This window comes from Rhinolophus ferrumequinum, chromosome 2 (assembly GCF_004115265.2).
Source record: "Rhinolophus ferrumequinum isolate MPI-CBG mRhiFer1 chromosome 2, mRhiFer1_v1.p, whole genome shotgun sequence".
Taxonomy (NCBI): Eukaryota; Metazoa; Chordata; class Mammalia; order Chiroptera; family Rhinolophidae; genus Rhinolophus; species Rhinolophus ferrumequinum.
Genome location: NC_046285.1, coordinates 93,836,626 through 93,980,804, shown reverse-complemented (window position 1 = coordinate 93,980,804; position 144,179 = coordinate 93,836,626). Strand labels below are relative to the sequence as shown.

At 36.7% G+C, this 144,179-nt stretch overlaps 1 protein-coding gene and 1 non-coding gene across 2 annotated transcripts; one reads left to right on the top strand and one right to left on the bottom strand.

The window, feature by feature from the left end:
* The first annotated feature begins 44,937 nt into the window (after positions 1 to 44,937).
* On the top strand, positions 44,938 to 138,981 carry CYYR1 (cysteine and tyrosine rich 1). The gene is made up of 4 exons (XM_033092339.1): positions 44,938 to 45,242; positions 50,697 to 50,799; positions 126,335 to 126,492; positions 136,602 to 138,981. Exons 1-4 carry the CDS (start codon positions 45,170 to 45,172, stop codon positions 136,781 to 136,783), a joined length of 516 nt encoding a protein of 171 aa, XP_032948230.1. The 5' UTR covers positions 44,938 to 45,169; the 3' UTR covers positions 136,784 to 138,981.
* Positions 138,982 to 139,281: 300 nt separating this feature from the next.
* Positions 139,282 to 139,408, bottom strand: LOC117014667 (small nucleolar RNA SNORA27). Its single transcript, XR_004421576.1, has one exon. It is a non-coding gene; the product is annotated as a small nucleolar RNA SNORA27 (small nucleolar RNA).
* Positions 139,409 to 144,179: the final 4,771 nt, after the last annotated feature.

Genomic DNA, 144,179 nt, shown 5'->3' with positions numbered 1-144,179 from the left:
GTGACACTATGCGTAAGGAAACACATACCAGATTATGAGATGGTTCATTGCATCATTGTTTTTAGAAGGCAAACAAAAGTAAATAAACTGCATATTTCACCAGCAGATGAATGAAGAAAGAAGTTGTGATGTTCACACACTACACTGAAGTAATGTAAAACAGCATTTAAAAACACATGAGCTAGCTCTATACATATCAATATGAATAACTATCAAAATGCAATCACTCTCCCATAGTTAATAATCATCATTGCAAGGTTAGATTTTTTTTGTTAGATAAAGCTTTTTGATTGTATCTTAGCACTTCAGAACAGTATGACTGCATGAACAGCCAAGAACCAAATTTATTGGACTGGCAACTTACCTCTAAGACTGAGACAGAAAGGAAATTTTCACAAGACATGCATTCTACTTTATTTCTTTTTTTTAATTAAAGTTTATTGGGGTGACAATTGTTAGTAAAGTTACGTAGATTTCAGGAGTACAATTCTGTAATACAAAATCTATATATCACATTGTGTGTTCACCACCCAGAGTCAGTTCTCTTTTCATCACCGTATATTTGATCCCCTTTACCCTCAAATAATTTTCGACAGAGAAGCCAACAATAATGGAGAAAAGACAGCCTCGTCAATAAATAGTGCTGGGAGAATTGGAAAGCCACGTGCAAAATAACGAAACTAGACTGCTATCTGTCACCATTGTACCAAAATTAACTCAAAATGGATCAAAGACCTAAACATAAGACCTGAAACAATAAACTGCGTAGAAGGAAACATAGGTACAAACTTATGGACCTTGGGTTCAAAGGGTATTTTATGAATTTGACCTCAAAGGCAAGGGAAGTAAAAGCTGAAACAAATGAATGGGACTATATCAAACTATAAAGCTTCTTCACAGCAAAAGAAACCATCGGCAAAACAAAGAGGCTACTTTTCAATTTTATTTTGAAGTCTTAAAAATCATAGTCCCCGAACGTAGAGCATTATCAAAATTTGGTATTCAGCTGAATGTTTACTAATAAAATTTTAACAGATGATCTGAATTACTTCCATGTCATTAGCATTCCACTTGCTTCTATAATGATTTCTGCATCATTTTAAATGCAGTAGCACAACTGCATAAAATATAAATACAAAATTGATAAGAAAAATGCACTATAGAAAAAGTCTATCATTTTCAATAGGCAAGCCCATGATTATTTTTCAATATAAACATACACTTTTTTAAAGTGTAGCTTATAAAATAATGATTACTCTTTTTCTATTATATATTATCCTATAGAGAGACAATAAAAAGTTAAACATTTACGACGGAAGGAGCAGGATAATTGGCACAGTGTCTTCTTTCTAAAATTTTCCAGGTTCCAAAATCATCAGAGATTTTTTAGCCTGGGGCTTTAACAAGCATAGAAGATCGTTAACCGAAGGTCATTACAACAAACTTCCATGGGAGAATAATTAGTTATAGAGAAATTGTTTAAATGACCACAGATGCACATGCCAATTTAGCTTGGGGTTTTGCATAATCCCTACTGACTACATTTCTATATATTCTAGCAATACTTCAGAAAGCTCACTCTGGGAGAAGGGACAACACATTTTAATTTTCAAACTCTGTTAGGTAAAGAAATTAAGAGGGAACTACCACCGTTAACAACACACACACACACACACACACACACACACACACACACACACACACACACACACACACCTCCTGGAAGATGTGTGTCTACTTTAGTTTAAATCAGAAGATTCTCTTACCCAATTTGAGACCATAAGCGTGAGAATTTATCTCTGCATAAATTTAAAAGCCACACACTTATTAGGTATATGCTATTATACTTTCGCCCCCCTCAGCTCTAAAATGGTAGCAAAGATGATGACTTCTCCCAGGTGTGTGATGAAATAGAAATTTAACAAACATTTTATGTGTAGCATCTAGTAGAGCCACAAGAGGTATTATATGTCCTCCAAAATAGAAGCCTTTTTTGTTGTTGTTGTTAGAGATTGCACGTAACACTAACATACAATGATAAATATTAACCAAATGTTTTTTCCATCTTTAAACCGACTTTGGTTTAATAACATTTAATTTCTGCTATGTATTAAGCACTCTGATAGGTGGATAAGAAATAGTTTGTACCCTCAAGTAATTCAATGTTTAGTAGGAAACATAGAAGTAAATATAATTATAATATAATAAATAAAAAATGTATGAAGGACAGGGAAATGTAATCCAACAAAGTGATAGATGGAAAATTTCAGAAGGAAAGGAACACCTTAGTTGAGAATTGAAGGATATAAGAACATTTTAGAGGTTTTTAAAACTAAGAATAATACTCCAGGCAGAGAGAACAGGCTGAGCATATACATTGGAGAAATATAAACTCTTTAGTTGAATAACAAGAGCAAGGAGTGAAATGTCAGGCACAGATGAAGGAGATGAAGCTCTTGATATTGACAAGGGCCCGGCCATAGGGACATTATATGATAGGGCCTGATAATGAGAATCCTTAGATACATTTTTTTTTTTTTCTTTAAGGTCAGATTTATTTTGGATGGCTTTTTCTGGTTGGCTGATGGAATTCCAAAAGGTCAAGCCTGGAAAATGGGAGACCAATTAAGTAGTTATTATAAAAGTTCAAGTAGGAGAGACAAGGAGAGTCTCAAAGAGATGGTGAGTAAGAACAAGATTCTAGAAATATTTAGGAAATGAAAATGAGAGGACTTGATTGAGTGCGTGAAGGGGGAGGCTAACGCTTGGATTTCATGCTTGGGTGGCTGGGTGGATGGAAATTTCTGAAGCACAGATCTGGAGGGCAGAGAAAAGACGAGAGAGAGAGGAATTTCTGCAGAGAAGATGATTAGTGAAGTTTTAGGAGCCTTGGGAGAATCACAATGACAGATTTTGAAGCTATTAGCATATGTGCAGTAAAAAAAAAAAGGAAGAAACAGAAAAATTTGTTTTTTACAGAAAAATTTTTTATCAGAAAAATTTGATGCAGTACTTATAAAAAGAGTTCAGAGTTAGAAGGGAAATTGTTTTGAGCAGAACTCTGGGAAGGTCTAAGATGGGAAGATACAGACCACGAAAATGGATGAAGAAAAACCTAGAAGAGAAGTCCTCTTATAAATCCTGAGGAAGAGGAATTTCAAGATATCAACAGCCATGTATTTAATGAAGCTCCACTCTAAAACAATTCATATTCTCTCCCACTTTTTCATTAAGATGTTCTAAAATCATTTTAGTTTACCTGAAGATAAAGAATACTTAGCTGTCTTTTAATCTGTATCTCCCAGAGCATGTATCCAGAGATAATAAAAGAATAAAGGAAATTTCTTGTACTCTCAACATAGTTTTGTGCTGCTTTTGATATTTTTTTAATTACTTTTAAATTTCTTATTGAAGGAAAACTTAAGTTAGTTGTTCTCCTAATACCTACCCAACCCCTGAAATCTTATAGGAAATTATACGTGGTCTCACTTGGCATATAAATCCATTCTATGAATAAGGAAAGAACCTGAGCACACAAGGAATAGAACATGTTCAACCGAACCAAACATTTTAAAGGGACCTTTCAAAAAAGAGATAGGAAGTACAGCGTAAAGAATATAGTCAATAATATTATAATAACTATGTATGGTGTCAGATGGGTACTAGATTTATCAGGGTGACCACTTTTTAAGTTATATAAATGTCTAATCATTATATTGTACACCTGAAACCAATATAATATCATATATCAACTGTAACTGAGAAATAAAACAATTATTAAAACATTTTAAAAATAAAATGAAAAGAGATGGGGAGAATTCACCAAGAATTTGGCAGGGACTTGATTAGTGTTTGTTCAGTAAAGGGACCTCCCACCACCATTTTGCAAGCACTGTGAAGAGTGCTGGGGACAGAAGGACAACGAGAACATAGCCGCAGCACCTAACATCTCACAGTTTGGAAAAGACATAGAAAAGGAATCAAACTGTTACCATAATGGGCCAGCATTCTAAGAAGTATACAAGATACTATGAGAACTCAGAGGAGGAAACGCTTAAACTGATATTCTTATATTAATCAAATTGCCATCTTTAAAAGGGACAATATACTTAAAAAGTTAATACTGAATAAATTAAATGAAGACACTCTCTTAAACTCCTAATCAAGGAAAATAATTTTGATCTTCCTCTGCTTGATCATTAGTGTCTTCACAGTAAGAAACGGGTTTTCATTTTGGTTTGGTTTGGGTAGGTTCAGTTTTGAGTTTCGGTCTCATCTTCCTAAATAATGCAACCTGGGTTGCAGTAACATTTAGAAAGTTGAGTTGGTGCTTGTTTATGGAAGCAAATAACAGGACATCGGTTATTGTAAAATTTAAAGGGGAAAGTGCTATTGAAAAAATTGAATTCAGTATATGCTTTATTTCTTGCAAATCAACAGAGATCAAGTTTAAATATTATTTATGCAGTATTTTCACATAAAAAGCTGTCAAAAAATCCAGAAAAAGAATTTTTAAAATTTTTATGCTTTTTCTCTTTTTTACCCATATACAGAGCAAGTACAAAAAGCTATTTTTACATATATTCTCCATACAATGTGCAAATGCATCCTTTTCCTTGAAAAATGCCAATGTCTTATCTCCATATTTTCTACTTTGTTATGGGAAAAAAACCAGCTATCCTACAGCTTTACACGCCTTGCTGCTGCCTTAGAGATGCATATTCAACAAAGAATAAAAAGGTTTAGAGAAGAGAGGAGCAGCCTTAACTCGTGGGAAGTCAAAATCCGAGAAGAAAGTTGCTAACATCAATTTCATTGGGATTCATAAAGGCGGTCTCCGTAGCAACATCATTTTCACAGGGCACAGAAATGCTGCATTTTTATTTTTTGATGGAAAAGCCGAGGGTCAGATTATCATTTTTTTCCCATATCCCATTTATTCTTTACCCTCATACAGGTCCAACTGCATTCAAAAGGAGCTTTATAGACATAAAAGTTGGCTCCATATTTAAGTGGAATAGTACTCTTAACCAAGTTTCTTACAAAACTATACAGTGTTAGAGAATTTGAGATAAATTTGAAGGGAACTACCCCTGAAATTAGAAACTTGACCCTCATTCTGAGTACTTGGGAGCTAGTTATTTAAATATGATTGTATAAATTCAACAAAGGCACTCTTTTAAGAGTCAAATAAAATCCAATTTGTATGACCAAGCAGCACATTTTGCCTCTTTCTGTTTTTCCATTTGCTTTAAGGAGTAACTTTACAAACAGGATGGTTATAGTTTTAATGATTTTTCATTAATAAAAATACCAGAAGGTAAAGGGGTTGGGGGGTGGGGGATGAGGGTGAGGGGGATCAAATGTATGGTGATGGAAGGGGAGCTGACTCTGGGTGGTGAACACACAGTGTGATTTATGGATGATGTGATACAGAATTGCACACCTGAAATCTATGTAATTTTACTAACAATTGTCACCCCCAATAAATTAAAAATAAATTTAAAAAAATACATTATCCCTTCAGGTATTGTTGCTTTTAAAATGCATTTTGTGTTTTTTGGTTTGTTTGTTGTTTGTTTATTTTACCTTCATGAAGGATTATGGTGGAAGAAAAAATTTGGAAAGAAGTGGCAATAATTCTTTACTTACTAGTCTATTTAAAGGATTATTCTTAGAAAAAGGTAAAATTCCTTATTAATTTTAAACTGTCTTCTCAGTATTCAAACATTAAATAATCTAACATCTCTTGTTTTAACACTAACCTGCATTTTAAGATTATAATTGTATTACAATTCTGGAAGTGCATTTAATATTTTTGGAGAGGGTGGGTTTCTAAAATAAATTTTCACCCAAGAGACTTGGATAACTCCATCATGAATAAATACCTATTTACTCAATAAAGTAAAATGAGTCTCTTTGGAGCTTGCATGGTCCATTGACTACATTTGCATAATTAGGTGAGGTTTTCTGATGTTTTTAAACCAATCACTTCATGCATCTGACAAAGGAGAGTGACTTTAATGAAAATATTTCATGCTACAATGAAACAAGTAAATTCTTTTGTAATACATCCATCGTATATTAAAGATTTCTAAATTGAATTTGTATCAATTACAAAACACAAAAGAAAGCATCCAATTCAAATATACACCTAGTAAGGCCTTAACAGATCCCCCAATACTATGTGTCTTTCTCTTTTCGCTATTTGCTTGTTAATTATGGAACTAATGCCATTAGAAGAAAATTATGCAATAGATATAGAAATTGATGTTTATATATTTTATTAAAATGTACAATATAAATTACATAGCTTTTAGACAAAATAGAGCCTTTTAGGCTAAGTTTACATTTTCTAAGAAAAGACCATTTTACTTGTCCACAAAGAATATTTGGTAGATGAAAAAAGCTTAAGATCAAGAATAGCCAACTCTAATGAAATAGAGCAAAATTGACAAATGGCTAAAAATTCTAAACAGATAAAAAGCCATTAGAGTACACTGAGTTCCTAAAGATGAATCAGTTTTGAATATTACAAAAATATATTAAACAAACATATCAATATCTAATTTTGGTGTTATCTTCATTTGAATATGGAATATTTACATGGCAATACTTCTGATTATATTAAATGATCAAGAGCCATCAAGTATTATTTATCTTAATATACACACTGAATAAATGTAGTCTGTCTATTGCTTACATCATTGTAGCAGAATTTTACCAATATATTGTTCCAGAATAATCTGTTAGCTTAATAATTCTAATTTTTCTTTTACTTTAATACATGTTTGCTATTTAAACACCTCTAAGCACTTTCTTATCTTTTGTATCATTGAGTCAAACAGAAATTTTTCTAGTATCAAACAGGAACTTTTTATTGCATTTCTTTTTATTGCATTTCGGCTATTTCTTATCTTATCCATCTTTTCCAATATCTGCTATTTTTCTAACTCTAAAACACCTTCAGTACCAGCCAAACTTGGGAGTTCGCTGAGCGTATTTCTCAGTCTTCCCTCCGAGGCCCACATCACTTGAAACAGATTTTTTCATCCTTTCTGACATCTTATATCCTTCTATTCCTTTAAATAGCAATACAAATTGTATGTCTTCTGAAAACCTTTTCCCAAATAATCTCACTCTTTCTTCAACCTACAATAGTATCCATCTATGCAATTTCTATAATTGTTGTACTTCTATATTTCTTTGGACCTCATGCATGCCGCCTCTTTCCATTCATATTGTTAATTCTAGAAGACAGGGAAAATAAATATACCTTGGACAGGATATGATTTCTGACAAATTTAATGTATTTGAGTCACTGTGGAATTTCTAATTTAAAAAGTATTTCCAAATTTCGGCAAAAGAGTTGAGTACTGTGATCTATATAACATGTACTTTTATAAATGAATGTTACCTTTAAGTTATATCCAATGAACAATATGATTATGCAAAAATGATCACTGCTTATGTTTGGCACGTGAATTATGGATTAAAATCTTTTATCGGATGTACACCCTAGAGATCTATAGATCAACTATATCACACATTTTTCCTTTGCAAAAGAGAAAGAGGGAAAAAAAAGAAAAACAACTTCTTTCTTAGACTGAAAATGATGCAAGAAACAGGAAGAAAGGAAGAGAGAAAGAGAGAACTCTACTGATGATGTTCATAATTAAAAACAGAACTTAAGGAACGGAAAAGTTTTAGGAGAAAACAAAATAGTGTTTTTGATGAAAAAGTATAAAAAGTAGATAAGATAACCTACCTGAAAAAAATAAGAATACATCTCTCTTTAATTGCTGATATTAAATTACATAAAAATATGAAAACTTTGGTGTTTGTTATGAGGGTAGTCTTCTAATGAAGAATTGTCTTCAGAGATCCATCAGAATCTTCACAATTTATCTAGGATTCTTTAACCAAAGGATTTGTGTATAAAATTCAGTGGTCTTTGAATTTGGATAGAAAAAAATTAAATTTTGATTTTCATTAACTCCTGACCAAATATATTAGCATTTCTTTCCATTATGAATGTAGGTAACAAATCACAGAAATGACTGATACTTTCATATCACATTACAATTGTCCCTGTTGCAAAATATCATTTATGTTCAAAACTAACTTCAAATTATAGCAATCAGCCCACTACTAGAGCACATTATTTTCTGTATTACTAACAACAACAACAACAACAACAAAATCCCACATGTATTACTATTTCAAAATATTGAATGCGAGTTCCTGGCCTACTAAAGGCTGATACCCTCTGCACTAAACATCACATGCAGAGAACTCTGCCTTATATTCACTTATGTTAGCATGACAGAGCTGAATAGCAGCATACACTCAGAAAACTCACTCATATGCACTTTCATATGATGTCCATGCACTCTATTTAGGTGAAATCTTTTTAGGATGAAGTGATGCTGATATTTCCATGAGAACGGATCAAGGTATGATAAGACTATGCTCTGCACACAATATGGTGCTGTGTGCAGCAAGGAGTGGGTGGCAGGCCAGGCACAGTCTGTCTCAGGCCTTGTTGTTCTGGAGACACCAGTGGTTATGTAGTGGTACAGTGATGTCTGGTCACTGCAACACAACTTGTGGATAATGGAGCAGATAGTGCTGGATGCACAGCTAGAAAGTACCTAGAAACCAGACTCTAGAGCTGCTCAACATGTCTTATTAAATGTACGCTTGTATCCATGTGAAGTTAATTATTTAAATGTAAGTTGGTTGGGGTGGGGGTGAGCAGCTTGGTGAGCCGCAACTCAGCTTCTTGCTAACTGATAGGATCTCACCACAGTCAGACAGAACACCATTATCAGATCTTCTCCAATAAAACCTGGGGAGACTCAAGGGGGCGTGATTACTGAACATTCTCCAGCGTAATAGCCACTACTAATCTTTGCTGCAAACTTGTCCTTCATATTTATCAGCCAAAACTGTAAATTGTGTAAAATGTATGTGTCAGAGATATTGTTTGTTCCAAACCTAATCATCTGTAGGACTCCGGGTTGTTGCAATTTTTCTCCAGTTTTATCATAGTTCTATTTGGATATTGTTTGATGTATATATAGCTTAAATTACATTTTAACCACAAAGGTGTAGGATTGTGCATAAAATATATACAAATACACATTACACAGCAAATAAAGAAATATAGATACGTACTACTGTCCTATTTTCCTTTTATAGGATAAATCACCCAGAAAGACGCTATTATTTCTTTTTTCCCTCGTCTTCCTTTTTGTGTGTGTGTGTGTATGTGGGTGGGTGTGTGTGTGTGGGTGTGTGTGTATGAAGGGATGTTCATCCAGTTGTTGAAAAGCTTGAAATAGCCAGGCTCAATTTGAAGAAACTAAGGTGTCTCATGATGAAGTCATTTATTCCTTGGTCCCTAAAATCTCCAAACTAAAATATCCTAGACTCAGGAGATAGAAGCAACATTTTGTATAGGTGTGTAAATATGAGAATTGCCACTTTCACTTTTACCCCCTGCTATCAGAATCAATATATTCTGGCCCAGTAGAATCAGCAGTATATATTAGCTTCTGGTTCATACTGAAATCTTACAAAAATAGTTTCCCAGATGGGCTATAACTAGGTCACAATAATCTTTTTCTTTATTCTGGAAGACCAGAAGCTTCTAACTTACAGGGGACATGATAAGACTAGTGAATCCCATGAGCTTCAGGCTTCGCCTTCTTTAAAAAAAAAAAAAAAAAAAAAAAAAAAACTATAAAATGAGTTCTTTGGTTAGGAACAATGTACTATGGTGAAGCTTTTAGATATTCAATAAGTTTAGGGATAAAGGTATTTATGGCATATATTAAAGCAACATATAACCTAAATCCAGAATGAGAGCACAAGTCAGGAAGAATAAGTTATTTCCTTCCAAGAAGGGGCCCAAGATAATCAACCGGGAGCCTGGAAAATTACTGGTATCCCCCATGTGTGGTTCTAGATTACAGGGAGAATTCATTAGAAGGTTTCAGATGCAAGTGAGAAAATATCCAGTATGGGAGGCTGCATAATGGCCTCCCACAATACCCAGGTCCTAATCCTCAGAACCTGTGAATGTTACTTATTGTGGCAAAAAGGGACTTGGCAGATGTGACGTTTAGGATCTTAACAGGGGAGATTATTCTTGTCCTTAAGAGTGTGAGGCAGAAGGAAGATGTGGCCTCAGAGACAGAAGGCAATGTGAGGAAGCAGGAAGAGATTTGAAGATGCTCTGCTGCTGGCTATAGAGATGGTGGAAGGGGCCACAAGCCAAATAATGAAAGGAACGCCCCTCTAGAAGCTGGAAATGGAAAGGACATTGAGTCTTCCCTAGAGCATCTAGCAAAAGTATAACCCTGCCTACACCTTGGTTTCAGTCCAGTAAAACTGATTTTGGAATTCTGACCTCCAGGACTGTAAGAGAATAAATCCTTTTTTTTAAACCACCACGTTTGTGGTCATTTATTACAGAAGCCATATGAAACTAATATACCCAACAAAAAGTGGCTTAAACAATAACAATTTCTTTTATCATGCAAAAATCCAGGGTTAATTTAGCAGCTCAGGGATGTCCAGTTCTCTGGGTCAAATTTTCTGTGAATCTCTTGGCTCTCCTCTCCATGTAGTAAAATGACTACCACATTCTGAGTTTTATGTTATCCTGTGACAATATCCAAAGGCAGAAAGAATTGGATAAATATTTATGTCTTATGTATAGCTCTCTTCTCTCTGTGGAATAGGAAACCAGTAGCATCTGCCACATGGGCGGAGGCTTGAACTCTGCTGACGGCAAATTGAACTTCCAAAGGTCAGGTAAGCGTTAGTAAAGTGAAGTCCATAGTATAAAGCCATGTGTTTCTGCTGCCTTGGCCCCTTCAACACCCTTGAGCAAAATTGGGGCTGGAGAATGAAGCTGAGAGATATTGACAGAGCAGGTAATCTTGTCCATCTGATTATTAAGAGCTGTCTCTTCGGAAAGAGACCATTGGAGAGTGTCTTAGTCAATTTGGGCTGTAATAGCAAATGAGCACAAACTGGAAGGCTTAAACAACAAACATTTCTCACAGTTCTGAAAGCTGGGAAATCCAAGATCAAGGCAGATCCCCTATCTAGTAAGGTCACTCATCCTAATTTGCGGACAGCTGTCTTCTTGCTGTGTCCTCACCTGGTGGGGAGGAGAGAGAAAAAAGCTAGCTTTTTTCTTCTTCTTATAAGACACTAATTCTATCACTCATGACCTAATTATGTGCCAAAGGCTGGCCTCCAAATACCATCACATTAGGACTTCAACTTATGAATTCTGCGGGGACATAAACATTAGCTGCAGAGCAATGAGAATTCACATGGAACACAAACAACCTCAAACTCTAGGCTCATCCACGTACTTCTCCCCCAACCTTCTTTGTACCCAATCTTTCTATCTCAGACCACCCAGCAAAACCAAGAAAATGTTAACCTTTACTTCTTATTCCAGGCAAAATGGACAATCCATTGTAAGGCTCTGCCTACTTTTCTTGATCTGGAAAGAATTCCATTCTCCACTGTCCTTCAGAGTCATTCCTGGTGGGTTTATAATGTTGCACATCTACTTACAGCCAATTTTAGAATTTTGGAAGAACCATCTGTAAACTAAGATCTATTTTCTCTCTCTCTCTCTCTCTCTCTCTCTCTCTCTCTCTCTCTCTCTCTCTCTCTCTCTCTCTCTCTCTCTCTCCTCAATTAACAGGGCAAATGGAACTCCCAAGGAGACCTTAGCTGTGGGGAGTGGGGCAGGTGGCAGTTGTGCAGCAGTTATGCTGGGACTGAGGACAACCTATTTCCATTACTTAGCTGTGTGTCCTGGATCAGTCAGTGCCTGATGCCAATATGCCACCTCCATTTGATGACAAAGTGGTGCTGGGTAGGCCCTACTTTATGGACTGGTGGATCAGATAACACCAGTTCATGAAGAGCACTATGGTCCTCTACTGTTACCATCAAGGACCCAGTCTACCTTCTAGTTCCCAGTATCAAGCTAAGAGCTGGTTCTTGAAAGAAAACAAGTTACTTGACCAAGAAGGTTTGACTTTGCTCAAATAAACTAAAAAAGTGGCTTTTAAAAATTGGGGCCTCAGAATTCTGTAAGAAATGCATTTTAATTTGTAATGCAGTACAACACACTAGGAAGATCTTGAATAAAAAAACCAAATTTCAATAAAGGTCACCTTACTATAAGCTATGTACACTGTTTTCCTTTCTAGTCTATTCTCATTCATATTCTTTTAATGTTGCTCAAGACCCTTTAAATGGATTTCACAACTTACTAATGGGTCACAGCACACAGTTTGAGACATGCTGCTCTAGAGGCCTCACAATAATTCACCTCCTGGGATTTGCTAGAAGAACCACAGAACAATCCAATCAGCTATAAAACGTTCAAGCAAAATTGATTCTCCCGGTTCAAAAGGTCCAAAAGTCAGAGAGCTGCTTGCCCTGCAGGACCTGCTAAAGAAGCTTCTCAGGACCACATTTTAGCCCAGTAGCCCACAGGGTCATCAGTAAGTGGGTCAGAGCAAAACCTCCAGTGTGATATATACTGCCATCACAATGTAAGGGGAGGCGGGCTGTGAAGCATTTTTCCTTCTCCGTAATACAAGACGCAGCAACTTGTCTTTCAAGGTTGTGGGGTTTTTTTTTAATTTTTATTAAATTTATTGGGGTGACATTGGTTACTAAAATTATATAGGTTTCAAGTGTACATTTCTATAATGCATCATCTATATAGCGCATTGTGTATTCTCCAGGCAGAGTCAGTTCTCCTTCCATCACCATATATTTGTTTCAGTTTTGAGGGGACTTAACTATATGCTTTAGTAGTGAGAATAATATGTGTAAAATACCATCCAAAATATCTTCCTTATCAATAGCCACCATTCCTTAAAGAAAGGTGAAAAAGGATTCACACTGTGGGAAGTTGGAAGACAGAATCAACACAGAAGTCCCTGCCAGGCAAAAAAGGAAATGGGAGAGACTTTCTAGGTCCGAGGTAGAGCCGGAGAGAAAAGAATATACTGAAGATCAGACTTTCATGTTCAGGTTTACGCAAATGATGAATTTGCTACAAACAGCCAGATACATAGAGGAACCCAAGAGCTGTGGGGTATGGTCCCCAAAAGGTCCTGGGTACTTTTATGGCCCCTTAGCTGAGGGTCATATATGACAATGTGCCTTCCAGGCTGGAAATAGAGGATCAGCATCATGAGTTGGAAGAAGACGAAGATTGTCACACTGACTTCTCTGAGATTTGAGATCAGTGTGATAGGAATTCCTAGTTCTACATGGGCCTAAAGTAGGAAGCTGATGATTGCTCACATGTAGGGCAATTCTCCAGACTCCAGAAAATCACCCAGGGAGACAGAAGAACCCACCAGAGGGGAGATGTTTGGACCATTTGCAAATGATTGGAAGGTACAGGTAACAATCAAGACTCCACTGGATTCCCAGCTCCAGCACGCTGTGGAGAAGATGCCCAGAGAGTACCTGAAGATCATCAATTATGCCTCACAAGGAACCAGCAGCCAGAAGTCAGAGCTCCAGAAACCAGAGAGGTCGCACAATCTCCAGACATCAGCAGGGGAGCAAACACAGATGACAACCTGGCCAGAGCAGCCAGCTGTATTGCAGCAGACAGCAGAGCGGGTGCCCAGCTGGACGCGAGACCCACGAGAGTCCTGAGGACACAGCGATTCATACAGAAATCTGGGTCCCTCCTCGTGTCCTCATGGGAACATGGGAACCACCTTCTCACTGAACATCGGATGGAGAACAGAGAAACGGGCCTGAAAGGGAGCTTCTTCTCGGCCTCAGTGGCAACGGAAGGTTGTTAGGAATTTTTGATGAATGACAGAAAATAATAAAAATATGGTATTTTACAACATATGACTTCATAGGTGTACATAACTGATCCTACTACAGCTCTGAACTGGATTTAAGATTATAAAATCAAATGAAAGTGCAATATTTGAAATTTAGTTGTGCACCGCTAAATGACCTGTGTAGGTTGATCGTCAGTGAGTAAGATTCATTTCCTTTGGGGGAAAAAAGTGAATATTGTGAATTGTTAGAAAACTTCAATCTGCTATCTATTGATTCAACAGACAACAAAACGAGGGCTGGGCAACGTCATTATAAACCAGGCAACACAAAACTGCACTTTACAAATAATAAACGAGACCAAGAGAGACAAATCTTCCTGGTCAACGTCCCACACAAAATTCTGAAATCCAATCTAGGACACTATTTATTCCAAAAATTACCTTAAACACTCTTTTGTGTATATACAACCTAGATTTGCAATTGGGGCATAAAAGTGGAAGAAAACCTCCGTGCATTAAGTTTCTACTCACTATACATCAGCTGACAAGGTGATGCAGGAGGTAAGTGAAACACTTCAGCAACCTACTTCTGTAGCAGTCATGTATTATGTATGAGCAAGAAAGATATATAATTGCCACTATAACCTCGAAAAGGAGATTAGAGGATAAAGAAAAATTTTCATTAAGAGTTTGTGATACACACGACAATGCAAATATTTCTCCACAGGTCTAAAGGCAGAAAGTGACACTAAAGTAATCGAGGTTACATAAAATACCAATTGTTTCATAAATAATAATGTTTCTATAAAGAAATATACGTTTGCTATATACATTGACCATATCCAGCTAGACCAGAGTTCCTAGACTAACACCACGACTTTAAATATGGACATGTATATAAACGTCCATTTGGGAAAACTTTTTGACTCAGAAACATAGTCCTAGATTCCAACTCACGTTTTTTGGTCTTCAAAGGGGCAACACCACTCCCTACCTCAGGTTCATTCATTTCCCTCTTTCCTATTTCACTTTCTGTGTCCTTTTAACCTCTAAATAGCCTGTCTCCACACCTCTCAAAGCCCTCTGTTGGACACTCTGGTTTGGCTCCTGGACAGATGTTCTCCTTCCCCAATCCTGAGCTTGCCCTCCCGCTCCTTTTCATGTAGTTACTCTCCACAGAAGATCAAAGTTATGTCCCCTTCCAAGGGGCTCCCAGCATCCAATGACTGATGGATATAAGGGCATAGGGGCCTGGACCTCTTGGTCCGATTTAGATTGACTCTGAAAGGCCACCCAGCTCCAAGCTACCTGCCAAGTTGGCAGAGGCCTGGTTGTGGTTTCAGTAAACTCAGCTTCTCTCTCTGCCCAATTCTCCTGCCTTCACTCTCTCACAGAGCTGATCCCGACAGCGCTCCCCACAGCAGCTTCCTGAACTCTAGAGCCGGCTTCAGAATCAGCTTCCTGAGGAACTCATCTATGACACACTCCCTGCCCTGAAATCCCAAACGCTCCATGAAGCAACTCCTACTAAGAAGCTGTTTTGTTCCCTCACAGAGACTAAAACTCATAGAGACAATTACCTATGAATAATGAACATAAAATCATATTTGTTACATATATTTAGCAATTTTTATTATGGTAAAAAACACATGGCATGAAATTTACCATATTAGCAAACTTTTCTCCCTGTCCCCAGCCCCTGGCAACCACTGTTCTACTTTCTACCTCTATGAGTATAACTACTTTAGCTCTCTCGTGTAAGTGGAATCATACAGTATTTGCCTTTCTGTGACTGGCTTATTTCACTTAGCATAATATCTTGTGGAGTCATCCATGTTGCCACGTAGGACAAGGGTTTCCTTCTTTTCCAAGGCTGAATAATATTCCATTGCATGCATACACCACATTTTCTTTATCCATCATCCGTTGATAGATATTTAGGTTGTTTCTACCTCTTGGCTGTTTTGAACAGAACTGCAATGAACATGAAGTGCAAATATCTCTTCCAGATCCTGTTTTCAAATTTTTTTTTTTTTTGGATAAATACTCAGAATTGTATTTTATCATTCATTGTCTTATTCACAGATTAACTTTATATACAGGCCTGACTTTACTTCTTGATCAATTCGAAAATATATAAACATACTAATTTGGATTATGTGTGCCTGTCATGGTCTTTGCAGATTATGGTCTTATAAATCTTAGGACACTGGGCTAGGGGGCTATGTTATTTACAGGGCTGATTTGATCTTGCCCAAGACTGAGAGTATCAGCTACATCAACTTTGCAGAACTTGTGATTTGTGAATGACAAGCAGTGTGTCAAAGCATTCCGGAACGTCCATGACAGCTCTTTTCACGTCTGTATTGTTAATCAATTCATGAAACAAAATTTAAAGTCTCTCTTTACAGTGGAATGTGGAGTGAGCTGGCAGAGGTCAGGTGAGTGGTGTGTTTTGCCCCTGGACATCACTCGTGGATTCAAGACTCATTTGTACCTGACTGGACAGCATGGTAGTTTTGAGGAGTGTGAAGGTTTAATTTTTTTTTTTTTACTACTTTTAATTTTGGTCATATCCTATGTAATGTGTATTCATTTTTATACCATTCATTAAAAGTAGGAAGCATAAGGAACAATGATTATAGAATTGAAGATAATGAGAGGTATATGAAAGATGAAAATCCAAAATTTTGTACTAGGGTCATCTTTACTAGATCACAATTCTTCACTATCATTTAAAAACGAATCTTCAAATTTAAAAAACAATGTTAAAAAAGATACAACATGGGGATGGAATACCACTAATAAGACTTTTGCCTTTGGAAACTAATGATTACTTAAACTCACAGGGAATTTATAGAGCGTGACTGAAATAATTTTAAATGCTCTCTCCTATTTGCTCATCTAAAAACAAAATATAAAATTACAGGGGGGAATACAAATAGCAATATTTCTCAACAGCTGATAATGAAACCTGCTTTTATGTATTTTCAATACCATAGTACTTAAAATTCCACATACATTGGACTTCCAGAATAAAATACGTCATTTTTATTATTTATTTTAAAATAATACTTTCCCTATATAATTAATTTAAAATAAGTTAACCAGGGGATGTCACTTATCACTTGAGAAAATGCTAAAACTTGTCTTAGGTGTCTTAAGAATAGTAATAAAAATGTACTAAAATTTAACATATTATACGAGTGTGTCCCAGAAGACACTGTTTCCTGGTCTATCTCAGCAGAGAGAATACATTTAGATAAAGCACCAGTGTGACATCCAAGAGAGATTGGAAGGCAATTTAAATTTTTATGGCTGCTTTTGGAAACATTAAAGAGGGAGTATATTTTTAACTCAGTAAAATGTGTTAAAAATCTCCTTATCTGAGACTCTCAACATCTTATGCAATATGGCAAGATACCTGCTCCCAATCTCCCTTCTCACCCCACCCAGATCCCCCTAATTCTTTCTCCCTAAATCCTTGCAGTTGCTTCCATTGTCCTAATCAATGTATATTTTTAAAATAATAATAAAATAAAAAGGTATTTATTTTTATTTTAATAAATAAAATATTGCTGTGAGCTGCTCAAGCAATTAAGGACTCTCATTGTGGAGGTTAGGGAAAGGCTATGAATGTTTATATTCAATATTTGTCTTTGATATCTGCACTTCCATTTTCTTCCAATACTCTTTTTTAGAAGTTGACGTATAATTTATATTCTATAATATGTACTGATCTTAATGCGTTTTGATGCATTTTGACAAATATATACACCTGTGTAACCAACCGCCAAAGTTCAAATGATATAGATCATTTTTATACCATTCATTAAAAGTAGGAAGCATAAGGAGCAATGATTTTAGAATTGAAGATAATGAGAGGTATACAAAAGATGAAAATCCAAAATTTTGTTTCAGGGTAATCTTTCCTAGATCAGAATTCTTCACTATCATTTAAAGCCCAGAAAGTTCTTTTGCACCCTTGTCATGCTGTTCTCTGCAATTAATAGAGCCAAACAGTGTGACGATTTCTATCACCGTTTTGTGATTCATTCATATTATTTAGGTAGCAGTACTTCATTCCTTTTTATTGCTAAGTGGTATTCTTCTCTATGAGTATATAATTGCTGGTTTGTCCATTCTCTTGTTGAAGTGCATTTGGGTTTTTCCAGTTTGGGTCTCTCCTGCTACACTGTATTTAATAATATATTGATATAATGTTTTTACTTAAAACAACTTTTTCGTTTCACATCTATCCTACCAGCCAAAATTTAAATCTAACGGTAGCACACTGGGGAGATTATATAGCAACCAGGTCTTATATTCTGCTGGATAGAGTGTAAATTGTTATGATCAGTTTGGAGACAAATTTGGCAACATATAAGAAAGTTATAGAGACACATTCTCCACTCTCCAGTAATTACATCCCCAGTTATATATTTTAAAGAAACTCTCAGATATGTATATAAGGACATATCTACAAAATGTCCACAGCAGCAGTTTTTATAAAAAAAAATAATCAAATCACCATAAATGTGCTGGCAACAGAAGAATGAATAAATTGTGACATATATCCTTAAATTGAACGCTATATAGCAATAAAAATGACTAAATATGAGCGACTTTTATCTACTGGAATAATTCTCACAAGTATAATATTGAGCAAAAAAAAACAAGTTTAAAAGAATGTCATGGTACTTTTTATGAAAATATTTAAAGCAATAATAGAATAGCACATATTATGTAGAAAATGTATTAAGAAACATAGAGAAATGATAAACATCATATGGAGGATAATAATTATTTCTGCAGAAACAAAAGAGAGATAAATAAGAGACAGGAAGCTTTAATTAATTTTCTTTAAGCTGGACTGTGGATATATAAGTGGTCATTATAATATCTTTTGTGTCTTGTATTATGTCCAAAATATTGAAGGAGAAGAAGAACAAATTTTCTCTCGTGGTCCTAAACCACTCAAGAGTGAACACATTATTCAACAAATTCGTTAAGGAGATCTTTCAGAAAATATATTAGAGTACAAAGAGTTTAAGCTAGAATGTTTGGGAGACAATGAAGCAACCTAATTTCCAGATTCTTGATTCTGAGACTCAGCATTGCAAACAGTTAAACATAATAAGTGAGAGACTGGGTCACTATTGAACAGTATCTGATCTTTCCGCAGGAATAAAGGAGTTGCTTTGAAAAGAGATTTTCAGATTGATTCTTTTTACTATTTCTGCTAAAACATAACATATAAATAGATATGAATGTATATGAACATAAAGATAATTCAGGGACAGTGGTACGTCGGTAAAGGTTTAACAACCTGCTTAGGGAGAGGAGAGCAATGAAAGCCCTGATTTATGGAGATGACCAATTCCAATGGTGTAAACACTCCCACCTGGTTTATTTATGCTACTGACGCGCCTCTGAAGAACGTGAAGCTGGGAATTGATTCACACAATCTGCTGGTTTGATGAGATCTAGCACTTCACTCACTGTGGGAGACAGGAGTCACAGAAGATGTCCCCTAGAGACCAGAGAGGTATAACACAGTGAAAGTCACCATGGTCCAAGATGAGGCTGGGATTTTCCCAAAGATCAAACTAATGCAAAGTGATTCAAAAAAATACAAAGAAGAAAGGGTAGAAGAACAGAATCTTGACAGAAAAAGTTAGCAGTATTTCCCACGTTGAACTACAGGTACAAGTCAAAAGCTTTCCTGCATTTCAGAGGCTAAGTGTTATCCCTCTGGGAAGCAGACCTATTTCCAATAAGATGGTCCAATGTCTTGAAGACTCTGAATCATTGTTAATGCATTATTATCACAATGAAATGGCAATGTCCTTCATAGAAAGAAGTCAACAAGTACAGCAAAAGAAACGGAAATGTATGGACATGGTTACATATGGAGAAGATTACACAGAAGTTCAATGTCTCAATTTCCAGAACTGTCACGGAAAGACTAGGGATGCACAGCAGTGCTTGATTTCATCTGTGATGAGAAAGAGTACAACCAGACGAGAGAAGTTTCTCGTAGATTCACTTAGAGGTTTTAAGCCCTCTTGTTCCTCCTCATCATCAGTAAATTATTGGAAAGACAGAGATTATGGTTCTCCCTGCTCAACAGGGGCATGAATCCAGGGCAAAACAACCGCCAGCATGTTTATAAACATTTCCTGAGAGGCACAGGTCAAATTTCCAGGCTCTTCCCTAAGCCCATCCAGACTTCTGAAGGCAGGTTAAGAAAATCTTCTGGTAAGATTAATATCTCAAATAATGTGGGAAATTCTGCGATTAAATCAGAGTTATTGCTTTGTGTCTCAACCTTCAGCTCCGCAAACGAAACACCTACAGTCCTTAAGTGATGGTATTTAATATGCAAATACCAGATAAAACTAGAAAGATGATCTAACCTAAGAAGTTTCTTTTTTAAAAGGTAAAACAGGATGAAAGCCTGAACAGTGCAATTTTCTTAGGGGTACTTAAGAATATTACTATGTCAGCTTCTCTGTTAAAGATTTAATACCAGATAAAATTTCTAAACTTTTCATTTTGGAATGTTCTGTACACAGAGCTGGTTTATAGTAAATATTGCTACATATATAGCTTTAAAAAATATTTCCAGAGAGCCATAAAAATAAACTTTGCTGTTCTCACTGTTTAATAATAGATTTTTAATTACTGCTTATTTTTCCTTGGGATTTGGGAGATTTGTTTCACTTTTCTGTCTACTTAATGAAGAAATAATATACTAAAGAATTTATTTTTTCAAGGATTAATAAACACATTCAAGAACTTGTTTCTTATGTTGTTTTGGCTTCTCTGCAGTTATCCAGGCTTTAAGGCATATGGACATATAGTAATTCAAAAGAGAGCTGCTTTAGTAATTTTTTCTCAGAGCTCTCACACAATTGACTATTAGATTATTTTCTTAACCTGTCTTTATGCCAGCAACTGAAATGCTTTTTAAAAAATGTGTTTTTTTCCATAAATTTGGTCTGATACTTAGAAATTTTGGGGGGAAAAAAGATTTTTTTCTCCCAATCTTTTGGAGCATAAATACTACTTAGGAATGTCACCTAGGCTAACCAATTAAAAAGCGCCTCAGAGTAAAAATTAGGGACTTTTTGGAAAAGACATGTACCCCTTTTCTTTGATTCAGTTAGTTGTTTATCTACAATAAGAAACTTTTGGTTAATATCATACCAGCTGCTTGAATCTCAGAGAATAGTAGTTTGTCTGAATTGATCAAGGTTTTTAGATTGGAAATCATCTTGTCTCCCTAATTGGCTCATCCTGAACTTTTAGTCCAGATATATTTATTCCTTGGTAGTCTTAAAATCTTTTAGACTCCCATTTAAAAGAAGTTCTGTTATTTCTTTGAATCCTTCTGTTTTGTTTTTCTTGCTGCAAACAGACTGTACTTTTGGAGTATAAAAATATATATACAAAATGTGCCTACATTGGCTAATTCTTTAAGCTGATATCAAGTAATGCCTTGATGGAGATGAACTGACAGCTAGTTGAGAACTTTATAGGGATCTTTCAAGGCACAAGTGAGGTGGAAAAAAAAGGAGAAAGACTGCAGAGAGCAAGGCGAAGAGCAAAGACTTATTTCCCCCTCGTTCAAAATACTGTCTCAGGGACATCTGTTTAAAAAGCCAAATTGCACAGATGTATTTCCCCATGCTGTCTTCAGGAATCTAACCAAGATGACGGTGAAGAGATTTAAAAAGGGTAAAAGTCATAGTCTCACAAGGATAAAGAGAGCAGCAGAAGAGACAGGAGCAGACAGGTCAAAAAAATTTTTTAGAATAATGAAAACAGGTGAGTGATAAAGGATTTAGCTGAACAGAGGAACCTGAAAGCTACATGCCTTTCCAAAAAGCACATGTGCTGCCCCACTGAACTACAAAAGGGCTGGGGGACTGAATATGATGGGCATATGGGGCTCCAAAGAGGAGAGATGACTGAAATGCCCTACAAGAAACTGTTCAATGATAGATCCTTCCACTTCCCAATGCCCGAATTGAGAACACACTTGAGACAAGGAATGATATGCTCGATTAAGAATAGTAGGGGCCATATTCTTACCATACTCTACCTCAAGGCCTGGATAAAAAGGAAGGAGGGAAAGGAGGGAGTAGCAATTTTACTTCTGTTTACACCACCTCATGCTGTAATAATGAAGTACTGAGGCCAGTACTTGGAATTAAACAGATATCTCTCTTGGCAAATTGTGACACATAACTCAAATGAGCATGTAATTAATTTTTTTTTTGTTTAGCTTTGAATTGCATTATGAAAATTGCAGCTTTTTAAGTTTTTACATATTTTCTTAATTATGTTTTGCTTTGTGTAATAGTAAAATTCATTTTAATTCCCTATTCATTTGCTGACCTATAATGGGGAGATACAGTCTGAAAATGGAATGAATGCTTCAAAATGTAGTACCCACAAAACGGTCACCTGGTAAACACATTCCCTCATAAAATGTCAGTTAACTTCAATGTATACTAGATCTCTAAGACTAGCTAATAAAATTCTAGCCATCTTAAGAATCAATAACAATTGGTAATGATTCTACGCATGAAGATGATCATTCAGGGTATATTTATTCTAAATAAATAAAAGGTACATGACTTGAATCTACAACAAAGTAGTCACAGAAAAACTTAAATGCAAGGAGTGATGTCATCTAAACCAGCTTCATCTCCCAGAATAATGGCAAAACTCAAGAAGTCAACAATGTATATAAAATTCTTTATCCCCAATCTTGTTCCTTGATAGATTAAAGATACACATCTCCACACATTTATATTGCACCATAAAAATTAGAAGAATGACAGAAGAATAATATGATCAACTCTATGCCCATAAATATGATAACCTAGATGAAATAAACCAATTCTTTGAAAGATTCGATCTGCCAAAATGCACACAAGAAGAAATAGACAATCTGAACAGACTTTTATCTATTAAAGAAATGGAATCAATAATTAATAACCTTCTGAAACAGGAAGTACCAGGCTCAGATGCATTCACTGGTGAATTCTACAAACTACAAGATAAATTGTTAATTCTCTTCAATCTCTTTCAGAGGATAGAGCAAAGGGATACTCCTTAACTCATTCTATAAGGCCAGAATTACCCTAATACCAAGAACCATAGTTGGGGACTTCAAAACTCCTCTCTCAGAAATGGACAAATCCAGCAGGCAGAAAATCAGTATAGCTGAATTCAACAACACCGCCAATCAACTGGATATAATTGACAACTATAAACTACTTCACCCAACAACAGCAAAATACACATTCCTCTCAAGCTCACATGGAACATTCTCCAAGACAGACCACATTTCTGGCCATAATATACACCTTAACAAATTTAAAAAACAGAAACCATATATCTGCTTTCAGTCCACAGTGGAAATCAGTAATAGAAAGATAACTGGAAAATCTCAAAATACACAGAAATTAATACATTCCAAGAAAACTATAGACCGATATCTCTCATGAACAAAGATACAAAAATCCTCAACAAAATATTAGCAAATAATATCCAACAATGTAAAAAGAGAATTATACACCACAACCAAGTGGGATTTATTGCAGGTATGTAAGACTGGTTCAACATTGGCAAATCAATTAATGTAATCCATCACATCAATAGCCTAAAAAAAAAAATCACATAATCATATGAATAGATACAGAATTTTTTTTTTTTAACAAAATCCACACCCATTCCTGATAAACACTCCCAGTAAATTACGAAATCTTTGGTTCTATAGTGATGAACCCTCTTTTATTTTTAATACCGGTAATTTGTTCTCTCTCTTTCTCTCTCTCTCTCTCCTTCTCTCTCTCACTCTGTCTGTCTCTCTCAGCCTGGCTAGAGCCTTAATGATTTTATTAATCTTTTCAAAGAATCAACTTTTGGTTTCATTAATTTTCTATATTGATTTCTTGTTTTAAATTTTATTGACTTCTGATGTAATTCTTATTATTACTGATGAGACACGTGAAGAGTTATATGGAATGGGCTTGTGTGCTGGCAGGATGGGACAGACAAAGAGTTAACATGAGCGAGACTGTGTGCTGACAGGAATGAGCTTAAACATTAACCGCTTGGCTCTAACTCCCCTGCTACTAGCACTGCACCTGCAAGCTGACAAGCACCTTACATCCATCATAGGTGAGAACAGAACAGTTTCCAATTGCAACAGCAGCCACCTGCAAGCTGATGTCCATCATAGATGGGAACAGGACAGTTCCCAGGAGAAGATAATTGGAACAGCAGGCCCCAGTGAGCTGATAAGCACCCTACATCCTGCACGGAAAAACATAAAACCCCAGCCCTCCTTCTCATCGGTGCAGCTGTCGCCCATTGGACTCTACCCTGGCACAACTCCATTTGCCAGTATCTCTCTCTTACCCCTCTGTCTCTGCAGCTGTCTCCATCAGACTGTTCTGGAAAACTTCTGCCAGTATCTATCTCTTACCCCTCTGTCTCCACAGCTCTCCCTCTCAAACGGCCCTGGCAAAATTTCTGCCAGTTCCAAACAGAACTCTCTCTCTCGCTTTTTAACTTTCAATAAATCTTTTCTCTGGATACTCTTGTAGAGTCTTATAAATCCTTTTACTTCTGTGAATGACCAGGGATTAATTCTACACCAAGACAATTATTTTTCTTGTGCTTACTTTGGACTTAATTTGCTCTTTTTCTAGTTTCCTAAGGGGGAAACTTAGATGATTTTTCTTCTTTTCTACTATATACATTGAATTCCACAAGTTTCTCTGTAAGCACTGTTTACTCTGTACCCCACTAGTTTTAATAAATTGTATTTTTATTTTTATTTAGCAAAAAAATATGCTTACATTTCTCTAGCAACTTCTTCTTTGACCCATGTGTTATTTATAATTGCTAAAACTTGGAAGCAACCAAGATGTCCTTTAGTAGTTGGATGAATAAACTGTGGTACATCCAGACAATGGAATATTATTCAGTGACAAAAACAAATGAGCTATCAAGCGAAGGAAAACCATGGAGGAAACATAAATTCATATTACCAAGTGAAAGAAGCTAATTTGAAAAAGCTACACACTGCAATTCTGTATGATATTCTGTAAAATGCAAAACTATGGCAATAGTATAAAGATCAGTGATTTGAGGTGAGGGGATGAATAGATATCACACAGAGGATTTTTAGGGCAGTGGAACTACTCTGTATGATATGATAGTGATGGATACATGTCATTATACATTTGTCCAAACTCATAGAATGTACAATACCAAGAGTCAACCCTAATGTAAACTATGGACTTTGAGTGATTATGATGTATCAATGTAGGTTCATCAATTGTAATAAATGTACCTGTCACTCTAGTGAGTGATGTTGATAACGGGGGTATCTATGCATATGTGGGGCCAAGGAGTATGTAGGAAATCTCTGTACCTTCCTCTCAATTTTGCTATCAACCTAAAACTGCTCTAAAAAAATAAAGTCCTTTAAAAATGCAAAACACAATAAAAAAAGAGAAAGATGTAGGTATCTTAGGCTCATAAATAGGGATCTAATTACCTTAATAGTAGAAATAAAAGAGGGATTCGATTGCTATCAAACAGCTTTCATCTCAGAAATGTAGAAACACATGAATCTCGCCAATTATGTCAAATATATCCCATTTGTCCCTTTTTTAAAGTTCTCCAAGGGAATTATAAGGAAGGAAAAATAAAGTGAGACTCACCAACAACTAGACTTGTGTCAGAAACTCCAGTGAAGAGAACATTAGGATGCCAGGCAAGACCACCTATAAGGTTTATAACCCTGAACCTGAATACTTATTAACCACTGGACACGGAACAGAGAAAGAGATTGGGAGGACACCAGTGCCAGACTTCCACAGAGAGGGCCAGTTCCATCTCTCAGTGGAAAAGGCCCCAACTAACTTTCCCCGTATAAGTCAAGGAGAGAAGAAAAAGAATAGAGCAGAATGCAGATTGTGCCTTCTGTGAGCAATCTGGTTCAGCACAACTTTTTCTGCCATTGGAGGGAAGGAACAGGAGAGAGAGCCATACACATTTGTGTAGCCTCTAAACACAAGATCACCTGTCTATTTGCAAGAGTCCCAACTAAGGTTAGATAATCTGACCCCTTAGATTAATAGTTCATGTTCCCTGGTGGGGAAGGAGGAAGAGAGTTTCTTTAAAAACTTTCTGTCCATCACACCCCCACCCCCTCAACCCACCTGAACCTCTTACCTTCTCACCCAGCTGAACTCCTACTTTCTCACCCTAATCCAGCACCCAGCAGAGAGCCGTTTATGCTTTTGAGATGGAAAGGAATTTGGTCTTCATTAAAGCAACTCCATTTTGCCACTGTTGATACTGAGAGTCAAAGAGATTAAGCAACCTCCCCAAGGGTGTTTGGCTATTTCCTGCATGTCACCTTAACTTACTAACACTCCCTAGTCACCTTTATTGTGCTTTCTATCACAATTAGAAAATTCCCAAACTGTCCTCTGTTGTATGAATCGACATAAAATTTTGAACCTTGATTATAATAAATGAAACAATGTTTTTAATATCCCATGTTTTAATACCATGATTATATTTTTATACTAGGGAATCAATCACTGTCAACATTTCCATACATGGAACTGAAACATAAAGTATGTTGTTATAATCGATCATTTTCTTTAATTGAGCCACATCCAGGAGTAAAATAAATGATTAAAGAAAATAATAATTAGCTGTAATTATTCTTTTAATTACCATTAGCCAGCATTGGGTTTCTAATTTGTCACTGTACATTGATAATATACTTTAGGTTTTGCTGAGTTCTTCAGTTTTAAGGACATGTCTTATGACAGTGTTAGGACCTGAATCGTGTACCACCAAAATTCATATGTTGAATCCATAACCTCTAATGTGATTGTATTTGAATATAGCACCGTTAGATAGGTAATTAAGGTTAAATAGGTAATTAAGGTTATAGGAGTGGGACCCTAATTCCAAGTGACTTGTGTCCTTTAGAAGAAAAGCGACACCAAGGATGCATGCATGCACATAAAGGAAACGCTGTGTGAGAACACAGTGAGAAAGCAGCTAAGTCTACAAGCTAAGGAGAGAGTCCTTTGGATAAAACAAATCTGCCAACACTTTGATCTTGGACTTCCAGCATCCAGAACTGTGAGAAAATATATTCTGTAGTTTAAGCTGCCTTGTCCATGTTATTTTGTTATAGCATACCTAGAAGACTGATACAGACAGCTATTTTTATGATTTTGTAACCACTTCCCAAACCAAAATTCTTTGCTTTGAAAGTTTTACATTTGGGGATACAGATGATACCATGTATGCTTTATTATAACGTACTTAAGAAAATCATATAAAAAATATGGGTTTGCAGCAACTGAAAAACAGAATGTTTCTTTTCATGGGTGGTCATGCTTGTTATTATTTTTGTTTATAGTCCCCAAGATAATAATATCAATTGCATGAAGTTTTCACTTTAAATTTTTTAAATCAAATGTATACTTGAAAATACTTTTATTCTAATCTTTCCATAAACTATGGATAACAGCATACCATTTACTATTAGCATTTTTAAATATTTCTATATGTCTAACTTTCACAGAATCAAGGAACTGGGATTTCAAGGGATAGAAGAGATTATGGAAAGGTAGAAATAATAACTGAGGTGTATATATTATATGCCTTGCATATGCTATTTCATTTCATTCTTACTGTGATATAAGCAGAGAGAGTATGAGTGTTGCTATTGCAGTGTCCAGGAAATCGAAGCTCAGAATTGCAAAGGGATAGTTAGAAGGACTCACTGAAAGTGAGTACTATTCAGAATTAAAATCCTGATCTTTTGATGTCTCCTCTGCTGTTTTTCCCTTTTACCTCACATTGACTTATAGTTTACTTTGATTTATTTCTAACCAAAAAATTACCTAAAAATTATTTTCCAAATGTGGTAAAATATAGACATCCAATGTGGATTTATTTATTAATTAGACATTGCATTTTTCTCATCATTCTTCTGACAAATCCATCATTCTCCATGAGTCAGAAAGAGTAAAATCATTATTTTTTCATTGCATATTCTCAGGGTTAGAGGCGAAAGAGACATGTGGTTTTATGATACAGGAGGGGAAATGAAGGATTATCAAAGACAGTGTTGTATTCACGAGGCTTGAAGACCACATGTCTATGAATGGCCCAAAATGCCATGACTCTGAACCCATATCTATTCTCTTACAGACTTAATAACATTCTAACTATCTCTATGAGTTTCCCATGACCCATTCTGAAAATGTTAGCCTTTTCATAGAGCTGGCCACTGCTGCTTTGGCATAAGATTGCCACTCTGCCAAGATCAGCCATACAAGGTTGGTGCCTACAACTACTGTAATCATTCTAAATGTCTCTGACCACATACTAAGCTATAGAGCCAAGACCAGGGTGGATCTTTTAATGCCTGACTGAAGATTCAGGGATAATAGGGAAAATTACAAGACAGAGTAACTGTCAACCTCTCCGGTATATACATGATCTCAGAGCCCCCAGGTTCATACCCATTCTCAGGGTTATACAGTATTCCTAGCTGCTGGCCAAACTCAATATAGCGGTGCCAACTCATACAGTGTCCTGATTCAGAGTATAATCTCCCTTGTCTCAAAACTTTAACTGAAAAAGAAAATCTCCCTTTTATCCTACCATGAGGTTTGCCTTCTTGACACAGATCTCCATTTTTCCTAGTGATTAACTGAGGGAATATCTTCTCCCTTAAGGAGGGATCTCGACCCTCATGGAGGTGTCGCCTTTCCACCGGCCTCACCCAACAGAACAATCATATCTGAACACAATAGCCCCATACAAAGTCTTTCCTTAGCACGCAGGTCATTCAGTCTTAGACAACACCACTGCTAAGAAATCAAAGGGCCACCAAAATGTTCACACACAAAAGCAAATGTCCCTCCTTTTCTGGTTTATTTCCAGTGTACATTTAAAATTATGTCTGTATCCCTTTCCTGAAGTCCTCTTTATCTGAGCTCCTTATTCCAGAAAACAGCTGCTCAAGCTAGAATACATACAATATCAAAGAGTAAATTACAGTATACAAGCAGACTACATTATAAATATATTCATAAAGCAGAAACACGTCTCTCAGAGAAGCAACAAAAATCTGTAGAGATGTTGCTTTGCCAAAAACTTATGCACAACACTTAAAATTACCAAAGAGACTACATAGTTTCTCAGTTTATAACATCTGCAGGCATGTTTACATACTGAGGAAAAGAGCCCCAGAAGAAAAAAAGAGATGCTAAAATGCAGAATAAGAGATACACGCAGAAAAAATTCTCTTAGGATTTTGGGTCCAAGATGGCAGATTAGGTAAACGCTATGCCTACTGCATCCCAGGATCACACCAAAATTACAAATAAATTATATAACAATCAACCTCAAGAGTCATCTGAGGACTAGCTGAACAGAAACCCTATAACTAAGGATATAAACAAGAGGCCACATTGAGACTGATAGGAGAGATGGAGACACAAAATGGGCTGACCTCAGATCCACAGACAGTGGTTGAACACCGGAAGGGACACCTCGGTGCCAGAGGTCCCCACAGAAGATTGAGTGGTCCCAGCCCCACACCGAGCTCCCCAGCCCAGGGGTCCTGTGCCAGGAAGAGGAGTTCCCTTAACATCTGACAGAGAAGATCAGTAAGGACACTGTCTGTCTGTCCCAGTGACATGGAAGGCAGCTAGAAACCCCGACACCATTTAAAAGGCCTGCATACAGACTCATATGCTTGCAAACACTCACCTGGTCTCTGGGGGCAGCAACTCAAGAGGTGCCAAAGACATATGGGGAAAGACTGAGTTGTGTGGCTTTGAGGCAAAGGCCGGAGGGACAGCAGCCATTATCTGTGTGGAGCCTGCCTCACATACAGCCTACAGAAGGGCACCATCTTTTCTATGTTGAACCCTCCCCCAAAGGGCCAAATTGGAGACGTCACTGGTCTGGTAAAACTCGCACGTGTGCACCACCTTGGTAACGCCCAGGTCCCTGCCCTGCACAGATAGTACTGCATCACCCCAGACTCTCTCAGCTACTGAGTGGCCAGCCCCACCCCACAATCTGCAGAAGCCTTTTATAGCAATGGATGGCCTGCAGTGGCCCAGAGAACTTTTGGTGGTGGCCAGTGAACCACAATCTGTGCTGCAGCCTCTCTTGGTCTTCACTCGGGAATCATAGCCAGCCAAGGCAAGCTATGGCTGGCTGAGGAGTTCTCAGGGCATTTTTTGAAGTGGTCACATGCCAGACACTGGGGCAAGAACTCAATCTGCCTTAACTTTGTAAAAACTATCAGCCACACCTCTTGGCTCCCTGGGACCAGGCCCCGCACAGCTACTGCTGCATCGCCGAAGGCCCTCTCTACACCAGGTCAACCAGGCCAGCCTCTGCACCTAAGGAGGCTCTTTCAACAGCTGAGCCTTATGGGGAGCCAGCAGTTGGCAACAGGCCTAGGGGGCCATGGGCCTTTTGCTAAGCTGCCTCAGGCCCAATACTGGTGGCAGCTGCCTCAGTTCACAGTGAGGCTACCCCCACATGACTCCAGGTCCAGCACAGACAGCAGCCAACCACATATAGCTTTGTATGTGGTTGTAGCTCCTTTGTATGTAGCTCCTACCAGGTAGCCATGGGCTGGTCACATGCAAGGTTGAAATTAGCCTGCATGGGAGCCCATCCAAAAGAGACACCAGAAACAACACACTCAGAGGCCAACTTCAGACCACACCAGAGCACTACCTGGTTAGCCCCACAAGTGGGCACACCTAAGAGGTTGTCTCAATAGGCACAACAGCCGGAGGGGGCAAATCCCCCTCTGAGGGGTCAGCCCCACACACAGCAGCTCATACACACAGTCAGTCCTCACAGTCAGTCAGCCTGGAAGTCAGTCCCACCCACTGATACACCAAAAACAATCAAGGCTCAACTACAACAGGAGAACACACACATTGCACTCAAGGGACACTCCTGGAGCACACACAGGAGATCAAGGAGACTGTGCCACTGGACCACACAAGACACATACTACATAAGGCCTCCCAGAAAAGACTGAGAGACATACGAGATCTACCTAATACACAGAAGCAAACACAGAGAGGCAGGCAGAATGAGGAAACAAAGAAACATGTCCCAAATAAAAGAAGAGGAGATATACCCAGAAATAGAACTAAATGCCTAACCATCGTGCTGCACACCTGAAAGTAATATAAAATAATATTAAATGTCCACTATAATTTAAAAATAGGTTTACAATCAAGGGATGTAAAAGACAGCATAGGGAATATAGTTAATGATATCATAATAGCTATGTATGGTGTAAGATGGGTAGTAGACTTGTTGGGGTTATCACTTTGTGAAGTGTGTAAATGTGTAATCATTACGTAGTTTTGTACACGTGAAACTAATAAAAATAAATAAACAAATTAGTTAATTAGTTAAGTAATTTTTAAAAACCTAATGCAGAAAAATCAATGAGGAACATAACATCAAAATTTTAAATAAAGACAAGTAACAGTGCCATGTCAACCCACATTGCAGCCTAAGGCAAAAGGAAAATCAGTAACACTTATCCTGTCTTTAAGTTTTGGACCTTTTGTTCACCACTGATTTTCTGTCTAAATTAATTGAATTTTTAAAATACTAAAATAAATTCTCTTAGGAGGACTATAATTAGGAGATAGAAGTCAGAGCACAAGTGGATGGAATAAACTTGGATTAAAGGAAAAGCTGGTTGAAGTTTGAAAATAAAGGTCTGGAAAAAGATTCTAAACTAAAACTGAAAGCACTAATATGATCTGGGAAATAGGGAAAAAACATTAGATGTATTTCAATTCCACAATGAACTCCTGGGTGGTTAGTAAATAAGCCTCTGTACCTTCCTACGTTTGAACCAACTTTATAAAAGAGAAGTATTATTGAACCTCGGCTTACTTCTCACATTAAGAAGTGGAAATAGAAGATATTTCATATCTTCTGGTCATAGAGAAGTAGAAGATGGTGAATCTGCATTAAAGTGTATGACATCTTTTTTGTAATCAAGAGGGAACATATATGAGAAGCCTTGTATGCTTGCTGGACAATTAGAGAGCAGAGGCATTAATTCCAGTAGACAGAAGGCAAGATTTCCTCCTTGTTAAGTGTCCCATATTGAAGGTAGGTTAATCATTACGTCTATATATGGGACATGGATTGCATTACATATTGTGAAGGAGAGTCCAGGAGTCCACTAGAGCAAAATATCGCTATGTTTGTAATGCTGTAAAGGCTGCCCCCTCTCGTTATTGGCATAATAGGTTATAGTGAGAATATAACCAAGGAGAATGCGTTTTGAAATCCTCTGACCTTAATGTTCTGATTGCATTGTTTATTAGCTGTGCGCTAGACACATCTGTAAACTCCTTTAACGTACAGTAATAAGAGAGGTGCTTCACAGGGTTGCCAGCCTTTCTCTCTCTAGTATTAGGGAGGCAGCATTGGTGCGAGTCACTGTAAAAGACAGAGGCACAAGGACAACTCCAGGGGAAATCATGACAAAAGTGTGGAGAGTCTAGTTAAGATATCATGAGCTTATGTATCTGAGAGGAACCCTGGGTACTGTGGGAGAGACCACTGGGGTACCCTTAGAGTCAAAAACCAGTCAGAAACTGGGGCAGTGCTTTAGATCCTCTCGGTTGGAGGGCTTCATGGCTTAATTCTTGACCCTATTTTCTGCATATATTCTCTTCTAGAATATTTTCATCCAGGTCCTTGCCCTTAAATACACAGTCATATTAGACTTAGGGCCCACTCTACCCCACGATGACCTCATCTTAACTTGACTAATTACACCTGAAATGACCATATTTCCAAAAAAGTTTTACATTCGAAGGTACTGAGGGTTAGAACTTCAACATACCTTTTTGAGGGGCACAACTCAACTCATGCCACCATTAATATATTGATGAGTCCCAAATTTGTATCTTTAGTTTTGATCCTGTGTGATCTCTCAATTGCTTAGTTGGCATTTCCACTTGGATATCAAAGTAGGCACCTTAACATGTGCAAAACTTATTACTGTCCCAACCCCCAACTCCAAACCTTTATGTTTGCAGCCTTCTTCATCTCAGTAAATGGGGTTAACATCTGCCTCATTGTCCAATTTAAAATTTAACACTCATCTGCTATTCCCCCCTTCCCTCATCTTCTACATATATTCCATCAACAGCATGTTTTTGTTCTTCTCTTTCTATGATGGGAGGTGAATCACCCATTTCTCTCATCTATTCTACCATCACATAGATCCAGATCACCATGGAGTATAAAAACAGCTTCCAAAATTCTCTCCTTGCTTATATCATTGTCTCTCAATAATCCATTTTCTATATAGCAATCAGAGTAAAATTTTAAAGATATGTGGCATTTCCTCTTCTTGAAACTCTGAAAGTCACTCCGCCATATTTAGAATGAATTTTGAACTTCTCATTATGGCCTACCAGAACTAAAAGGCTTGAGTCCAACACCACTGTCTCATATTACTACTCCCTCACTTATATTAGCCTAGGCATGCTTGGGACCACTGATTACAGAAACTGTCTTGTGTTCAAATTGTTCAGATTCCACATTTGAAGTGCTCATGTGAGTAGGAGGGGAGATGGAGTGGAAAAGGATGGAGAGAAGAAGGAAAGTATAGCAACTGGCATTTCATGATTGCAGAGATCTGGAGCCCACCCACTTTTTTTAAGTCTTTTTTTTTTTTATAATCTTCTTTTCTTTTTTATTATTATTAGTTTCAGGTGTACAAAACAACATAATGATTAGACATTTACACCCCTCATGAAGTGATAACCCCCGCCCGAGTCTGCTACACCTCTGACATTGTACATTGCTATTAGAATACCATTGACTATATTCCCTATGCTGTACTTTACATCCCATGAATATATATATATATATATATATATATATATATATATGTATTTATTATATATATATATACACATGTATATATGAAATTGTAGTTGACATTCAACATTACTTTATATTAACTCCATGTGTACACAAAACAGTCACAGGGATGTGAAATACTGCATGGGGAATATAATCAATAATGTTGTAAAGACTATGTAGGGTGTCAGATGGGTACTGGACTTATGGGAAGAATCACTTCGTGGAATCCACCCACTTATATGTACCCACTTTAAACCAATCCTTCTCATTTCACTTCTGCTTCCTACCACTGCCTTCCATGTTACCTATACCTGCAAGTTTTGAGCATTACAATTGGATTACCTTTTGCATATACTTAAGCTAAGGTGTCTTTGCCCTATGCCAGGTCAGGTACTTCTCAACTCACATTCTTCCAACTTCCAAAATTCATAACTATCTCATGTCCACAGGTATCTTCTCTCTTACTTTCGTTTACCTTATGAATTGATAAAATTTTAATTCTTGATTATTGTTTAGTGAAGTTTAGGAAAGAGAGTAGACATACAGATGTAATCAATCTGCCTGGTTAATGAGAAGCATGTCTGGTATTAACTCGATTTCTCTGTTCCAACTCTTCCATTGTTAACAAGTGGCAGAAAACCCATAGATTTGGGTCAAAGTAAAAACTACATCATCTGTATAAAAACAATGGATGGAGTGATAGTTGAGAGCATTATATCTCAATTTCAGCAATACTGACATTTGGTACTGGATAACTCTTTGTTGTGGGAGGCTCTCCTGAGCATTGTAGGATGTTTAGCATCACCACCTGGTCACCCTCCCAGTCACAGAATGTCTCCAGATAGCCTCAGATGTTCTGGGAGCAAAATTTTCCCTACAGAGATCCACTGATTTAGAGAGAAATTGGAGTACTATTAACAGAGTAAAGAAGAAAAAATGACAAACCCACGAAAGATCCTCTACACCATAATTTAATCAACAAAAACTATGACTTGGAAAGCCTTGTGGCAAGACACGCCAATACTTTTGACCCTGAATTACTATATGATCTCAGGACAGGCAGGAAATGGGAGGAGCCAAGGTGTCTCTGAGGAACTGGCAGTAGGATACTTTGATCTTTACACAAAGGTTTCACTATTTGTGGAGTTCAGCGTCTCTGCAGTTTCCAGTATTTCCTTCCTGTCTGCCAACCTGACATTATATATGTCATATATAGATGTGTACTTCACACATATCTTTGAACAAATGTTTATTTCCCACCCACAATATGTCAGGGACCATGGAGACACTGCGTATACAACAGTTATGTGATATTTAGGGCCCTGCCCTTCATGGTGTTTATATTCAGGGGGACAAGTAATAGTAAATAGTAAACCCATCAATAAGTATGTTAGCTCAGGTGGTTATAAGTACTATATAGAAGATAAAAAAGTGCAATGTGTTAGAAATGAAAGGTGAGCAGGGCAGGGGAAAGAAACAAAGAAGACAAAATTAGCCTGGGAAGTTAGGGAAGACCCACTAAATAGGTAACGTCTGACTCAAAACCCAAAAGACAATTAGAAGATAAGATTAAATGTTTCCCATATGAAGACTTAGTAAGAGAACTTTAAAAGAAGGAAAACAGCCAGTTTCGTGTGTGTGTGTGTGTGTGTGTGTGTGTGTGTGTGTGTGTGTGTGTGTGTACGTATGTGCTGTGGTCTAAATGACTGTGCCTTCCCAAAATTCATATGTTGAAATCCGGCCCCCAAAATGATGATATTAAAAGGTAGGGTCTTTGGGAGGTGATGAGGTTATGTGGGGGGAGCCCTTAGAAATGGGACCCTTATAAAAGAGACGCCACAGAGCTTTCTAGCCTCTTCCACCATGTGAGGATGCAGTGAAAAGTCAGCAGACTAGGAAGCGGGCTTGTACCAGAGACTGACTCGGCCAGCACCTTGATCTTGGACTTCCCAGCCTCAAAAACAGTGAGAAATAAATTTCTGTTGTTAATAAGTCACCCAGTCTATGCTATTTTTTGTTATATTAGCCCAAATAGACTACAACAATATGTATACATTTACACATTTATATTAACTTTATATACATTTCAATTAACTTTGGCCCTACTTCTTACTTCTGTTTATTAGGCCAGCAAACGGCCCATTAGAGTTACTTGTTTTCTCCTACTGTCACCCTCCTGTGTTCTCAGCTGATGGGCTGAACTTACCTTTTTGTTTTAAGTAACTCCATAAAACGCTTCCAGTCTAAGGATTGATTACTCTTGGATCAGCTGCCCTTTCTTATAATCTAATCAACAAGTTCGTGAAGGAAAAGGGTGAGTTAGTACCACAAAACCAGTTTACCGTTTCCCTTCAGCAGAATCCACAGTCAACTCAGTTTCTCTTCAAAGGGACTGGATAAGCAGGATTCCTAACGGACATATCTCTTGAAGTCACCAGCGGGATCACTCTTGCCTGTGTACCCAAGGTTATTTTACCCTTCAGCTCTGCTATCATTCATGTTCCATTTTTAATTTGTCATCCAGAGAAATCCTTGGAAGATATCAGAAAAGTCATCCTAGCAGTAGCAGAGGTTAAAAGCAAACAGATAAATATATGTCTTCTTCACAACAGTGTCAGATTGAAACTGATTTTCCCTAGACACTGAAACGAATGTGTTTTATATTTCTTAGCTCACATTCTCTGATTTGAATCATAAACTCACTTATTAAACCAAAATTTTTTGCATCACCATTTGAGCCAAATCATGTTTAAAGCTCTGGATAAGATATCATGAACAGAATAGATGCAATCCTGACTTCAGGAGCTTACACTATAGTGGGGACAAACAATGGCTATTTACCATACATCTGGGACTGCCCAGCACTCTTTGAGGACCCTTCCAGTGTCTTGAAAATTTTCCACCTATGCAGAACTGCCTCTCCAAGGAAGACACCAAAAACTCAACACCTCAGAATCTCTTGCAGCTAGATCACAACGTACAACTATGGCCCTTCCACTTTCCAATGACATGCATTGTTAAGAGATAAATATGAAAGAAGTTGCCACAAAACTCAAGACACACACAGAATGTATTTTTCGTGAGAGTGCTGTGGTGTTGCAAAAAGTTATCTAGGCCACAGAGGGACAGTAATAGGGATTTTGTAATAGTATTAGCTATATAAGGTGTGGAGTCCTCAGTTACACAGCTTTATAGTACAATCTGGATTTGTTCTAGATTTGTGCCATCTAATATGGTAGCTAATATAGCCATACGCATCTCGTGGGCCCTCAGAATACACTTAGTACTACTGATGAACTAAATTTTTAATTTAATTTAAATTAAAATCTTAAAACAGCTGCTTTATCCAGTTATTAGAGAACACTTAAGTATATTTGGAAAAACGTTGGTATGTTTATCTACTTGTTCAACTGTACATTTTATTAAATTAAGATCTAAAATAAGTTTTTCTGATAGAAATTTAATATCCAAATTGAGATCGTCAGTTAAGTGCAAAATACAGGATTTTGAAGACAATGTAAAAAGTAATGTAAAAATATCTCAATAATTGTTTAAATCGATTATATGCTATAATAATATTTTGGATTGATCAGGTAAATAAAATATATCTTTAAATAAATACGACTTTTTCCTTTTGATTTTTTAACATGGCTGTGGAAAACTTTAAATTACGTATGTGGCTCATGTGATATTTTTATTGGATAGCAATTTCCTAGATGAACGGGTCTCAAAATTTAATATGCATCAGAATTATCTGGAAGGCATATTAAACCAATTCAGTGTTTTAATGGAAAATAACAGGGTGACCAAGGAAGGAATCTGAAGACATGACCTCTCAGGGGTCTCAAGATTAAGATTTGGGAAGAGGCCTGCTACAGAGAGATAGAAAGGTATGAGCTAAGGTTCTGAGGGAAGAAAATGACTGGTACTTCTGAGAAGTTCTAAGAGGCTCTTGTGGCCAGATCATAGTGAGGAAGGACAAAACCCTGGTAAGAAATCAGAAAGGCAGTTGGGAACCAAATTGTGCATGGCATTGTAGAACATGGTAAGAAATCTAAATTTTATTCAAAATGCAAAGGAAATACATGAAAGAATTTCAATCAGTGGAATATGGGGACCTCATATCATCTCATTACTCAAGCTAATGCCTGGAAAACTGAATATGAGCAAAGTGGAAACCAGCTGAACAGTAAGACTATTGCAGCAATAAAGGAAGGGTTAAGAAAAATATGCTGAAACAATATAACGGGATTCTAAGCAGCTACTGACAATAATAACTGTAAAGATGGTACAAATACTGAAAATGTTTAGGATACCATGGTAACTGCGGGAAAAAGTATATAAAATCCAACAGACATTATGCTTCAACTATGTAAAGTTATATATGTATACAAGAAAGACTAAATGAGAATACATCCTTTCTATTTCAAAGAATAGTGAAAATATGGACATATTTCCTTTTCCAGAATTTAAATTAATATAATATTGCTTTAGAACAACATAAATTGGGAATTTTCTTTAGTTAATTAAAAGATTTATCTTGCCTATCCTCTTGTGAAATATTTTTATCAGTTCAGAAGATAAAATTGTTAATATATAAGCCACATATGTATTTGTTTACCACTGCAGAGTGAATTTCAGTTTATTTTTTTAAATCAGAAGCATTCCATTCGTTTTTCTAAATCAGTCTCTGTACTACAGCCACAAAGGAGATATTATCCACTTGAAGAATTCCTAATTCTATTAAAAATAAATGCATCAGGTTTCCAACCAGAACACAATGGTGGCCATCTGATTTCAAATCTCCCTATATAATCTTTCACCAACAAAACAAATACAGTATCTCCTAACTAGTTGTGATTTGTGTACTTACATGCTTACTGATTGCTACATGCTAATTGAATATCGTGCTACTCTACTGAATCAGGCACCTAACAACAAAGAGACCTAACGGCATAACATGAAACTATCCAAATGTTATTATTGACCATGAATGCCTCTATCACCTGAGAGTGAGAAAAGGCTTTCTAAACATAACTTCAAAGCCCACTGCATCGAGGCCAGGTCCAGAGAGCTGTGTCCTACCAGTGCCTGCAGCTGCTTCTAATGGCCACTAAACATTCAGAACCATACCTCTAAACTACAACATAGCTATAGTTATAAAAAATAGTAACAGTAAAACAATCCATCTTAGGATGGTTAAGATGATTAAATGGGATATTATACATGTAGAGATGATTTTGTAAACTGTAATAAAACCATTCATCATGCATGGCAGATTATTATTGTGTGACAAAGAATTATGGGATAAAAAATTCTAAAACCAGTGGGACTTTGTGTTTTTATTAAACTGCTCTTCCAAATAGCTTTACAGAAGGTTATTGCCTCAAACCTTCCCACTCTTGCTTCTAGGTCTCACACTGGAGAGGTTCATGAAGCTTTATTGAAGCTACCTGAAATGATTGCCACTGAGAAGGCTCATCAACAAGTGTTTTATCTCCTGTTTTTGATATGGCCAAAGGGGAAATCTTCAACTTCACCAAAACCAAACAAGCGAGTAGTTTTGAACGACAATTTAGATTCTAGGGGTAAGGGTAGAAGCTCTGCTCTGCAGTTACACTACCAGGGCACCACCCACTGCTGGGTGATTTGGGGCAGATATTCATCCACGCTGGGCCTCAGTGACTTTGCTCAGACATGGGTGATGATGATGGTATCCATTAGGATGCTCAGAGTGTTGATTAAAATTTTAAAATACTTGGAGATGTTCTTGGCACACAATGAGCATTCAGTATTTGTTTTCTGCCCTGAATACCACATTTAAGCAATCTCCCTTTATCTTCTTATTTTTTTTGTCTTTGCTTTCTTCTGTCTCCATTCATCTTACCTGTGACCACATGAGCACTTTCTTTTCTTGGCATCCACACATCTTTTAATGAACATGAAGACCAGACACAAGTGGAAGACTAAATGGGTATAAAATGTTTTTGTTTTATTTATTAATGAGTGACTAATTACAAGAAGTTATGCTGATCTGTCTGACTATATACATGGTGGAATAAATTATTTGAAGAAAGAAAGTATGGGACGGGAGAACTCAAATGGAATTATCATCAAGCTCACACACACTCTGTCACATCACAGTAAAATCTGATATGTGTTCTCTAGGCCTAAGAACTTGCCCTACCTCTTACTGACTTGGTAATTTGGCCTTAGTATTCTCATCTGCAAAACAGGGAGACTGACCTAGACAATCTGTGAAGTCCTGTCCTATTCCAGCCCTGTGGTTCTACATAAGACCATAGGTTCAAATTCCTCAGCTGTCATACATCACCTATATCTTTTCCATCATCTTTAAGCATGTAAAATGTCAGAACTATAATACAAGTGCATGCCAAATTACACATGCTACAGTAATAAATGTCCATTGATGAACTTATATCTTAAGATTTTAGAACTATGGCTGGAATGAAAATATCTCCAGAGGGGAAACCATTTCATTTTCAAAATGCAATAGTATTTAAAAGTTTTCATATTTGTTGTTAGGAAAGAGCCATTCTAACTGGCATGGTCAGACTAAAAGATTTTACTTAAAAACTCATTTTTCTCATTATAAAGAAGTGCAAGTTTATTGTAAAATATTTGAAAACTATAAACAAGAATAAGTACATATCTATGTATTTACTAAATTAAGATCTTAAGTAAATAGTTTTGCTTCCTCCTTAGAGAGACCATGAGTATTTTTCTGTATTTTTAAAATATTCTCCCCAGACACGAGTTGAATGATAAAATAATATTGCAAAAGAAGGGACCTGCCATATCTTTAAAACTAGCATTTATTATATTTTAAGAGCTATATAGGAAAATTATGAAACAATTAGAATTCAAGCAGTCATAAAACTAGCTATTTTTAATGTTTGTATGTACTCTGACCCGCATCTATGCATTAGCTACAGCTTTAAAAAAATACCAACTGCCTTGAGGTATAATTTACATACACTAATCAGACACATTTTAAGTGTACAGCTAACTATACAGTTCCATGACTCTGACACATGTGTACACCTGAGTAACAGCCATCATTATCAAGATACAGACCATTTCCATCATCCCCAAAAGCTCCCTCATAACCTTCTGTAATCAATTTCCTTTTCCTACCCCTTCCCCCAGGCAATCATTAATCTGTTTTCTGTCATTATAGATTAATTTCACCTTTTCTAGAATTTCATATAAACAAAATTACACGGTAATTTTTGGCTGGCTTCTTTGTTCAGCATATTGTTATAGAGATTCATCTATGTTGTTGCATGTACCACAAATTTTATTTTATTGCCAAGCAGTGTTTCATTGTATGAACATAGCACAGTTTATTTACCCATGGGTTATTTCCGGTTTCCCTTTTCCATTTTTCCTTTTAACTATACATCACAAGGACTTTTCCCATCACTTTAAAGTACTGAATGTTAATAAGAAGGCATGCATACGTATACTATGTATGCATCTTAATTCACTTAACTGTTTTACTTCTGTTGGACATGTAAGCTCTTTATCATGATTTAAAATTATAATACAGACTGTTATAAGCATCTTAATAGACTCAATTATTAACGGAATCTGAATGAGGAATAGGATTCTTGGACTACAGTCTTTATCTTTCAAAAGTTTAGAAACATTTTCACTTTCTTTTAAATTCCAAGATTCCAAATGAGAAGTCTGATGCCTATCTGATTATTTCTTAAGTAAACTTTTTTTTATCATATATGAAAATTTATTATTTGAAATTTATACTTGTTCAAATGGGTCTCTGGGATATGTACACATGCATGCCTCTTTTTTAAAAAGAAAGTTATTCTTAGAACTCACCATTTTAAATCTAAAAATACAAATTTTATTATAGCTCAGAATTTTAAAATTAAACTTTGACATTTGTTTCTTCACTTTTCTTTCTTCTAAAACAGCTTTTAGCCTTCACATTATTTCACATCAGTTCTCCTCTATGTGTCTTAGATTTTTTGTATCTTTAGTCATGATTTCTATTTCTTTGTATTTTTCCTTATGTTGTCAAATATGCTCTCTAGTTGATTTAACAGTCTAAGTTTTTTTTTAAATCTGTGCCCATTTTATAATTTTCTGTGATTTAAAAAAATCTCAAATCAAGTTTTATTTTAATTTCCAGAAACTCTTTTATGCCCTTTCTTGCTGTGTTCTTAAGATTTCTCATTTCATATATATTTGTGTGTACATGTATATACATATATACATACTTTTTTTTCTTTCAAATGTACCACATTTCATTAAAAGGCTTGATATCTTTCTTTGCTTTTGGAAGTCAATTGAGTTAGCTTTCCTATGCACCTGAGTAGTTTAAGTTGGAATTTTTTTTGCAGTGGTGAACCAGTAGGCAAGCTTGCTCAGTCCTTCAGTTGAACAATATGAGGGGAAGTTTCTTTGGTCTCAAAAGTAAGCTGGGAGAGGTTACTCTGACCAACAGAGCAGCTTTCTATCGGCATCCATGACCACAGCCACTCTCTTCCAGAGCTATGTGCAATAATTGTACAGGAGTACTCTCTCCTCCATTACCAGATACCTGCCCCCACCCCACCCCTTCCCACCCAGGCTTCTGCATACAGTTTCATTTGTAGAGACAAACATCTTTCCATTCCAAGAATCCTCAATACCACTTTCTAGCTCTGCAAATATTGACTTGCACCTGTACCTCCTTTTAGAACTCAAAATCCTGTATGTTTGAGACTTCCTCCAATTTCCAACCATTCTCCCAGTTATTTAGAAATTGTCCCCCACCCCCACCAGCAGAATGTTGAGATCAGGTTGAGAGTGACAGAACCTAGTGATAAAGTTTCTCAAAAAAACATGGATTAATGTTTGGATTTTTAACCTACGGGCAACAAGAAGACATTGAGTTGTAAGTAGGTAAATGAATGCAATTAAATCTATATTTTAAGAAGAAATGTTTTAACTTCAGTCTAGAGAATATCCCTGGAGGCAGAGAGACTGGTTATAAGGGAGACTCTAAGACCCTAGATTAGGGCAGAAATAGAGGATAAAATGCTAACATGTTTGAGTGGTGTTTAGGAGTTCAATCAGTGGAACTTGGTGATCAACTGTTGGAGTTGGGAGAGAAGGAGAAATTGACCAGAATTCTTGTTGGACTAGGTGGGCCTACACTGAGGCATAAATCACACTAGGGATCTCAGGTTACATTTATTTTGGAGGTGATATATTCCCATCCTTTTATGCCCATGCAGCAGCATATTTATAGGGATAAATTCCTAGAGGAGATCTAACTAAACTTCATGTGCATGTGAATTTTTATACCTATTGACATAGTGCTCTCCTTAAAAGTTGATTTTTTTCTCCTCCTTTGGCTGATCTGATACACAGAAAATGTTTCACTATCAATTTGATTTTTATTTTTTTATTTTTTTTGGGAATAACGATGAGCATCTTCTAAATGTTCAGAAGACTAGAAGATATATATGTATCTGTTAATATCCCTGCTCAGTTTTCTATTGGTTGTCTTCTTTTCCTTCCTGATTTCTTAAGGTCCTTATATATTAAGAAGACCAGGCCTCTGTCTATCCTATGCATTGCAAATATCTTTGCCAGTTAAATGCTTGGCTTATCATATACAGAAAGTATTCATTCTTATGGGCTTATATTGTTCGATTTTTTTCTTTTATGGTTTCTGAGATATTTTTATAATGCTTAGAAAACATTCTCTATTCCATCATTCTTTAAATGTCATCCTTTCATTCTTTTATCCAATACTTTCATAATTGCATCTTTAAACAAATATTTAATTCATATAGAATTTATTTTGATGAAAGGGAATAACACTTCACAGATGCCTACTCATGGCCCCAGCACAATTCATTGAGTAACCCATTATTCCCTCCTTTGCTTTAAAATGACACATTTTTTTTAACCATAAATTAAATATCTCTACATAGCTCTCTGTTTCTTGGGTGTTTTCTTTTTTTGGTGGGGAGCGGCATTCTCTATTCTGTTACATTGAGCCTATATAGTCTAGTGTTAATCAAAACTTTCTAAATTATTGTGATATTATAATTTATTTAATATCTGTTGAGTCTTATCCCATTCACTGTCGTTTTTTAATAGATATTCTTACATGTTTATTCTCTATGTAAACTTTAGAAACAGATTGGTTTGAAACAAAATCATGTTGGTATTTTTATTGAGTTCAGTTTAATTCCCAGATTTATAGATTTTGGGAAACTTATCTTTATATTGTTTATTTATTATTTTTAGTCAACAGAAGTCTATTTATTTATTTATGTCTTTTATTCCTTCATGCATATAACTTATAACTTTCTAACTGATTTTTAATTGCGTGAAAGAAAACTATTGTTTTTTAGTTACTCAACTCTAGTTAAGAGCTCTATAGTTGATTCTCTTTGATTTTCCATGTATACATGAATATCATTTACAAATAATTTTTCCTCCAATTTTTATAATTTTTTTTCTTACTCTTGTCTAACTGTATTGGCCAGTAACTCCATGACAGTGTTAAATAATAGTGATGATAGCTGTTCATTCTTGTTTTGTTTTTTCTGACTTTACTGAAATTTTTTGGGGTGTTTAACAAAGAACAAACTTTTTATCAGCTTTCAGTAAGATGCCCTGTACTGTATCTGCAATTTCCATTTCCCTGGGTTTCGTCACTGGCTTTCTCTGTCCAGTACCTTCCACCCTGAAAATTTCGTCTATTTGTTTACAGATAAAAAAAAAAAGTAAGGTTCTTCTTCATCTATTGCTTCAAAACGGGGGGAGAAAAGAGTGAAGGGCAAGGTGAAAAAGCAGCTTGCTAAACTCCACAGCAAAAGGTTAGGAAAAGTTCCTTCAGGAGAGGGACATGCTCCCAGAGATAGATGGAAAAACTGCAGCGTGGGGAGGAGTCGGGGCCACCCCACCCCCAGCCCACGTCGGTGCCACCGGCAGAGATGAAATGTGAGCCCCGCGGTGGCCCAGGACTCAGGAACTGCCGCTTCATCCGCTGCACGAGCGCCACCGAGAGAGACAAAGAGACGTGGGCACCAGCACTGCCCTGCTCGGCCGCCGGGGCTCCCGTCGCAGCTTCCGGGGCAATGGCCTGGTCCCCGCGCGACCCCCCTCTCGGGAGCGCAGCTCTCTCCATCTGACCGCCTCCATCCCCTTCCCGTTCCGGGCTCTCCCTTCCCTCGCAGCCCTGGCTCCAGTCTCTCTGTCCATCTGTCCTGGTGCGCAACCTCGGGCCACCGGCTTGGATGGATGCGCGGAAGCTGCCCGTGCGTCCAGGGGTCTTGCTTTCGAAGTTGGTCCTGTTCTTCGCCTACGCAGGTCAGTGACATTGGACGGCGGGAGAAGGAAAAAGGCTTGGGGCTGCATTTGGGTCACATCCCGGACGCTGCGGTTTGGGCGGGACTCACGGGCACCTTTGTGGCAGCGCACAGATCGTGTGGTCCCGGCGGGGCAAGGAACCCTCGGCTCGATCTCCACGCGGTTTTGTTCTGTTCCTCTCCTTTCACGTTTCCTTTTTTCCTCTTTTCTTTTCCTTTCTCTCTCTCCGCAAAGCAACGTGGAAACCTCAATCGCACATTTAGGGAATTAGCGTAAAATTTATCCAACCGTATCCACGACTCAGGAATCGGGGCGAGAGGGCGAAAGCTAAGGAGTGTGAGGAAAGCGTTTTCACAAAACACCTGAAGTTCAGAGGTATCGATGAAGTTTTCAAATAAACTAATGGGGGTAACTTTTCCATTTCAGTGTAGGCTACTTACTGCCCTCCATCCCCACATTCTGAATATTCCGGTTGTTCCCGTTGGGAAATCAAAAGCCTTAGACCTTTGTTTTTATTTTCTAGAAGATGATTCTCAAGTGTGGTAGACTGGGCAATGGGATGCTTTGAGGTCAAACGTAAGGTTTTTGAGGGGCACAAATTCACCCAGAGGCTATCCGTTCTTTGATTTAGTTAAGCACATGTTTATAGGTGCATGGCATCTCATTTCCTTTCTCCTAATCACTCTTAGTGAGAATTGCTAATAACTGATGGAGCAAAGCGGTTTTCTAGTCTTGTACTTAATGTGGAGCCAAATGACGTGGCCTCCCATTGATTACTCACTTATAAAGTTAACTATACGTGTGGTTTTGCATCTGTTTCTTATTCACAAAACAAGCTAAAAAGCAAAGTACTTTGCAAAATGTTTTCATGTCTCTAATTTCATGTAACAAAAACTATTGGTTGGTACCCGTGACCTTTCAATGCTAAATTTATGTATAGTACTGTGATTTACCTTGTCATATTTGTAAAGATACTACAACTGAAGTGAAGACCTTCCTCAACATTGTTATCTGAACAGCGAAAGAACTGTTTCTCTTTCATCCTTGCCAGAAATGAGTCCCAATAACTTCTATAGAAATTTTCAATCTGTTTATTAAAATGCAAACTAGTTGTTTCTATAAGTTATTTTAAAGATATTGTATCATAGGGAAAATGCTGACGTTCAAATGCAGAAATTCATAAAAGTGGGAAAAGTACTTCCTATTTAATGAGGAGAATCCACATTCTGATCTGTTTATACTTATTCCTTTTACTTAAATCATACAAGGTTTTCAGCAGTTGAGGGACAAACAGTATCGACTGCATTACTATTAGTTTTATATTAAAATATCTATAATAGTCTGTTTGAAGCAATGGTAATTCTTTCCACCTCCTCTGTTTATCAAAAGAATACAAAAATAAGAAAATAGAACACAGCAAATAAAACTTTAAGGCCCTTACTTGCCCTTACTCAACCACACCATCGCACAACTTTTTCTTATTCTTTCGTCTGTTTTATCCCTGATGGTAAACAGAAAGTTTCTAATTTGCACACTTTTCCTAACCTTCCTCTTCATCCTCTAGTGCTAGGTACACAACCTCCCAGGGTTCAGGAAACCCACAAGGTTGGCCAGTGGCAAAGTTGGTTAGTTTATAAGTGTCCTCTCAATTCATTTCTTCTCTTTTTCCGCATCCCTCCTTGGTAAACTACAAAGTATGTCATCTCAAGCCAAAAATACTAGGCTGACCAATTGTCTTTGATAAGAAACTTACTGCCTCTGATAAGAAATGTTTATCCAATGTGCTCTTTGGCATTAATTCCTGAACTCTATTTCAGAGGCCTTTTCATGCTCGCCATACTTATTCAACTAATATTTGCCAAGAGCGATATGGCGAGTGACATATAGAACAAAGGCCATCCTCTACGTCTTATCTAGGAGATAAAGTAGGCCCATTACTCACTCTATGTATAAAAGACTGTGTGGTAGGAGAGGTACAATCATGTGCCATAGGACCTTATTGCTAGCTTAGGAATGTAAGATGATGGCTGTTTGCTCAGAGACTTACCAAACACCTGGCCCGTAAATGGTGCTCAGTAAATATTTGCTCAGAAAAATTGAATTTGAGAAAGGCTTTTAAACTCGACCTTTGCAGGACATAGGAGATGGAATAGGACATAGTGTGAATAAAGGCAAAACCCAGGAGATGTCATGTATGAAAATAGATCATTCAGTTTGGTCGGAACTAAGAGATACAGTTGGAAAGGAGGATTGGGGTGAGATGCAGAAATCCTCTGCAGAAATAAGAATAGTTTAGACACCCTGGGACAAAAACCTAAGTAGATGCACTGTCCATAACCTGAATTATTTTTCCCAAAGCAAGTGCATTGGATTCTTATTCCCTTTGTTAAGGAAATAAGAGCAAGGTTTCTATACCTGAAGCATCATATTGAGGAGTCACTTTGGGAAAGAGACTCAAGGAAGTGTTTATATTATTATCCACTCCCACTGTAGGCCACAAAGACAGGATTTGGCCAAGGTTCTGCCTTCCTGGCCTCACCACTGACTTCTGTCCCCTCCCTTTCCTTCCCCTCTTATCCTTAGCTTACAAGAAGCATTTGTGAGCCAAGTGCTCGGAGCCAGCTGCTCTTTTCCTGTACTACATACTCCTTGTGGTGGGGTCGGGGGCGGCAGGCTTCCTCCAGATCATGCCTTTAATTCAAGTCATCGAAGAAAATCTGAACAGGCTAATTGTCAAGGATATTAACTTGAATATTACAAGTAATATTATTGAAGTAATATTACTGAAAATAGTTGGAACGTTCCACTCTTTTACAAGGGGAAAAACGCTCCTGTATCATCCAACCTTTGATCTTCATAGAATTATACTCAAAGAAACTGGAGAAAGCAACTACAACATCAAAATAAGCTTTGAGGTGTGGTTGAAACCTCAGTTTGTAAATGTGATTGTGGATCTATTTGCCGTGCTATTAAATCTGCCTTTTTCAGTCTTTTAATTCTGGGAAGTAGACAAGAGCACTGGAAAATGCCATAAAAATAATGAACAATGTGTGACACAATCTCTAGATGTTTGCTGCAGGTAAAATCCAGCTTCTTGGCTACAAGATATTGGGCTTGGTTTCCTGTAACATTGGCTCAAAATATTTTGATAACACCATGTCCTTATAATAATAGTAATGAGAGTACAATAGTAGTAATTGAATCTTTGATATTCATGGAGCCCTTAATAAGATATCACTGTTGAAACATCCAAATTAACTTATTTTCTAAGAAAATATACTCTCATACTTAGGCAAGTTCTTTTGATGATTATGGAATCATCTGTGATCTAAAACCATAGTATCTACAGTTACATTAAGATTCCATTTGAGGAATCTTTTATTTTATTTTAAATTAAAACATTCATCACACTTTTCTAGTCATGAAAAACAGAGTGGTTAAAGTATTCAAAAATTGAAATACAATGGCCATTGCATTGTGACCACTTTTAAAAGAAGCTTATTACCAAATAATTAGGAAAAATGGTAACTACACTATTGCTTATTTGTAAGTTAGCCCAGTTCATTACTTCTTTTAATAAATATTTTTGAGCTTCTATTTTGTGCCAGGTACCGTTGAACCATCAAAAAACTTTCTCCATGTACTCTTCCCACCAACTTTTATGCACTTTAATCTTTGGATGTTTTGGCCTCCCACTCAAGATATATTTACTTTAAAATAAACTTTGTACATATTTCTAACAACAACAACAAAAAAAGATATTATTATCCTGGGCATCATTTTAAAGGTATCTCATTGCCTACATACACACTGGTTGTCTTTCCTGCTTCCACAGAATAAGTGGGGACATCAGCTCCCCCACTATCTGAATGGCTTTTAATGGCATTTAAGAGCATGAGGCTAACATCCCCGCTAAGTGCTTGAGATAACTGACGACTTTAAATATTTGAATTAATTAAATAGTACAAAAACTGAAAGCTATAGACATTCACTGGGAAAATGATAAAATAAATAGCCTGAGAAAGTGTTATGTACTCTGCAAAAAGCGTACACTGTCAATAAATCATTAGATTGTATTTCTGTCATCAAAATTTACAAGTAAATTTAAGTCAAGTTACTGCAGCTTACAAAGGTAATTATTTCCCCCTCTCATTTCTTCTTACCACATCCCAGAAGAAAACATTAAGGTTTGTTAATTAATGAGGTAGAAATAAAATTGAGGGAAAGAAAATATGGACTTGTACAAAGGCCGTGCATTATTGATAAAGGTGAATGAATTTTGCTACCTTTTGATCACATCCTTTATAAAAAGTAGTCTTGGCAGGGAGGTGATTTAAAAGCAAAATCTAAATTTTCCTTTCTAGATAAATCAGTTGCATGCACATGTAGATAAATATAACATCTTGTACTTTTGTTATTACTTTAGGGAGAAAACCAAAATCTTATATAATTTAGGTAATAGTTGACATTACCTTCAGAAATTGAGTTGGAAAGACTTATTTTGTGATTCTTCAACATGTAACTTAAATTATTAGACTATACTTAATATTTTCGTAATCGTGTACCTGAAACTCACATATCTATTATAATTTATACCACGGATTGGAACTAAACGGTAACCTTAACTTGTTAAACATTAGTTATTTGGGTGGAATAAAGAATTTTTAAAAGCCAGGGTAATTTTTATTCAGCATTTTTGGTATAATTTTCCTTGCCAAAGACATATGAAAAAAAAGATAATAATTTGGTTTCGTTAGCTCCAATGTATCCTTTTTTAATCAGAAAATAACTTCCCCCCTTTACATAGTGCTATTTCATAGCTTATTGATTCTTAAATCTGACAGTAAATAAATTCTTAATTATTCATAAGTTAATTATCTAGGGGAACTTCTTATCGTCCAATCCAAATGGATTGACAAAATATGCAGATTCATTTGTGTTACCATATGAAGGCAAACTGATTATCAAGGTAAAAAATGGTAGAGGAAGAAAAGCCTATAATGCATTGTCCTGAAAAATACACATTTTTAAAAATTATCTCCAGTTGACATTATTCATGTCAATAACACTTTCCATTAAGTAAAGTTAATTGAGAGTAAAATCCAAAGACTTTATCATTTACAAATTATTATAAGAACTCAGTTGACAAACTGAATGACTGATTTATTGGATCATTCATTCCTGCCTTCATTGTCCGTTCAACTCTAACTATTAAGTATGGTGCTTGATGCAGGTGATTCAAAGAATGATCTTTGCCTTTTCTAGCTTTATGTCTAATAGGGAAGGAAGACTAATTTAGATGCTTACAAATGATTTAGATTCTGAGTACGTAAAATGAAAATCTAAATGCACTAACGAGTGGTTGTTGACCAGATAAGGTATGGAATGGAATAATTTTTCATGAAGTTGTGATTTCAGGACTGTAATTGGATTTGTGTGTTTTTTATTTTATAGATGATTGCCTTGCTCAGTGTGGCAATGACTGCAGATCTTACTGCTGTGACGGGACCACGCCTTACTGTTGCTCCTACTACGCCTATATTGGGAATATCCTCTCGTGAGTATCAGTCAAATTTGACAACATCAATTCTCTTTCTTTTGCCCAGTTATGTTTTCAAAAAGTACTAAGTTATAGTTCTAGGTAAGAAATTTTAAGAGTGGCTATTGACATAAAATCTATACTTGAGATACTAAATACTCATCACTATCTAGTACGTTATTTGACAAAATGTGCAGATTAATATACAAAATAACTTACCTTTATTAGAAAGAAGTTAAAAGAGATACCCTTTTATTGCTTATATAATAATAACAATGTTTTATTGTTTTATAATAACAATGTTTTCATTAGATCATATTGATAGTATTGATCTTTCTTAACATTGTAAATTATGTTTTTTGTCTGCTTTGTTGAAGGATTTGTAAGTTAGAATTTGTCATTTAATTATGACCAATTTATTTTATCATCCATGTATTTGTCTAACTCATCCAGTAGATATCAGGGAAAAACTACATAAAAAAACACTTGAGATATGAAATGTCAATTTTCTACATGATGCAAATAAAGCAACTTCAGGAAACAAGTGTAGAACCCAAGATAGGCTAGGCATCAGCAATATAAAGTAATACCCAACTACAAAAAGCAATGAGACATACACACTTAGAATGCGTTAAGCATTTCTCCATAGCAAATTAAATATTTATTTTAGAGATGCTTCTGGGCAAAGGGAAATGGAGAAGCAGAAACTGCCTTCAGGGTTGCATGTCTACAAAACGTACAACTCTCTGTTCCTCTCCTCAGACCTCCAAGTGGAAAAATTAAAGGTAGGGAATTAGGAACATAAGACTGTTCTGAGTCAAAAATCACCTGTGGCTTTCAGATAGTGGAAAGAGTCTAGCCTCTGTTCTCCTTAGTTTTTATTTTTCAAGTGAACCTGAGGATGATTTGGGAACTGTCCTGTTGTGGCTTAGCTCATGCCTTAAAGGCTTAAGTGGAACCAGGGATAATTAGGTACGAAAACATGTCCATAGAGACACCTTATAAATCATTCCCCATTTCCTGAGAATAGAAAACCTTGTATGATACAAACGGTCTAGAATCAAAGCTGAGGCTGATGTTAGAGACCATGTCTCTCTGAATAATACCAAAAAGAATCATACTTCAGGATCCTCTTGCAGTCTATTATGACTATGTAAGAAATATCATGCTCTCACAAAGATTGATGAGTGGATCTTAAGCATTCTTTGAAATGCAAATAAACTCTAAATAAAATGTTTGAATTGTTTTGTATGGACGATTTGGTGGAAAAGAAATGAAGTCTTTTCCTTATATTACAGCACAAGGGTCAGAGTGATAGAGGAATTAATCTGCTCAGAATACCTGAACTATAAATACAAAATGATGTTTCACGTTGTATGTCACTTCACACTTTTAATTTAAAATACTTTATGACTAAATTACAATTTTATTTCTAGTGGTTTCCCCATGCCAGATACTGCCAGTCCAGGTAGATGTGTGAGTGGGCCCAGCAGGTGTTATAGAGTGATTCTGTAGTTCTTTGATCCTCTGGCTCCCGACCCAGTTCCCTGGTCACTAATACATCATGGTGTGAGTGGTGCCATTATTTCTCACCTTATAGCTCCCTCCATCCTGGTAAATATATGTACAAGACGTAAAATTACTTATTAATCATAAAACTTTAAAAAATTTAAATTTATAGGTGTGCTTTATATGATTTATATTTCCAATCAGATTCACATTTTTATGGTACGTATTCTAGGTCTTTAACATCACCACTTGGTTAAAGTAAAGAATTAGTTGAGTTGATACATTTATCTGGATTATTAGGGCTGTATACTTGTAATGTTTGAAAAACAAATTATTGTGTTGATTGGGGGAAATAAACACAGATGGTATTATATTTCAGGCAGTTAAAACTGAATTTTCTGTTTAAAATAGAAATCACTAAGTAAATCCATTGGTAAACAATTCTTTGGGGGGAGAAAGGAGGTGGGGTTAACGTGTTTTCCCTACTGGATAAAAAAGAATACATTTTCAGGATTTCCAGTTATTGTTTAAGATTTGAAAAGAGTTCTTAACTCCACCCAAAGCTTTTTTTTTTTGCAAGTTGTGTTGGGGGTTGAGAGAAAAAGAAAATCATTGCAAGAATGCTTATGAAAGTTCTTTCATGCACATATTTTCAAATATTGCTATTTTGGATCTCATAAACTATGCTTCCTCTCTTCCAAGCATCCGGACACATTTTTAGTATAAAGCAATTTTAATCATCTTAACAGAAAATTAAAAGTTTGTGGTTATCAGGCAAGTAATAAGAAAGAAAGCAATAAACACAATAGAATGTTATGTATCCTAAATGAGAAGTTTTATAAATTGGTCATAATTTGGTTTCTATTTTTGTCTGTTTAAAAATAGAAAATATCTTGGCTCAGTTTAAAATGAGCTAAAAAGAGTACAAAATACAATTTGGTTATTCTAGGCTGTTCATAAATGGTAAGGAAGCTACACTTGATCCTGGTGGCTGAGGCCTCTCCTGTCACCTTAAAAATACTCAGAGCAGACATGTTTATCCCTTTATTCTGTTTACTTCAACTCTCCTTTTTGTTTTGCCAAGTGACCATTAAGACTCATTTTTGAAGAGATCACAAGAGCTAACTTTCAATTTACCTTTCAGTTGGAAAGTCTTTTACTTTTTTGATATTTTACCTGAATATGAATTAACTTTGACAAATTCAGATTCTCCTTCTCCCTTCTTTCCTTTACTGCTTAGGAATTTTAAAATGTTCTTGTGTCTCATGAAAAAACTGAAAAAAAAAAAAACCATACTTTTAAAATAGCATATCTACCTTTTTTAATTGAGATATAATTGACATATAACATTATATTAGTTTCAGGTGTATAAGATAATGATTCAATATTTGCATATATTGCAAAATGACCACCATAATAAGTCTATTTAACATATCTATTTAAAATAGCGTATCTATTTTTGATCGTTATGGTCAAAGACGATGACTTCAATGTAGAAAAATAATAGTATCATTTTCCAGAATTTAAGGATCATTTCACTGAAGTCAACATATGCTATGCAATCAATTACTTGTCAATAATTGAGTGCCCATAATCAGGACAGCACTGACCTAGATCCTGGGACCCAAAGAAGAACAAGTGATATACCCTGACCTCTAATATCTTGCAATATAATAAGGAAGAGAATGTAGACAAATAATTCTAATTCAATGATCTATTTTATGAAGTGTTATTGGAGAAAACAGCTAAGTCTGTGTGTGTGTGTGTGTGTGTGTGTGTGTGTGTGCGTGTGTATTTAGAAAGAAATGTTTAGAGAAAGCCTCATTAACATGAAAATTGAACAGAGGTTTGAAGGAAGAGTAGATATTTACATAAATGGACGCTGAGAAAGGGAGGTGCATTGCAGACAGAGAGACTCTTGCTTATAAAGACAAAGATATAAGAAAGGAAATAATCAATTGGAGAAAATCCATGTTGTTCAGTGTTGCTAATGAGGTAGGGATAAATTCTGAATATAACATACAAATAAGTAGGCAAGACAAAAGAAAAGTTTTTACTTTTTCATACTTTCATTGTAGATTACATACATTTATTGGTCGTGCCTAACACAACTGAAACAAAATAATTCAATATTTTCCTGGAAATAAGATAGCTGGTTGGAATAAACATTGAAAACCATTTATGAACCACTTATGACAGTATATGTGACCTTGAAATGTTTTCTACATTTTTGTTCACAAAAATAACTACCCGAAGAGTAGAAGCCTCAATATGTTTGAAAATGAGAATTGGGCCAATTCAAGAAGTAAACAATTTCCCATCAAATTGTTTCAAAAACATTTCATTCAGCCACTGTTCTCCATGGAAGATAAACATATGTGATGAATATGGAAAGGGATATTTCAGTTTTTGCTGTTGATGAAATTGAATTGCCATTCCCTAGAGAAAGGGTCCAGGGTAAAAATATGGTTTGTAGAGAAGTCTTTAGAATCGGTATAATTCAAGGGAAGAGAGGGTGCAGTTGAGTCTAATTATTGTTAGACTTTACTGAAAATGAAGGTAAGCTGCTTTGTGAGAAAGAGAATACCTGTAATAGAACAATATTGAATATGAACCAATAATGACTGGGTTGGACTTAGTGAGCCAGATGACAAGATGTAAGGTTTAATCCTTACTCCAAAATAGATTTTTGCTTTTCCAGTTTGCCTTTGTAAAATGCAGGTCTGTCTAGGGATTCTTCAGAGCTCCATCTGGCCAACACAAAATCCCCACAGGGAAAAACCAAGAGGAAGAACTAATAATGGAAATCCTGGTGGGATTAAGTTTCCTTTCTTCTAAATGAATTGTGAAAGATGTATTGCCCACAGTTTTGCAAAGACAGCTAATAAATATCACAGATGTGATTTTAGAGCCGTGTTACACAGGAAAGCAGAACTGAGTTAAAAGATAAAGCTTTCATATTTTCAAATGGCATTTGAGGTCTGCTTATTAAGTAGCTGAGCATTCTGAATAAAACACATGAGTCTATTCACGTGACAGAAATATAATGCATTTTGAAAGGACTTTGGCATTGGTAAAAAACATCATTTAAATTAATTAAATTTAAATATTCTTAGCACTTAGATACAGAAAAAACACTTCTGAATAGTACATACTAAGCAAATCAAAGTTTGTGGGAGTCTTATTTTTGTTTTAGTAATACACAAAGATAAATAACTAATATGGTGTTAAAATAAATTGAGGTTGATTTAAAATGTAACAAATTATGTTTCATATACAAAGAAAGTCAGTGTTTCTCAGGAGACGTATATTGACATTTTATGGGTTACTTTATTAAGAACAAATATAAATGTGTAGATGTCTAAAACTTTTCTCAGTCAAATCTATATTCTATTCAATCATAATTACCTTTGTAAATTAAGCTTAATTGTCAGAAACATAATTTGTATTTAGGAAGCAATAAATGAAGTTTTTAGAGCAGAGTCTCAGCAATTCATTTGTATAAATATGTACAGAGATATTCTATGTTCTACACCAGGTACTGGGGGATACAGTTATGAATCAAGCATGGTTACTGCCCTTGCATTGCTTATAAGTTGCTAGGGAACACAAAACTATAAATAAATAGTTTAATCTACTGGGGAAAGCACAAAATGCAGTGGAATCAGAGAAGGGAGCTTTTAGACCAACTTTAGGGTTCTGGGAAGACTTCTTGAAAGAGTAATTCTAAGATCAACCTCAAATGTAAAAAGCAGTTGACAAAATTCATCACTCAAAGTTAAAAGAAAACACTTAGCAAACTAGGAATAGAGAAGAAAAGTTTTAACCTAATATCGAAAACAAAAACAAAACCACCCTACTTCAAGCACCATACTTAATGGTCCAATGTTATAACCCTTCTCTTTAAAGACAACTATAAGACAAGTTAGCATCTAGCTCCACTTCTGCTCAGCATCCTACTGTCTCAGTCAGTATAACCAATGAGACACATTAAAAAGAGGTAATAAGAATTGGAAAGGAAGAAACTAAATTATTATTTGCAAATGATATGATTCGGCAATTGTATACTACTCAAACTATAAAAACAAATAAGAGAATTCACCAAGATTGCAGGATATAAGATCAGTGTACAAAAATTAGTGCATTCCTATATATCTGCAACACTTAGAAAATGTAATATGTATGTGTGTACACAAATCTCATTTACAACATCAAAAACTATAAGATACCCAGTGAGAAATCCAATAATAATATATGCATGTCATTTATGGAGCAATATAATTACCTAAAAATTTCAAGGAATGAAAGAGAAAACTAAAGAAATTAAAAGATACACCGTATTGTAGGAATACTGTAAGGATGTCAACATTGGGATATGCGGATTCTTTTCTGAACTATATTCAAATTCAATGAAATTCTAATCAAAACCTACAGGACCATTTTTTTGTTGAGTTTGCCATACTGAGATTAAAATTTGAGTGGGACAGTAAATGATATAGAAAAAAGAAGACAGTTATGAAAAAGAACAAAGTGCTAAGAGTTTGTTCTAATAATCTTAGAGACACTAAGATTATTGCAAAGTTGTAGAACATAAATTGTGTGATATTAACAGATAAACTGATAGAATATAGAGCTTAGAAATTAACTCTTGTATATATGGGAACTTAGGTAACAGAGATGGCGTTTCAAACTAGTGAAGATGGATGGATTACTTAATAAATGACGCTGAGACAATTAGTTAAACTCATAGATAAACATTAAACTATGTCATTCCATCACATTATACCCCAAAATCTACTCCAGTTGGACTAATTACATAAGTGCAAGAAGCAAACACAACTTTTTAAAGGGGAGAGAATGGCATTATGGTATCAGGAAAGGAAACATTTCTAAAATAAAAGATAAAAAGCTGAAACAATAAAACCACTAAAACAACTGTAAAACCAATAAAACTAAAACCACTGAACTGTTTATTTTAAAATGGCGAAATGTATGATAGGAGAATTATATCTCAATGAAATTTTTTAAATATATAAAGCAACCGAATTCTACAGATAAAGTGTAAGGCAGATATCCCACTTGAAAAAGACATTTGTAATTATAAATACCTATATAGTTGTAATTTATATAATTCATAGAAGATCAGTATCTAGAATGCCTTAACAGGAAAATGCACATTGTATGGGCAGAAAAAAAAAAGTGATAGAGCAGAAACCTGGAAGGACAGTGAAGGTTTGGAAGTCACTCCACCTGGCTCGCTAAAGCAGGGAAATGCAATACCATCTCACAGCCATCAGACTGGCAATGCTCTGTAAATCTCATAGCACCAAGCAGTGTGCCAAGGTGAAGGGGAGCTCACACTGCTGGTGGGAGAACATACAGTTAGAAACACTTGGAGAGCAATTTGACTACGTGCAATAAAGACGAAGACGGGCGTACTTGAGGACTTAGCAGTACCTCTTCTGTATACATTCCCTAGAAAATTCTCAAGTAGGCAGGAAACATTTGTAATGTTGGCTGACATATTATTTAAAATAGCAAAACATTGGAGGCAACTTAAATTTCCATCAGAGGAAAATGGATAAAGTACATTCATACAATGGAATGAGATACCACAATTAAAATAAATCAGTGCATAGTCATGTCTCATTCTAGTAAATCTCAAAATTGGTAATGCTGTGTGGAAAAGCACTAACAAAGAATGTGCCAAACATGGTAGTATTGGTGCAAAGTTGAAAACATACAGTAAATAATTCTGTGTATTACTTGGGGAAACAAGCACACGTGGGAAATGTGTAAATGTTTGAGGGAGAGAAGGGTACACATGAATTTCAGGATTGCCTGGGATTGAGGGGTTTCCTAGGATTCGTGTGGGTTTTCCAACACCACCAAGCAATTACCTCAGTTTTGACACTATCTGTGTGGAGACAACATCAGATCCCACAGCTTAAGGACTCAGTTCTACAAGACTGCTCCCTGCCTCCCACTTCAGCCACCAATTCCAAGTCCAGGTTGTCACCTGTGCTTCTGACTGACAGGCTATCGATTGGAGGTTCAAATGACTCCCTCCTTGGGGTCAATTAATTTGCTAGAGCAGCTCACAGAACCCAGAGATATATTTTATTTACTAGATACTGGTTTATTATTATAATATAAAAGGATATAACTCAGGAACAACCAAATGGAAGAGATGTGTAGGGCAAAGTATGGGAAAAGGGTGCGTAGCTTCCGTGCCCTCTCCAGCTGCCTTACTCCCCACTCATCTCCACATGTTCACCAATCTGAGAGCTCTCCGAACCCTATAGTCCTTTTGGGTTTTTATGGAGGCTCTATCACATAGGCATGATTGATTAAATTATTGCCCATTGATGATTGAACTCAATTTCCAGCCCTTCTCACTTCCCCTGAGGTCTAGAGTGGAACTGAAAGTTCCAACTCTCTAATCATAGGGTTGGTTTCCCTAGCAACCAGCCTCTATCCTTAGGTACTTTCCAAAGTCACCTCATTAACATAAACTGAGGAGTTTGTTATGAATATCAAGGCGTTTTTATTGCTCTTGTCACTGAGGAAATTCCAGAGGTCTTAGGAGCTCTGTGTCAGACACAGGGACAAAGATCAAATATATATTTCTTGTTATAACTATCACAATACCTTGTTAACATGCAGATTCTGATTCGGTAGGTAGGTCTGGGGTAGGACTTGAGATTCTGCATTTTTAACAAACTCCCAAGTGATACTGCTATTGCCCATCCTCCAAGCACAGTGGGGTAGAGAGGGCTGGCATTATTTAACAATGTCCTGTACAACAGGATGACACGATAGAAGAGATTAGGATGTGAGGACTGATGGGATGTAGGGCAAGAGATTAGGGCTAAAAAGAGGAACCAGTCCAAAAATAACTGAACTTTCTTCTTTGGATGATTGGGTGGATTGTGTTCTGGGAACGCAAAGGGGATATTCAAGAAAGTTCAGAGAAGGGAATGGATTTCATTTTCAATGTGTTGAGTGGCATGAACAGGGGTGAGAGGTGGTAATAGGCTTATAGGCCAAATTTCCTGCGCCTTCGGTGGGTGGAATGCCTAGAGGTGCTGGTTGAAAATGTGTGGGAATGAATGAGACTGTGAAGAGAGGTGTGAGAAGGAGAACAGCACACTATTGATGGAGCCTCAAGGAGATCAGGCATACACTGTGATTTTTTCCCCCCTCTACACTCGATCAGTTTCCTGAACAGTGTTTTACACCAATTTTAGCCTCCCTTGAAGTGTCCTCCCATCCGTTCAAAATGTTTTCACCCTTCTGAAAATGGATCCGCCCTGCCCTAATCATCCTGAAAACACCTCCCGTGGCTGTAAGGACAGCAAATGCCTTTCTTTTCTTCTATGTGCATCTTGGGTTTTTATATTACGTAAAAGACAGGATTCATGGCATTTCGGCTTGTTCTGAATTGCATATGGTGTGAGAACCCAGCCATTGATGTGGGGATCCATCTTCATTTATTCTGATTGTGACCAAATCAAATAAACTCATATCTAGTTATATATTCCATGTTTTAAGGGCTACCTTAATTACATAGAAATCAGAGTTGAGTATTATAAGAAAAAGTGTGTTTCTTGATGGCAGGGATTATTAGAGTGAAGGGAACTACGGCTTACTTGATGTCTTTTTTAGTCCCAGATGCTTAAAATATATTAGTTTATTAATCTTCGGAATAGACCTCATCACCTAGGTAACGTTGTTCCAGTCTGTACAGATCAACACGATGAGGCTCAGTTGAGTAACATGTCGAAATTCACACAGCTGCTACATAACAAGCTGGCATGTAAAACTACATGTGCTGGACCTCTTCCTGCTACTCTCCACTGGCTCTTGAAATCCTGAAGTTTTGGGGATGGGGTGATGGAAACTATTCATGGCTAGAAGACCTTATGAAGTCGTTAACACCGTATTTTGGGGGGAGCCTTTTCTTACCCTCAATATCTGGATTAAATTCTCTTCTATTGCTGCCATAACATTATCTACCCTGTTATTATTTATCACTTCATTCAAGTTCCTGAATTATCTGTCTGCCCTTCCACACTCTAGACCCCGAGGGAGAAAGAAGGCAATTTGACCGCTAATCATTGAAGGTAGAGGGCCTAACCAACTCCTCTGTTTAAACATGAAAAACCTGACATTTTGTATGTTCTAAATAAATACGTATCATCTGGATACATACTTGCTCAGAAAAGTCAAATCATAATTTGAGTATGTTATTGATTTCAGAGAATTAATTTTCTTGGAATATGAATCAGGCATCACTACAAAGTAAAATAAGTGATTTCTATGGATTCAGTCATCTCCTTCTAGACACACTGTGTATGATGACAAATTATAATCAGATAACATTAGAATGCAAGTGGCAATTTGATTATAATGATTTAACCTCTTGTCATATTTCATTGACAGAGCACATATTTGAATGTGCTCTACCCATGAGGACATATGACCTGCCAGCCTATGACTATTAAGGCAACAGGCTGCTATACAACTCTATTTAGTTGCATAATTTGGGGAGATAAAATATTTTACTGATACTATTGAAAAGGGAAGAATTATGCACACACAGTAATTTTTATTCTATTACATCGGAAGAATTCGGGTGGGTAACTGCAGGCCACAACACAGTTATCTTCCAGCTGTCTCCCAACTGCAAAATGTTAGGGTGAACACACCCATAATGAATGACAATTTCAGTGGGTGATGATAACCTCATAAAGTGTAATAAGATTCCATCTGAAAGTGCCATGAGTGAAAGCCTTGCCTATTTCACCCCAGTAACTCAGAGACAAACAAGAGTTTGTAATGTCGATATTCATTGTTACAGAAAGAGAAAGAAGAAAGATCTTACAGGTAACAAGAAGAATGCTTTTTTTATGCCTTTGCACAAATCTGACAAAAAGAGAAAAACATGACAAATCGCTTCAAACATACCCTGTAGGAAGTCACACTGTCAAAAAGGGGGGCAGAACTATATCTCTCCATGCTGCATTTTACAAACAATAAGTGCTACCTGTGGTTGCAAATAACCAACTGTACAATGTTGATACAACATTTTTCCTCTACACACACCAGGCATCATACAAAACCAGTCTCCAAAATATTACACAGAGGGAAATGGTTGAATTTAAATTTATCAAACAAATGGTAAAAACTCGACTTTGCAGTTGCAATCTCAAGTAATACCCATACTTTACATTAAGTAAATAAGCCTTTTTTGCACTTTGCCAAGTAGAATTAAACAGGAAACAATTATTTGTGAGTCTATTCTTAGTAGTAGTTTCCGTAATAGTAGGTTATAGAAGAAAGACCATGTGTGTTTGGATTCACAAAAATTATAAGTTCCTCTTCTTTTATGCTGTGATAAACTTTATTCTCCTGATATCATGGAGCCTCTGTTTATTAATTTATAAAAAGGGAACAGCAGTAACAATTTCTCTCTCTCAGAATTAGGATGAAGGAAATATTTGTGCATAAAAGCACTTAGAAAGGCTTTGGAAATTCTTCCTGTCATTAATGAAAACACTGGGTCATGAAAATATCTGCAGTTTGGGAAAAGAGGAAAGAGATGGGGAGCAACATGAATTCTCAAGGTCATTTGGAAAGCCCATAACTGACCAGCAGAGTGTCACTTTGTGTGTGAGGCTCTCTCCCTGGTCTTCCAGGCCCAAACATGGGCATGTCTCCTCATGAGAGCACTTTCAGCCTTGAGTGAAATAAACGGCCTACTTAATCAAATGTGATTGCAGCCTGATAACTGCAAAGGCAGCTAATTAAGTACTGTGTCCTGCTGCCCAGCAGTTGCTAAAAGCATAATACGGCCCCGAAAGTCATGTGCATTAAGTAGACAAATCTGCCATATTGCCCTAGGCTGACCTGTGAGTTAGAGAAGCTGACTTAAAAATGGGGTAAACAAGTCTCAACAAAAATGTTTAAATGTGATTTATGAAACAATCACACATGTAATACCAAAAATCAGGTGACAGTGATTTGCTGTACAAAAAGATTCATTATAGAGTTCCAATTAATTCACTATTCAAAATTTATTTTATTCACAACTTTTCAGAAGTGTACACTGTGCATATGGCTGGTTCATCTCTATTGATGACATGTTAATAATCAACACACAAAGCAGTGGCCTAATGGTTAGCCATTTCAGCAGAGTGATCACAGTACTCTATAGATTTGAGCATGCTTTTGCATGTAAAAGTTTAGAATTGCCCTGATTAGGCTTTAAAAAAAAAAAAATGTGTGACTCAGCAGTTCCCTCAATATGTCAAGTGCTTATAAGACTTATAAGAATACAAAGGACAATGACTTGCCTCTGATAATATTGTATACAACCTATATTTCCAATAATTGCCAGATTGAAAGTATTTTCAGTGATAGCAAATAAACGCCAGATGGCATGCTGAATGAAACGTCATTGACCATGGCAAGGATCAGCTGAGGTCTATCAATTCTAAAATGAGTTTCTTTTGACTCAGCTTGTTGGCTTTAAACATCCAGCTTATTGTACACGCCCTATATTTTGCATAGTGTTTGCAGTAAACTCATTTTTCTCTCATGACCTTTTGTTGGAACGATTGGCTCCAGTTTGGGGTAAGATTGAGAAAGCTCACTCCACTGTCTGCCTCCCACTGAATGCAGCTGTAGAATGTGGATAGAACACATGAAGCTATTTCAGGTATATAGGAAGCACATAGTAGCAAGCAGGTTGGGGAATAAGACTGAAATTTTAAGTACTGCCTACCTAGCCATGAGTTTATCAGTTTCATGTTTCCTCTATTTACTCCCTCTGGACTAAACATAGCCCCAAACACATAAATAGGCTCAGGACATGGACAGAGAGAGATACAGGAGAAGCTCTCTACTTCTGGCCAAATAAGCAAGGGCTCTTCAAGCTCAAAGACAGTGGGGGAACTACCCTCACATATTTGTTCTCTTGGGCAGCTCCCAAGTAATCTTTTGGTTGCAGCAGCAGTGGCAGTGACAATGACAGCCACAGCACCTGACAGGAACCTAAAACTCTGAGAACAGGGAGTTCTCAGATCAGAATGATGTAATACCAGGAAGATGAGGTGAACTTTTTTCTGCCCTTGTCTTCCCATTGTTCAACACTGAATATGAACACAAAGAGAAGAGTAAATAAAGCCCATCTTTCTGACCAGAGAACCAAAAAGTGTTGCCCCCAGGGATCCAGAAAGTACTAGGGAGATCACCAAGGTAGAGGAACTCAAGAAAGTGACCCCAAAAGTTGCTTGTGAACTCCTGGACTCATCTGAAGTTGCACAGGCATGGACCTGACCCTAAATAGTATACCATAGACCTGGACAACTGAATATAGGTCCCAAATTGGCACTTGTGTATTGTACACACAGGACAGATCTAAACCTGACTGCAAAGGCTTTGAAATGAAACTTACATTGAAACCATAACCCACAGAAGTCTGATTGGAACTTATGGTCTAAATTGAACCTGATTGAATGCCTGCTAGAAAATACATATCAAGATTCATCATAACCTTAAACAAAACCCAAAGTCTTACAACATAATATTCAAAAAGTCCAGGACACCATCCAAAATTACCCAGCATACAAACAACAAGGAAATCTCAACTCACAAAGGAAAATATCATTAAGCAACAGAGATGTTGGAATTATTGAACAGAGACTCTAAAGCAGCTATAATGAAAATGACCCAAGGAGTAAGCACAAACACTATTTGAAATTAGTGAAAAGACAGAAATAGATAATATGAGGAACCCAATGGAAATTTCAGAACAATACAATAACAAAGGTTTAAAAAATTCACTGGATGAGCTCCATAGAAGAATAGAGATAACAGAGGAAAGAATATGTGAATTTGGAGACAAAACAGTAGAAATTGTCCAACCTGAAAACAGAAGGAAAAAATATTGAGAAAGAAAGAAGAACAGAGTCTCAGGGACCTTTGGGACAATAACGAAAGGTCTAGCATTCATGTCGTCAGAGTTCCAGAAGAGAGGAGGAAGAGTGTGGTGCAGAAAACTTTCCAAGTTTGGAGAAAGAGAGAAACTACAGATTCAAAGAGCTTAAATCCAAAAAAGGAAAAACTTTAAGAAATCCACCCACAGACACATTATAATCAAACTACTGAAAAGTAAAGAAAAAAGTCTTGAAAACAGCCAAAAAATAAACAACATATTACCTGTTGGAGAGCTATGATTTGAATGATTCCATATTTCTCATCAGAAAACAGGGAGGCCAGAGAAGTGGTACATTGTTTAACTGCTGGAAAAATAAATAAATAAATAAATAAATAAATAAATAAATAGTCAATTCATACTTCTATAACCAGCAAAATTATCTTTCATGAATAAAGGTGAAATATAGACACCCTCAGATTAAGTAAAACTAAGAATATATTTAGCAAGCTGACTTGATCTAAAAGGATTACTAAAAATTCTTCAGAAAGAAGGCAAATGATATCAGAAGGAAATTTGGAATATACGAAAGGAACAGTAATGAAATTGGCATATGTCTTGGTAAATATAATAGACTATTTCCTCCTTCTGAGTTATTTAAAATATGTTAAACTATTTAATGTAAAAACATATAGTATTGTATATTACTATTTTCAATGGATGTAGATATAACATATAACCACAGCATAAAGAGGAAAGGGACCTAGAAGATGGTGTGGTTCTATATTCCAACTAAACTGCTATAAAAGTGATTGTAGATGATGATAAAAAGTTAAGTATGTACTCTGCAATCCTTAGAACATTCACTAAAAAGAAAAACAAAAACAAATAAACCAACAACAAAAAATCCCTACAGTGCAATTTAGTCAAAAGAAGGCAGGAAAGGGGAATTAAAGGAATGCAACAGAGAAAAGAAACACGAAACAAATAATGTGATAGACCTAGATCCAAACATCAATAAATTACATTAATGATCAAAACACACCAACTACAAGAAAGAGAATGGATATTTTTAACTGACAGAAATTCATCCTATTTACGTGAAACTCATTTCACCTACAATGATATAGGTAGGTTAAAAGTATGGGAGGAGGAGGGGAAATCGGGAGATGTTGGTCAAGGGGTACAAAGTTTCAATTACTTAAGATTAATAAGTTCTGGAGATCTAATATACAACAGTGTGACTATAGTTGACACTGAATTACACTATATTGTGTAATTGAAATTTGCTAAGAGTTCAGATCTTAAGTTTTCTCAACACACACACACATACACACACACACACACACACACACGAAAAAGGTAACTAAGTGAGGTGATGGATATAATTACCGTGACTGTGATGATTATTTTACAGTGTATATGTATATCAAATCATCAAATTGTATACCTTATTTTGCCATGTATAATGCACACTTTTTTGCCCACATTTGTGAGGGAAAAATTAGGATGTGCATTATACATCATACATGGGTGGTACTAATTCCGTACCTACATAAATAGTTTTAATTCTTTTATTTACGCTTATGAGTTAAAAGTGTAACTCTAGAAATCAATAACTATGTCCATATGCAAAATAATACCCTGTATGTAATATGATAATCGGTTTTGTTGCACTTATGACAAACTGGCAAACGAAGAGTTCTTGGCCTTCTATGATGCGTAAATATCGTAAATTTGTTACCAGTACATAAAATTTCTTGTACCTTGTATTTGTTATTGTGTTTTGTAATTATCTGTTACATAAAATTTCTTATACCATAATATTTAAAAAAATAAAAGCTAAAATTCCTTTATAATACAAAAACAAGTACCTAAATGTAAACAAATAAAAATTTGAATTAAAAAATTAAAATGAAAGATTATTTTCCCTGAAAGTTTGGGCTTAAAATGTGGGTGTGCATTATACACGGCAAAATACGGTATATAATTTTAATTGTCAATTATGCCTTAATAAAGCTGGGAAAAATAAATAAGCTATCAAGCCATGAAAAGAAGAAAAAAAAAGTAAAAGGAGGGAAAAAGATATGCCATGCAAACCTTAACCAAAAGAAAACTAGAGTTGGATACATTAATCTAAGACAAAGTCCAGAGCAGAGACTATCACCAGAGATAAAAAGTGATATCACATAATGAAAAAAGGGTCAACCAAGAAGATATAACAATTAAAAGAAGAAATTTAAAATTTTGACATTTGGTTTTTATAAACAGCAAATAAGAAACTAATTTTGTTTGTTGAAACTCACCTTACAAAGGAAAAAGAACAATAACACGTTGACTTATGTACAAGGCTAAATGAAATTATTTGCATTTTCACTTTCTTCATTTTAAATTATGAGTTATATCACTTAATACAGATAATACAGTGGAAGCTTAGATTTACTCTATTCCAATATGAAACCAATCTAAAACTTGACTATGCCTGGCATTTTTATGTGTAAACATCTCCTCTAGGAAAAGAGATTTTGAAGAGATGGCCCACACATGTACTTTTTTGTAGTGCACCAAAAACCCATTGCAGTAACGGTAGAAACATTAATTTCACAGAGTGGATGGAGAGTGTGTTCTGTAGGTGGTATAGAATAAAGACAAAAACACAAGCACCAGAAATTGAGTGTCGATAATTAAATGCTGTGATAAAAATGACTAAAATAATTAATTTCAACTTAGGTTTAAAAGATACATTGCTTCATAAAAGGTGGAAGAGAATTTTTGGGGGGGAATGAGTGTAATATTAAAAGTAAGACTCTTTAATCACTAGCAGGCTTTCCCAACTATATTCATACATTTTTAAAAATTCATTAAACTTTTTAAAAGAATGATCCTGGATTTTTTCTTTTAATCTAAATATTGATGAGAAGAGAAAGCTCACACAGAACTGCAAGACCGAAAAATGCATTCTTTTCAAGAATGAAATTAGTTCATAAGAAAGTAGTTCATGAGGGAGAAGAGCTTATCCTAAAATGATTTATCCAAAGCCAGTAAAATCTATCCTACTTTTCAGATTATGCTATTAGGATGACTAACCCTCAGGTGTTTCAATTAATCGATGATCTGATTTAAAGATCTACAAAATCTTATAGGGTGTTTTCCCCCCCTGTATCACATCATTTGTTTCAAATAACACTTTTAAGCTTATATTGGCATAGAAAAAGCAAAACATATTTATTCATTTTTAAAATAACATTGAAGCTTTTAAAGATCTTGTGATTGTAAATACTAGACATTAATTATGTCTATTCAGTAGAAAATAAGTAGAGATTTCACAGCATTCACATTAGTTTAAATTAGAGGTTCCTAAACTTGAGTATCCATGAGAACCCCTGGGAGTACATGCTAAAAATGTATTTTCTCACTACCTAATCTGGAAATTCAGGTTCAGTAGGTCCACAATGGGGGCATGAAACCTATATTTTTGTTAACCACTTCCCACTAGAAGATTCTGGAACAAATGGCCCTTGGACCACACTAATCTACATAAGCCATACCAAAAATCATTTCATTTTGAAGTCCGATTATCCTGCTTAGTTATCAAATTAAGAAACATAAACTGTCATTTCATGAACTATAACTTCTTTACGCTTACATAGACTTATATAAAGGTTTATTTTAAATTACTATGGTAAATATATTCTGGAGTATTGAAAATAAAATGCCATGAAGGTTTATTTACATTTGGTCAAAGTAATTGGATAGAGTTCTTAGTATTACTTGAGAACCGATGAGTTCTCTGTCAGTTCATGAGCAGTCAAACTTACAAAGCTTTTACGTCTCCCAAAAATTGGTTTGTAAAATGGTGATGACATAAAATCTGTCCCATAGGTGGCTACAAGGAATAAACTAGTTAATACTTATGAACAAATTAGAACAGCAGGTGGTTCTCAGTAATTATTAGCTAACATTTATTCTTCAATGTATGCTTCCGTTATATTAATTATCTCATACACGATGGCTAACTCAGGAAATGGTATTCATATAATAAGAAAGTTGTGTTGGTTTACACATGACTTTTCCTTGGCAAAGGGAGTCAAAAAAAAAAGTGGGAATAGAAATACAGTCTTCAGCCAGACAGAACAAAACCCTTCGCTTAAATGCTGCACAGGCTGGACCCCTACTTGCTCTATTTTAAGAAAAATAAAAGTGTGCTCACGCCCAGGGCTCCCTAACCACAAAAATGCACCTCAGCCTTATTCAGGTCTTGACCCCTGGCAGATTGCACTTTCATCTGCATTGTCTCAGTGCTGGGAAGCTGGCATTTCCAGTAGATTGTTTTTGTGCCTTTTTAATATTCTCTGAAGCAGGCTCCGGCCACAGGGAGCTTCCGTTTCGAACTGGGCCTGTTTTTTCCTGAGTAGCCATTATTGCTGCTCCAGTACTCCAAACCCAGTAGAATCTATTGCAGCGTCAGTGAAGCTTTCTCGTGAGGGTCTTATTTTGCATGTACCTCTTCATTGCATCTAAGAGAGTGCATTCACATGGTCATGCATTTTTGTAACACAAAGTAAGATATTTGGACTGTCTCTTTTAGGACCACAGTTTCTTTACACTTCAATTTCTTCTCCCTCCGGGGCTTTGGAATGGCTGCAGTATTTTAGGGATCCAGCTGGGGGAACTCAAATGTTGGATACACTTAGTCTAACTTTCGTATATATTTATGTGGTTCATAGTCACTTCCATGTATAATTAAGTTATTGCTAGCCATTCAATTATAGGAATGGCTTCCAAAAATGATCTAACAGCCAAAGCAAATTTCCATCCATCATGCTAGAGGAAAGACTACATTATCTTTCTTTTCTCTGTTTGGAAAAAGATATTGCAAAGTCATTGTCACGTGAAGAGGAGCTCAAAGAATCTGCAGCCAAAAAAATTGTGGTAAAACATACAGGAACTTATACTGCTGAATTGTGAAACTAATATTACAGTTAAAGTAATATATTTTCCTTAAAAAGTGTCCTCATGCTTCAGACTCCACTGGTTTTGATTAGCAATTTGCGTAGATCTCAACTGGTCTGTCACTAATCTGTTTTCCCACGAATCATATTATTTTTAATTCACAATATTGTAAAACTTCAGCATGTTGAGGAATACATACATCATCTTATAGCAGAAACATCTATTGTTATTTTTTTTTAATTTATTGGGGTGACAATTGTTAGTAAAATTACATAGATTTCAGGTGTACAATTCTGTATCACATCACCTATAAATTACATTGTGTGTTCACCACCCAGAGTCAGTTCTCCTTCCATCACCATATATTTGATCCCCCTTACCCTCATCTCCCAATCCCCAACCCCCTTACCCTCTGGTAACCACTAAATTACGTTCCCCAGATTAATTTTCAAAACCCCGTGGTCATTTTGTGGTTACTGATTGTTTTCTAATCCCCTCACCTTCCCCCTTACCCCCACCCCCCCCCGCCCATCTAGCAACCCTCAGTTTTTCCTCTTTGTCTCCAAAACTGTTTCTGATTAGTTCATTCACTTATTCTTTTCTTTAGATTCCGCATATAAGTGAGATCATATGGTACTTATCTTTCTCTGTCTGACTTATTTCACTTAACATAATATTCTCTAGATCCATCCATGTTGTTGCAAATGGTAAGATTTCTTTCTTCTTTATGGCTGCGTAGTACTCCATTGTATAAATGTACCACAGTTTCTTAATCCAGTCATCTACCGATGGGCATTTCGGTTGTTTCCATGTCTTAGCTATTGTGTATAGTGCTGCAATAAACATAGGAGTGCATAAAGATTTTTGTGGAGTTTTGGATTTCTCCGGATAGATACCTAGGAGTGGAATTACTGGATCATAGGGTAGTTCCATTTTCAGATTTTTGAGATACCTCCATACTGTTTTCCATAGTGGCTGCACCAATCTGCAATCCCACCAACAGTGCACAAGCATTCCCTTTATCATTGCTACAATTATGGGACCTTGACATGAGGAGGGAGGCAGACGTTGAACCAAACCTGCTCAATAATAGAAAGATTTTTAAAAAATATGATTTGGTATTTTATATTTTATTTTGTATTTTAAAAACTTTACCTTTTGTATGTGAAAAACTGCATTTTAAGAAACTGTCAAGTAATTAAATCCCATAGAAACATTACCCCTTTTTCTGAAATTAAAAGCTAAGCAGATCATAGTTGTCTTGGTACATGTACTGGACTTGCATTTTGTTATAAAAGCTACAAACCATTTGTTCCTGCTTTATTTTGTTTTAAAAATCTCTGATATCTAAAAGTAGCAAGGTCCATGTCCCACTTATGAAAACAATTTTTGCACTTATTTAAATTACTTTAAATTATCTATTTAACCTTTCTTATTGAGATGTAAATCAGGTAAACCATCTTTAATTTTATTAGGAGTATTATTTCATCAGAAGGTAGAAACTTCACAGTACACCTGTCTGCCTGGGTGTACTGTTGCCATCTGGGAATTAAACTTGTATCTTTCTATGAGAAATAAATCAATAAAGCAGCCTAGAGGACACAGTGATGTGTGTGGTACTTTAAACTGGATGGTCAGGGATGAGCCCCTCAGGGGCCCTGAGGAGGTGAGCAGAGATCTAAACCAAATGAGAAAGCAGCCATGCGAACTTTTCGGAGAAAACCACCTCACCCGGTGAGATGCAAATCCAGAGACTCTAGCATGATGTGATTAATGAGAAAATAGAATTTTAAAAATAAAATCTTTCAAAATAGCACCAAGATCTTATATTTGTAACAACTATATTATAATTTTAACATAAATTTGCCAAATAAGGAATGAAACACAGAACAGGATTTATAGTAGAGAAATTGTGTTATTGACTATGTTCTGAAACATTTAACCTGTTCTGAAGCAGTTTTGGCATCCCGTTAAGTTATTATTTTCATGTCATTTTACACTCAAATTATAAGTTATCTTATTCTCCATCTAAACCTGTATCTTCATAACATAAAAAGTATGTAGTTAGTGTTTCAATTATAAAGTTATCCTTTAAAATGTATTTAAATTATGTTAAGCAATTTTCATAAAATCATCTTTCTTCTGACATTTTCATTAATACGTGCATCCTAAGTATCACCAGGGTACATTGCAATGTACACCCATCAAAAGTGTCTTTGGAGATGAACCCTGATTACAAAGGGTTTATAAAATGTAGTTTTGTAAGTCAGAAAAGAGATTTATAAACATTGCATTCTTATGATAAACATTTGGCTAATAAATCCTAAGTAAGTTTTGATTTATAAAACCTTTTATGGCCCTTGGGATTCAAGTAGCTGATTAATGAGTCAGTATGCTAAAATCTATAATTTGGTCAGGCATAAATCTCATTCTGTGATTTTTGCTTTAACATGTAATTCATAAATCTTGGTCAGTGTAAGTTATTATGTTCTAAGTGCTCTGCATTTAGCAGTGGGTCCCCTACATGCCTATTTTAGGATGCTGATGATTAAACGTGGTAACTTTCACATAATTCAGTTAAATAAAAACAGCTGCTGAACAGAACTTTCTCTGTATTCTAGTGGGCAAGTTAATAAAAGTGAGCTCTAAACACATCGGTGATTTCAAAGTATTTTAGCTTTAAAACAGTAAAATATTATAATTATAGTTATTGTTGATATAAACCACATATCCAGTCTCTCTTTTTCTATAGAAATAAACTTTTCATAGAGTACAATATCAGCCCAGGATAAACACCACATTTCCCAGCTTTCCTTGTATCTAGGTGTGACTATGTGACTAACTTATAGCCAATGATACGTGAGAAGAGGTGAGAAGTGTAACTTCAGTACATACACTGGCTAGAGTATAAAAGTAGCTCAGGTCTAAGTGGAGAAGAGAAGGAGTTCAGTCTCCTGACATGACACTGCCATTCTTTGAGCCCTGGTGCCCTACACCATGATAGATGGATGACTGGGAAAACAACTTCTAATATTTTTAGAAGTTAATTTAAATCTTTCAATATGACAGAGAGAATCAGTGAAAACAAAATTTACAGAGATCACACTTAATGGAACGTTTCTCCCTAAGTTTTGAAACAAGGCAAAGGTGTCTATCAACTTCTATTCAATATTTCCAGGGCAACTAGGTAAGAAAAAGAAATAAAAGGCACTCCGATCAGAAAGAAGTATAACTCTATTTGAAGATGACAATTTTTTACATAGAAAAGCTTAATGTACAAAATAATTACTAGAAGACAAACTTTTTTTTCTGTTTTCAGTAAATTTTATTAAATATTATTTGTCAGGAACTCTGCTAATCATTGTAGACATGAGGTAAATGTGATTCAATCCTTGCCTTTGTTAAATTTATTCCTAAGTAGTAATTTGTTTCTTAATGCTCCAATACATAGAACTGTTTTTAATTTTGTTTTCTGTTTGCTGCTAGAATATACAAATATAATTGGTAATAGTTTGTAAATCCTGTATACAACCTTGCTAAATTCACTTAGTTCTTCTAGTAATTATTTTGTAAGTTAGGATTTTCTGTGCAAAAAAAATTGTCATCTTCAAATAGTTATACTTCTTTCTGACCTTTGTGCCTTTTATTTCTTTTTCTTACTTTATTGCCCTGGAAATATTGAATAGAAGTTCATAGATATCTTTGCTTTATTTCAGAACTTAGGGGGAAATATTCCAGTAAGTGTGATCCCTGTAATTTTTTTCACTGATTCTCTTTGTCCTATTGAGTAAATTCTCTTCTGTTCTTAAAGGTTAGGGTTGAATTTCATCGAATACTTTTTTTTTGTATCTATTGAAATTATCGTATGTTTAGTTCTCTTGTTACATGATTATATTGACTGACTTTCAAATTTTAAACCATCCTTGCATTCCTGAGAGACTCCCTACTTAGTTTTGATTTTTTAATCCTTTTTATATATTTCTGAATTTAATCTAGGAAGGTTTTGTTGTGGATTTTTGCACCTATGTTCATGAGAGATATTAGTCTATAATTTAATTTTCTTGTAAATGTCTTTACAAGTTTTGCTTTTGGGGTTATGTTAGCATCATAAAACCCAGGAAATGTACTTTCTTCCTCTATTTTCGGAAAGAGACTGTATGACATTGATTTATTTCTACTTTAAAGGGTGGATGGAATTAATCAGTGAAGCCATCTGGGTCTGGAGTTCTATTCAGATATTTTTTATAATAATTTTAATTTTAATTCTTAATGGATATGGGACAATTTAGATTTTCTATTTGATTTATATATCTTTCAAAATTGGTTTTTTACTTCTAAGTTTCCAAATTTAATTTTAATAAGTTTATAATATTTTTACTATCCTTTAATATCTACAGAATCTGTAGTGATAAACCCTCTTTTATTCCAATTATTATTAATTCATATTCTTGCTTGTTTTTTAATCAGTCTACCTTATCTAGGGATTTCTCAATATTTTTGGTATTTTCAAGAAGCAACTTTAGGTTTTATTGATGTTTTCTACTGTTTGTTTTCTAACTCATTGATTTCTACCCTTTATTATTTCCTCCAACTTATTTTATGTTTGCACTTCTCTTTTTTCCCTAGCTTCTTAAGATGGAAGCTTAGATCATTGATGGTACACCTTACTTTCTTTCTAATATAATTATTTAAAGATAAATTTTCCTCTATGCACTGTATAATTACATCCCACAAATGTTGCTAGGGTGTACTTTTGTAATCATTGACATGAAAATCTATTCTAATTTCCTTTATGATTCATTTTTTTACCGAAGCATACTTCTTTAATTCCAAATATTTGGAGTTTTCTCAGTATCTTATTATGGATTTCTAATTTAGTCGTGTTTGGCTATGAGACCATACTCTGGAAAATTTCAAATTTTAAACTTTATTAAGATTTGTGTTTGGCCCAGCATATGACCTATCTTGGTGACTGTACCATGTGCATTTGAAAAGAGTGTGCATTCTGCATTGACTAGGTGTAGTATTCTATAAATGTCAATCACTCAAGGTGGTTATAGTGTTCTTCAAATAGTCTGTATCCTCACTGACTTTTTATTTGTTCTTTTAATTGCTGAGGTAGACTGTTAAAATTCCAACCATAATTGTGAATTTGTCTATTCCTCCCTTTAATGCTACCAATTTTGCCTCATGGATTTCAAAACTTTTTTTGCTCCTAAGTGCAAATGCATTTTGAATGTTGTCTTTTTGAGGAATTGACTTTTTATCATTATGAAAATATTTGTTATATTGCCAGCCTTTGTCTTGGAATTCAGAGGGCATTTAACTGAATTTTTTATATTTAAAGTACCTCTCATGTAGACAGCATACAAGTATACTTCATGCCTTTTACACTATTCTGACAATCTTTGGCTTTTAATTGGAGTACCCAGTTTTCCATTAGTGTAATTACTGATGTGGTTGGAGTTAGGGCTACCAGCTTACTATTTGTTTCCTGTTTATCTTATTTGTTTTGTGTTCCTTTGTTCCCCTTACCCTGTAACTTTTGAGTTAATTGATTGCTTTTAAAATTCCATTTTAATTTATCTATTGGTGTTTTGCTTACCTCTATGTATTATTATTTCAGTGGTGCTCTACAGATTACAATGTACATCCTTAGTTTTTCAGTCTGTTGAAGGTTAATGTTATAAAATGTAATAACTTATTTTTTTAGCACAATTTTATTGGTCTTGTTGTACTCCCTGTAACTTGTGCTATGGTTTTCATGTTTATTACATAATATGTTATACTTGCTATCATTTTTACTTTATACAGTCATAAATATATTTTTAAAATTAAGATCTGAGTTTTTTATCTGGCGTCATTTCCCTTAGGCTTAAAGAACGTCCTTTAGCTTTTCTCATAGAGAGTCTGATGGAGAATTATCTTTGTTGTTTTCCACCTGAAAATACCTTTATTTCACCTTTATTCCTGAAAGTTATTTGTGCTCCATATAGAATTCTAAGTTAACTGTTGTTTTCATTTGACACTTTAAAGGTAACATTCCACTGTGTTCTGCCTTCCAATGTTTCTGCTGAGAAGTCATTGGGAACTTGTAATTTTGTTGTTGTGTATGTAATGTGTCCTTTTTCTCTGCACACTTTCAAGACTCTCATTATCTCCTGTTTTCATCAGTTCCACTGTCATATTTCCCAGGGTTTTGTTTTTGTTGTTTTCTATTTATACTGCATAGTATAAATAGGTTTTAGAATGTGTAAAAATTTCAGAAATTTTCACCCATTCTTTCTTCAGATGTTGGATTTACCCAATTCTGTTTTTTGTCTCCTTCTAAAACTCCATACTGACCTTTTGCTATAGCCCCACATCACAGAGACTGTTATTTTTTCTGTGTTTTTTCATTTCTGTTCTCCACATTGTATAATTTTGATTGAACTATCTTCAAGTTACTGACTCTTCTTTTATGTCCAATATCCTGTGAAGCCCATCCAATAAATTTTTAGATTCAGATGTTGTATTTTTCATTTCTAGAATTTCCATTGGCTACTACCTCTCTGCTGAGATTTCCTGTTCATCCTTTCATCACAAACATATTTTCCTTTGCTATACTTGAGCATAGTTATAATAGATACATTAAAATCTGTGTTTGCTAATTCTACCATCTGTGTCATTTCAGGATAAGTTTCTTTGATTAGCAGACACTTGGTCTTATACAAAACATCCACGGAGACATCTGATCCATGCTGACCCATTTATCTAACACCATGTGCCATGAACAGCTAAGCTACTGAGGCAAGAAGGGTTATTATTGGCAATATAGCCACAACACAAGCAAAAAATAATGATAGTATTTTTTTTTTATGTATTAATCCTGTAAACTAAAAGTATATATAACTGTTATGGACTGTTTGAACCCAGGGATGTTTCCTAAATATGGACATTTTGGATAGGACCAGATGTCAGAAACCATTTAGCATGGACAAAATGTCTCCGTGAATGTTTTGGACAGGACCAAATGTCCCGCAGGCTTTTAATTGCCTTTCCTCTTGACTATACGTCTAGTACTTTGAGATGTATCCTGGATATTGAGAAAAATACATGAGAGAGACTAGATTCTGCTATTTCCTTGAGTGTGGAATTCTTTTCGTTTGTTTGTTTTATCAGGTAATTAACATGGCAGGACTCAAGTTCCAGTCTTTGTCACTCCGACATTGGAGTGACTAAAATCCGTTCAGTTCTTTTAGCCTTAGCAAGGCTGCTGGCAATTTGCCTCATGCACCCATAATTCAAAGATCATTCTGATATTTCCCCCCCAGATTTTACATGCAAAATGTAATGTTCCCTCCCCCTATAGTTTCTCCTTTCCCTAATTTACTCTCTCACTTGCCATCTACTTTGATACTCCTAAACTCTGACCTCTGGTTCTAAAACCCAGTGCACTGCAGAGGGTCCTAGCCAAGATTTAACTCATTTGCTTAATCTGACTGAGGCATGCCCTTGAGCAAAGAGGCTTATCAATAGAAAATTTCACCAAATTCCATTTCTTTCTTCCAGACTTTGACTCTCCAATTTATGTCTGCTTTCAGTTTGTCTCCAGTGACTTCAGAGTGGTATTTTTTAGTATTTTGTCAAGAATTTATAGTTGTTTTCTGTGGTAGGGTTATACCAATAGGAGCTACTCCACTTTTACCATTCTACCAGAATGAGAAACTCCCACTTCCCTGGTCGCTGCCTTAGAACTCACAGTCTGGTATCCTAAGCAAAGACACTAAAAGCATCTAGGGAGAGTCTAAGAAAAGTTCCTTTAAGAAATGATTTCCTTAAAACACAAAATAGACAACTTCCTTCAAGTGGCATTGCATATCAACCTTCTTTTCTCGCTTACTTTTATAGTAAATCAGAGAGAAGGAAATACGCTATTAGGAGAGGGGGAAGAGATGTGAATCCAGACATAATAAAATGCTGCTTATAAATTTATGAATGCATCAAAGCTTCTGTTAAACAGCATAGATTGAATGCAAATGTCTATCTGTACTTCCTCCTGAAACCTCACAAAGCAATGGCAATAAAGGAATTAAGGGGGGAAAAAACTCACAAGGACAAAAAGAAGACAACGGACAACAAAAATAACTTTTTGAAATCTGGAATATTTTAACCACTGGGAATTGCTTTAGACCAGGGGTGTCCAAACTTTTTTCAACGTTTTTCACCCAGGGCCACATGTGGTAAAATACAGAAACAGCCGGGCCACTCACTCGAGGTGAAGTACGTATTGCCTCACCTGGTTTATTTAAGTAAACTAAATATATTTTTGGAATTTGCTGTGGGCCAATTAACAATGGATCGCGGGCCACAGTTGGCCTGCGGGCTGCAGTTTGGACCCCCTGCTTTAAACTAAAGAATGCAATGATCCTAGTCTGCTGAGGCAGAAAGCCAAAAAGCCAGTCATTTTGACACAAACTACAGAAATCCTCAGGGATTGGTGACAACTGGTGCTTGAGGCAAGTGGGCAAAAAAAGCGGGGGGGTGGGGGGACTGAAAACAGGAGTACAGATTAAGCATCATTAAAATAAAAATTAGGCTTCCCATATTCCCTCTCGATTCCTGCTCCACCAAGAGAAAACCTGGGGCTTATTTTTGGAGAGGTTTTTATCTGACAGCCTCTGGATTTGAAGACAAGCAAGAACAGCTGAGGACAGACAGTGATTTACTGTGATGAAATCTGAGGGATTATGGGAAAATTTTCCCACTGAAGAGTGATTTGCTCCCTGCAGGGTTCCGGAAAGACCTGTAGCCAGGCATACTCCCTTGAGGTAGGAGAGTGGTATGCCTCCTGGAAAAAAGCCAATGCACCCAAAAGTGTAGACCTCCAGTAGGGATTTTTAACCAGAGAGTCAATTAACTTGAAGAGAACAATAATTCATTTTTCTAACCTCTGAAAGTTAGCATTTCTGTCATGTTTGAATGTAGACAACAAACCATCATAGCAATCGCAGTACCTGTGACTTTGTCACTAATAGGAATCATAGTTATTTTATCACTTTATTCATTGTGTACATCTTGAAATAGTATTTATACTCATCATTCCAAAACTTATTAGACACAACTCTAAAGCTTATGATGTCATGCATTAATAAACAAGCACATACTACAGTGTCGCAAATTTAACTTTTAATGTTTTGATGCAATCGACTTCTTGCATTTAAAAACACTATCTGAAAGAGGGTCCACAGACTTCACCAGACTGCCATGGCACAAAAAAACGTTAAGAACCTCTAAACTCTGGATGCGGCATTTGGAGATTCTCCCAACCAAACAAATGATCCCATAGTTGCAACTGTGCTGTGAGACTCACAAATTGATAAGCCACACTCATACTTCCAATAAAGTGCTTTGGGGCCTCATTGTTAAATATGATTTGACACCTAAAGGATACCAGACATTTGAGGACAGCCTCTACCAAGAAAGGTAGATAGAGAACAAAACAAAGTAGAATCCAATAAGAAACAAAGAAGGCAGAGAAACAAAGGGGTGAGAAAATAAACATGTGAAAGAAACATCCTAATTATTCCAATATTCTAAGAGAAATATTCTAAGAGAATTAAGAGATTACATTGCATCCCTAAAACAAGATCAGCATACTACCTGCAAAGGAACAGAGAAAATGAAGGAGATCTTGGGAATTCAATTAAGATAGCGTCAATAAGAAGTTCAACAGACATGCAGAAAGAATATTAAGGACAGTATGACTCATTTCCTTCTTCCAGGAAGTAGATGAAAAGTCAAAGAGATGGCCATGGTATTTTGTCTGCTCTACCTAGTCTCCGTTAACAAAATAAGGCATTGCTTAGCCAATGCCCTCTGATCCTTGCCTCTGGCACGATCACTTCACCACAGTGCCCCTACCCACGCCCATTCAGCTACGCAGCAGTAAATGGTGGGACATGAGAGGTTAGAAAATGGGTCGGCAGGCAGGGTACCAATAATTTACTCTTTGCATAGACTGTCGTATCTGGCAAATGAAGGTTCATCTCTGTGGTGACCACTACTGCTCCTCACCAACTCTGTCTGGCTTTCTTCCTACCAGCCTCATGGTAGTCGGTAGGCTGCTCCCTCTCTGTAGCAGTTTGAGGTTAAGCATTGCCTGTGACTTGCTCTGGCCAGTGAAATGTGCAGCCCTTCTGGAGAGAAGCTTTCAGAGCTGGTTCACTATTTGACACTTTATGCTTTTCTGTCTGTCTCAATGAAGCCTCTGCCAGGCTGGGCCTCTGAGTGCCAATGCAAGACAAAAACCCCTTCCGGCCAACCCAAGTTGGGTACAAAGCTTGAGCACTAGATAAACCTGAGAGCTGGAGGTTGCTTGTGTTACAATGTCAAGTAGAATCTCTCCCGTCTACCTCCCTGCATCTGCTCTGTATGTGTTCAGAGTTGTGAACAAAGTGGAATGCCACACAGAAAAATAGGATAGACGAAGCCGCCTTGGACCTTCTAACATCTGAGCCTTGATCTTATGTATAAGTTTCCTGGAGTCCAGTGGTTTTTAGTCAAATACTGCATCGCCCATACCTTATTTCAATACCACACAGTCTCTGAGTCCCTGCATATGCCATTCTATCGGATAAACTCATCTTAGACCTTCTCCTGTACTCTTCCATTAATTAACTTGTGGAGTCATCCATCCCAGTCCCCTCCAACACCATTTCCCTATAACAATGTCTCTAAACCCAGATGCCAGGTTAAGGTCCCCTGGCTCGATGCTCCTACACTTGTGCTTTTCCTTCAGTGTTCACAATGATCAATGTCTACACAGTGTCTACAATTGCAAATATTTGCCTCTTTTGCTTGACTCCATGAGTGCAGCATCTCTGTCTGGGCCTGGCACACAGTAGGTGCTCAATAAATATTTATTGAAAAAAGGAACAAGTGAATGTAAGGAAAGGTGAGAATAAGCCTGGAGAACACAGACATGATGTGGTATTGGGGAAATGCAGAAATAAAGATCAAGGCATGAATGAAACCAGAGCTGGTTAAAGGACTCGATATAGTGTTGCCCAGGTAACATCAAGAAGAAGAAACATTTCCATTCTGGTGTCTCAGGGCAGCTAATGTTATAAAAATAGTGCCTAAAAATCAAAGGGAAAAAGTTATCATTTTCTTTCTACCTAACTATTGAATTTTAAAAGCAAAATGTCCTTTTTAATCATATGAGAGTGACTCCTGCCGTGCTTTCCTAAAAGGAAAACCTCTGAAGTATGGGGACAGTTGTTTAAAATGGCCTCTGGTGACTTACACCTTCCCAAAAGTCTTAAGTTCCTGCTCTACCTGATTTTGAAATGTTATAATTTGACATTGCCTTCCTTTGTTAATGTACAGTGTTTCTTAATTCACACAGACTATACATATATCCCTTGGTCCCTTGGTGAAAAGCATAATAAAGCATCTCATGGAAAAGCAGGGCTTAATACCGGTGCGGCTTTCGACACTGTTCCATCTCCCTTCTTTTTCATGCTTCTCTGGCATGGTAAGGCTTACGTGGCAAAGGAGACATACAAACTCCCTGGTGGTCTGTTGGATAGGCAAGTCACAAATAGCCTCTGGTGGAGGTGCCTCAGGGTTCCCTGGACTCCTGAGCCTGATGGAGAAACTGAGGTAGTGCTTGGAGGGTGGGAGCTGAGAGTGGCCACTGACTCACTGTGGCAGCACATGCAAGCAAAAGAAGCTTCAGAATGCAAACGCTGTATGGAAAACAAATAAAACGATAGTCCCTTAGATTTTAGAGGGTGTGGTAACGAAACTTAGGTTAGAACTCATCAACCTAACTCCATAACCACTGGGCTCATACTAGTGTAGGTCTCACAGCAGGCCTCCTCCACCCAATGAATGAGCAAAACTTCAGTGGGACAGCACTTTACAATAGCGTATGTGTTCTGAGCCGAGCCTCCTCCATTCCTCCTTTTCCCTCTCCCCCCCTTTTTTTTTGCCCTCACCCAGCAAAAAGGCCTCTTAAACAGGTTTATTCTTTTATCGAACAGAGGCACTCGGTTTGGGCTAGGCTGTCTCTGTGGCACTCTGCTATATCAGGAATTACACCTAGTAGTGGCAAGGTCAACAGACAAATTTCTGATGACTTAAGGGAACGATTAAAGAAGGGGGGGGGGAACAAAGGAAAGAAGGAAGGCAGGAAGGGAGGGAGGGAGAGAGAGAGAGAGAAAAAGAGAGAGAGAGAGAGAGAAAGAAAATAATAAAAGTTCCAGGTAAGATGTATTTTTAGCATAGCTAAATTGTAAAATGGGCATAGTCCTATTTTCCTTGCAAGTGCAAGGACTAAAATTAACTCCGTAAGATCTATGTAAGCAGCTATTATGGTACCTGTCAGAGTCCCAGCAGGAAACAGCTCACTCAAACCAGAAATTGAAGGGAGTTTAAGATAAGGATCTCATATAAAGGTGCAGACAGGGACTGGAGAAACCAACAAAGTATGGTGCAGTGTTCTGGGCTATCAACAGCAGCGAGCGTTTACCATCCCTAAGCGTGAGAGCGACAAGGGGAAGGAGCAGCTGCCAACATCAGAGAGAGTAGCTGATGAAAAGGACCTCCTCCCCAGAGCTTTGGCTTCTATGGAAGGCAGCCAACTGGCGGCAACTGACCAGATGGGGAGCCAGAGCATCACAGGTCTCATTCTCACGTTCAACCTCCAGTCTCCTGTGTCAGGTTTCCCCTGACGAAACCCAAAGAGAAGTCAGGAGGCAAGTTGGTCTATTGATGCAGTTATCATAGGTCAGCCTTCCTGATTACTGAGCAAGACCGAGAAGGGTTGAGAGTGGGTCCAGATGGTCAAAAAGAAAATCTCCAGCACATTAACACATAGAGATGCAATGTGGGGCCACTGACTGCAGCTGAGTGTGATGAAGTGAGAAATCAGCAACTTGCATTCCCTGACTCACTCATTTACCATTAACCCTGCATTAAGCCCTTATGATGTAAAGGAACTCTGCCAGGTCCTGAGGATACAAAGAAATACGACACCACTTCTGCCCTCAAAGAGTTGTAGTGGAGAAATCAGACAGATACACAGGCAAATGACAATACATCACAATGATACTGGTGAAATTTTGAGAAAGTATTTTTATAAGGTCATTATTTTGAGATTCTAGTTGAAAAATACCTTAAACTGATGTGAAATAAATGCTGACATAGTGCCAAAAATACTGGTGAATGGCCTGCTATGTGTGCTTGAAGCTTTTGTATTTAGAATTTGATGCTGAATTTTATATCATTGGAATCAATCCTACAGCAAATACATCTGAGTCCTAAATTCTTAGCAAAAGCTTGTAGGCTTTTTGCCATGAAAGAATGAGTAGCTTTAGCCAGCTATGTTATATAAACTAGTGTTTATTAACATTCACTTTTACAGTCTTTTTATTCTCAGAACCAATACCAAGCATTGAACACAGAACACAGGCAGACACCACTACCACCACCAAAAACAAGAACAGTGGCAAGAGCGAAAGCCGAGTTGATATTTTGTCATGAACAGTTTTTGACTGTTCTGCCTGCAGTGTGGCCAAAATAACAGGATACTCCTAGATACCAGTAAAATTTCTCCATTAAAAACCATGAATTTATTGTGGTAAAAACAATCACGTAGGCTGCTTGTGAACAGCTGGAAATCCATAAATAGTTTCTCAACTTCAATAACCTTCATAACACACAAATACAACAAACTGGCCAACAAATCTAAGCGTCCCAGTGCACCCCAAATGATATAGCTTTTTAAGGTTTTCCCTAGTCTCCAGTGGAAGAACTGTTCATTTATTTACCATAGTTGCAGAGTGGTTTACTAACATGTCAATATTCCCACTGATATATACTAGTGTTGCTACAGTTTATCATTGTCAGTAGAAAAGATGGGTTGGGTGCAATAAGAAAATTGTCAAGAAAGGAGCTTTCGAAGACCTTTTGGTTCCTTCATTGTGAAGTCCATTGTTACCAAAGGTCTAAGGACTAACTCCTTAACCTCTCCAAATACACCTCTACCCCTCCATCATTCTAGCAAACAACCGAAGTGCTTAATAAGATAACATCCAGTAGCGTTGAACCAAGGTGATTTCTGTCAAAAACATCACCTGCAGCTGATAATTTTAAGTTAAGTGAAATAGAGATTGATGAGAACCCTGACTTGTGCAAACCATGTGTTCCTGTGCCGTCAGGATCTGTGCGTGTATGTGCCATGCTATCGGCCTAGCCAGCCTCCAAGTCTGCAGTCCTGTGTATTTGTTCCCAAACCATGCTAAGCAGCTGCTGCAGGTTTTGTACAGATTTAATCCACTTTAGGCAAAGCCAAGAGTGATCATTTAAAGTCTAAATACAAATTGTGGTTACCTGTTTTCGTCTCGAATTGAATACTTTACAAATGTAATGCATGGCACTCACTGAGTTAATGAGTGCCTCTTATACATATGAGCATGTCACTTAATCTATTAAAGGTAATTCATATCCAGTTTATCAGAAACTCATTTATTTTATAAAACGCTATACCTTTCTAAAAATATGCAAAAGTCACATAGGTAAGAAAATCAGATGTGAGAGACTTAGATGGGCTGTGAGCAAAGCATACTTCCATTCAAATTGCCACCTTTGCCACTTTACTAACTTAAAAGTTACTAAACTCCTCTGAGCCTTTCTTTATATATTAAGTAGCAATGACAATACACATCTATTGGATTGTCGTGAGAAATAAGTAATATATGCAAAGTATCTTTGTAAAGCGTAGAGAGAAAGGACTCAATAATTATTTTAATTTCATGTTTGCTGTTAATAATGGAGTGTGTGTGAAATAGATAATAAAGCAGTAAAACTCTATGGTGTTAGCCTTCCTGCCCTAGAAAAACATTTATTGAAAAGGCTTAACACAGATTTATTTCAATGTTCTTCTTTCTCTTGTATATTTTCTTCTCTGATGAGCACATGTCATCAGTAACCAAGCTTCTCAACAAAATGTCAAATTGATTTCTGATCAGGAAATTGCTTCTCTCTGCGTATATAAATAATGGTACCATTCCTATAGATTGAACTGAACCTTACGTTAAACTTTCACTGTTTCCCCTATTTCAAGGTCTTTCAAAAGTTGTATCAACACATTTCCGGAAAATTTTATTTAACAGGGATTTCTAAAAAGAAACCAAAAGCTTTTAAATGAAATCTTTTTGAACTATCAGCAGAAATTTAGTTATTAACCGAAATGATACTATGAAGGCATAAAATAAATATTTTTATTTCTATTCTCTAATGATATTTGCCTCTTTCCGATTGACAGTTGACCAGATTTCTACCAGAACATTTCTAGATTTTTACTCATTTTAAGAGTAGCTGAATTTTTCCTTTACCTTTTTTAAAAATAGAATTGCTAGATTTCATTTCTTGACGTTTCCGTATAATGTTTTTATAAAATAGTTCATTCCTTTGCCAGAGCATTTTTTCTAAAAAAAAAAAAAAAAAGGAATAATAATGCCTTCACCTTCACTACCTCTGACATTGTAGAATATCATATTTCTAGAGACCCAACAGGTGAACAGAACCTCTGATCTCTGCGCTGTTATATTATTTGAACAAATATTCTCCTGGGACCTATAAAAGATCCTGATACCTCAAACCTGAATTTAACTTTGAATTTGGCAGCAGAAGTCTTTGTAAAACAGTGTTTTGAGGAGCTGAGCTTTCTTTATATATGATTCATCTGGCCATATTCTTGCAAAAAAAAAAAAAAAAAAAAAACAGAAGCAGCAGTGGAATGGGATATATTCATCCATCATGGACCATTTTTACTTGATGATGAGAGCAGTTCAACAGTCAAGAACTGTCCATAATGAAAGATTCCTCAATTCAGGGAGAATGTAAAAAGCTACCTATTACATATTCTTTCTTAGTTGGCTTTCTAACCTTTGAGGTTTATACAACATTGATTGAGAAAAATAAAAGTGATTTGACTTTACTGCTTATGTAAATTGGATTATTTCACATAGTTAAAGTATACTGAGCTTACACAACGTCATGCCTGCAAAAACAAAACAAAAGAAAACACTATTTTAGAAAGTATGCTAGGTTACCTCCAAATTCCAAGCCTCAGTTGATGGACAGGACTACTTATTTTGGTAATGTTGTGGCCTGTGGAGAAAGAAAAGAGGGAAACTGGCAGTCCTTCCGGGCTGTGCTCTGGCTGGCTCTAATTAGCTCCAAATGTCCTTTTATGTGTTTCCAGGGCAGAACAGAGTGACATGAGGGTATCCGTTCCCTGACTTCTGATCATTCATGTTATGAACACACCAATGTATTTGCAAGAAAAAAATAGAAGAGTCCAGAGGCTCTTTACCTTGGAGGTCAACTTACTTTATTGGCTAATTCATTATGAGTGACTCGCCTGAACTCTTGGCTTCTTTTATGCAGGGAGAAGAATGCCTTCTCTCAGGCAGATACTGAGAATTAACAGGGCCATCGTGCTGGGAGGATGTGTGATGTGTACCTAAGTGGGTTTTCTGAATTTTAAAATGTGTTCACCTTTCTTATTTTCTTTGATATGTAGAACCCTGAAGTAAGGACAAGAATTATTATACCACTTTAAAGATAAATACAAACAAACAAAGGAGTCAAAAAGATGCAGAGCCTTACACAAGGTTCGCATAGTTACTTAGCTAATAAAAAGTCATAGTAGGGCCCAAAATAAGGCAAATATCTTCACTGACAAAAAAAAAAGAAATAGAAATACACAAGTGTTAGTTAAGGCCAAAGCTTCTGGAGAGGGAAGCAGGCGGAGATGTCTAGATTGTTGACCTGAGATTGAAACTTGGCTTTTTGAACCTTATGCAAGGATACCAAAGTGGAAATATGTGTTACTGAAATCCTGTAGTTGGAATTGGATTCATTTTTTTCATTTGAAACACTAATAAATTATTTTAAGTACAACCGGAATGATCACATCCATCAACTAAATTATAGTTCCCAATGGCTGCTATTGTCTGAACATGGAAGTAGTTTCTATATTACAATAAGAGATTTAAAATGTAACCTCTGTAAAACAGTTTAGTAATAAATCAGAGACGGTCTCTAGTTAATGTTCATCAAGATAAAGTAAAACTCTTCAACCAATGGGAACCACCCACAAAGTCAGCCAGGTAAAATGGTTGTCTAAATCATTGTCTAAATGTAGACAATGATTATTTGTTCGTAAGAGACAGACAGCCTAGAATAGATTTAATTAAAAAGTGAGTCCATCAGAAAAATTATCAGCTTCCCTCTAAATATCCCATATACATATAAGAGTGACAATTTTTACTTAAAAACCTGTAGTAGTGTTCAAAATAGGATAAATATCACCATGGAAGCCTCCGGGAAGGGACATAGGCAGAGATGGCTAGGAGTTAGATTCCAAAGTACTGCACTCATTGCGGGGGGGCCCTACAGGGTTGGGGGCTGGTACCAGACTCACTGCTTGAACCTGCAGGCTATTAGGAGGATGAGGTCAGCTCTCCCACTTATCAGAGAAGCTAAAATAGCTGCAATGAAACAATATGATTAGACATTGAAAATTGGATCAGAGTAAATATTTTTACGATTCTGCAAAACATACGGGAACAACTCCATTAAAATTTTTGAAAACACATCAAAAAAACAGGCAGAAATGAAAAAAAAAAAGAGTCAGTGAAGAAGGAAGAGGAGAAGGAGAAGAAATAATTAAGAATCCTAAAAGTGAAAAATAAAAAAAGGTGGCATTGGGATAAAAGAAAAACTGCATAGAATAAGACCTGCATATGGTTGAAGAAAGATTTAGTGAACTGGAAAATGGTACTGAGGAATTCATAATAGGCATCAGAAAGGAGATGACAGAGAGAATGTTCTAAAATCTCATGCCAGTTACCAATTTATTGCCTCTTAGCTCCTTCAATACATTCTCTGTGAGAACAGATGGAATTCCTTTGAGCATGATGTTAAGCTTTCCCAGTAGAGGGAGTGGAGGTCCATGGGGTGGTAGAAGGTCAGCAGTATGGATGTCAGGACAGCAGGTGGAGCTGTGCTCCAGCCACCCACCCAGGATGCAAGATCTCTCAAAGACCTTGAAGCTTTGTCCTGATAGTAACCTTTCCCAGGCCCGTTACCCATGGAAATCAGAGCCCTAAAGATTTCCTGTCTACACCAAATGCCTGCTGCCCACTCAGGCACCCTGGATGTCGTCTGTAGGCCCCTTACCTGGCAAAGTGTCCCTACCAAACCTCCACATCCTCTGCAGATGCCCAGGCAACCCGCCAGCACCCCACACAATGTCCAATGAGCTCTGCAAGCTCAAACTGCTGGTTTCTGATCACTTGTTCCCAGGCTGTTCTCTGGAGGGTGGCATTCTGTTTCCCAGTAGCTAGACCACCTCTGGCCAAACTGCAAACTGCTCTGCTATTTAGTGACTGAACTAAACCTCCAGCAAGTGAAACCCTCCCAGTCTGTCCTTCCTTGGACACTCTCTCTCAGTGCTAGCATACCATATAGTTTCCATATATCTTACAATTATTATCTTATCAAATTTAATAATTCCATATGTATAAACTTCCCCTGTTTAAACTAGTTTCTGGTTTCTATCTCCTGATACAATCTCTGCATTATTTGGAAGGTGAATGGGGATACGAATTACCTTTAAACGTATTCATGCCAACTCTACATGTTAAATACCCTGAAAGAATAAAAATAGAACGTATTATTTCTGAATTAGCACAAAGAAAAAGGGAATAAATTGAGTCACTTTAACCAACCCAGTAGAATACAAAAAGAAGAGGGGAAAAGCAAAGGGAAACCATGGTTTAAAACACACACACACACACACACACACACACACACACTTACACAATAACACAGTAGAAAGGTCCAAAATTATTATAATCACAATAAAGGTAAACCAAGTAACTCATATATTAAAGAACAAAGATGTTCACATTGCATAGTTTTCATTTAATACAACTATTGGATTTTTACAAGAGACAAAAATAACACGAATAAAAGTTTTAAAATAAAAGGAAGGGAAAAGACACACCATGCAAATATTAATCAAAAGAAAGCTTGGCATTGTAAATTTAATCAGACTAAAAAAATTCTTGAAAGCAAACAACAGTATTAAGCAAACCTGAAAGCAAAGGCAGTATTAATAAAGGTGATTATTACTTATAGAAAAAAGGGAACGGTTCACCAGTTCAGTTATCATGAGGAAGACACTCAGTCCTAATGCTATGCCTTTATCATCAACATAGCTTTAAATTATATAAAGCAAAATTAACAGAACCGCAAAGAAAAATTGATAATGCCCTACAATGACAATGGGAGATTTTAACACACTTCTCAGAAAGTAGGAGACCTTTCAGACATATAATTTGTGAGGATCTAGATAATTAGAACACAGGTAAATATGTTGGTCAAAAACCCTTCACCACAAAGCAGAGAATTTACTTCCCTTTCAAGAATATATGTGACATTTACAAATTACGACTACCAAGAAAATTTAAAAAGATATCAAGAAATAATGACAGACTGACCACCCAAGGTACAATTAAAGTTAAATATCAAGCATCTAAAAATAGTTAAAATACAACAACCTAAGTTTAGAAACTGGAAAAAAAAAATATCATTCTTAAATAAATTGTTTAATGCAAGCTAAACTACTTAGAGAAAAACGCATAATCTCAAAAAGATTGAAAATAATTGAGTTAAGCATTCAGCTCAGGAAGTCTGAAACAGCAACAGAGCTTTAAGGAGAGTAGAAAAAAGGAAATGATAAAAACATCTTTTGCACCACTAATTGGAATGTAAATCAGTAGAACCTTTGACACCTGGTGAAAGGGGCACATTCAAAGATGTTCACTGGGGTTTTTTTAGTCATGAGAGAGAAAAAAATCTAATCCCCCAAATGTTTATCAAGGAGAAAAAAAAATTTTGTGGGATATTCAGGCAAAGGAACACCAGCATAGCATGTCCACACTTTCATGACTATGGTTCTTTGTGCCCAGAACACTCTAGCTCTCTGCCTATGCCTGGGAAAATGGGTTCATCTTCCCAAAACCAGCAACCCTTGAATTCACTTATCCTGGGGTTAAAACTGCCGTGGAATTCATTTCCTTAATAATGTTTTTCATGTATGATCATTGGCTGTGTCTATATCTCTCCAGATACAATGTGAGATTCTCAAAGGCAGGGACCTGGACTTTTTATTTTCATCATTGTACAGTATATAGTGGGTGCTTATAAATATTGGTTGAAATTTCTATCCCATTATAAAAAATTATAACAGGTAAAATGAAATATTTTCTTTTGAGTTCTTTGTGTTTTTTGAGGATGTGTGCCATCACAGGTGCCTTGGAAATTGTGATTAAAAACTATTAGATCGTTTAACAGATTGATATCAATACACGACTTTGCAAATAATTTTAGAGGCTCCCAGGCCCACTGAAACCCACTCATGAAATAAATGAAAACTAGGTTAAAGTATCTTTGTTGAGCTTTTTAAAAATAATATACAGTAAATCTTCTCTGTGGTTGGAATCTTGCTCACATTGTCAATTGTTGCTATTCTCATAGGTGTAGGTGTCTGAGACTGTGGTTCGTCTATATGTGCCAATAAATAAAGGTGAAATCTTCATTCTAGGCAGCGTAGCTAGTTTCGACAGAATGCCACATAGAACAACACAACATCAGTGTAGAGCTGTTAGTGAATTTTTACTTCAGATAGTATTGATTTGTACAATTATGACGGTGTAATCTTTTCAATCGTACCACCACAGATCCTTTCCTGGGCAAAAGAGCTAACCAGGAGCTCCAAAAAAAAAAATTAGTCTGCTAATGAAATGGAATGGATTTCTTCCTGAACGTGAGCAAATAATTGATTCTGTCTCTGCATGTTTCTCTTCTTTGAAAGATGATGGTCCTTTGATTCTGACGCTATGTCACAGATGAGCTATGAGTAGGTATATTTGAATGTATAGCATGTATCCAGGACCCAATGAAACAACATTTGTTGATCATTCATTTTGGAAAAAGATACACTCAAGAGTTCAATAGAGGTAGCTGTTCATCAGGAATTATGTTTGTAAACAGATGGAAATACTATTACTTGGGCAAAACTAGAACACATTGAAGGAGACTATTATTTGCTATTATGGATTGATGTGAATTTTAATATTCTCTTCAGATAAGTTAGTCCTGATGGTTTTTATTGGAATTTGTTGTTGAATTCAGTGTCTATTCAGTGTACCACCTATTTACAAATTTTAAGAATTAAGACAACCCCTGAGAACATCTCCAGGTGAAAACTTATTGCCAATGCTGCATCTACTTAACTAAATTTCTTTAGTAGACAGATAAAGCAATTTCAGTCTGGGAGAGAGCGTGATAGGTTAATTTATGGAGGGACCAAGGTTGCTGATTTAATCTCTTAAAACTCCCTCTCACCTGGATTACTGCAACTCCTTCTACTTTACCCCTACTCCCACAGTCTCTTCTGAGCCCAGAAACCAGAGTGATATCTTTCAGAAACCCAAGGTTAGATTATGTCACTTTTCTGCTCAAAAACGCTTCAGCCACTCCCACTTTCATGCAGAGTAAGAGCCAAAGTCCTTAAATGGCCTACGAATCCCTCCGACCTCTTCGCCTTGGACTTCACCTCCTACCATTTCCCCCCTTGTACACTCTGCCTCAGCCACAATGATTTCTTTGCTTGAATAGAGGAGAGATGCCCTAGGCTACTGCTCTGTCTGTGCCATCTGCCCAGAATGTCCTCGTCCAGGTGTCCACTTAGCCAACTTCTTTGCCACCTTCAAGTCTTTCTTTGTCTCTCAACTCACCGGCATCCCTTCTCTTGATCATACTTACCCTGCTGACTTATCTTTTTATTCCTTGTAGAATGTAATAGCTTTGGATAATATTTATACTTTATTTATTGTAAAAATATTTGTTATGTTTATTGCCTATTCCTCTACTTGTTCCAGAATGTAGCCTCTTCAAGGACAGATATCTTAGTACTATATTCCAAACATCTAAAGAGTTCTTGACACACACTAGGCTCTCAATAAATATTTGTCGAATCAAACAAATGAATGGATTGGCTGTACAACTTAAGATTTACCTGTTAATTCATTCTGATGATACAAAAATGAGTAAGAAGATGTGATCCTGTCCAAAACTGATTTTACCTCTAATCTTAGGAACTATATTAAACTGTTTGCCAGTGATCACTAGGCCTGAGTGAAGAAGTAGGGATGGTTCTACCAAATCTATCCAACTTCTGGAGAAAAGATATTTGTTGCAAGGATTTCAGGGATACTCCCAAAAATATAAATTACTGCCTGATGTTTGAAATCAGAGTGACATCCTGATCCTAGGCCCTTTCCTTTCCTTAAGTAGTCAGTTCGTGAGGGATTAAGTTGAAACATTAGTTGGTGTATCAGAAGGCTGAGCTTCAGCAAGATAACAGTCTGGGAGCATCATAAACTATTGAGCTACAAGGAATAAAGTAGCATAAGTTCTGCTTTTCTCAATGAGGAGGTTAAAGCAGTAGGTTGAAGAAGTTAATGTCCAGGAAAACCATAGCGGGGGTCTATGTTTGGATCTCAGGTGGTTGCAGGTACGTAGGAGCTCATCTCTGCTTCTGTAACCCAGAGCCTGTCTCAACCCTGCCTTCCTACATGCTCAAGGACTGCCTCACTCACATGTGAAACGAACCCTTTCCTTTTAAAATCTGATGTCCTTATCATAGCTGTGTGCAGGCAGCATAGGTGCTGAGATACAAAGATTATTTGTATTGTGGACCATGACCTTAGGGACACGTGAGAGGAACACTGATACACCTCAGGTCGCAGTCCGTTCAAACTGCTATAGCAGAATCACACCTGGGTGATTCAAACAACCAACACTTGCTTCTCACAGTTCCGGAGATTGAGAAGTCTGAGATTAGTCAGCGTGGTTGGGTATTTGGTCAGGGCCCTCTCTTACGGACAGACAGCTGCCATCTTGCTGGAGATATGGGGGGTGTAGGGGGGGGCGGGGAAGTGGGGGTGCAGGGCAGTAAGAGAGCAAGTTCTCTGGTCTGTTTTTTGCCCCACCTCCAAATATTATCACATTGGGGTTAGGGCTTGAACATATGAATGTTGACGGGATACAAATATTCAGTCCATAGCAGGCCCCAAGAAATAATCTGTATGTCCCCTTGTGGAAATCGTCTGAGGTTTAATGAAAAAATGTCTGGGTATTTCAAGTTTGGGGATTTCCCTCTTCGTCCCCCACTGACTCCACCATTCCCACCTGTGCCAATATGTCTGATTTCCCATCCATCTGAGTCTTCTTCTAAACAAAAGCATAAAGAGGGAAATATTTTTATATAAACTAAAAGTGTCTAAATGAATGAATAAGTTTTGAGCTCCATTTTTCTTTTAGTTGCAAGTAACTTCTGGAAAATAATTAGGTTTATCTGACAGCAGTACCTGAAAGATTAGAAGTAATACCATATTAAAACTGCGTATAATAACATAAAAAGTAAAAAATGGATTCTAGAAGGCATAGACTCAGATAATCCTAGTATAGGGTGTTCTATTTCTTCATTGTAATTCACTTTATTGATAGGTACATTATTTTCAGACTTCATGGTAGTCAAAATTATAATTGGATAGATTATCCTAGTGAATTCTTAAATCAAGGCTAAACATTTCTTTTACTGTTCCCTAGAATCCCTTCGTTACTTGCTAGCTTGTAGAATAATTTTAACATTAAGTTATTAATTTAAGCAAAGAATTTTGAAGCCACTAGCCCTTAAAATACATAACACATTCTAGGGACCAGTATAATTCGCTTTAATTTTAACCATTATCATATATAATATACACACCTACTAGTGTCTATTTACATAGATAATTAAAATTGATTATATTTTGGGAAGCCTCTGTAAACCTGTCAAAACTAGGGAACTTATCATCCAGCCGAACCCATCAGTTTGATATTCTGCTGTCAGTATTTTTAAGGTGCAATTTTGAAAAGAATGTATTTCATAGTTTTAGCCTCTCATAATGGTGACTTTTTTTGCAGTCGTCACTGCAAAGTCAAAATTATATTTTCATAATTTAGTGCCCTTTGGTCATCCATTTAGAAATGCATTAGTATTTATAAAATGAAAAGTAGTTTTTAATGACATTTTTTAATGTCCTAAATATGTTTTGCTCTCCAATCCAAATTGGTTTTCAAAGGGCCCCTGTGAACTATCAGGCTGTCACAACGATGTAAATTATGCAGTTATTTAAATAGAACTTCTTGGAAGGCTACATGATCATAGGATGCAAATCAGTATATTTCATTAGAGACTGGAAAAGCAGCTTGTATGCCAATGAGCCTGTACGTACTATTGGTAATGGAAGGTATTTTTAGACTCCGATCCACACATTGGCTTTGCAAGTGGTGTAAAACAAAGAGCCATAGATTGCCTTCAATAAGCCAACCACTTCTTCCATTTCATACAACTGCTGCTTTCTAAAGAAATCTGGTGATCAGAAAGAATTGTATTAACTGGAAAGACCCAAGTCAGAAAAAAAGGGGGTGAGTGTGGGAACACACTTCTGAAGAAATGGCTCTTATAGAGGAGTCTAAGAAAGTGAAATTTCATTTATACATTATTCTTTAGTACCTTATTTTTTGAAACACCTCTTTTGTGTGAATGATACCATAAGGCACTAGGAGGGGAGGTTAAAAAGATGTGTACAAACTCCAGCACTTTTGGAGTTTATAATATGTGCACAAGTATTATTTCAGATCAAGTACAGAACCATATAAATGGAACAGAAAGGAATGCTGTCAGAGTGGAGTAAAGAAAGAGACATCCTTTCTGAATGAAGAGATCAAGAGGGTCTCATTAAGGAGATAAAATTTAATTAACATAGAGTAGATAAGGTGTTTGTGGGTTGGTTGGAAGGCAGTAAGTAACCCAAGAGAACTAAATAAAACAAAATGAAACTGGAAAGAAAATAAGAAAATTTGGACTTAGCCTGTGAATGGTTTGGAAGGCCAGAAATCCAAAGCAGTTGCCTAGAGCGACCAATATGTTCTTAGGTTATTTCACTTGCCTGTCGGCTCCTGGGACACAGAGTATCCATGAGTTGTGAGCAATAGAAGAGACAAAAGCTATCTAATTTATGGGGGGGGGGGGGGAACCTAGAGAAAACATAAGGAAAAAAGATGAGTACTATCACACTTGACATATTAAATTGCAAAAAGGGTGTGCATTTGTAATTTTTCTATCTTCATTATTCATTTACTATTTATTGAAGAAGTATGACAATGTGGAGGGGAGCTGGAGGAACTGGTTTGGGTTCACTTAGGCCTGTCTTCAAATCTCAGCTCCACTACTTACTTATAATCTCTCTAGGCCACAGTTTCCTCATCTGTAAAATGGGGGTGATGCCGCTTCCTTGCAGACCTCCTGTACATGTTAGATGAGATACTGTAAGTAAAAGACTTATCATAGGGCCTCATGTGTGGTGAGTGCTCAAGAGAAGTTAGTCCTCTCTCACCTTGGCCCTTTCCAGGCCTAACTCTGTCCCTTCCTTTGTGTCCCTTGTCTTCCACCACAACTGAGGCCACTTAATTCTTCTTTATAAGCTTCTCTGCTCTATAGATCCTTGAATTAAATAGTAACCCGAGCCAGAGTTATTTAAGGAGCCCCTCCGTAATATTTGGGACTTGGCTCAGGTCAACCTCTTGGTAGCAATTTAGCTCTGATCTTGAGCATTGTTTCTGTCTTTGGACTTCTGTCCAATCACCTCCTTAGAGCTTATTCTTTCTATAACCGAGCCTCTTAAGTTCTTGCCAAACTCCACAGACCCTCTTTAACCCCTTTACTGATGGCTCTGTTGCCCTGGACTCTGGTCTGGTTAATGGAATCTTCCTACTTATAAAGAACACCACTGATGTTTAGAATCTGACTGGTCAGCGTATTGTCTGTGCCTGGATTGGGTCCTGGGCTTGTGCCCTTAAAAGCTCGCTTGTCTTTTGTTTGTTTTTGGAACTGAATGACACCTCCCCGTTTCTTTTTATTTTTTTATGGAACTGAGTCGCCCCTCCCACAACAGTTGTAGTAGAGCACTAACTTGGGTCCTTTGCATGCCCCTGGAATTTCCCCTGAATCCTGCAACTAAGGAATTATATGACTGCGTGTGTACTGAGGCTTGACATAGTTCCTGGCACTAGTCCCTCAGTCCACAGGGATATGTACCAGGCCTGGACATTCTTAAAGGTACAATGATGACTAAGACAAGTCCTTATACTTAAGGATAATAGAGTAGGAGAAACGAGACAAGTACATGACTAGATATAGTGCCAGCCAGGATATGGTAAAGTGTGTCAGAGGTTAAAACACTGCAAATTCATAGAAGCAAGAATTCACATTAGGTTGATACATTTTTCATGTTGAAAGTGACACTAAAGCTGAGCTTTCAGTGTTAGATATCAACAGACAATAGATAAAAAAAGAACACAGCTAGAAGAGAGCAGCAACATTAACCATGACACAGGTGGTTGAGAGGACACCAAGGAAAGAGTAAACAGTAGAGGAGTAGGGTCCAGAGAACCTGGTCTGGATCTAGGTTACGGAACATCTTAAATGTGCAGCTAAGGAAAAAAAGTATTGAATATGACGAGTGTTAGTGATTAGGGCTGTTACATACGGCCCTACTCCAGGAGGCCCCATTTTTATAACCTGGGGGTTGGCCAACTTTTTCTGTTTTATCTGATCACATAGTAAATATTTTACGCTTTGCAGGCTGTGGGATCTACGTTGCAACTACTCAGCTGTGCCTTCGTAACTCAAAAGAAGGCAAAGACAATACTTAGCATGGACAATACTTAAACAAATTAGCATGGATATGTTCCAATAAAACTTTTTGGACACTGAAATTTGAAATTCACAAAACCTTTTTCTTTTGATTTTTTTCAACCATGTGTAAAAAATGTTCGTAGTGAATAGGCTATACAAAGCTAGGCAGCAGGCCAGATTTGGCCCTCAGGGTATAGTTTGCTGACTCCTATATAGACACAGTATGCATGACACTCCTGGAGCTATAAGACTTAGGGGCCTTGGTGGGAAGCCATTGATGATATCTATTAAGAAAAGCATACTACTGTCAAATCTGAATAAGAAATAGATTAGTGGAAAGAAAGATAGGACACCAACCCCAAGGCTACCTCTCCAGTTCCAGCTGTGTGTGTGTGTGTGTGTGTGTGTGTGTGTGTGTGTTTTCACTAGTTTTGACATATAGTTGAACCGCCATGTAGAAAGTGACATTTGACCTGGCTTTTCTATTTTTCTACAGTGATTATTGTATACTCTCTATTTCAAAATGTGTATACAATGTATAACCATTAACTTGGCACTGTGACCAGCTCTCTGCATGTCTTTTAGAAAAGAGAACAGCAAGAGTATCTTAAAAAGAATAAAAGGAGAAAAGCAATCATTTTCAAAACTGTAATGTTTGGGGGTGGAAGTAGGGGAATTAACGAAAAGCCTGGAGTCAAGGCAGTAGTATAAGTTGCCAGCACAAGGAAACAAAGGAGCATTCACTTGACAGTAACCTGGTCCTATTTTCTCACAATATCACCTAAAACATCTTACAAAAGTCACTGTGCTTTCTGTTACTCTATTTTAATAGCCAGCTCTTGGGCATGTGTCAGAAATCTTGGTTCAGTGACCTTCTGCTTCAGAGAGCTTTATCTCATTGTTCGTATGCTGTCTGCATTCCAGCACCTGGCTGTGGGTATCTATTTGTGGCTGGCCTTATTGAATCCATCTTCTTTTGTTCATCTCAGTAGAGTTATGTGGGCCAATGACTAGGCAGGAAAATTCCATGACAAGGTTCAATTAGAATATTCTCATATGGATTTTTGTGTGTTGATTACCCTAAGACTGACTGGTTTGTGGTCTCTAATATTTTAGATTATCAAACTATGATCTTTAAATGACTGTAAAGATGCTCCTAATGTTTAGTATGTGTGTACAGTACTATTACTAGAAGCAAGAAACATCTTCTGAACTAGAAGAATGGGTGGGGGTTCTCCAGAGGCAAATATCTGCATAATACAGGAAATACTGTTCTATCAGATACAGATATACAAATGGAATGAGCTTTTCCATAGATAATAAATGGTATCCCAGCAGGATTTTTCTTTTCTTTTTTCTTTCTTTTTTTTTTTTGGTAGACATAGACAATATTATTCTAAAATTCATATGGAATTTAGAGCCAAAACAATTTTGTGAAAGAAGAATAAAGTTGAAGAAAGCACACTGTCCAATTTTAAGACTACTTACAAAGCTACAGTAATCAAAATAATGTGGCATTGGTAAAGAGATAGGCACATAGATTAATTGATCAAAATAAAGAACTTAGAAACATACCTGCAAAAAAAAAAAAAAGCTAATTAATTTTTGAAAAAGGTGCAAAAGCAATTCAGTGGAGTTTAGTATATGTCAAATATACCTCACAAAAGCTATTTTAAAAAATGGCATACTAAGATAATAAGAAATTCTCCAGAGGAACAATTTGTTAATTTGGTAGGGAATTGGAACAGGTGACTTGGACTCCTTCTACCCTAATGTTGTAGGATTCCTCTGCGATTTTCCAGAGAACCCAGAGCATATTTAAATACTAGAATCCACATCTTTAAGTATTTTGCATTAAATGTATTTGAAATATCAAATTTTCTATGTACAAAACTTCTTTGAATATAGAAAACTGACAAATAGGATATTATTAGCATCATTAATATTAACTTTTTATCATCATCAACAATCTTGAGGTGACTGACAAAATAATTATGTATTAACTCAGTGGCTTTTTGAAGTCTGACAAATGTACACATTAATTACCCACATCTATAAAAATTAATGTTATTACAAGACTAGAAATATCCTTAAATACATTCTAATGAGATTTTTTTTCAAAGAGTTGATATTTGGTCAGTGTTACAACTTGTCTCAAATATTCATCAATCCTTGGAACATATGATTGACTTTGTCACCTAATAGCTGATCCAAGATGACTCCCTCCAGCAACAGAACATAAGATACCACACAAGCTGCCAATATTGGATCCAGTCTCTCTTGAAGGCAGTGATAACATAAAAGTGTCTTTATAGTCTGCAAACTCATGCTGTTTGGTAATCTCTTATGTGTGCCCTATATCTCAATTTCTTTGGCATTTTCTTCAGGCTCCATACATAGAAAATACACCAATACTGATACATAAACAGCTCCTTACTTTACTGCTTTGGCATCATAGCTATTAAGCCAGCAGGTCTGCAAATGGTACCATTCCCTATGACTCTTTATCAATGTTGATGTTAAATGGGAGTATAATTCATTTTGTCTCATCCAGGCAGGTTTTCTATGTTTCATACTGCATTATTTATGCATTTGATTTTGAATAGTAGCCTAAATTTGGTAACTCTATTTACAAAATTTTATATTTGAGACTCATAAACCCCTCTGATATAAGCAGGATATATATTATTTCCCCCATTTTGTGGATTTGAAGACAGAGTCCCAGAGATGATAACTGACTTAAGGCCACATGGATAGTGATTGGTTCAACCAGCTCTTATGCCTAACCCTGCTCAGTCCAACTCCCATGATCTCTCCATTGCATCACCCTGTATCTTAAAAAGATTATTCCAGAACTGGCTACTGTGGTAGACCTGAGGAGTGCTCACAAATACCCAGGTCTTCTCTCCTTCCAGGGCACTTAGAAGACAATACTTCCTAGTCAGCCCTCTTGTAAGTGGGACCATGAACTAGCTCTGACTATTGGACAATGAGCATGACTTCTGGACTGGGTTAGGTAAAAGCCTCTGTGGGACCTTTCAACACTCTTTCCTTTTGGTGGCAAGAATAAAGGCTATTTGTGGAGACAGTGGAGCCATAAGATGCAGAGAGCCTGGATCACTGAGTCACTGCATGGAGGAGAGATCTGTCCTGGTGAGTCATCTGACTTAAGCAGACTTTGGCTGAGGAAGAAACCAACTTTCTCAGTTAAGCTACTGAGATTGGGAGCTTGTTTGTCACAGCAGGATAAGTAAGCCTATTCTGATGCAACTCATATGGATCCTTTCTGCAGCTGCTATCAGCACTTTACTATTATCTCTCAATACACCATTATCTCCCATTAAGATGTTTAAAAGTAGTACAAAATCTGTTCTTTGGTGCTATGAGAAAATAAGGCAGGAGAAGGTGATAAGGATTGGTTAACTTATAGATGCCACAATTTTAAACCAAGTGGCCAAGGAAGGACTCACTCAAAAAATGACATTGAACCAATAGTGCAAAACTATGCAGATATCTGCAAAAAATGTACTCTCGGAGAAAGAGACTTGTCAGCCATCTGATGTTTGTGGCGCAGCAAAGAGGCCAGTGTATAGCTAGAATACAGTGACTGGGGGAGAAGGGAAATCATGAGACATGAAATCAGAAAAATAAGGAGAAAGAGGCACATCATGCAGGAACTTGTGGGCTATTCTAAGGACTCAGGCTCTTACTCCAAGTGAAATCAGAAGCCATTGGGAAGTATGGTTCGCTGTAGTGACATGGTTTGATTTATATTTTTAAGGGATTGTTTTCTAAAAGCATATTTATGACAATAAACAGTTATTAACAACCGCTGATGTTGCCATGTAATCCTGGCTTCACGCTTGTGCCGTTTTGATCCATAGTAATTCTCACCAAAGTAATGTTTGTGGTGTCAACTCACAGTACAAATTATACTGATGACAATCAGACTCCTGTCTAAGGTTCCCAATGATACCAGAGGCTACAATGCCCTGATTTGAAACCTTGCCATAAAGCTATCAAAGAAATTCTTGCAATAGTCTTTATTGTCCCAAACCTTCACTGTAAATCAACAAACACCATTGCATTATAATTTCACAGCATATGAAACAGCACTTGGCGTGTCCCAGGAAATGACAGAGTGAATGCACTGATCTCACAAATGGTTTACCTTGGTATTTCTACCTGGATACCCAAAAGACATCTTTGGCTCAGTATCTCCAATAATAAAATTATTACTCACTCCCATCTACTTATTCCAGAACTTATGCCCATTATACATATTTTTTTTCTCGGTTCAGACAACTGCCATTACCACAGAAGTTCAACTCAGAAACCCCAGAAACTGGTAACCATTTCTAAGAGTTCTCTGCCCTACACACTTCTCAAATCCACCTTTTCCTCTTCTTCCAACACCACTTCAAATCTAGCCCTCATTCTTCTCAGGTGAATTGCTGGGATAGCCTCTCATTGCACACTGCTACATCTTTCTAAAAAAGGAAGCATCTTTCTAAAAAAAACAAATCTGGTTGTCACTCACCTCTGTGCAAGGAATGAGCTACCCTCTTTGGAATTAAAGATCCCTCACCGTCAAGTTTGTGCCTGCATTTTCAGCCACATCTCTTGCCTCCTTCTATATGGCAACTTTGGCTGCAGCCATGCAAAGTTGCTTGTTGTTTTACAAACATCATAAGCTATTTCACACATCTGTGATGACTTTGCATATGCCCCCTGGTAGAATATTTTTTCACCTTGTTTAACTGGCAAATCCCTAGTGCTTTCAGATTTTGCTTATATGTCATGCCATTTGTAAAGTCTTCCCCAATCTCCCCTCCAGGGCCCTTCATATGCAGCTTTATTTCAGTGGTGACTTAGAGCTTCCATCTGTCATCCCCACAAAACAACTCTTTATCTGCTCAGCCTCTCAGACAGAGGCACTGTAGATATTATACATAGTAGGTGCTTAGTTCACACTGAATGAATGAATAACTAAACATCATTCTAGCCCTGTTGCCTTGTTTCAGCATAAATAATAGATGTCGTGTCTGTATCTCGACACCCATCCTGTGATGCTTACTGGGTAAAAAGTGGCACTGTGTTGTCATATCCTTCACGAGGGAAAATGTAGTAATTTCTTTCAGCATGTTTGCTGGGAAACTTGAAAATAAACAGTACTTCAGTATTGAACTTGTTCTTACTCAGATTTTAGGGGTAGGGGGGCATTTTATTGCTCCAGATTGATTTATCTTTGTAATTCTTTTTTGTCTTGCAGCAGTTGTTATTAAATGATTCCCATTCTTCTTAGGGCTGACCTTATTTTCTTGTGCACTGCATACTTTAGCCATGAAGGAGAAACCCATTGAAAAAAAATCAGCCTCTGGTTTCTTGGTTCATATGGGGATCAGAATTCCCAAATATGTGTGAAAATAGATTACATTTAAGAGAGCATCTATTCTAAAATTAGTTGTTAATTAATGGTCAAAGTGAAAATTATTGATTTTTTAAGGGATTATAATTCAGGGATATAACATTGTGTAGTGTTTATATTTAGCTCTGTTTTTCTTATTATAGGAGAGCATTTGTTCAGAGTTGGGACATAGCTGTTTTTGCCTCATCAAATTGAGACTCCTCTCTAGTCAGCATAAGGCATCTTTGGCTGAATCCGACAATAATATGCTATTATAATTGGTGGCTGAGTCATCTGATTTTACAGGATCAGTACTGTAAAGAACTGAGTCACGTCTCGTGTCAAAATTGAGTGAGAATTTTACAGTTAAACATAATATGAATCTTTTAATATGCTCAAGTGAAAAATCACAGCTACCTGTAGGCTGAGGGTTTTCATAGCTACTATTGGATTTTTTTCCCCAAGTTACATTATTAGACTCTTCATATTTTCATGCAGCAAGTGGTAAAAATCCAAGCTTGGAGCTCACTAGTACTGTTGTGGAAAGGATGATAATAGAGATGATTCTAGCTTCTCTGTGATCAGCTAGAAACCTTGATCCTCTGTTGATTATGGGCTTTATTTGCTCATATGAGTTTCCAGTAGTCAAGTGCTCAAATGAGGGGTGACAGTCATATTAGCAAGTGGACACACACCTAGGTTGGGTAGGGAGCCTACAGAGGTCTTTTCACCTTTTGAGCCTGTTTCTTTACCTTCAAATGAAAGGATTCACAGCATGAGCACCTGGCGCATGTGTCCAAGGTGTAAAATTCAGGGCACAGGAGACAGTGATAAAAGAAACACCTAGAGAAAACTGCTTGAGACCAAGAAGACCAAGCTCATTCTTCTGTTGCATCACGATTTAACTCTGGAACCAGAAAATCTTCTTTAGGGAAGCTGAGTCTGAGAATGCAGCTGCCCCTACGATTCACCTTCAGGTTTTTGTCAAGCTAATTTTCTCTGTCTCCTTACTTAGCCTTGGCCCAGGATGTTTTGGAAAACACAGTACGATGATGGCTGAGAAAATAATATTTCAAGTTTGTGAATCAAAAAAACGAAGTGAAACATCATCAACACAATAATGGAGGGAAAGCCCCCGAAATGTTAGGAGGTCATAGTTCGTAAGCCATTTATGTCTGGAGAATACTCGGCATAATGCAGATAAATTAGATTGGGGGTATGCTGAGGATAGGACAACTGTGGGTTACAGGCAGATGACACAGACTGTGAGTGAAGTAAAATCAATGGATTAGCAGGCAGGTCTAGTTAGGGAAAGGAACAAGGGCTTCAAATGTCTTATGGGTCCTTTTAGGAAGGGAATCTGAAGTTTCACGTCATCAACAGAAAAGTGATTGTCTTCAAGGGGTAGCTGGGGATTGGGCACAAGGAGTATTGAGATGACGATAAGTTCTATGTGTTAGTGGGGTGGTGGTTACGTGGCACACGCATAAAATCATAAAATTCAGCAAGCAGCACATTTAATATTAATGTACTTTACTTACTTAAATTATACTTCATTCAGAATAAACAAGACAGATAGGTTAGACCTGGGCAGAACCTTGATTTTCTACTTCTCCCAAGAATAAATGGTCTCTTAATGTAAGCCTACCTTCATTTCTTCTCTGACACCTATGAAAAGCATTAAAAGCATATTTTCTTTTTCCGTATTAATCTAGTTTCTTCAGAATGTGCTGTTTGTATGGTGCTACGTAGAAAAATAATTGCCGTTCATTTTCTTAAACAACAGTTCACGATTTAGCCATGGGGGCTCTGTAATTGCCCTCAAATTCAGCTTCAGAACTTTATTGGGCTAACTGAATAAGAATGATAATGATAATAGCTCATGTTTATTAAGCACTTATACTGTTCTAGGCACTCTAGTTCCATACACACTCATTTTTTTTATCATAACAACCTCACAAGTTCAGTACAATAAATACGTGCATTTTTCTTACCAAAAAAACAAAGTCTAGGGAGGATGAGCATCCAACGCATGGTCACATTGTGAAATGTGGTGGACATTTAGATCTGTCTGTTATCACATCACAATCCTAAGCTCTCTGAACTATAGCACATCCCAGCAGTCTCCAAATTCTCTTATAGAAGCACATCTGTATTTGCAAGTCAGGGTTTTTTATTGTTTTTTTTGCATGTTTCGCGATAAAAATAATTGGAAAAAATATTAATTCTAAATAATTAACCATACCTTGGTGACCATGAGGTACCACATAAAAAACAAGATGCTGTTAATAGTAGCAAAGCCATAAAAGTTTAGCAGAGAGGGGCCATTTTTTTTCTAATTTCATCTCTGAGGTGAGTTTTAATTCACATAAATTTTTCAGTTTATAGAATTTTTTTAAGCATAAACATTTAAAAATATTTTATCTTTCAGAAATGATAAATATAGCCTGAATACATCCATAACTTCTTAAACAGGGGTACACCTTCCACCATGTACTGATCTTTGGATACCATTAAGATGTGCTAGACTCTTGGACCTACTCAGAATGTCCCAGGTTAATATAGAGGTTTTTTTTCCTACTGTTTATCTGTATTATTTTATCATATTCCAAAATTATTATAGTGACATTCTTTAAGAGGCATCCTGAATCGATTTTCTTTTTTAAGTTTAAGGTATATAGCATAATGACTCAACATCCATATATTATAAAGTGATTACCACAATAAGTTTAGTTAACATCCATCACCTCATATAATTATAATTTTTTTTCCTTCCAAATATACCATACAGAATTGTTAATTCTAGTCATCATGTTGTACATTACCTGCCCAGTATTTCTTCATCTTATAACTGGAAGTTTGAACCTTGAGACCACATTTGCCCAATCCCCCCACCCCATGCCCACCCCCTGCCTCTGGCAACCACCAATCTGGTTTCTTTTCCTACGACTTTTTTTTTTTTATTCCACATATAAGTGAAATTATCCAGTATTTCACTTTCTCTGTCTGACTTATTTCACTCAGCATAACATCCTCAAGGTCCATCATTGTTGTTACAAATGGCAGGATTTCCTTTTTTTTTTATGGCTGAATAGTATTTCTGTGTGTGTGTGTGTGTGTGTGTGTGTGTGTATACACACTACATCTTTATCCATTCATCTGTCGATAGATACTTAGGTTGCTTCCATGTCTTGGCTATTATAAATAATGCTTCAATGAACATGGGGGTACAGATATCTTTTTGACATAGTGAATTCATTTCCATCAGATAAATACCCAAAGTGGAATTACTGGTCATAGGGTGGTTATATTTTTATTTCATTTTTTTGAAGAAACTTCATACTGTTTTTCATAATAACTGCACCAAATTATAATCCTACCAACAGTGCACAAGGGTTCCCTTTTCTTCACATCCTCGCCAGCATTTCTTCTCTTGTTATTTTGATGATAACCATTCTAACGTGTGTGAGGTGATATCTCATTGTTGTGTTTATTTGTATTTCCTTGATGATTACTGATGTTGAGCACATTTCATGTACCTGTTAACCATTTGAATATCTTCTTTGAAAAAATATTTTTTCAGGTTTTTTTGACCATTTTTAATTGGGTTATTTGGGTTTTTTTGCTATTGAATTGTATGAGTACTTTATATTTTTGGGATATTAAGCCCTTATCAGATATATGATTTGCAAATACTTTCTCTGATTTTATAGGTTGCTTTTTCATTTTGTTGATTGTTTCTTTTGTGATATGGAGTTCTTATACCATGTTTCCCCCAAAATAAACCCTATCCAGAAAATAAGCCCTAGCATGATTTTTCAGGATGACATCCCCTGAACGTAAGGCCTAATGCATCTTTTGGAGCAAAAATTAATATAAGACCAGTCTTATTTTTGGGGAAACACAGTCGCTGCATTTTCTCTCCTGAATTGTTAACGTTTTTCAAAATTGTCTTTATGTCATTTCATTGAATTTACTGCCTCAAAACTCCTTTGGGCTAAAGAGAATGTTAATAGATACATGATAGAGCTAAAATTACAGGTAATAGAGCCTTCATCATAGTTTTTAAAATTAGAATAAATAAACAATGTGTGGGGGGGAGCCTGAAAGTTTCTCTTATTTTTTATATGAAGTACAGATTTTTTTTTTTTGTCCCACCTCCCTTTTGCATGGATTTGTAAAATCCACATTTTTCCAAAGGTATTTTTTTCTCCTTTACATCCTATACTTCAGTTGTTATGATAACCTGCATACCTAATATGCAGACAAGTGCTTTATTGTGACTTTTTAAAAAATGCTACTTACTTGAGACAAGCTGGTGATTTCTGTTGGCTCCTCATTAGACATCTTAAATCTCCAAGAGGCCATGACAGTCGATGTTCTTCAAGAGTGGTCTCTAGGCAACAGGATTCCAGGCAGAAAGACACTGAGGAGGACACAAAGGGAACAGAACTATGACAAGACGCTGAGTTTGGGAAAAGGAAGAATTTAGAGGAAATGTAGACATATTTGATATATCCTAGGATCTTGGAGAGAAGAGTTAAAAGGAAAATTTTTAATATATCACTTATTTATTAAATTAGACTATGGGATTTTAAATTTTTTATTCAGGACTTGTTTAACTTTTTAATCAATACAATGTAATGCTCAATAACGTACTCTTAAACTATAATTTTGATTCAGTTTTGATCATATACCTCAAATTATCTTTTCCTTTTCTAAGAATGAAATAAGTGGTTAAAGAAAGAAGGACTTAAATATTTGAAAGTATGTCCCACTACTCAAGAACAGATTCAAAATTATCTCACCAGTATCCTAAATAAATGAGGTCTCCACGTATTCTCTCCGTTATAATAGTATCTCCAACTGTTTTTAATGGTGATAAAATTACCCTACTAAAATTAGACTTACTATCATAGAGACTGATTTTTTGTGGATTCCAGTAAATCTCTAAAATTGAATCTTGTGAAAAAAAAGAATATTAAACATATTATGAGTTCCACCCACTTTTATTTTCCTTATCGCACCTCCATCCGGAATCAAGTATAAAAAAGACACTTTTTAACAAAAGCAAATATATTCTGACCATATCTGTAGAACAGAATATAGGCATTTGGGCAAAAATAAACTGACACATGTGAATAAGGAATAAAAAGAAAAAATTTCATCATCAAAAATATGCATCTACAGAAGCAGAGCTCTACCTGTTCCACATATGGTATTAAAGATAAGAGAATTTAAATAAAATGTCTTATCTTAGGTTTAACATTAGCTACAGCTCACTAGTGTATTACAACATAGAGACAAATGATATGAAAAAGAAAATATATTTGGAGTTTAATGTATTATAAATTGACTTATGACACCTTTTTCAGGAATACAAGGAATGGGACCGCTCGAAAAGAAAAGATACGCACTATAATGTCTCATTCTTATAGGTGCAAAGACCAAAATAAATTGTAAGGGCCAAAATAATTTAACTATTTTCTATATGCTGGAGGCTTACAGCATGAAATAATCAGTGTGCAGGAAGCACATAGTGACTTTAACTTTCTTTTAAAGTGTTTAAATTCATAAATAACTTGTTCTTCTCTTATTGCTCTACACATGTAACTTAACTCTTCTTGTCAAATTTTCTGTATATTTTCATCTGCTTCCTGACTACTTCTAAAGCAAACAACATTCATATCTCCATTTGATCTCTTTTGGAAAGACTAGGAAAAAAACACAAACAAACAAAAAAACCAGTTATCAAATTTACACATGACCACTGAATTCTGTCCCTGCTGCATTTTGAACTGGGGAGGAAATTATCCTTGCTGTCTTTGCTTTCTGAACACGAGTCTTTAGTTTTTTGCCTTCTTATATATACTGTTCTAAATTTCTAAGGCATATCATTGGATTTCATTATGTCTTGCATGCATAAATCAATACTTTATTTTTTAATTTAACTGGATTTTTAGGATGCAGAGAATATTTCACTATTAATGTGTGTGTGGTCTTGGATTACCTGGTTTTGTTATTACTTTTATTTTTCTACTCAGATATCATGCATATTCCTTTCTACCCTAAGCCACTGAGGTACTAGCACAAGCCAGCCAAGATCCTTGGCTATGTGTTTTTTCCACATTCATTAAAATATACTTTTTTGTTGGCAGTTTTAATAATTCTCATCATCTCTCTCTCATGGTGCGCGCTTCATCTTCAGTACATTTTGCAGACCATCATTAATTCTTACAATGCTTCTGAGAGGTAGATAAGTGGGTGTTACTAGTCAGATTTCCATTTAGTCTAACTGTGGGAATCCTTCCATCAAGATAACAAATGAAATTGGGACCCATTATCTCCACTGTACAGATGAAGAAAATAAAACTTAAGTGGTGAAAAAAAGATTAAGTGGTGAACCAAGAGGAAAGAGAGCCTTGTGTGAACAGAGTGAAAAAGCTTTTTCAATTCCAGCTCTCAATCCTGGGTCTTTAGTATTTATCTGGTTTACAGACTCTCTTGGCTAAGAAAAACAAATGCAACCTGTATGTGATGCTTTAGAGAGTTCTGTATAAAACTTTTCCCTAAGAATTACAAGACATAATTCAAATACAAGAAAAACATTGTTTAATAATCATGTGATTTGTTCACCCTATATTTAACATTAGGAAATGGGAGAAGCATCTATTCAGAACAGCCCTTTGCCACCTTATTGTGTTCTGTGGAAATACGTCAATTACTAGGATTTCTTAGAGAAAATGACCTTCCTTTTCTTTCAATCAACATTACATAGAACAAGCATGATGCTACATAGATAAGCAAAACACAACTCTATCCCACTACCTTTTTACAAGAAGCTTTTCCCCTCTGATGGCTGAAAATCTGGTACATCTGTGATTTTTCAGCTCACTCTTAGCCCACAAGTTTTCTAAAACATTCTCATTTGGAAATTTTAAATGCCTAATCTGAGATGTCAGTAAACATTTTAGACTTCAAGCCAGGCTTCTCCCCATCTTCTAGCTGAGGTGGGTCTTCATGGAGAGAGGTGTGTCCAATTGCTCTCTTTTCCCACCCAGAAGTCCCCTCCCACCAGAGTGAGAGCTATGGGAGGGCAGAGAGAAAACGAGGGCATAGAAAAGTTCTGGTTCAGTTCCTACTTAGCTGGCTTCCTGCGCTCTGCTGGGCCCCTCTGACAGCAGCCCCCTGGATGTAGAGCTTCTTCCCTGCTGGCTTGGTAGCCTTGCTGGTATCTAATTCATGTGGACACTGTTTCTTCTTCCCTGCACCACCTCCTGGCCTCCCATCATCCTCTGCACACACACTCAGTGGTCCCCCCATCGCAGCCCCATTGTTCCTGTTGTCTCTCAGGACCTAGAACAGCTCCCGAGCTGGCTCTTTATCCCACTAGGCCCACATCTGGTCCACAGATAGACAGTCAAATTCCTGGCCTGCTATGGACCGCATATTTGCATCCCTCACAAAATGCATATATAGAAGCCCTAACCTCCGATATAATGGCGTTCGGAGGTGGGGCCTTTGAGAAGTGAGTAGGTTTAGAAGAGGGCGTGAGGGTGGAGCCTCAGTATAGGATTAGTGCCCTTCGAAGAAGAGGAAGAAATCCCAATTTTGCTGTCCTGACAGGATACAGCAAGAAGGGGGCTATCTGCACGGCAGAAAGGGGGGCTCTCCTCTAGCACCAAATCTGCTGGCACCTTGACCTTCGACTTCCCAGGCTCCAGAACATAAATGTCTGTTGTTTAAGTCACCCAGTACGTGGCATTTGTTAAGGCCGTCCGAGCAGACTAAGACACTGCCCTATATTTGACTGAGTGGTAAATTCCCCAGACGCAGCCCTGTCCCCTCTCTGCACTACCATGGACCCTTCCTCCAGCCAGAAAATACTGCACTCTGTTGATTGTTCCTCCTTTTCCAATTTTCCTTGCCATTGTTCCAGAACATGATTCTTCTTGTTCAGCCATTCTGATCTGCTCAGTGATGTTTTGTGCATTCAGACCCAGCCGCTTTTCCCTCATACAACCTCCTGTTTAACTGCCCGGCCTCACTCACAAATGCCTTTAGATCCCGCTCTGCAGGGGTTTGGCAATGTCCCAAATGCATGGTGTTCTCCCCTTCTCCAATGTCTTTCTCTTACCTTGCTGTATTAGCTTCCTAAGAGTGCCACAGCAAATAATCAAAACCTGTAGCTTAAAGCAACAGAAATTTGTCCTCATGGTTCTGGGGGCTGAAATCAAGGTGTCAGCAAGGTAACGCTTCCTCTGGAGGCTGCAGGGGAGAATCTTTCCTTGTCTCCTCCAGTTCCTGGTGGCTGTCAACATTGCTTGGCTTATGCTCAACCCTCTGTCTCTGCAGTCACATTGCTTTCTTCTCTTCTGTCTGTCAAATCTTTCCTATGTGTCGTTTATAAGGATACTTGTCAATGGATTTAGAATCCACCCATATACTCCAGAGTGATCTTTTGATCTCAAGATCCTTAATTTAATTACATCTGGAAAGAGCCTTTCCAAACAAGGTAACGTTCGCAGATTCTAGGAATTAGGACACAGACATACGAGCATCTTTTGGAAGACCACCATTCAACCCACTACACTTGCCATGCCTTTCCTCACCTCTTTTGCAAACTCCCAATTGGTGTCCCTCTCTCCATTCTTGCCTTTTGTAATCTTTTTGTTATTTTACTGACTTCCTCCTTGCCACTGACCTCTCTGCTATATAGTCACCCCTTTACCTTGGTTTTCAAGGTCCTTCGTGAGCTCACCCCAGTTTAGCTCTCCAAACTCATTTGCAACCATTAGTCAAACATCTTTCTGTCATCAAAACTGTGTACAAGACTTACTGTATTGAACTGTTTTCTCTTAAAATAAGCCCTGCTCTCTCTCACTTTCTCACAGGTTGCTTTATCTTCCTGAATACTTTTTATGTTTTCCTCCTTGACTAACTCATCTTTCAAAGCACATTGTAGTGACCACTTCTTTCATATTCCATAATATTTTGCTGTCTGTCTTCCTTCCCTAGTAGCATTCAAAGGAGATACCTTCTGAATCACTGTTGTGCCCACAGCTCCGAGATAAACACTTGAAGAGGTACTTCATCCACAAGTGACAAACATATGAAGAGACATGGTCCTCATTCTTTTCTGAGAATTTATCAAGTGTAAAAGATCTTGTAAAGCTGATGTCAAATTTAGCTGCTTGAGATTTCAAACCAAATGGAAATATATGACACAAATGACATATGGGAACTCAGTTTGAGATTTAATTCAGACATTTTTATTCAATAGAGAGCATAAAATCAATATTTACACAGGGGCCTCTTTAAAGATCCACATTTTGCTTGAACATAACATTTAGGGGCCTTGATCTTAAAGTGATTTATCCCCCCAAAAGCAATGATTAGTTTTACATTATCATGATAGCATTGTCAGAGGCACTATGCATGCCTCTTTCTCATGTTGGTTGACAAGAGCCACACTTCACTGAGTCCATGGCATTTTAATAACTTGAACTTAAAATAGTAAAAGACCAAATTATACTTCTTAGCCTCATGTGGTGCTAGACCTTCCCTTAGGGACTAATATAAGAAGCAATCTACTCACTAATAGCAGATGGGGGAAAAAGAGGTCAAGATTTATAGAACAGAGCCAAAGGTTCTATGATCATTTTTCTTTTTAGGCGTGTTTCTCACACTCTTGCTAACTCATTTGCTTTTTAAAATTAACCTGTTTTTAATAGAATACAATCCGAATTCTTGTTAAAGGGTTGATGTTATGTATTGTGACTTGAGTGATAGAAGATTGATGAAACAATCTTTGAAGTCATGCACTGGTGAATTGATTGGCGTAATCCCAAACTGTTTACATAAACTAAGTTATTGGTGTTGTTCCCCAGAATATTTATGACTTGATTTCCTGATGAGGGTATGTTGGTGAAAAGGGGCTCATTTGCAAACTAAATCTGAGCAAATGTGTGACTAGTTTTAAGAACCAGTCAAAATTATTCAGACCGTTGACTTTGATTTCAAGTAAAGAAGAAAAAAATATGAAGCTTTGGCACCAGTGCAACTTACTCCGTGTAACTGAATTGACTATTCTTTTGTAACCTTTCTACATCATCAAAACCAAGTAATGAATATGTTAATGTCCAATAAATACCTTTCATTACCAGCAGATATTTTCAAGTTTGTCATCCCAGTGGACCCTGGCAGTTCAAAAATGGTTAGGAGAAATGTGAGTTAAAGTTATAAATGGCAAAAGGAAATGAAGATATACCATTCCATTAAGATTCACTTACATCTGCTAGGAAATTGATCTTCCATGCTGAATGTTGGTTATGTTAGCAACGGAACAGGACGTTGGATAAATAATGAGTCTGAACCAATTTGGCAAATTTCGATTGCTGGACTAGTTTTCCTCCCTATTTGGGAAGCACTGATCTGCCTGTTTTTATAGTCAAACATATCTTTTAATGGTTATCTATGAGCAGACAAGATTGCAAACAATTGTGCAGTTTCTATATTTCTGTAACATTTTGTTAATGTTTTACTAGCTTTGCAATATACCATCAGAAATATTTTTCTATGTTGAATATTCATTTTGTACACTCATGATTTCTTCCCATATTTTAAATGCATTTAGCAGACTGAGAATATGAAACAGAATGAGGACTGAAAAGAAAATAATAGTAATATTCATAATGATATTTCTTCCATTTTATCTCTGTAAGTGGATATGTTTTGACTTAAGTTACTATCTCTTTTCTGTTGAGAAATTGCTGCTAAAATCACTTCTGTTTCCAGCTCTACATATCTGAGTCCCTATCTGAGTCCATCTGATGTTTCTTCTTCCTAGGCTCCATCCTTCACCTCCTGAACCAATTTCTACTGAAACAGAAAGCTCTTGAGCAGCTTCGGACCTCTTTGTTACTGCAAGTCATTGATTTCCAACTCTGGCTCTATAGTAGCCCCACCAGTTTAACTTTAAAATTATAACAATATCTGGATCTGATTCCCAGAGATTCTGATTTAATTGATTTGGGTTAGGGCCCAGGCATCAGTAGTGTGTGTGTGTGTGTGTGTGTGTGTGTGTGTGTGTGTATGTGTGTGTGTGTGTGTGTGTGTGTGTGATTTACTTTTAATCTAATGTGAAACCCGAGTTGAGGACCATAGCCTTCACTCTGAGGGAAAACGGGATTGGCTGTCATATTCTTTACCAAATCAGGTGCACTATGGATCCCATTCAGCTGTGTAACTCGGGGAGCCTGATACCTTGGAAGTTACACCTGTCTTGGATTATAGTATTTCCAGGCCCACCACTGGACTTCCAGTTTGTTTCCTGAGTTGAAACTCCTGATGAAGTTTCATTTTGGTAACAAGATTCTTGTCCCCAAAACTGAAGCTCAGAGAGGTCAAGTCACAGAGCTCATTAGTGGATTTAAACTTCGTCATGCTAAATCCACATCCTGTGCTCTGAATCACAGCACCGATGCCTTAGCCAGGCTAGTTAGGCTTTTCTGTGGAAACAGATAAACCCTGAAATCTCAGTGGGTTAGCTCAACACCATTTTATTTCTTGACCTCGTAACCCACTCAGAAGTGTGGTTACCTCTCAAGCTGTGACTCAGTGACTCAGTCTCCTTCCATATCGTAGGCTCACCATCCCAGAATCCTTTGGTTGCAGTACCACAAACAGGCTAAGATAGTAAAAGGAGGTGAGGAAGAAACATTGAGTCCCAACTGACCTTGACAGGAAGTGATATATAACTCCCTTTAATATTCTGCGGGGGAGAATTACCATATTTTGCTGTGTATAATGCGCTCCTATGTATAATGATCACTCACATTTTTGACCCAAACTTTCGGGGGGAAAAATCTTTTGTTTTAATTTTTTTAATTCAAATTTTTATTTGTTTACATTTAGGTACTTGTTTTTTGTATTATACGGGAACTTCAGCATTTATTTTTTAACATATTATGATACAAGAAATTTTACGTAACAAATAATTACAAAACACAAGAACAGATACAAGGTACAAGAAATTTTATATATCAGTAACTAATTTCTGATATTTACACATCGTAGAAGGCCAAGAACTCTTTGTCGTTGCAAGTTCTGCATAAGTTCACCAAAACCGATTACCATATTCCAGGGTATTATTTTGCATACGGATATCGTTGATTTCTAGAGTTACACTTTTAACTCATAAACATAAATAAAATAAAAACATGTTTATGGATATGGAATTAGTACTACCCAGATATAATGCATATCCGTATTTTCCACTCACAAATTTGGACCAAAAAAAAGTGTGCATTATACACAGCAAAATACGGTAATCACACAGCCCCTCCTCTCCAGGACGCACAGGAAGCTGGGAAATATAGAGGAGCACGTGGCTTACTGTCTCTGCCACAACCCTACTGCCAGCACTCATCTGCCTCTGATGAATCTGTGGAATTAAAGATTATTATCCCCATAATCCCCTGATGCTGTGTTCTCCTTGTTGGATCTGTCTCTCTCTCTACCCAATCTGCATTACTTTAATCAGAAGAATCTTTCATCTACAGTGATGACCCACATTGTAATTTGTTATTCTGCCTGTCTACACTGGCAGTAATTACTTGTATAACTTCAGTTGGCCGTATTTTGCCAGGCTACCCCAACTTGTATTAGTTAATTTTTTTCTCCCCAGTAAGAGAACTGCCATTTCTCAGTCTAGTCCCCCTTGCTTTTGCCTGTGCTAACTGATGGAACAGGATGAAGTTTAACTGATTTCTGAGACATACGAAAGAGACGAAACTGGTGTGACACCACTCTGATGGTTCAAATCCAGCACAACTGCCTATAACTTGCACGGCAATAAGAGTGAGTAGCCTCCTGGCCTATGGCAATTTCAAAGAATACAGTGAAATATTCAAGCACGTTATAATAGCTGCTCCTAAAAACGCACAGAATCAATCCGATTTTCCAATGACTTATGCTCTTTAAAAACATATCATATAAGATATGTTCCAAACCAACTACTGTGTCAAAGCATAACCATTTTTACCAAGATCTTTTGAGACAAAACCAAAGTAGAAATAAGTAAGAACTGGCTACATGATATAAATGAGTACATGCAGTTATAATTATTTAGATAAAATATTTACTACTACCTGGATGATTATCACATCTCCACAGACTTGAGATTGTTGCTTAAACTGACAATAAATAAGGATTACTGAACAAGATATCTCAGAATTGGAAGTGATACAGGGGGAGAGATTTGTGTGAATGAATCCAACTTAAATTACAATTAGCCAGTGTTCGTAGAACTTTGTTCTTATGGACTGTAATTAATTATCACACTAAAATTTAAAACTCTTCTCATCTTTTTTTGCATCTTCATTAGGCTGAGAGTTCCACCTCTGCTTTGCTTTCCTTTCTTGACCTATAGCAGTTATGTTATTAAAGTGGAATTTCTGCTAATTAGTTGTGGTACAGAGGAGCTGGGGGCAGGGGGCCTCAGGCATTCATTCTCTGATACAATTAGATTTTATCTGTACAAAGACCTGGATCGGACGATCAGACTGCATGAAGCAATCTAAGCATAACTCACAGACTGTTATGTTTTATGGAGCTTTAGGGACATTGGTTTCAGAGAAGGACAATTAAGAGTTGATTGATTACACAAATAAAGCAAATCTCTTACCTATGCATGCTCTTTCTGCTAAAAGTTTATGTAATACAATATTAAAGAGTACATGTGCCTTTTATAAACATATTCATTTTGTAAAATACACTCAGTTAAAGTCAGACCAATATGCTTTGCAACAAGGGTAAGCAAAGTTTATCTTCTGCCTTCTCTACAATACTTTCAGGGCCTGACACTTCCCTTCTTTCCTATAGAAGATCAGAGCTTTCCTTCGTTAAAGGTTCCTTCTTTGGATGCAACAGATCTGGTGAGCTAAATCATACTGTAGTGTCACACATTTACACGGCATTGTTCCCTAATGGAATAAGCTGCCTCCAGACATAATGACTTTTAAATACTGGGAATGTCCAAAAGCTTTGGTGATTGGACATAGCACAGAATTACAACAATCCTTTAGGAGTTTGAACGTGACCTTAAGGCACCTCTGACGTTACCTTCTACGTTCTTGAACTCCCTCCTCCCCACCTTTTTCCCTGCCCCACTGCCTTGTCAGTTTCAGTCTTTCACCATGTTTTGCCCAGATAATTACAATGATCTTTTAATAGGGCGGCCTGGGCACAGTCTGGTACCCTTCAAAATCCACTCTCCGCATTCCCCTTGGACTGATCCATCTTATAGCTTTTGGCTTGTTTTCCATATACTCCAAAAAAAATGACCAACTTCTTTATTGTGTTATTGAAGACCCCCAATCGGCCCTCCAACCCCCTTCTTATTCTCCAGCCTCACCTCCTTATTTTCTCTTCCAGCAACTCTCAGCTTTTCATGGTCCCTTAAACACATCATGATATATTACATTCCTATGGAATTTATATGTTGTTCTTTTGATTTGAAATGTGCTTCTACTCTAATCCCCTCAATTCGTTTTGATTAATTCCTAAGCTTCCTTTAAGATTCAGAAGGGGTTACGGCCTCAGGAAGCTAGACTCAAGCACCCCCTCAAATACACATACTTGTATACACCCACACCCTTTTTCACTCACATATATCCTCACGCATACCTTCTCTCTACTCACACACACCCAGTATCCACTCTCTACACACGCACTCACACATGCCTGCACACATGCTAACACATCTGGATTGGGTGCTATCTTCTGCTGCAACTGAACATGGTCTGTGCTTCCCCCATGTCCCCTTAATGCTGTGTGTTATAATTGCATGCATGTATGTCTGTGGCTTCCCCAGGCTTCATCTTCCTTGAATCTCCAACATCATATCTAGGCTAGAGAAGATACTAAAAAATGTTTGCTGTTGCATAATTTATGATTCCTTCCAACCTTGAGATTAAATGATTTTATTTTTTTTTAAATAAAGCCTTCTAGAACAGATGGCCGCTAGGAATCCTCAGAGTTCCACACCTGCAAACTTGCCTCAAGTTACCTTTCTGACTTAGCGGTACCACTTCTACATTTAGGTGAAGCATGGACAGATCTGAGATTTGGAATCCTTTGTCTCTAGCTGTCCTTCATTCTTTATAATTATAGCTCACATCTATAAACTCAAACTTGGACCTGGACTCCTAATGATACAAAGTTATGTGTGTGGGAATACCTGTGTCATGTCTGCCAAACCCCTTGCTATTCCTAAATCCACCATCTCTATTTCCTTCTGTCTTTTCCCATTTACATAATTCAGGCCTGGGACAAACAATGACCCAAGCTGGGCCAGTCGCAATATTCCTGGCCGTGGCCAAGTGGATTGATCCAGAGCTGGGTCCTCAATCTAGCTGGACTGATCACATTCCTTCACTGGGATCGTATCTACTGAAATGAGACATGGTTGAAATCAATTTTTCTGTCACATATGATTAGAAGGCACAAAACTCAGAAGCTGGAGCTATGTAGAGGCAGCCATCTACAGTGAGAGACAATGACAGTGATGCTAGCATGACGATGTATTACTTGTGAATGACATGAAGAGTCACTAAAATGAGCATGAGACTCCATCCTATGAGGAAGTCAAGATGTGATGGTGCCGACCAACATCAGATGGGCACAGGTGAGGTTGTGAGCAAGGCCTCCCGATGGGTGTGACCAGGCAGTAGCATCGGGGTCTGGGAAGCCATGAGCTTGTGAGAATTGTGTGCAGATGATAAATGTCAGGACTGAGCAAATCACTGACAAGCCTAGAACAGGCGATCTCCCCGGCAGATGGTGATCAGTCACACGCTTGTCTCAGCAGAGCGTGAGTACTTGTTAGGGTCCAGGAAGAGCATCACAGTTGTTGGGTGGGCAGGCCAGCTCGTAATGTATAGTCTAGCAGTTGGCAAGGCGCAGGAGGATCTATTGGGTGAGACAGCATGTGGGCTCGCTGCCAGGGTTCTGTCATGCCTTCGTCGTCTGTTACCTGCTCCGGCAGTTACATTGGAAAGGATTACAACCTCCAGCATCCGCCCGAGTCCTATAGGAACCTTATTAAGTTTTTAAATGTCTAAGCCTGAAAGGTAACTGCTATTCTGTCAGGTCAATAACTGTGTGAGCTCCCATGTTTATTTGAAGCTCTCCAGGCTGGAGTCAACGGAAAGGAAAGCAGATTACTCTGAGGGCTCTGCATTTTCATAATCAGATTCAGTCTCTTAAGTCTTATATGCTCTCAGGACTTAAATCTCAACAAATAGACTTTCAGTAGAAATCCTTGTAGTCATTGCTAAAAGTACTGCTTTGTGACTTTTTTCCCCCTCAAAATATGATAAAAAGCTACAGAAAGAAAAAGAAGAAAAATCCTGTCTAAAGCAATCATTGTAAGTTAAGGTAATTAGCTCTGTGTGAAGTTTCAGCAAAGGTTACTTCAAAAGGGTGAACTGTGGCAAAGCATTAGAAATGAGAGAATTATATCTGGAAGTAATTGGGAAATTTTAGGTTTGGAAGGCAGAAGGCAGGGAAACCTCTATGCGGGGGCTGCTTCTGTTTAAATCTAGCTTATGATTGCATGTCTCAGAAAGTCTTCATTTCAACACATTTTTATGAACTGTCTATTGTGCAGCAAGGGGCAGTCACCCACATGGAAGACATTCAACCCTCTGGCCTCTCACTTACTCCCCAATTCAATCAGTCACCACGTCTCAGAGCTTCAATTTCCCAACCATTCCATGAATCCTTTTTCTCCTCTTCTTCTCTGCTTCTCAGCAAGACTTGGTTTATTTTTTACATGCCTAGTGTTTCCTAGCATATCTGGCAGAGTGAAGAGACTCCACAAACGAATGCTGCGTGAATGAGAGAATGTGAGCAAGGCAGTCCACTGCAGTATAAACAGCTCTGGGGTGGAAATCGGGACCACTGAGGTCTATTCTATACTAGGAAAAAAACTAGAAGACATATATTTTAGCCTCTTACAGATTTGGTTTTCTTGCCCGTAAAATAAGTGGGTTGGATTCTATTTCACAAGACCGTCCTCTGGGTCAAAAAACTGTATATGCAACTAAGAAGTATTAAGAAATCATTACTGCTCTTTTTAGTTTATTACATTCATATTGTTGTTTTAAGAAAAGAAACAATTCTCTTTTGCTGAGTAGGATAAATTCTTTAATTGTTTTCTTTTCTGAATCTTCTATGCTTGGAGATAATTGACCTTCAGAATCTCTCTTTGCTTACTACCCCATGTATGGCTCTAAAATCCTTCAAGGTACTATGTATCATTCAACTTTGTATCCCATCACTCAGAACGGTGCCTAAAACATGACAGATGTGCAATCTATACTGTATTTCATGAGCGTTGCTATCTAGTGGCAGCCATTTAGAATTGCAGACATAATGACAGGAATAAATCAAACACCACAAGGACATGCCATGAAAATTAAGCTGATTTAAGTGTGGGTCAGTACTACTTTTCCAAATATTGCTGTTAACTAAACAATGAAATTAATCACATCCATGTATATTGCACAAAAATGTTCTGGAAACTTTTGTAACTATGAATGATTGCATTTAGACTTCTACATTATGTTATGTTGTGCTATCTCAAGGTTATTTTGGCAACTAATCAGATAATGACACTTGGAATCCATACACCATACCGAACATATCAATATAATTCATGGAATCCTTACTCGGATTACTGTTTTCCTAAGTAAAATACAAACATACACACACACACACACACACACACACTAAAAATTAAAACAGGTTTTAATGAAAAAAAATTTAAATCATTTCTCTCTCATGTAAAGGAAATCCACAGACAGGCAACTCAGGGCTGATAGAGCATCTCCATATAGTTATTAGGGACACACATTCCATTCCATCGAACTCATACTTCCTCCATCCCTAGGCAGAATGTCCTCAGGAGACTAGACCTCAGCCATTACATTCATATTTCAGAAAGAAGGTTGGAGAGCAGATGAGGAGGAAGGGACAAAAAGCCCATTTCAGCCATCGGATAAGAAGTTTTCTTGAGTTATGTCACAAAATATTTTACTTAAAACTATCTTCTAGAAGGGGTAGAGTCAGTAAATCAGGTAAATTTATTCATTTAGAGAAATGTTTCTAATTTTATTATTCTGAGGATAACAGGGAAGTTACCTATAAAGCCCCAAGAAAGATTTATTGAGGGAAGTTATTAAGGAGAAGGACTAGCATGAAAAAAATGCAAAATAAACATCTTTAGCGTATCTGAATTTTATAGGATATTTTTGCAAGCAATGTAGACCTATTGGGAAAATCATATGGATTGGTGTTTCTATCTTCCATTCACATTTTACCCATGGGATTTTAACAATATTTATGCATAGTAATAATTTAACTACATGAAATTATAATTGTCTTATTTGATATATGTATAGACATATATGTAGCTAGATATAGATACAGACATACAGATACAGATACAGATAGTTCTGGAGTCCTATTGTTAATAATGGCAGTTATAAAATAATGTATTCTTAATATTGAAAATGATACTTCCTTAAGTTTGCTTTCTATTTTTACCATTCTGTAATGATTTAGTAAAGCAACAGAAAAAAAAAGTATCATATTTAAAAGAAGCAAGTCAAAGTTTTACTAAATTATATACCGTTAAAATTGCCAATAAGTTTAGAATACAATATTGGTTTTGAAAACTCATGACCATGAAAATATTGTATTACAACATTTTAATGCATTGGCCAAAAGAATGAATTTTTTAAGAAAATGGAATAGTCTGAAGAAGAATTTTGCCAAGTTCTACTTTTCTCATTTGTGCATTTTTACTTTCATCCCTACAGTGTGGAATGATATTTTTCTATTGCTTTCATTCGTTACACATGAATTATCATAAAATAAGTAGGACTGTTTAATATTCCCTTCTTGGTAAAAATATTAAAATGCTGTTCCTTCACTTTTAAGTATATTTTTCATTATAATAGGAAATGAACTCATTTTAAGTTAATTCTTTTAAAATTGTGGTCATTTTTTCCAGAAAACTTTCTTCTAAAAATTCTGCCGCTCATTTATGTACTCCTTAGAAACTCTTCATCCATATCAAAAGTTTCTCCTAATGGAATACTCTGTAATTCTGCCCTCATCTTTTATGGGCATCAAATATCTCTGTGGCCTTTTTTTATTTTCCTATTTTATTGGTACTAAAGTTATTAAATTATTGCACAGAATATTCATAAGTCCTTTCTATTACAGTTTTATAAAATGCTTTTGTAAATTGGTCATGTCAGAGAAGAAGGGAAACACTACAATGATTTTTTTTCATATCTACTATTTACCTTAAACATTATTTAACAGTAAAACCATGTCAACATGTTTATATTAAGTTACTGTGTAGCAGTTCTGAGTCTAAACGTGTGTTGTAAATGTTACTGTAACAATTGCAACAATACCAAAATCTTTTTTACTTATCAAAAGTTCTTTATGGAATGAAACATATTATCTCCAAGCCCTGTTATAAACCACAGTTTCACAGCATCATTAGAGCCACTACAAATACATTTAATATCTTGATTATAAAGTTTCTTTTTGGCACAAATTTTCAATTTCAATCAAAATTTTTCATTTTCAAGTGGTCAGTATCCACCCATGGAGCTAATCAGTACACGGAAATACATGCACCTACAAAGAATTTTGGAGGACAGAGAAGGATGTCTGCGGGGTGTTTTTCCTCCTGACACCAACCGATTCTCATGGCAACTGAATGTCCTACAATTCAATTGAATTCTGACACTAACTCCGTGTTCGCGTCAGACTCCACAGTTTTAAGGGCTCAGTCCCACAAGATGTGACCTCACTCCAGATACAGGTCACAGTTATTGAGTCCCCAGATTACCTACACTTCCATCCAACATGGCTACAAAGTCAGGGATGCCCACAACCTCTTCCTTTAGGTTTGATTAATTTCTAGAACAATTCACAGGACTCAGGAAAACACTGTACTTACTATTAATAGATCACTAGTTTATTATTAGGTTGATGCAAAAGTACCTGCCATTTTTGCAATTATTTTTAACCTTTTCATCCACAATTACTTTTGCACCAACCTAATATAAAAGATAAAACTCAGGAACAGCCAAACGAAAAGGACGCATAGGGCAAGGTATGGGGGAAGGGGAATAGAGCTTCCAGAGCTTCTGTGACCTCTCTAGGTTCTCTGCCCTTCCAGCAACATAGTGTGTTCACCAACCCATAAACTCTGAGCCCCATCATGTAAGGGTTTTTATGGAGCTTCCCTTGGGTGGCTATGATTGATTAAATCATTGGCCATTGGTGAATAACTCAATCTCTCACCACTGCCCCCTTCCCCAGAGGTCAGAGTGAGGCTGAAAGTTCCGACCCTCTAATCATGCTTTGGCCTTTCTGATGACCAGAAAATACGCACACCCTGAAATACATTCTTTCCAAAAATCAAATTCCCTAAATTTTTTTCAAGGTTTTTACGATGCCAAATTTCTCACATTAATAGCTTGACTCTTTCTAATAGTTGACTAAACCAAAACCAAATTATTTCTATACAGATAGGTTAGTTTGTTTATTGCTTCTTTGAATTAATAACAATAAAAAATGCTATAAAATTTATATTTGCCATGTCTTAAATAACTGATTTACAGTTCTTAATGGGTATCAAAGGATCAAGGCCACCAAAATCATGATTTAATCAAAAACCTAATTTAATACATCAGTTGCAACTTTATTATTAACCTCAAGGGCAAGCACTTTTGTTGGAGCTGCCAACAAGGAAGCAAAATGTGACTAATTTTCTATTTTCCACTGTTTAAAAAGGATTAATGAATATAAGTATATCCCAATTTGATATTAACAGTTTCTATAACACATACTTAAGAAACTCTATGCCTGGAATAATTGGGCTATTGACTGTTTCTGGAACATAAATTAAGTCCTCCAATTTAGACCTCTTATTTAGACCTGAAAATTACAATTATAAAGGAGGTTTCCAGATTGCTTTTAGTTTTCTTATTTGAAATATCTCCTTTAATAAATCTTTTTTCTTGAAAAAAACTTATTTATTAAGCTGCTAGGCTCTTCCCTTCTTAATTACGAATAGCAGCACATCCAGATATATCTCACATTCTGCTTTCATAATTTACTAACAAAGTTAAAATGCATACAGGAATATTTTAAAGGAGCCTATTGGAATTCTTAATGGTATTCTGTATTTGTTTGTTTGTTTGTTTTTAAGTGAGTGAAAAGGTCACAGAGAGAAAATCTCTTCTGAAAAGTACAAATAGAGGTTCACAATTCCTTGTCCAAAATCCTTAATAAACTCTGGAAAGTGAAGGGTTTGATATAGCTCCATTGGTAGCAAGACTGGACCTGAACAAACCTGGGCTTCTTTCTAGTCTCTGTGTAATCCACAAGTGTTTATATTCCCAACTTTACTGCAGAAATATAAATGTGCTGTGCTCAGGATGCTTGCTCTGGGAGCATTATACAATATACAACGTATTACTGTATTCCCTTTCCAAAACCTGAAAATTCCTGACTTATGAGACATGTCTGGTCACAAGGGTTTAAAATAAGAGATTATGGATGTGTCCTAGAAAAGTATACAATGAATGTTCAAAATGCACTAAGAATAATGCCTGATCTCGTAAGCGATCCATGAGCACAGATATTTTATGACATGAAATTTGGGAGGAGAGTCAGATAAACACCAAACTGACCTTCATGTCATTAAGAAAACTGGGGTGGGGGGTGGGGTTAGCAGCTACAGTTGGAACCCAGGCAGTCTGGCTTCCAAAGTCAAGCTCTTAAACCACATGATTTTTTTTTTTAATGAAGATTTATCCTGAAAGCCTCCACAGTCACAGCAGAGTGAGACTGAGTTTCTGAGCTGAAAGCATGGGGATTCTGTGAAAGGTCATACCCATAATGGGTAAAACCCCAGGCTCCAAGATACTAGAAGCCCAGCTGATACTCCACAAGTATGAAATTGGAGCACCCTTTTAAAAAGAAAACTGAACATCCTCCAAGAAATAAAACTATGGGAACTGACCTCAGGTGAAATTCACATGTCTAATGCTGACCTTGCACACTGAACTTCCAAGCAGATATTTAGTGCCTGTTTTAAAAATAAGAGGAGATTCAGGGATCACCAAAATGTCAAATATGGAACAGATCAAAATGAACAATCAATAAAATGAACCTAAATAGGACAGAGGAAATACAAAGAATAAAGAAAATTTCAAATAACTTATCATTAGTACCTTCAGAGATTAAGAGAATAAATAAAATTACATCCATGAAAGCAAAACAAGACAGTTTAAGAAGGAAGGTTGTAACAGAGGATAAGATAGAGAGGCTGGAAATTAAAAATATAATAGCTGAAATTTAAAAGCTTAATAAAACACTGTAAGATAAAGTCAGTGAAACTGCCAGAAAGTAGTTCAAAAAAACAAACAGAAATGAGAAAAATTAGAGAATTTATCCAGGAAGTTCAGAGGCTTATTTCAAAATAGGCTTCCAGAAAGAGAAACAGAGAAAATGGTGAAAAAGAAATTATTAATTTATGGAATGGCTTCAAGAACAACATGAGTCTCAGACATGAAAAATCCTAAGGGCCTGGCAAAATAATTTGTTCAAAATCCAAGCACATTGTGGAATTTCAGAAGACTACCGTGTTTCCCTGAAAATAAGACCTAACCGGAAAATAAGCCCTAGCATGATTTTTTAGGATAACATCCCCTGAACATAAGCCCTAATGTGTCTTTTGGAACAAAATTTAATGTAAGACCCAGTCTTATTTTTTGGGGAAACATGGTAAGAGTAAAAAGAAAATGCTAAGAAATTCAGAAAGAAAACAGTATCACACAAAGAAAAGTAATTAGAATTCTACAAGAGTTCTCTATAGCGGTACCAAATTCTAGAAAACAATGAACAATGCCTTCATATTTCTGAAAACTAATGTCTTTCACCTTAGAATTCCATACCCAGCCAAACTATCAATTGAGTGAGCATAGTATTAAGTCATTTTCGGGCATGCAAGGACTCTTAAACATCTATCTCCCTTGAACCTTTCTTTAAGAAGTCATTTAAGAATGTGCTTCAGCAAACAGGGTAGTTCATCACAAAAGAGCAAGAATGGGGTCCAAAAACTAGACATCCACAGACCATCAAGCAGGTCTTAGAAACAGTTCCAGATTCAAAAGGAACCCCTGGAGTTGGCAGGTTACAAGGGAAATCACCATGGGAACAGAACTGATAAAGTAATTGTTACTGTGTTTGAGTGTTTTAAAATAACTGATCATTGTTTTAAAGTTTTCTAAGAATTTGGAGGGGAACAGGAATAGCAACAGGTATATGGAAAAATGGGAATTCATGGAAATATCTTTAAAAAATTTGTGTGAGATAGCCATGGTACATTACTTGGCTCAGCAGTAACATCATGGTACTAAAAATATTGATGACTAATTTAATGAAAGATAAAAGTTTTTCCGAGGGATATACAGCTCCAAAACTGTAAGATAAGTCACTAGAAATATGTAAAAATAAAAATTTCAAAAATAAAGGAATGTAATAATTTTACTGACAAATAGGAAGAGAGATACTAAAAAATGTCTGAAAGAGTTGAAAATGATTGCTTCTGGGGAGTATACAATTTTTTCTTTTTTCCCATTCTACAAGATAATCACTGTCTATATGTTCAAAAATTTGACATGTAAAATTACGATTTACCTCATTACTGGTATTAGTCTGTTAATACTTGCCTTTTCATTTGTAGTATTATTTCTAAGTTAACCATGTATCATGAACATATCAATCCATGTGGACCTCATCACCCTTTTCAATCATTGTATACAATTCATTCTCTGATGTATCATAGTTTGTTCTTTTTGTCAATCCCCTTTTTATGGACACTAGGGTGTTTCTGATATTTTTGCATGTAGTAACAACACTTGGATGAACATCCTTGGTACCGTTTTTGTGCGCACGTGGGCTGTACTTCCTTAGGAAGCATTGCTATAAATGATAATGCCTGTTGAAATTTTACATTTTGATAAAGATTTCCCTGTTACTTTCCAAAATGCTGAACAAATATAGACTCCAACAAATCATATTATCTACACATAATGATAATTTTGACTCTTTCGTGCAGTATTGTTTTTTTCTTTCTGTAATTTCCTTGCATGAGAAAAAACTTTCTGGACAAAAACATTAACATTGATAAAATAGAAGTTTTGCTTACATTGTTCCTGAATTTAATGAAAATACTGTTTGCCATAATTGGTCTCTGTATAATTTTTTAAAAATGTTTGGATTCCTTTGTTTTGTTAAGAAAAAAATTGTAGTTCTACTTTATGAAGAGTTTTAATTAGAATAAATGTTAAATTTTATTTAATGTTTTGGCATTTATCAAGTTGTGTTCATTAAATGCATACATTCTACAAAAAATAGATAAATTCTTTGCTGTTTAAGTACACAACAGAATGGTTTTTTTAAATTATTATTTTAGAGAGCATATCTGGAGAATTGTGCTTTGCATAAATACATGAATTTTTAAAACCAGAATCTGAATGATGGGTTTACTGTTCTGGAAGAGGATTCCCTAAAGGTTTATAACTCTTTTCTTCTCCATTGAAATACTGTTAACTGATTCAGAGAATTATCTCTTTTTTTTTTATTGTTAACATTATCTTTAAGAACATTTGTAAAGAAGCACTCATCATATAGTCATTGAGCTGTATCTGAAAGACTGAAGAATCCTACGAGACTTTTCAATAAATGTACTTTTGTTTTTCCTTTTTAGGGGCACGGCAATTGCTGGCATCGTGTTTGGAATTGTATTTATCATGGGTGTCATTGCTGGAATCGCCATATGCATCTGCATGTGCACGAAAAACAGCCGCGGGACCAGGGTGGGGGTCATCCGGACCGGTCACCTCAGTGCCGCCACCTCCTGTCCTGGTAAGCAAAATGGCTTACCCCTTCTCAAGGAAAAGTCCGATGTCTTAGTTATGCTAATAACTGACTCCTCGGGGAGAGGAAACATTAATGACTCACTGGAATAATCTCCAAGTATGGAGTGTATTTCTAAATCAATGTAGATTGAAACTCCAGCTTTCAATAGAGATTACTTAGCTCTAAATAATAAAATCTACCTCAGATTTGAAGAGATTCATATTTTCAATGATTGTCTCATTGATTACAATTACCGATCAGCCAGAGTTAAGAGAAACACACAAGTTACACCCACTACGTCTATCTGCCAGTGAGTTCTGACAAATATTTGTAGAGAAAGCATGTTACATGTCTGAATGAGCTGACATCTGATTCAATAGTTATGTATGTTTTGAGAAAAAGGATGGAAGAAAGTTTTTATGTACGCTCCTTATGCAAAGAACACAATTTTAACATAATATTAAAATTCTCAACGAAGAGCAAAGGTGATATATTAATAATTTGATAAGAGCATCTGCTAGAAGTTCCACATATAAATATGACTCCATAAAGAAAATATTGAGTTTTGCATTAGGTGATTTCAATAGTGCTTTCTAAGTCAATCTGTATATGTACAATTTGACATATAAAAAAGAGTCAAGTTCTAAATTTAACACATCCTTAGGAAGATAATTTCCTATTCACACTCATGTCGTTTCTCTCAGTCCCTACAGAAAAGGAGAGGGTACCTTCTACGTGCAATCTGTCTTCTGTATCAATTCTCTAATCCTTCCTTCCTTTTCTAAACTTTTCCCTATCATCTTCAATTTGAGGGAGCAAATTTCAGATAAATGTGAAAATAACAATTTCTCCTGTTCCTCCTTTATCAGTTCTTCCTCTTCTCCAATGTTCATGTTGGAGTGCCTTAAGGCTCAATCTTTTCCTTGGTTATATCATTTGGCCTCATGGTATTAAGTACCATTTATATGCTAATGCCTCCCAAAGTTATATAATCGCCATTCCAAACCTCTTTCCTGAATTACAGTTTTATCTGATCCCTCTGTCTACTAGACATCCACCTCTTCGATACCTAATAGATATCTCAAATTTAACATGTCTAAAGCAGTACTTCTGACCATCACTCCAAATCCTCCTCGACTTGCAGCATCTGCCCTCCTAAATAATGGCATGTGTAGCTTTCCAATTGCTCAAGTCAAAAATCTTAGAGTCATCCTTGACTCTTCTCTTTCCTTCAAACCTACATGCGATCTACCAGGAAAACTTCTCAGCTCCATCTTCAAAATCGATAAGGTATTTGACGACTTCTCACAGTACTCACTGTTCCTTTCCTGGTAGAAGCCACCATCAGCTCTCACCTCTATTATTATAATAACATCCTAACTCCTCTCCCAGCATCCCCCCCTTGACCCACAGGGTCTATTCTCAACACAGTAGCCAGAGTGAACCTCTTAAAATAGTGGTCAGATAATATAGCTCCTTTGCTCAAAATCTCTAATGGCTTCCCATTTCCCCCAGAGGAAGAGTCAGAGCCTGTGGTTCCTCATTTTATCCAAAGTAAAAGGCAAATTCTTTACCAGGGCCTGTAAGGCAATATATGATTTGTACCCCTTCTTTCTCTAACCTCATTTCCTCTGCTCTCCTTTTTGGCACTCTGGCTCCAGTCACACATTTTCCCTTGCTTCAAGTCTTTGATCAAATATCACCTTCTGAGTGAGGCCTGCCCTGATCACCCTAGTTAAAATTGTAATATGTCCCTTCCCACAGCAACCCAATCCTCCTTACTGTACGTTTTCTCCCAGAATGTTTTTAACCTTCTAACATACCATATAGCTTACCTAATCATTACATTGATTATTGTCCATCCCCTCTTTCTAGAATACTAGCTCCATGTGGCAGGGATCTTTGCCTATTTTGTTCACTACTCAATCCCAAGCACGTAAGACTTGAACTGGAACATAATGGGCACTCAGCAGATGTGGCTGAAGGAATGAAGAACACAAGTCATCACGAGACCTGAGTTAGTGATTTATCAGCGTCTAGGGAACTTACCTTAAATTCCACCCAAGAGTATTAGCTTTTACTCACTACAAAAGCAATTCACCATGTTGAATCTTCCCAATTTACTGAGAATATTGTTGGGGTTAGTGTGGGGTATAAGGAAAACAGAGGGGGAATTATTTGTCATTCTTTACCTCTCCCCATTTTTATCTGGTCAATCCATAACCCAAGAGAAAAAGAGACAGGAGTTAGACAGAGAAGTCAATTGGAGAGAAGGTAAGAAGTATTATGCAGATAACATTCCAGATACACTTTTGCTTGACCAAGAAAAGTGTATTTAAAAATTTTAAAACGTTTTTTAAAAAATTATAAAATTAGAATAGAACTTACAAAATATTTTAATGTAAAGACTTGTGCTTTGTTGGGTTTGAGGTTTCTATTTTATGTATGGAAACATGTTTTTAAAACTTTATAGTAGTAACACCATCTATACTGGCAGATCACAGATGCATGTTGCATTTTTAGTAAATGCATTGTTCTGGGAACTGAATAATGCAAGAAATATAATAAATCTTTTGGTAGAAGCATTTTTACTGCAAAACGACTAGGTCTTCGAAACATAATATGCTTAATTACTTCTCATTTCCCTCTCGAAGACACTAATTAAGCTTTTACTTAAAGGATAGGGAAACAACATAGAGTAGTACTGAATGCTTTTCAAAATCTTTCATGTGTGGAAATATAGAACATTTTTAATTCACATTAATTAACAATGTGATAATTGAGATAACCCAAGTTACTGTATAGTCCCACAGCCTAAAGGCTACATAAGTAAGTAGAAAATAATTTAGTAAAGGTTATTTCATCCATTGGTGAAAGCACTCAGTGGGAAACCCCACAGTGAACATAATTACTCTATACTGGGAGGAGATTACGAAGAAAATGTAATCTGCCACCCCTGGCCCTTTGTTGAACAGTGACTTTCCAAAATTGTTTTTTATTCCTGCCATGTTGGGTAGAATGAATGAAGTTCTGTTTAATTACAATTATTTTTAAAACCATCAGTGTAAAATAATAATAATTTACCAAGTCTTATACTTCTACTACGTTCCAGAACTTCAATGTAAACAAAGAAAATTGATCATATTAACTCTTTTTTAGAAATAAGTTTAGATGATATGCACCTGAAAGAATATAGAAAGACCATAACAAAAGGCTTTGCAAAGATATAAATATCAGCGAAAGGCAAACAAGGGATTTCAATATTATCAAGAAAATTAAGATTTGAAGTACATTATTGAGTCCCTCAATGACTGATTTATGATGATAGATGTGTGTGTTTGTGTGTGTGTGTGTGTGTGTGTGTGTGTGTGAGAGAGAGAGAGAGAGAGAGAGAGAGAGAGAGAGAGAGAGAATGGAGAAGGAGGCGGAGGTTCTTGATAATAGAAAAATGCCAAAGGATACATGTAGAGAGGAGATGTGGAGTTGGAAAATTGTTCATTCTAAAACCATCCTAAGAAAGGCTTAGAACAAGAATCATCCATTGATGCTAAATCGGGGAGGGGGCCAGGGAAGATTGCCGAGGAACAGGATATTTGCTCTTAAAGTATCTACTCCCAGACATCTTGTTATAAAATTGGAGAAACTAAATACCATCTTGACCAAGAAGTTAAAATTAATATCACCAAAGAGAGAAAAAATGGACATAATATATCTCTGGGTGTTACTTTGAAGATGACATAGCTTTATCTGTGTAATGGTCCGGCTGCAGGTTCACAGCCTGAATCTTAGCATGAACAAATATCTATCAAATCCAAGTTGAGGAACATTCTATAAAATAACTGGCTTGTAATTTTTAAAAATTTCATTAAGAAATCAACACTCCATTTGCATCATTGAATTAACATATGAGGGCAACTTTATCAATATATATGCTGAACATGGGAAGACTTCCACGTACTACTCATCAGAGGATTTGGTGATATGAGGAAGGTCTCTTCTGATAGTGCCTATTTTCTTAGTGAGGTAAGAAGTGAGTCTTATGCTGAAAGTGGATTGAGGAGGTGTTTGTAGTTACAGAGAAAGAAAAAAGATGAAACAGTAATCTCAGAGAACAGAGGGGTGGCGGAATGCCTAAAGAAATGCGTAATTTCGGAGCATTGCCAATGGCCTCCACACTTAAGGATATGGTCATTCATTTAAAGTGAGATCAATCTGCATGACTGTGCATTTTTATCTAGCTAATTAAGCTCCTATATACAATTCAGGGTTAGCCAAAATGTTGGAGTTCACCAGGCAACGGGGAAAGAAAGGGATAAGAAAGTTGACAATAGATGCACAGAAATAATTTTAATGATGGACCATAAATTAAAGCAGAATAAAGACATGAAAACACAAAAAAGGTGATATCAGCTTAAATTTTTTAAATATCATCAGTACATTGGAAATGCAGTTCAGGTCCAAGATGTTTTGGAATGTGTATTCTAGAAATATAAAGAGAGGTGGTCCGATTTACAAAATGGTACCATTATGAGAAAAATATTTTTGAAGGCAAAAAGTCCAAGGGACTGAGAGGCAGGATTACATGTGTTTGAAAATGATTCAAGAAGATAATTCAGGTGATAGAAACAAACTTAACACTTCATGAAGTGGACAGTCTTCATGCAGAGAATTGTAAAATGGGCAGAAGACAGGCAGCTTTTATAAAATAAAGAATAAAGTTCGAGGAAGAGAAAAGTAGAAACTATCTGACTGGCTGGAGCCACATATAGTCAAACTTGTTTGGGTGGAGAAGGAACTAGGAAGTAAGTATAGAGCCCAAAGTTGGCTTGGTGTTTGGGAGTTAGCTGACTGGATACGTATCCTGAGTTTCTGGTCAAGCAGAGCATTACAGAGACATGAATGTTATCTAACTTCCTGTTTGCCCATGTGGCACACTGGACAGGAGGGGCTCCATCTTGGGGCTAGAAATTTATTTCAATATATGGATGTCCACATCACCAAAAATGATAATAGAAGTCATGATGCAGAGAAAGATAATGTGTCTCATGCTAAATCTTCAATGAGTGAGAGTTTGGGGCAGAGAGGACCACAGATATTGATAACAAGGAGGAGTGAAAAGTAGTATGATCTCATGGCACATGCTACAAGAGAGCTCACGTTTTTAAAGAGGAAGAATAGAAAATGGCTTGAAAAATGGCTGTGAGAATTATAGAGCACTCAGTGCACCTCCTAACCTTAAAGGATGTAGGATGTGAGAGACAAACAGCCCTTTCATAGTGTTACAGAGGAAGCTGTCCTCTCATAGAAAATCAGATTTTAATTGAAATAGAAAAGTGAAGTGAATATTCACTTCCACTCCGAGATAATGATCTCACGCATTCTTCTTTCTTCTCAAAACTCAAAAACCCCTCAGCCTTTCTCACTCTCAGCAGATGATTTCTCAGCAGATCTCACTTCTGTAAGAAAACAGACACAATCGGAAGAGAACTTCCTCATATTCTGAGCTACAGTAACGTGTCAAGGGATGAAAAGAAGGTGAGGATACAAAGGCTTTTCTGATGACAGACTTTGGTTCTGAGCACAGTGAAAGGAGCTATGGAAAGTTTGGAAAATTAATAGGCTCAGAAGTGTAAAGGCTCCAGAGTTAAAGATCTACAATGTAGGATAGTCTAGGAGCTTGTCTTTTTCATGGTGACTGGGGTTGTCTTGAGGTTATCTGAGGGGAAGGGGAATGACAGGTTCTAGTGATATCATTCATCAGGAACTGCATTTAGGCCATTGTACAGGAGAAATGGGCAGGACTGTGTTTGTGTGCTGGGGGTGGAGGCAGTGGTCTTACAGAAGCTCTGTGGGCTCTGAGTGGGGTTCCGGTGAATCACGAGTAGTGGGGTTTGAGGGAGGTTGAAGGACAAAGCATTCTCCCAGCAATAGTATTAGAAGTTGTCATTACAAAAAAGTCATGAGTGATAGAGGTGTTAGCTAACACTAAAGCATATTAAAAGATAAACTGGGGCATATTAAACATTTTAATAGTTTGAATAAAAATTGATTCCAATTGGGCAGACCAAAGAGGAAATGATTAAGAATAACCTGCCTTACACACAGAAAGTGTGGAAACAGAGAAAGGAAATTATTTGATTGGCTAGAGCTTAAAGCCAAGTTGGCCATTTGTGATAGTCTGTCCTTAGCCTTTTGATTTTGTAACTCCGAGGCATTTACAGGCTTAGATTTTGGTTGAGCCACCCCAGTCTAATAGCCTCCTTGCTCAATTAATTTAACAGGTAGTGATCATATTGCAATATATAAATGGATCAAATTAACACATCATACACCTTAAATTTATACAATGATCTACGTCAATTATGTCTCAATAAAAACATTTTTAAAAATACATTAAAAAAGTAATGTCATGGGATTCACCTGTCCTACCAGATATTAAAACCATTTAAAATCAACAATAATTAAAATGAGTTGTTCCTGGTACAAAAAGATATGCCCTTAGTCATTGGAATAGAGCATGTAGAATAAAATTTTACGAACTCTAAAGGAGAGATAACAAAACTGTGAAAAGTGAGGATTGAGAGGCCACATTTAGATAATTTGGCTTAACCAAAGGTTAGAACTTAGAAAAAATAAACTTTGATGCAAAAATATACCAAATAAAATAGCAGATGTAAGGAAACATTAAATATACAGATTTAAATGGAAAAACTCAAAAATAGATTGATTATATGTCAGATATCTGAAAAAGAAGACACATTTTTAAGCTTTGAAACAATACAGAAGAAATCAAAAAGATAAAGAACCATATATTTTGTTAGATACAAAGTTTTAAACTTCAATATGTCAATAAACTAAAAATAATATAATTAAGCATTTTGACAAAGAATTATTTTTAAAAAGTCATATGAACATGATATATAATTGTGTACACTTATTTATATCTGAATTATATCTTAATTCTAATTAAGATCCCAGTTTATAAATTATCAGTTGAAACAAATAAAAAATATCACCTAATATGAATTACAAATAGTAAACAAGATGTAAAACAATATCAAATCTAGCTACTATCAATGTACAGTAAAGAGCGATATTTTTTTCACTATTAAATAACCAAAATAGTAAGTGATAGCCAGTTAGTTGATCCCTGGAATTTTATTCTAAAGAACTAATTCAAAATAGTAAAAAGTTTATGTATAGAAGGATATCCATCACTCCATTATTTATAATAATAAAAAATTGTTAATCTCAAAACAAGTGAATGGCCACTTGAATAACATGCAACTATTAACAATAAAATTTATGAAGAACATATACCATAATGAAAAAGACTTTGTTATAATATAAAGTAAAAAAACATATACCATTTTACATGACTACAAGAATATAAAAAACACAAATGACCAGAAGAGAATACATAAAAACAATACTTGTTAAATTGTGATGACAACATTATGGATGATTTTCCTCTGTTCCAAAATTTTCCAAAATAATGTTGTACAGTTTTAATAATACCAAGCATCTTCCCTTTACATATGCTTTAGAAATGTTGGCCTGTGTGGATGAAAAACATTGAATTTCTTCTATGAGTTTCATAGCATCCTTAGATTTTGTAATATTGTAGACAACTATAATGATAGTAAGGATAAATGGCATGTTTGCTCTACTTAAATCAGAAAATTGGAATGTTGGTTATGAAAGAATTTCAAAGACAGCTGTATCATCCATATATCTTTTTAAATGATTTAACCTTTAAGGAAGAATAAAACCTATTAGAGTTAATCCGGAATCCTAAAAATTGATACTTTGATAAATTTGCTTCCTAAGGAAGCCTTACTATGTGCAAGAAAGAAAGCACGGTCCACAGTTATACAAGTCATTTCAAAATGACTTCTAGTAGCTATTACTATAAAAGATGTGTCATGTTTATTTCTTGATGGACAGTCAGTCCTCAAGATATCACTCTTTGGCATTGTACTATCGCTTTCTCAAAATTCAAAGGCTATATGAATGAAAGAACACTGTTTCATATCTTCGATTTTCATGTTCAACATGCAGCTGTATATACCATGGGGAATCTCACTGAAATGTCTTCCAGCAGTTTTTATGCAGATGGCAGAACATAAATGCTTTGTTACTGAGGCATAAAAAACACACTGTGGCTTCATGACAGCGAATGATGATGCAGGGTCGATCTGTAGAAACATTCGGTGTGTGCTCCACACGTGGGAGGCAGGGAAAAGTTTCAATATAAAACCAACTGAGAATCACATGCTTATAAGAAACAGTTCAATGGGTATCCAGCTGTAACTTCCCATTTTACATGGAGGCTGCATTTCTTGGCTTGGACAAAGCTTATTATAAATCTCTTCGTCTCAGTCCTCCTAGATATAAAGAAGCAAAGCAGTGGGTGTAATGCACTAGGAATGTGTGTTTAGACTCCACAGAGGGTTGTTCCATTTTGTTGTACAGAATAAAGCTGGGAGTAGCCCCACCTCCAAAGGTCTAAACCAGTCATGAAGAAGCGGTACACATCATTGCTGCTTTCTCCACAGAGTCGTGTCCTCCGTCTCAAGCCCTTAGTTTACTCAGCCCATTAGAGACTTGCAAAGCCTTTGCTCACCAGAGAAGTCCTTGGAGGATATCCTACCCCATTTTGTGTCTCCATCTTCCTCTTCTCTTGGCTGACTCAATTCTGCTTCCTCACGTCACAGAGTATAGGCAAGTCAGTGAATGGTTCGAATCATTAAGCTCCTGGTAAAGACAGCCAAGTCAAGGGGTCCAGAAGAAACATAGTTTGAATGTGCATGTAAGGTGGAGCCCAGTGTTTGTATGCGCATATTGATCAGAACACTATCATAATCTTATTGGTAGGGGCACAACTTACAAGCCGTCTTAGAGATAAGTTTGTGGAAAGGTTGCTTGTTCTTTCCTCCCATTCCAATGTTACAAGCCTGGCCTTTTCTTTTCTTTCTTTTTTTTTTTTTTTTCCATTATTATGACAGTAGTCTTGTGATTTAGGCTACATTCACAGTAGGCAATTAAGGCATGTCCATTCCAACTAGAATCATGATCTTGATGATGATTCAACTACTGGCAAGTCATCAGAGGGCTTGCTGAGGGTTTGCTCAGAGGTTGCAAAATGATTTGGTTTTAAAGACATGGAGTACTAATGGGCTACCTCTCTTCCAACCCTCAAGATGGGATTGAGATCAGTACACAACAGACATCCATACACAGTCATAATAAAGTATATTATATGTGATTTAAGAATATATAGAATATATTACACTAAAAATTAATTTAAGAAAATGTTCCAAATAGGATTTAGGAAACAAAATTCTTCATCCGATTTGCAAACCTACTTGTCCTCCTTTTACTTTTTTTTCCTTATTCCTGTAATGGCTCCCTGACCTTCCAAGTTATGGGAGCCCAGTATTGGGTGTCCAAAACCTTGACACCTTCTTTCACTCCCTACCCCTTTCTCCACCTCCCAAGTCATCACCTAAACACTCAGCTGCCCAAGGGCTCTTATGATTTCCCCCCCAACTGCCATGAGTCCCTCGTAACCCCTCACATATGCTTTTACATCATCTCACCTTTTCTTTCATCCACCTCAATCCATACTTCAGAGAGTCATCTTCCCAAAGCATGTTCATTAGCATATTCCAAAACCCTCCGATAATTGCCCATCACACACTTTTTATATGATAGTCAAAGCCCATCGTAATGATGATACCGTCAAATTCCTCCAAGTCTTTCCCATTTCTTTCCTTCATGTATAATACTTTTTGCTTCGAACAAAAATGTTCTCCTGCTTCTGTGCCTTTGCTCAAACTTGAATTATCCCATAGCTTCTTCTCTCTCTGGCCCTTCAATAACAAATTTCCAAGAAAATTACCCTGAGCCACCAATTCTAAATAATTTGGCCAAGGGCACCACTTTTTACAGCAGTAACTCTTTTATACATGTGTGTCCACACCCTGATAAAATGAAGATTTTTGCAGGCAAAAATTATGTCCCCTTCCACATTATCCAGCCCAGTGGCTCAAACACGGTAGACACTCAAATGTTTGCTAACTGCCTGATGCTGTTTTCCTTTCCTTTTTCAGTCCCACCGCCCCCCTATAATTATGACCATGAGATGGAATACCGTGCAGAATTGCCTCCTCCCTACTCCCTGACACCACAACCTTCAGCCCAGCGTTCTCCACCCCCTCCTTATCCTGGAAATTCCCAGAAACAATCCTCCCGGAACAGAATATGTGCCAATCTGAGATCTTTCCCGGAGTAAAACACCTACTCAAAAACAGATAGGATTTCTCTAAGAAATACTGTTTGGGGTCAAACAATATATCAAGTGGAATGTTCAGGCTAAGAAATACGGGGATTTTACCCCTCACAGAGCTGACCGCATCTGGAGTTATTATGTTTGGTTTGATTAGACAACATTTGAAGAGATCTGCTGATCAACGAAAACACATTCAGAGAAGAGTAATGAGATAGACAAAATGTCTGAAAAGCATGTTGCTTAAGGAAATTGCACTACTGCTCCTGGAAAAGAGAAGATTAATGTAAGACAGGAAAATAGCCACTATGTTCTATATTCTATGTAGCTTTAAAAGTCAGAACTAGAATTGTTCATTCCTTCATTCATCAATAAATGCAGATCAAGCGCATAAGAACCTACTCTGTGCCTTATACTGTTTGAAGCCCTGGATGGAAGTTGCAGGACCTTTGATTTCAGTATAAGAACAGGGAACTTTGATTTCAGTATAATAAAGAGCAATTGGAGATTTTGTGAAGTGCTCTGGTACCAAGACTTCAATGAGAACCTGTGCTGACTGTCGGGTAGTGACATGCTCTAGAAGGGATAGCTGAATCAAATGGCAGAATGGTCCACCGGGCACTCAAAAGCTCTGCTCATGTTTTAGGTAGGTATGGGGTAAATTTTTGTGCCTCCAAGAATGAATACAACTGGAGTTAACTGGAGAGTTAAACAGGATCAAAGGAATTCAATAGCACCTTGAAGCCAAGAACTCTTCAATGCTAGCTTCTGCCACCTAAAAATCATCTGATTTTAATTAGAGTATTATGACAAGGTTATTCCTTATTCCAACTGGGGGGAAAATAATTGTGTCAAGTTCCATAAGCAACAGATTCTTCACTCCAGATTAAAAGAGATTAGAAGCCAAATAGTCCCACGGGATTTTATATCAGGGAGTAAAAAATCTCAGGACTTGACCATGAAGATACATAAGTTTATAAAAGAAGAGGGAAATATGAAGTTTGGATTCTGTTCCATGTAATTCCATTCATAGGTAGCTTAGACAAATTTCTGTTTCTCTTTTGTGATATTTTGGTAATCTGTTCCCTTGAAAAAATTATAATTAATGGAAAGGTTAAGATATCAAATTGTTGCCTTTTGCCAAAATCCAAATGTTATGAAGTGCCTCTTTCGATGCAAAAGTTGTTAATAAATAGTTCTAATATGCTACATTTTGCTGTAAGTGACCTTAACATTTATATTTTTATGTTGGTCCTTTTCATGTATTTAAAATTTACATTGAAAAAATTTTGGAAATAGATGATGAAATTTTTGTATCACTTGCAATTAAATCTAAAATTTTGAATCCAAAATCATTATGATTCAGTGAACTCCCAAAACAATGCTAAGAATTTTACTGAATAAAACAATTAAAAGAAATATCTTAAGGTATATAGTGTCTATATTTGTAGATAGGAAATTTAGTAGCTAATACAACAAGCAAATTCTACTTTCAAATATATGGATCTGACTGAAATATGGTTTCACTGCCAGTGAGATCTAAAATCTAGATTTGTTTTGAAGGACTTACTTGATTTTCCTGATTTTTTTTTTTTAATGAAGATGCAATGCATTCAAGAGTTCCAGCCTATTCTAATGACTGAGATTTTAGCACAATTTTAACAGTGCTTTAATGTATTTCTCTTCTGAAAGTGTGATCAGACCCAATTACACCATAGCTATGCAACTCAAAGTGCCAGGGTCTCTGTGATTTTCAGAATGTTGGCTGCAAATGCACCATATATTTCTTAAGAAAAACAGAGAAGACAAGACCAGTGGAAATTGAATTCTCATCATCTTCACTGTCAATAAACATTTATTGCAGACTTCCTATGTTCTGTAAACATTACCCACATAGGAGCCATTTCAGTGCACATTGTCTCTCTTCTTTGAGAGATTTATGGCCTCCCGGAAGGTATATCACAGACCCATAGATCTACAATAGATGAGTATTTTTATTATTTGTATTTAGTGTCACCATAGCATAAATGTGCACATTATCAGTATAGACTTTTGGAGTTCACTGATTGTTTTCATACATGACACATGTTGGGGGAAAATAGTATATCATGTGAAAGCTTTGAATTATGGTTATTTAAAAACTAATGTATTTGCTGAGGCCAAAATGTTTACAATAAGCAAATAAAATGAAACAACCCATTATAACAAGCGTTACATTTTAACTGTCTTGTGTCCATTTTGTTTCACCCTCCGTTCCTGCTGATTTAAACTCTTCTGTACAAGAAACACAGGACTAGAGCCAAACAGATTTTTTTTTATTTTGGTATTTTTATTTATTAAATAAACAATGAACATTTTATCCAGATAGGTGAAGGTGTCTGGCCCTGAAATATTAGATAATTTAATCAAAACCAAATTTACAACATATTAAATTTTTTATACTCTGAAAACTAGAACTAATTAATACCAAATCCCATAAGACTTTCTCCAGTAAGCCTATTTCAATTTGTTTCCTCTGACAGGATACAAGACAAGCACCCGGTTTTCTTGAGTTTTAAAAGGATATTTCCTTTGTCCCACATGAATGACCAATAAAGCCATAAGTCCAATTGGCAAAGTGAAAAGTGGGTCGGACTTTTTTTTGAATCCTGTATCCTGCCTGTATGATTTAAGATGGACAACTTCATCTCTCTAAAATTCAACTTTCTGTTCTGGAAAATGTAAATCACATAATGGGCTTCATTGGGAAAATTGAGTGAATACATGCAAAATTCTAAGAATAATGCCTGGCATGTAGAAAATATTCCATAAATATTAACCAAAAATAAATTAACAAAAGAATAACGTAAGGATGGCAGCCTCTGGACCTGCAGTATGCGACACATTAGACACCAGTCACATGTGGTTATTCAAATTTAGATGAATTAACATTAAACTAAATGAAAAATTCACTCTCACTAGCCACAATTTCAAATGCTAGGTAGCATCATATGGCTAGTGGCTACTTTATTGGGAAGTGATGCTCTAGAAAAATCCTCTATGCAAAATGCAGTGAAGTAGCAGGAGGTGTTGCAGAAGAAGCCACTGAAGACGTGTCCAGGAGAAACTGTGGGCCTTGTCAGTTAATGGTGACGTCCGTCAGGATGATGTGTGAAGAGGCCATTGCTACCTGAGTAAGGCGATGATCTGTATGACAACCATGAGCCATGAGAAGCCCTCTCAGGCTCTCCTCAGGGCCAGGGGTGGGGCAGATATTACAGGAACTGAAGGGCTGAATGCAGTCGAGAGAACCTGGACGTGCCCAGGAGCTGTGAGACAGAACTACAGCCTATTGTCGGACTCTAATCAAGTCTGCAGCTGCCCTGCTCAGCTCTAGAAGCCATTGCAAGAGCATGCAGGGCCGTCCGCATCTTCCTAAGGTACAGCGCTGAGGTGTACTTACTCTTCTATTATTTCACAATCTTGTTCCTACCACCAAATGAATGCAGCACCCACCACTCATCCAGTCTATTCCCAACTGCTCCTTGTTTAGCCAAATTCATTTTGCCAGTGTTTGGCTGTAGCTAAGATAGGATCAGGCATGTATCACACTATATGAGTCCATCAAGCAGGAGAGCTCTGGGTGCTATTGTTTTATTTTTCACTTATTTCAAACAACCTAACACCAGACTGTCAGAGTCACATCACCATCTTACTAATCAGCAGGGAGGCTGCTAAGGACGACCAGATCCTTAATCAGAACCTGGTTGAAATGTGCAATTTTAATTATTTAATCACAGGCCCAAGCTGCAAGGGATGCAGCTGAAATGTGTAAGTTCAGTGCTCTTCTGGAACAACCCCACTGTGTGGTGTGGTTCCCTTCCACCTGTGTCAGGACCTCCCGAAAAGAAGAGTGTCAGAACTAGCTTTAAAAAGATCTTACAGGTGATTCTGATGGCCACCCTAGTCCCAACCCTGCTCTTCCCTCTTACGATATGTTAATGCAGAGGAAAGAACTAAGGCTTCAGAGTAAGACAGTTGGGTTTTTCTCTCTCTCATTTCTGTCACCTTCTAGCTATGTGTTCTGAGCCAATTAACAGAGTTTCCATAATCTCAGTTTATACAGAATCTGTGATTACCACCACTCTTGCCTGGTTGTTGCATGATTATAAACAGTACACGTAGAACATCTGTCATAAAGATTCTATCTGGATTGGTGACTCAGACAAACACAAAAATATATCCCTATGCTCTTTCTAAACTTTGTACCTCCATTTCCAAGCCTTAGCACTTCTATAAACAAGTGTAACAGTTATCCATTGCTGTGGAACACTCAGTGGCTTGAGACAACAGCATTTAGTATCTCAGTTTCTGTAGGCCTGGAATCTGCATAACTTAGCCGGGTCCTCTGGCTTAGGGACTCTTCCAGGCTGTAGTCATCTCAGTACGAACTGAGGAAGGATTTGTCTCCAAGCTCCCACGCATGTGTGGGCATTGACAGGATTCTATACCGTGCAGGCTTTTAGACTGAGGTCCTCATTTACTCACTGGCTGTTGGCCAGGGACCACCCTCAATTCCTTACCATATGGGCCTCTCCATAGGGCAAATCAAAATATGTCAGCTTGCTTCCCCAGAGCAAGGAAGTGAGCAGAACCGAAGAGTGAGAGAACATGCCAGCAAAACCTAGTGTTAGCAAGAGGAGCGTCACAGACCTTTAAAACCTAATCTGAGAAGTGCCATCCCATCACTTTTGCCATGTCCTATTCCTTAGACTCAGGTCACTGGGTCCAGTTTGCACAAAAGAGGAGAGGATTGTCCGAGGGTGCAGATACCAGGAAGTGAGAGCATCAGAAGCCATCTGAGGAGTTGGCCAACCTTCACAGGGATAGTTCATCTCATTCTCCTTAAGCCCATTATTTGGAGTTAGGTACTCTCCTCTCTAACAGCAATGTACCAACACAACAGCTGGAAGAATCTGAGGACCATACTTGGCTGTTCACAAATTGCTTTTAGTGAACTGATGGGTAGAACGGAGAAAGCAACAGCCACAGGCCTGTGCTACCAGGGTAAGTGCCACATTCCTAAAAAATACTGACTGATGCACAACATTTGTGCTGCCCATGGATTTCATTTACAAGCCACCGCATTTTGGCCGGGAAGGAAGTGGACCACATACCACATACCTTATGGACAAGTCTTAACGCAGTCTCAATGCGTTCCAAGATATTTAATCGTCATCAAGAAAAGAATTCCAAAACAAGTTTCTGGATGAGTGTTCAGTGGATCAAGTTGCTACCTAACCTAATCCTGAATACCTTCACTAAAAATGGAAAACAAACCCAGGGAAACAGTGGGAAGTGCAGAAACACATGCTGGGAATACATGCCTTCTCTGGTTACTTAAGGAATCATGGGTTGTAAAACATTATTCACAGTTAGACTCTTTGATTCCTATTTCTACTCCGTCTCCCCTCTTCTAACCCAGTCAGGAACAGCTATTGAGTGTGTGCCACCTGCCATTTTTTAGTATGAAGAGGAGGCAGAGGCGGAGAGATCATTTTCTGAATTGTGTTTGGTCATGGGTGATAAGTGAATAAGAGAGCTCATATTGTTTCCATGGCCTTAAATCTTGAGATTATTATGCTAAGTGAAATAAGTCAGACAGAAAATGTCAAGAACCGTATGATTTCACTGATATGTGGGATAGAAAACTGAAAACAACAAAGGAACAAGACAAACAAATGAAGAAACAAAAACTCATAGACACAGACAATAGTTTAGTGGTTACCAGAGGGTAAGGGGGGAGGGGGGTGGTAGATGAACGTAAAAGGGATCAAATATATGGTGATGGAAGGAGAACTGACTCCTTTGAACACCATATATTTGTGTGGTGACCACACAGTGTGATATACAGATGATGTATTACAGAATTGTATACCCAAAACCTATGTAACTTTCCTAACAATTGTCACCCCAATAAACGTGAATTTAAAAAAAAACAATAAATAAAACATAATATACATATATACATATATATATGTATGTATAAAATTTAATTTTTTCTGACTAAAATCCAAAGAGAACCAAAGTGATCTGATTTTCCCATTTTTGTCTCTTATTATAAGTTAGTGTCTTCATTATCACACATCTTGTGTATTATCTTCTTTCTCTGAGCACAATGTGAAAACAATTCAGAATAATTAAGTAACTGAAGTTCAATTCCTTCTGCTTTGCCTGTGAAAATGCATTTGGAGACCCACCCCCTGTGTCTCTCACCACCGCCTGAACACACAAGCAAACTCCTTCAGCTCCTTGCCTGGGGATAGGCTTCTTCTGTGGAACCCCTGCTCATCTTTCCAGATGTAGCTAATGGGCTCATACTCTGAGGAGAGTTCTGATCATTTCTCCAGTCAGAATGAATTGATTCCCACATCTGGGCCTTTTTGTACCTATTTTGTACCCCTCTCATACCCCTTGTCACAGATTTGCTAAATGTCTATCTCCCTATGAGATCATAAATTCTTTGAGAACAAGGTTTGTCTCTTGGACATTTGTTGTCCCCAGAGGGAATCTATACAATTATGTGGAACATGAAATAAATGATTCAATATATTAGGTCAGCAAATAATATTTGACATTAAAGAATGTTAAAATAACTTTAAGAATTAGAGGAAGAGAATTTATAGTGAATAGTATAAGTGGGGTTCATAATCCAAGATATGGGTTAGAGAAGTGGACAAATGGCTAATAGTTTCATAGTTCTCAACTGATGATATATGTCACCCAGGATTGTATCATTAAGTACGGTATTAACATATGAGTGACTCACTTAGTGGGAACAGGACAACACGCCAGTTTGAGAGAGGTACTTTTATAATTCTTCAGATTAAAATTGAATTTGTCAGTTTTTACAGAAAATGAATGCCAACCGAATATTAGAAAAGAATTACCTCATTAATCATAATTCCATAAAATGGATTCTAATTTAATTTAGACTTCAGAAGCAGTAACCAAAGGATTCACTAAAGGCATTTTTACTAAAATAAGATGTCATAGTTTTCACATTACAATTTGTTCAGGGCATGTTAAAAAAACACTGACTAGTCTCCAATGAAACCCAAAGAAGACTAGAAGTGCTAAAAAGGGGTCATAAAATGGCTACTGCTTTTGTGCTATTATTTAATATTTATAGAGAGCAGTAAGTGCATCCAAGTTCTAAAAAGCAGAAATACCATTGAAAATAATTGATTCTCAATAAAATCATCCCTAGAAATATGTTACCTTAAATCATAATAATAATAGTTTTGGGGGGTTGGGTTTTTTTGGGGGGAGCATGTGCCAGGAACTGTTTCTAAGCACTTTTCATTTAATCTTCCAATCTGATGATGTTGGTATTATCATCCTCCTTTTGTAGGTTTAAAAA

Bases quoted from the DNA above. Each gene is read 5' to 3' on its own strand.
- CYYR1 (XM_033092339.1), top strand. From the start codon at position 45,170: ATGGATGCGCGGAAGCTGCCCGTGCGTCCAGGGGTCTTGCTTTCGAAG. The intron at 45,243-50,696 runs GTCAGTGACATT...TTTATTTTATAG, and splicing joins CCTGTTCTTCGCCTACGCAG to ATGATTGCCTTGCTCAGTGT. The intron at 50,800-126,334 runs GTGAGTATCAGT...TTTCCTTTTTAG, and splicing joins TATATTGGGAATATCCTCTC to GGGCACGGCAATTGCTGGCA.